The sequence below is a fragment of the Phaseolus vulgaris genome, chromosome 7 (assembly GCF_051622355.1).
Source record: "Phaseolus vulgaris cultivar YP4 chromosome 7, ASM5162235v1, whole genome shotgun sequence".
Lineage (NCBI taxonomy): Eukaryota > Viridiplantae > Streptophyta > Magnoliopsida > Fabales > Fabaceae > Phaseolus > Phaseolus vulgaris.
In genome coordinates, this window is record NC_143504.1 from 15,421,956 (window position 1) to 15,531,960 (window position 110,005).

The window sequence follows — 110,005 nt, forward strand, 5'->3', positions numbered from 1 at the left end:
GTCAACCACTCTGACGCGAAGGGGCACAATCTTGCTCTCCAGTTCAACCTTCTCTTGAGCAAGTTGATGCACCTTGTGGCGAAGGTCAGCGGCCTCCTTGCGCGCCAGCCTGAGCTCGGTGTTCATGGCATCCTCCACTCGGGAGTGTTCGATTTCTGCGAGCGTCAGGTTGAAAGACAACTTCTCCACCTCGACCCTCATAGTGCTGTTTTCGGTTTTGAGGTTGAAGAGGTCGTCTTGGAGCCTCCTGGGTGAGCTCTCCACAGCTCTGGTTATGATCGCTGGGATATCTTCTGCTATGGTCTTCAACTTGGCAGTTAGAGGCTCCCACATCCTTGTGACCTCCAAAGGGAGGTTTGCTGCTTGTAGAGGCACCAGGTGAGCCTGTTGTTGGTTCTCGTCGCCACCTTCCTTAGCAGGTTCTTCAGTAGGCGCTTCCTGGCGTGGCGACGGAATCGGGGATTCGGTGATCAGAATCGGAGAGGTATGAGCAACCTCATCCCCGATTGGAGCAGCTTCTGCAGCTGAGGCGTTTGAAGGGGGACCCCCTCCAGCTGACACATATGGTGTAGAGGCGCTTGGGGGGTCCTCCATGAAGTTTGGCTCTTGGGCCTCAACTGCAGGTGGCGCAGTGGCCAGTGGGACCGCTTGGACTGGTGAGGCAGGAGCCCGTGGGGGTGGCGATGATGGAGGAGGAGCAGGCGTCGATGGAGGTGTTGAGGTTGGAAGAGGGGGTGGAGCAGGCGGTGAAGAAGGTGCCACCCTCTTCCTCTTTGAGACCAAACCATCTTCGGTGGCCTCGTCATCTTCTTCCTCTTCCTCGTGGATCACCTGAGGGGCTTTCCTTTTAGGTCTCTTGAGGACCAATTTCTTGCGTTGGGCAGGTTCCTTGGGAGGTGATCGCCCTTGGACGATGGCTGTCTCCACCACCGAGTTGGGCACCGTTTGAGAACCTGTCGCCAACCCGTGGTTTCGGGCGAGCGCCTTCAGTTCAGCGAGCATGCCTTTGCCCAACATGTTATCTGCATGGAACGAAAATGCATGGGTTAACTCAAGGAAAAAATAAGTGCATAAGGTAGTACACAGCAAAGCAGATGATATGTGCAGGAAAGATAAAACCAAAGTCTTGCGCATAACGCACAAGACGCCCAGAAACAGCTAAACAGAAGCAGTATTAAAACAACAGTTTTTTATGTTCTAACCTATTCGAATTTCTAGCTGGTCTTCGTAAAATTCGAAGCAGATCAAGGTGGTGGTAAGGAAAGTAATGTTGGCGTCCGCCACCCTTTTCCAGAAGAGACAGAGATCTCTGTCCAATGCTCCCATGCTGTCAGGACTTCTGGGTCTCCTGAAACAGCTCTTGGACTCTTTCTTCCCCTTGTCCACCCAGTACAAGGGCAAGCCGTCTAGAAGGGAGGCGTCCTTGTCATTAGCGCGCACTTGGACGAACTTCCCCTTCCAGTCCTTGTAGGATTGCTGGAAGATAGCAAAGATGGACCTCCCAGCAATCGCGTTCAAGCTAACCCACAGGCGGTCTCCTGGGTGCTTGGCTTCAAAGAGAAACAGGAATACATCCACGGATGCGGGCAACCCCAGGTGGTCGCACATCACTTGAAAAGCTCGAACAAACGCCCAACTGTTGGGGTGAAGCTGGGCGGCGGCAATGTTGAGCTCGGTAAGGAGTTCCCTCTCGAATCGGGTGAAAGGGAACTTGAGCTTCACCTTCTTGAATAAGGTCGTGTAGACGAAGCAGAAGGGCCCGTCGGCGCTCACCTTGTCATCGGCACAAACAGGCAGATCGGGGGGGCAAGGCAGCACCATCATCTTCTCGTCGTGCTCCTTGTGAAATGATTGATGAGGCTCATCCCCCTTAGTCAGCCGCAAAACTGCTCCCGCAGTGTTCACAGAGGATGTCTCCCTCAGAAGGGTCGAGTTGGCCCAGGGATACAAGGTTTTCAAGTCTGGCAGGGGAACGGGGGCTCCTCCGGCGGTAGGTGGAGTCGCCTGGGCCAGGACAGGACGGGAAGACGCAGGCCTCTCAGCCTGGGAAGATGAAGCGCCACGAACTCGTGGTGGATCGTGTGCTTGTGAAGGGGGGTTTCTTGATGAAGGAGGAGGATTCGGGGTGATCTTTGTGCGAGTCATGGTTGCAGCTGCAAGGGAAGAAGAAAAGGAAAAATGATCAGGGGTTACAGAGGCTGACTCGATCATAGAAGGAAGGTGAAAAACGAACGAATGTAGGTTCGTTGCGACGATTGACGAAGCCCTAAGTTACGCAGAAGGAGAAATGGAAAAGCAACCCACAGCGTATGCACCAGGCAGTTACAGGATGATGCGAATCGGTTAAAATGCAAGGAAAACCAGCAGAAGAAGGAAAGTAGGTACCTTTTGATGATCAGGAAAACGATGAAGGTTGATGGTGATTCAGAATGCTGGAGAGCGCTGAGAGTTTTCCGCAGAAGAAAGTTAGAGCGTTCGTGAATGCGAGGGAAAGTGATGGAACAGTGTTGAGTGAAAATGGGTTTAAGGGTTTTTTCGAAATGGGTTTAGGAAGCGCAAACGGCAGCTGAAGAGAGCCGTTGATGAAGCCACGTGTCGAGCGATGAGTGAGGGGTTTGGTGAAGCGTCAGAAAAGCAGAAGGTACAACCGATTGGAATTCTGCTTCAGTGCCACGTAGACCGGTGTTGACGTGACTCTTTCAGTCTTTTCGCTAGACAAGTCTTCGCTTAAGACTGGGGGGCTTGTGTACCGCCCTGGTAGTCGGGAGTGATGACGTGGCATCCTGCTACAGTATAGGCGTGTTGGCAAGGCGCCAGGCTGGCAGAAGGGAAGGAAGTCGGGGGGCTCGTGAAGCCGCCAGTTATTAAGTTGGCGTGTTCCGATCTCCAGCATATCAGAATAGGCGATCACCGGGTTAAATACGAAGTCGCCAGATGTGAACTCGGGCGACCAAGCAGTTGGAGATCGCCGGAGAAAGCACATCGCCGAAGATGAAGGAGAAGCAAATTATGAAGGCGGCCGGCGAGACCACAGGGAAGGTGTATGAGGACACCCTAACTCGCCAACTCCAGTAGAGATCGCACTCCCAAGTTAGCTATGCACTGGGCAGTACCATGCATAAGTAACTTAGCCAAAATGAGAGTAGAAGCAGCGCCAAGTCAAGGAGGCTCCAGATGATGGCACGTGTACGACTGGATGCGAGCCACGTGTCCAGGTCTGTAACTGCCAGGAGAGAGAAAACAACCAGGTATATAAGAGTTCTCAACAAACTTTCTGAGGTACGCATATTCAGTTTATACTCTTTACGCTTGCGAGTTGTAGAGCGGACTGTGAGAGAGGATTTGCACGGTTCTTGTTCTCTTAGTATTTGGTGATTCGGTCACTGACTTGGGCGTTGGAGTGCGATCGGCCGCAGCGGCGCCGCTCTGTTTCTTTGCAGGTTCTTGAGGTGGATCTCGAAGAGGAACGGAGGTGTGAAGCGGTGCGCACGTCGATCCTTTGACGAGGCAGTTTCCAGCGTTCCGGTCAACAGGCAGGATCAAGCATGATAGATGGGAGTTCATCACAATGGGTTGACAATGCCATAGTCTAATTTGGTGTCAAAAACAGAAGATAATTATAATGCAGATTTAAGAATCTAACAGTTGTACCAACAAGTGCTTTGCTGGAGCAACATCCAAAATTTAAAATTGTTAAAGGAATTCTCCTTTATCATGACAATATTTATATTCCTTGTCAATCCCCTCTTAAGCAAATCCTTTTGGTGGAATTTCATGCCACACCAATGATCGGTCACGTTAGAATACATAGAACTTATGGGAATTTGAACGACAAATTCATTTGTTAAAGGTTGTGTTGTGTGTCAACAAATCAAGTCGCCTACACAACTACCATATGAATTATTACAACCAATTCCCCCTCCTCCCAGTATACTCTAGGAAGATATAAATGGGATGTAATCCTTACTTTATAAATCAATTTTATAGGATTGAATTATATATAAGACAACTTATTAAAAAGAACTCACTTACTAAAAAGGTGAATTTTCTTAAATAAGTACCATCATATTTGACATAACATCGTCCATACTCTAAAATACTTTTAAACTGATCATTTAATAATACAATTAATATATATGATAATAACATTCGAATCATAGAAAACTAATTTTTGAATGAATGAAATAGTAACACTAATATAATAATTTTATCTTATTGTTATTAGTGCATAATATATTTAATGATATCGAATTTATTATATATATATATTGATTAAATACCATTAGGTTGTCCATCTTATAAATAATAATTAATGACACCAAAATCATATCAATAGTTAAATATTTAGAATTAGATTTTAAAAAATTGAATTATCTTTGATGATAAAGATTTGTCTTTTTTAACTTTTTCCTTCTTATTACCATGTCCATAAGTAATCCAATTTACAGTAATTTTTTTAAATAATAATTAGTGACATGAAGATTCAATACACTAAATATTTAGAATTATATTTTCAAAATTAAACTATTTTTAGTAATGCCGTGACTAATAAACTAATTAATGGCTAACTATCAGCAATACAATTTAGTTGGAAAATACATTCTCAAAATCTACGATTTGGATTCTCCTTTTTAAGATAAATGTTTACAAAATTTATATTAATCCTAACTTATTTCATATTGTGTTAATATAAAATGTATACCTTCTAAAATATATTAAATTATAACCATTTTATCCTCTTTTCATTGATTTTATTTTTAATAAAGATTAGCAAACTTAATATAATATGTAGTTATAATTCAACGACGAAGTTGAAATTACATTATGTTTAGATTGTTTCATGTAATTATTTTCCTTTAATAATTTTCAATAAAATATATATTTTATTATATATTGTTGATTTCACTATTTATTACTTTGATATCTCCCTTATCTCGTGTCTATATCTCTATGTATATATTTATTAAAGAAATAAAATTGCTCATAAAGTAAATAGAGGGGAGATGTTTTTCTTCTCACCCTCAAACACTTATTTTAGGAATAACTTTCTAAAAAGTTAGATATTAGTAACAAACTCATGGGTATTTGTTATTTATTATTACAGATTTTTATTTACATTTTTTTTTTGAAAAAAACAATTTATCAATGAAAAAATAGTAATAATTGAAAAATCATTTATGATTCAATATTATAGATTTATGTTTTTTAATCTATAATTATGAAATTAATTTTTTTTATAAATAATTTTTTTATTTAAATTAAATTTGTTTATAAAGAAAATAATTTCCTTAAACTACTGTTTTATGGTACAACTTATTTAAGTCTGGTTTTTTAAAATGATAAATTATTTATATTAATATTTTATTATTTAACTTTATTTGAATTATAGTTTAAGATTAATTTTTTTATTTGAGTTTATATTTTAAATATTTCTTAAATATATTTTTCTAAAATATATGGATAGATGCATGTATAATAACATTTGTAGATTTGTGAGATTAAATTAAGCATAACCCTACCTACTAAGAATATATTAGAACCAAAAGTATAAGAATATATTAGAACCAAAAGTTATCTTTAATTAGTTAGGTTGATTGAAGGTAATGTGTTAATCATTATTTGATTGTTGTTAAATCATCCGTATATATTTAATTCAATTATCACCTTATATATAAATTGGTTTGGTAAGAATTAGTTTCACCATTAACCAATTTTATTAAAAAGAATCCCAAGTAGCTTCAAAATTATGCATATCAAATTTTGAATGTAATCATGCATGTACTATGTTATAACTCAATCAAGTGTGAATATATTACTTTAGTACTATTTGCGAAAGTTTGTTATACATAATAGTGTATAGCAAGTCATTAAAAGACCATATCTCTAATTTGGATATTCTTTTTCAATGCTTCATGAGTAATCAATTTTTCCTTAAGAGAAACAAGTGTCTGTTTCTCAAGGAATCGATAAAATACTTGAGACATATAATATCAAGGGATGACGTTTGCTTAGATCCTAAGAAAATTTGTGCAATTATTTTTTGAATGACACCTACCACCATTAAACAATTGCCCAAAATTTTATAGCTTACGGGTTTTTATCAAAATTTGTTCAGCATCATGCTTCTATAGTTGCTTCTCTCACTAACCTACTGAATAAATACTCATTTACATGGTCTGAAGAAGCACAACAATCATGTGATCATCTAACATATTATCGTCCCTACTCTAAAATACTTTTAAACTGGTCATTTAATGATACAATTACTATATATAATAATAACATATTAACATTCAAATTATAGAAGAACTAATTTTTATATGAATGAAATAGTGAGACTAATGCAATAATTTTTTCTTTTCTATTGTTATTAGTGCATAATATATTTAATGAAATCAAATTTATTATGTATATATAATGATTAAATATCATCTTTATAAGTTGTCCATGTTATAAATAATAAGTAATGACACAAAAATCACATAAAGAGTCAAATATTTAGAATTAAATTTTGAAAAAGTGAATTATCTTTGATGGTAAAGATTTGCCTCTTTTAACTCTTCCCTTCTTATTACCATGTGAATAAGTAATCCAATTTATAGTATATTTTCAAATAATAATTAGTGACATGAAGATTAGATAAATTGAATATTTAGAATTATATTTTCAAAATTAAGCTATCTTTAGTAATAATTTCCTACTCTTGAACTTATCATAAGTGAGGTATAATTATTACCTTATATATAAATTAGTTTCATATAAATCAATTTATTAAACAGAATCTGAAGAAGGTGGATTTATTTAGATAAATAATATAAAGAGGTAATATATCTTTCCGAATTTCATCCCTACTTATTTAATAATAAAATTAGTATATGTGATAAAAAAAATTTAATGATAGAAGAACTAACTTTCAAACACCGAAACATATAAAATTAGATTTTAAAGATTGAATTATCTTTAATGGAAAATATTTCCCTCTTTTAACTCTTGTCATTAATTACCATATTGATATAATCATTTTAGAATAGATTTACAAATAATATGAAGATGAGATAACCTAAATATTTAAAACTAGATTTTAAAAATTAAAATATCTTTCAGAGTAAAGATTTCCTTCTTTTATCATCATATTATAATTACTCTTTATAAACAATCCATGTTGCAATAGATCTACAGATAACGTTGAAATTTTCCTTTTTCAGACCCTGGTTTCATCTGCCTTTTGTTCAAAAGAGAATTTGGATTTGGAAACCTAGGAAAGACGGTCACTCGTTAGGTAAGGTTTTGGTTTTGTTCTCCTCAGTTTTGTTTGATTAGAGGATGATGTTTTTTTTCCAAAGTTGTCATTTTTGTGTCTTTTTTTATCATGTAAAAAAGGCTTACTTTTAACATTCAGAATTGAACACTGTTTGTTTTTTTTTTTTTTTTTCTTGGTCATATTTGTATATGCTTTTAACATATATGTTTTTTTATTCCATGCAATTATGTGCTATTTTCTTTAAATCCTTGACATGGTGAATGAATTCGGTCTTCTAATGTAAGTTCATTAGAGAATTCAAGAATGAATCACCAAAGATATCATGTTACAACCGAAAGTAGAAGGGGCCGCCACAAATTTGCCCATCAGCACTACCATCATCATGCACAGCCTGTGCAAGTGCAAGACATCAGAGGTCACTCCAACTTTCATGCTCGTAGAGGCAACGTGCATAGAGGTCACTCCAACTTTCATGCTCATAGAGACAACATGCATAATCTTCCTCCTATGGCCTTTCTTCATGAAGTTTCTTCATGCTGTTACCATCTTAGTCATATGCAATTGGACATTAACATGTCATATGAGGCAAGTTTGTTATGTATCGTCTTGTGTATTTTGCTATAAATGTGGATTGGCTATGAGGTCTAAGTGACTATGAAAACTTTAATTTTCTATCTCTTTTGGAATTCCACAACAGGATCTTCTAAGTTTAGGTGGTGAACGGATTGGCAACGTAAAGAGAGGTTTGTCAAAAGAAATTATTGCAAGACAAATGCTTACAAAAAGTTATCTACTACCTAATAACTTGGAGGGGTCAACTTCTGAGGAACAATAATATGATCTTTGCATAATATGTCAGGTATCAAATGCATTATTTTATAGTATGTACTATTAGAAACATGTTTTCCTCTTTCTCCTATTAAATGGAATACTTATGCATGATATGATTTCACAGGATGAATATAAGAACAAAGAGGAGATTGGAATTCTTCAATGTGGACATGAATACCATGCAGATTGTATAAGGAGATGGTTAAAAGAGAAAAATGTATGTCCCCTATGCAAATCAAAAGCATTGGTTGTTGGATAGAAGCGGAAATAAATTCATTGTTCATGCATGCACAATTCTTAGCTCCTTCATATTTTGTTGTGTATGAAGTAGTACATACCAAACATTGGTGTAATACTGAATAAACACATTGTTGTAATAGTTAATACACATCTGGTTACATTGTCGAATTGGACAATAAAACATTTATCAATAAGATGTTCAATACAAATTATTCTTAGTGGATCAACATGGAAGAGGCTTTCACCTTTTTTTTTATAAATTATATATTAGATTTAAATTATGATATAATATTACTTTAAAATATTAACTTCTAAAAAAAGTATTAATATTTAAAAAAATTACGTTTAAAAATATTAGCTTAAACAAACAAATATACAATGATATTAGATTAAACAAATAAATATCTAAGAATATTAGCTTAAACAAACAAATATTTAAGAATATTAACTTAAACAAACAAATATTTAAGAATAATTTTTTTTTTAAAAAGTCATTTGTCTACCCTTTCTATCTGGATATTACTTAAGTCTTATAAGTTTTATAAGGTCTATTTTTTTTAAAAAAATAATTTTGGAATTAGAATTATATAGTATTTTCGGAATTGCATTAGCTTTCCACTTTACTAATAATGTTGGAAGTTATTCTCACTGGATGAATATGGGTGAGGTTTTGACATTTTTTTTTTCATTAAAAATTTATTTTGCATAGTTAAAAATAATTAAGTTTCAATTAGTATTTTGTTTAATAGCATAAAAGAAAAAACTTTAAATTATTGAAAAATTATAATTTTTATATAGACAGAAACCTAAGGTATAAATATTTTTACAAATATAAGGATGGTGAAAAGGTAGGAAAACATTTCTGTTTGAAAGTATGTATAATAAATTAGAACAAATATAACGTGTTTTTGCAGGAAAACTTTTATAAAAAGAAAAGAAAAGATAAGAAAAACACAATAATAGAGGGATAAATTGTTTTAATTAATTCTTTCATAAATATTGCATGTCTAGTTGTCAACTAAGATTTTAGAAATACATATACATAAAACAAATATTAATACTATCATTAACATATTTCAGTGTATGAATTTTTTTTAAGAAGTTTGTTATCATCAGAACTCTAACTTGACCCGTTTTTCTTTTCTTTGCTGATTCCTCTGAATGAAATTTCCCATGTTGCACTAAGTTACTTACCGTCATCGAAATTCTAACTTTATTCATAGACCGTCTTGTTGAGTTAATACCGTCTAGGTATCAACACTAGTCTAAGTATGAAGTAAATAATTCTCAGAGGCGATAATGTAGGACTTTGTAAATACTTCTGCATCAAATCGAAAATACGAATACAAACCAACGATATCGAACGCTCGAAGAACTAGATAGAATACGCAAACCTGACAGAAAAAAAATGTGGTAAGTTGAAAAAACGCAAAATTGAAAGCAGAAAACGAGAGTGCAATCAAGAGAAACTAATAGTGTCGTGAAGATCGGTGGCGAAAAATCGAAGGTTGTTGAGAATTTGGGGAAAACTTGATTTCGGGATTTTAAAATGGATAGGGTTAGAGATGCGTTGGTGAATTGTTGAGCAGTTGCGAGCACCAGCGACGACACATGTCCAAGCGACGTGAACGATCGTTCGCTCAGCGTTGAGAGGAGGACGTCGACGACCACGACGACGAAGGCGAGGTTCCAGACCATGTCGAGGACCAACACCGCACAAGAGTACCCGCACTTGCTAAGACATATCGGAAGCCCCGAGCGAGAGGAGCAATCTCGAACACCGCACCCTAAAACCAACCAATCCAGAACCATACCACTAGGTTCGCAAACTCTCCATACCTCCCGGAATGACCTAGACCCGGTCAAGGAAGAAGAACAAAGAGACACCCATTTACATATGAGATAATCGACGCTCCACTCCCCCTAGTGTGGAAAGGACTGACCATCAAACCTTACGATGGCTTCACCGATCCGGACGAACACCTAAACATCTTCAAAACATAGATGACCTTGTACAAAACTGATAAGGCACTGTGGTGTAAGTTATTCCCCACCACTCTCCAGGAAGGACCCCTCGGCTGGTTCACCAAACTTCCTACAAGTTCCGTGGGAAGCTTCAAAGATCTGACGACGAAATTCATCACGCAATATGCCACCAGCCGACCACATCACACGTCCTCCTTATCCCTCCTCAACGTGAAGCAGGAAAAAGGTGAATCCTTACGAGCATTCATGGACCGATTCAGCAAGGTATGCATGAGCATCAGAAATTTAATGCCCAAGATAGCCATGCATCACCTAGTTGGGGCCATCCAGCCGGGCAAGTTCACAGAAAACTTAATCAAAAGACCGGTCAGAGACATGGATGAACTAAGAACCCGAGCCACAAAGTTCATGCAGATAGAAGAGCATGTCGACTACCACAAAGCATACCAGGCTGAAACCACAAGTAAGGAAAGCAAGAAAGAGAAAGGTAGGGGCAACCGGTTGGAACCGAAGCGGGTTGACCGATTTAAAGAAAATCGCGACCCCCGTTTTAACAGTTACACACCTCTCACTGTCCGAAGAGGAAGGATTCTAGATGAAGCATTACAGGCTGAACTCATCCCAACCCTCAAGTCGTCACAGACCCCACAAAACACTGATACGTCCAAACATTGCTAATACCATCGCAACTACGACCAAACAACTGAAGGATGTCAAACTTTGAAGGACAAAGTCGAAGAACTCGTCCAGGCGGGTCATTTCCAGATATTCCTCAAAATAGATGTTGTGGTACATCGGTCTCCTCAGAGAGACCGACAATCATCTCGAGGCCCGAGAGACTATAACGACCAATTGAGTCGAGGGGATGGACCTCGGCAGGACGACCACCACCCTCGGCAGACCTGACAGCGAAGTGAGAGTTCCAAACGAAACAATCGGACCAGGTGCCGAGTGCGGAAAGTCATCAATACCATATCAGGCTCAATATCACTCGGCGTACCAGACGAAGATGTCAACTCAATAGCCGGGGGCTTTGGAGGAGGAGGATATTCTAACTCCGCGAGGAAAAAACATCTTCGAACCATTCAGTTAGCCCATGTTAAATGTCGCCAAACTAGACCCAGAATACCCCCAATAACATTCACCGATGATGATTTTACAGCCATTGACGTCGCTCAAGACGACCACAAGGTAATAACCTGACAAGTTCGCAATCACTAAGGTCCTAGTGGACCATGGCAGCTCGGTGGACATTCTCTACTGGAAAACCTTTCAGAAAATGAGGATTCCTGAATCGGAGATTCAACCGTATGAAGAGCAGATCGTCGGATTCTTTGGCGTGAGAGTAGATACTAGGAGATACATTTATACACCACGTTTAGGGAGGAAAGAGGTCTGGCGAAAACCATAAAGATCATGTATTTATTAGTAAATGTCAATACCTTATACAACATACTATTGGGTCGGTCATCCATAAACCGTCTCAAAGCAATAGTGTCTATCCCATCTAACCATGAAAATCTCATCCATAGACAGGGATTTCGTAATGCGACAGATCTCTAGAAAGAAGAGAACGCCTGACCGAGAATCGTTCACTATCATCATTCAACTTGTAATTATATATATATTTTTTAAGAATTTTAGTTTAAGAGTTAAAAAAGAAGAACACATCTATTAAAAATTTATAAAAGAACGTATTTTTTCATATCCTAATAATAAACTCATTCACTTTTAATTCCTAATTTTTATATCCTAAATTTGAAATTCATTTTTTTCCAAATTTAAAAAATAAAATTAATTACATTCATTTGTAAAATAATCTACTTTTATTCTATTTATTCCATCACATGAAATATTTGTTTCTCTTAAGAAATTTATTCTAGGTGTTTTCACATTGTTTTTATGTATAGAATGAAATAAGCTTATTTTTAAATTATATTCACTAAAAATCATGTGAACCACAAGTTTGTGATTAAAAATTAAATTTGATAGATTAAAAATCATGTGTTTTTACAGTGTTATTAACCTGAAATTTTAACCACAAGTTTGTGATTGATTAAGTTTATTTTGTTATAAACAGATATTTAGAAGATTTATTTTCCACTATTATATATTGACAAGTCAAATATAAGTTTTTGATAATATATTTTTTATTTGAATTTAAATTTTACTTCGATAATTCATATAGTAAAAAAAAATTATCGATGACCCTTTAATTCTATCTTAGCAAAATAACAGTCATAAAAAATTAACAGAAACTTTAATTAAATTAATTATTAATCTTATAATGTTTACTACCACTTTAATGTTTTTGTATGATTAAATTTTTTGATAAATAAATAGATTTAGTATTTTTTCAAATTAATTTGGGAAACTTTTTTAGGAGAATTAAAAGTTATTATAGTCATCGATTTGGTGACTGATTTAATGATTGATTTGGTAATCGATTCTTTGTTACTAATTTGGTGATCGACTTTTTTGTGACCGATTTAGTAACCGATTGGGTGATCGATTTTCCGTGACTAAATATTTAGTCACTATTTCAATCATCAAATAATAAAAAGAATTTCTGATCACCAATAGTGACCATATTTTTCGGTCATTGATTTGTATCATTATTCATCAATTTTCTAGTAGCGGTCTCTTTACTTTGTCAAATGACCCCCTTCATACCAAACTTATTTTGTAATTTTAGTTGTTGTTGGTAGAATTTTAGAGACAACACATTTTGGCATGCTTTCCAACAAATTTTTCAGTTGTTAAGATTGTTGAATTATTTGTTTCCATGCCGAAAAGTATACTTCCTAACAGGGACCCTATCTTTATGAGTAATTTTTGGAAAGATTCTATTGAAATGAGTGACACATAATTGAGAATATTCTCATCTTATCATCCGCAAAGCTATGGGTAAATAGAGGCAGTTAACAAAATGTTATGACATCCTGTGGAAGAGAGTCTATACTTGGATAAGGTCTATACTTTTGAATGAAATGGAAATTAGAGGCATAATAGAATTACTCTCAACAGAGATATCAAAGTCATAAATATAGCCTGTATCAAATTATACAATTTTTGTTAAATCTAAATAGGATCATGAAGTGAATTCAAACTTGTCTTAGCTATATCTTCAATATGTTTACAATTTGACCAACTTTCTCTTCTAATATTAATAAACTGGACTTTATGCTTGTTGAGATTTCATTGTATTTACCAGTAATTATCTCATCTGCTCATCTAAATATGGTTAGACAAATTGTTGAAAGGGTGATTGACTGTGCTTATATTCATCATAATAATATGGCTCATAAGACTGCTGATAAATTGCTCATAAGGTTCATAAAACTATTGGGAAAATGACTCACAAGATTGTAGTGGTTGTTGGACGTATGACTCGCTATGTTTTAAAGGATGCTCATTAAATTGTGAATGTTGTTGCAAATATGACTCGCAAGGCATCTCATAGTTGTAATGTTGATCATGATGAGATGAAAAATAATTTTCAAATGAAAGATAGTTTAAATCCACATAAATTCCATGATCAAAATCAAGAGAAATATGTCATGAAAAAACATTTAGACACTATCAGTAGACCGTCTATTATGAAAATATGTTTTTTTTTTATAATAATGGGATCACTATGAAAATTAAAAAATTATAGAATTAGAAAGGAAAAATAAAGTTAGATATGCAAAAAAAAAATTATCTAGATACATAAAAAATTATTAGTGTATATTTGTTACCGAACATGCTCATATCATATTATAGCTTCAAAATTATGCATATCAAATTTTGAATGTAATCAAGCAAGCATATACTATGTTATAACTTATAAAAGGTATGCTCTAGTTTAAAATGAGAACACAAAATATCAATAAAAGTTTATAACTTTTCTATATAATTTTGTTTTATTTAACGATTAACTTGTTAAGTAATTAATAAGATGGACTAGGTAAGTTTTGTCGAGAAAAAGAGAGTATAAAATACTACATATTTTTTTCTAATTCCTAAAAATGTTTCTTTTTAGTTTTTTTTTTGTACAAATATATTTTAAGTTGTAATATATGTATTTTTCTTCAACTTAGTTATACTCTTAATGTCATAGTACTAGAGGATGTAGTAAAATATTAGGCAAATTCTCCCTACATAACATCAATTTCAACTGATCTCTTAATTTGTTATTGAAGATGACGAAAATGTTTTTGCAAAATAACCAAAATGATCTTAAATGAAAGGTGGGTGTGGATAAAAAAAATATTTCCATAACACCTTTTTCAGAATATATTTATGGATTTTGATTTTCAGAATACATTTCTTGATTTTGATTTTCTGAACAAATTTTTAAATTTTGAAAATTCTTTTTTGGAATGTATTTTAAAATTTTGTGTCCCATATTATCTTTTTTGGAATGTATTTTTTGCATTTCAAATTTCCTTTTTTGAAACGAAATTTTGACTTTTGAATTATATATTTTTGACTTATGGATTTTCAAATCCGAAATAGGAGATAATTTTGGAAAATTTGATGGAGGTTGAAATTGATATGGTGAAGGACGAATTTTCCGAAGATTACGATCATGATGATGCACAAATGAACAGTCCAATAACAAGGAGCAAGTCCAAACAACATAACACCAAACCTAAATATTTTGATGATTATGACTAAATGGTTAAATGCAAAATGAAGTAGAGGTTGGGAATCCTAATTAGAACTAAGGGCACTGTAGTATTTTCCCAGGTTGTTAAGATCTCTCATAGATTTTATTTTCTGTTGGGGTGTGTCCTTTTGGATGGCTGACAATATTTTGTTATAGGTATGAGAGCCTTTCAAATAAATAATACCAGAGAATTGTCCAGTATTGTCTATGGAGAAAGCCTAACCTGTAATATAGACATTGTATTTTGGTACTTTCGTTGAGAGAAAACTCAAGGGAGACACCATACTCGTGTCTAAAAGTGATGAAAAAATAGATTCATTCTTGAATTACAAGAAATCCAGAAATCTTTCTAAATAGAAATGAATACTTGCATGACCAATTTAGAAACCCAAGTGACACTTCAAATTGGAGCCTATAATCTTTTACTCGAACCTCTTTGCAACTAGATATGTGCCCGATTTAAGGGATCTGAACCATTATCATGGATTTTCAAAATCAAGCAGTTTTTTTACTACTGTGATGAGTGATATCGGCCTGGTCACAAATGCAAGCATGAGTTCACATTGTTGATAGCAGAACCCAACGACTCTGAAACGAATGAGATTGATTTGAACAACCTCCTTCATATAGATGACCCGACTCCTAATGAACCAAAGGCACCTCTGGATACAAACCCTACCCAAATCAATTTACACACATTGATGGACCACTTAATTTTTCAGACCCTAAAGGTTTTGGGCCATGTCAACGATTCCCTAGTGTTGATTTTAGTGGATAGTGGGAGTACCCACAACTTCATCCAAGATTGCACAACTAAATTCTTGGACCTTCAAGTTTTCCCAACTTAAAACTTTCATATTCTGGAAGGAATGAAGATGAGCTTCCATGTTCATCTGTTTGCAAATATGTAGCATTACAATTGGGTTTTCACACATTTTTTGTTGATATGTTTACATTGCCATTAAGTAGGGTTGTGATCGTATTGAGGGTAAAATAGTTGACAATGTTGGGGCCAGTGTTAATTGACTATGAACAACTCACTATGAAATTCATTAGAAAGGGGAAAATAGTTGAACTTAAGGGCTAACACCGAACAACACCTTTAGAGGTCAATATACATTAAATCAAGAGGATAATTTTTACCGATGGCATAGCAGAATATTTCTGGTTACAACTCCTCCCTTCCATAAAATAGTTCCCTAAACCTTTATCGGTACTAGAAATTGAGGAAATGTTGAGTAGAAATACCTAATTATTGAAGGAATCGTGAGGCCTTTCTCCTATTTAAGCAATTGATCATCACATTCCCCTCTTAGAAGGGTTGACTCCAGTGAACGTCAAACCCTACAAATATCCATATTTTCATAAGCATGAGATTGAGCGTCAGATCAAAGAAACGATGATTGAGGGAATTATACAATGAAGTAATAATATTTTCGCATCCCTAATGTTGTTAGTGCGAAAGAAAGATGAGTCATGGCAGTTGTGTTGATTACAAGGATCTCAACACAATGAAGTAATTGTTGGAATTGTAGGCCTTAAAAAAGAGGGGGTGAATTGTTTATAAATTTTTTTCGATAACTTTGAAGGTATAGAGAAAGCCAATGAAGAATCAAAGAGAAAGGAATCAAGTTAGCCAAGAAACAAATTTGTTTTATAATGTTTCCAGAAATTCAACCGATTGTTTATGCGATTCAACTTGTTGTTTTTATCAGCAGTTAAGAAAAACAATCCAAAACAAATTTAAATGAGAGTAAGGATAGAAAGAATCACACAATAGATTTATATTGGTTCACTCTTATACCAAGAGCTACATCTAGTCCACAGAAACCATTGGGTATTCATTAAGCAATCAACAATCTTGATTGCAAACCACACACCAAAGAGGTGATCTTGAATCCTTCAAGAACACACATCTCTTTTGGCAAACAACACACTACAGATCATATAACACCCTCTGGATCTGCACACAACACATTTACATAATTACAATATTTAAGAGAGAATAAGGATTGATCACACCTTATACATATTGAATTCAAAATTTACAAAGCATTTTTATTCCACTCTTAGAAAAGTCAATCCAAAGCCTCAAGTAAATCTTGGAGAAAACTAATTTGAAAAATTGTAATATGATATATTACTACCAAAAGCGTAAAACTAACTTTTTAAACTCCAAAAGGCAGTTAAAAAGATTTAATGAAGAAGCCAAATCAGTTTTGAATCAATTAAAATAGATTTACCAAACTTAACAAATTTTGTTAAGGATTTTCAAAAAAGAATCGGTTGAAATGTCGAAACAACCGATTGAATTGGTTTGACAGCAAAGTCAACCCATTTCAAGCTTTGTCAAAACCTGTTTAAAAAACACTAAGTGTAAAACAACCGATTGAAAAGATAAAACAACTAGTTATTTTTCCACTTCTTTGTAAAACACTTTTTTTCAAAAGGGTTTGATTTAAACCAACTTTGGATCCTAACTAAGAGTGGATTTACAAATTCAAACTACCCAGAACCCATACACATAAGCAGCAGCTAGGCCTTCAAGCAATCCACACAGATTTGGAGATATCAAAGCTGATGTGAGTTGATTTTAGATGATTCCATTTTAGGTATGACACTTTACTTACGATTGAGGTTTATTAACAATTATATGGTGAGAACCCAAAGAAGATCTCCACTGGAAACAAACTTAACCAAGTGCTTGAGTAAGTGTGAAGGTTCACTTCTAGAGGGCCAAGGAAAAATACAAGTATATGGTGATTGATGATGAAGGGTGGAAATTAAATGAACATGGAAGGAAACATACAAGCAATATGGAAACCGAATTGACAGTACAGGAAAATAAGAACACAAAGATAAATAGTAATGGAAAAATGGAAGAGATAAATGCTTATGTGATGGATTCAAAATGGATCACGCCACTTGGAATGTGGTTTTCCTCCAAGATAAGTGCTGATGGCTGCCCCTTAAGAGCTCTCAAATAACTCAAGATGAGACCTAATGCTAAGAGGAAACAAGCCTCACAAACACCTCACACAAATTGTGCAGAGTAACTTTTCTATTCAAATTCAACATCTAAAATACAAGGAGTATGGCCCCCTATTTATAGGAGATGGTGCCTTGGAAAAGAAGAAGCAAGGGTAGGATGAGAAACCTAAAAATGAGGCTGCCTTATGGGTTTGAATAAGTCAAACCCTAACCTTAGGCTTGTTCTTCTAGAAATTAGGTAACAAACAAGCTAAAGTGATAAGCACACCTCCCCTATTATGTTGTATGAACCTACTCTAGCCTATCTTATTGTTTGGACCTCTAGAGTGAGCACAATTTATTTACGACTTGTTCAATTCTTAAGAAGACTAGTAGGAAGAACATTAGATGCTCTAGTTTTTGTTCATTTCGCCCTCTGGTGAGGTCTACTAGATCCTTGGTGAGGTTTTCACTTGATTATTGAGATGACTTCTCATGGTGTGAATGATAATATGCTTCCTTGGTAATCTCCTTGTTGGCTTTGTTTGTATCATGCCCCCAGGTTTGAGAGAATTCAACCTCGAATTTAGAACTCATGCAGATAACATAGTTAGTTTGTTCACATATAAGATAGTGCAGGGTGTGGGATGTGAAACAAACTTATGTTCTTTGTGCTTGGGGAGTTAAAAAAGGCAAGCTCTTCTTACAAGCCATGTTGGGAAAGAATATTTGGGGATGAAAGGGCTTGGAGAAAAAAAATCCTCTCAAAAGGTGAGAATCCTTAGGAGGTGTTTGATGTTCATCCCAAATTTTCTTTGTCAAAGATGTCAAGTAATTAGATTTATTTGGTAATGAAAAAGATAAAGAAGAAGGACACCTTGGAGGTGTAGTTTGTAGCATGTCACGAGTCAACATAATTGATTTAGTTGTGTATGATATTTTGTGACTCGATTTATCTTTGCTTTCTTTCTCTTTTTCATTTTCTCTTTTGCTTTTCATTTTTATTTGGTCCTCATGAACTTCTTTGGGAGAGAGGGGCTTTAAGATAACCTCGTGCCCTTGGAAATTAAAAGAAATGTGATTAGTTAGGCCATCATGTAGAACTTGTCTATCATATTGCCAAGGCCTTCCCAAAAGAATATGTGTTGTTTCCATTAACACAACATCACATAAAACCTCATCTTTATATTTTCCTATAACAAAATTTATGAGGAGTTGTTTATTAACCATGATTTCCCTCTCTTTACTAAGCCATTGGAGATTGTAGGGCTTTGCATGAGAGATGGTGGACAACCCAAGCTCTTCCACAACTCTTGTACTTGCCACATTTGTGCAACTACCCCCATCCACAATTAAGGAACACAATTTGTTATTGATAAGGCACATTGTGTGAAAAATGATTCCCCTTTGACTTTCATCAAAAGGTTTTTGAATTTTACCAAGCATGTGCCTTATCACTAACAAGTCTCCCTTAGATGGTAGCTCACACTTTTCCTCACTTGGCTTCTTGAAGAGGTAGGATACTTAGACATTTGAGAGCTATGGTCACTCATGACAACCCCCCATTTGACCATCATAGTTCTTTTTGAAGGAAAATTGACTGCTTCGTGCCCAATTGGTTCCTTGTTCATCTCCTTGTTGGCTTGGTTTGTATCAAAAGCTCTTGTTCAACATAATGTTTTCTCAACCCTAATGCTATTAGTACGAAAGAAAGATAAATCATGGCAGTAATGTTGATTAAAAGGCTCTTAACATTATTACAATAAAATATTGATCTCTCATTCCACCAATTGAAGAATTGCTTGATGAACTTCATGGGGCACATTGGTTTTCAAAACACGATTTACGTTCCGGATACCAACAGATTATACTTAACACAAGTGACACTTCAAAAATTGCATTTTGCACACACGAAGGTGATGGAGGAGGGCCCAAGCTCACCACACTATGAAAGCCAAAGCTTCCAAGACTAGACCGTCTAGCCCATGATGAGGAGCGTCTAGTCTCAAATGGAGCGTCTAGCCTATGACGAGGAGCGTCTAGGCCATGATGAGGAGTGGCTACATAAGGAGCATCTAGAAGGAATCCTAGACCGTCTAGCTCACCACACATGGATCAAGCTACGGTTTTGGGAAACCTTGTAATTGTTACATGGAGGCCCATTAGGGGTGCTTAGTAATTAGAGTAGTGTAGAAAGCATAAATGAGTGAACATTCTAGAACCTATTTTGTTTGGCCGGTCATGAGCATGTGCCATGTGCCTTGTCATTCTTGCATTTCATTTGGCTCTCATTTCATTTACACTTAGCTTAGCTTTTACGGTTCTAATAGCCTATAAATAGGAATGCTATCTCTTGTATTTTCCAAGTTTATTGTGAGTAAAGTTATGCTGCCATTTTGTGCCAAGCTTTGCTTCTCCCTAGAACTCTAGGCTCTAAACTTCACATCCTTCACCTTTCCTTGGGCTGGCCGAACCTCCCTATGTTCATACCTATCATGCACCTTCAAGATCAACATCACTCTTAGGAGGATCTTGCACACACACCTCCATAGCTTCCGCACCATTTTCTTACATGATTCAAGAAGACCTTCATGAAATTTTCCATCATTTGGTATCAAGAGCTTGGGTTCTTCAAGATGAGTTGCTTTTGGTCTTTTCATTTCTAGTTCTTCTTTATTTCATGTTGTTCATCTTATTTCCATAATTGTGTTTCTGGTTTTTGCATTTTAATTTGTTTTGGTGTGCTTTTTGGAAGATCCAACCGAAGCACTTTTGTCCAATTGATCTTGAACAATTTCTTGTGCAATTTGTGATAGGATTCCATACACCTTTGAGTTGTTGTTTTCTTTTAGGCTTTTGAGTCTTTATTGCTTTCTTATTTGGTTCATATTATGCTTTTGAGTCTTTAATTTCTGAATCCATATATGTTTTGTCAAGTCATGTTCATCCACAATGTCAACAATTCTTAGTAGTCCTTTATTTGGCTTGATTGTTTCTTGATTTTGGGTATCTTTAATTGCTTTGAATCTGCTGTTCTTTGATCTTTTGGTGCCTTTTTAATTTTAGTTTGAGTTCCTATTTGTGTTTTGATCCTACACAAATTCTATTTCACAAATTCCATTGTGTTTAAATTTTGGTATCTTGCTGTTTTTGTTTCCAGTTTCCAGAATCCCCTGTTTCACATTCTTTGTGCTGGCTGTTTTGTTCCAGAAAAAAATTTTCACTCATAGGAAAATTTTGATTCTCTGGAATATGCAAGTTTGAAGTGTTATAGAAAGGAAAAAAAAAGAATTAGTTCAAAAGAATCAACAGAAAAAAAATGATAAATCTTTTAAAATCAGTGTGCAAATCTGAGGCGCTACAGCTGGCGTAACTGAACACCAAAATTGCAAAATTTATTAAAAAAAAAATGGTGCATGCGTTTTGAGTGATTCCAAAGCCAGATTTTAGCTAAGATCTTGAATATCTTGCATATCAAATTTCAGAATCATATCTTAAAAACACAGCTCAGCATAAATTGGGGAAAAACACGTTTCTAGCCCACAACATTTTCCAGTGGTGTTGTTTTTTTTTATTTGGTCATCTAATTCTAGTGCCATTCTTAGGATTCTTTTGTGTGCCTACCTTTATTTTGGTACCTTTTATTTGCTTGCTTAATATTTCTTGGACCTCTTTCTAGTTGTCATAATCTAACTCCTTTTGGTGGTACTGTTTTATTCAATTAAATTGTTTCTTGCTTTTGTTCCTTAACCTCTAATTTGGTGCTGGAATTTATTTCTCCTTTGGTGCTTAATTGAATGGAAACTTGACTTGGGTAAGGTCTAGTCATTTGATAGGTGCTGGAATTGGAGAATTAAAACCTTCATTCTAAGGGGAAACAAAGCCAAGGCCGAAACAAGCTTTCTTGAAAAACACTACAAACACTTGGAGGGCCAACAAGCAAAGACAACAAGGAAGTGCATTTAGCAAAAAGAGGATCAACAAAGGGAGTTTTCTTAATTTCCTTGCAACTTAATTTGTGTTAATTACCTCTTAATTACGATTTAGACGGTGAGTGTGTCTTCAAGGGCTCAAAGTGTCCAAGAAGCCTCACCTAGGGCTGACTAGTATAGAATTCTTAATTAGCAATTGTTAATTGTTTGTAATTGCCTTTTCTTTTGCTTAGTTAGTGACGCTTTGCATGCTTATTTTGTTAAGTTCGTGATAAACCGTCTAGCTTTGTTGATTAATTAGCATACATTGTTTTCTTACATTCAAAAAAAAAAAGTTTTGATTTCTCAACTTAATTGTGTTCTAAGTAGTTTACTAAGAGGAAGTTTTGTGTGAAGACATTGAGGGATAGTTTTTGGCTAAGGCAAAGGCTTGGTACTTAAGTAGTCCTTTGTGACTCACCTCCCTTACCTGCAAAACTACCTTCTTTGACTTTCCTAAATTTCCTCAAGGTAAAACACTTATATACACAAAAACTTTAGCCATGCCTTCTCCTCCTCACTCTCCAAAGTCTATTGAAAGTGAAGTCAAATCTATAAAATCTCTTTTAAAAGAAGTTTCACAAGCTGTACAAATGATTTCCTTTAGACAATTGGAGAATGAGAATAAAATCAATGAATTGGCTAAAGCCCAAGAAGAGAAATCCCAAAATTAAAAAAAAAACTCATACTCATGCATCCCATTCTAAAAGTAATGAGTTTCTAGGGGAGGGAAGCCTTAGAATCAATGACTATTACCAACCACCCCCTAGAAGAACTAGACAAAGGGAGCAAGAGAGCCCAAGGGAAGTAAGGGTAGACCTACCCCATTTCTATGGCAAGGAAGATGTAGAGACCTACCAAGATTGGGAGATGAAAGTCGAGCAACTCTTTGCTTGCCATGGGGTGAGTGAAGAGAGGAAGGTACCCTTAGCAACCCTTAGTTTCCAAAGCAATGCCATGTATTGGTGGACCTCTCTAGAGAGAGACTGACGTCTTCATAGGGAGCCTCCCATAGAATATTGGAATGACCTTAGGGGAGCCCTAAGACGTCGCCACATACCTTCCTACTACCATAGGGAGTTGATGGACAAGCTCCAAAGACTCCAACAAAAGAACTTGAGTGTGGAAGAGTATAGGCAAAAAAATGGAGCTCTACCTGATGAGAGCATCCATTAGAGAGGAAGAAACCACCACCATATCTAGGTTTCTAAGTGGGCTCAACCTTGAGATAAGAGATAGAGTAGAACTATTACCCTATCAAGACTTGAATGATTTGGTTCAACTTTGCATTAAAGTTGAACAACAAAATTTGCGCAAAACTTCAAGTCAAAGGGTGGGTTCTTACTCCAACTCTTATCCCAAGAAAGACTTTAAAAGGGAGGGTAGTACACCTAGAGACGAACCCAAAGAAACTACCAAACCCTTAGTGAAAGATGCCTCCATCCCATACATCCGTGCTAGGGACACCAAGTGTTTTAAATGTTTTGGAAGAGGGCATGTGCAAACCAAAGGGTTTTGTTTTTAAAGGGAAAAGATGAGTACACAAGTGGTGAGGATGAACCTAGTACACAAGAAAAGGGGGAAGGAGAGAGAATAAATCCTTTGGAGGGGGACTTATTGATGATTCAAAGAATCCTCCACAATCAACCTAGTGCATCCACTGAGACACAACGAGAGAACATTTTTCATACTAGATGCAATGTTTTCGAAAATATATGCTCTCTTATTGTGGATGGTGGATCATGCTGCAATTGCTGTAGCACTAGATTGATTGAAAAACTAAAACTACAAGTAGTTCCTCATCCAAAACCGTACAATTTACAATGGATCAATGAGGATGGAGAACTACGTGTAGACAAACAAGTGGAAATCGAGTTTTCTATAGGTAACTACAAAGACAATGTTTTATATGATGTAGTACCTATGGAAGCTTACCACATCTTATTAGGTAGACCATGGCAATTTGATAAGAAAACCTCGCATAATGGTCTAACTATCGAGATTTCTTTCATCCACAAGCACAAAAAGTTTGTACTTAGCCCTTTACCACATTCCCAAGTGGTAAAAGACCAAATACAAATGAAACACAAAAGGGATGAAGAAAAAATAGAAAAAGAGAAAAATTTTGGGAAACAAAAGGCGTGGGAGAATAGTGTTCCTTCCCACAAGGTCATTCAACAAGTCAAGCACATTGAAAATACCTTTACAAACATGCTTCTTGTTGAACAACCTAGCCTTTCCTATTGTAAAGGAACACTTGCAAGCATGAGCATAAAAGAAGAGTCTTTAAAAGAAGCTTGCATAGATCAAGACTATTCCTCAAATGTGTTAAGATATCCCCAAAAGAATGACTAGTTATCTATAAGCACCTACCAATTTTTGTATGAAGTAGTGCCTAGAACAACTTGCCATGTCTTATTGAGACAACCATTGCAAAATGTACAAATTTTCATAAACAATGGTTGTACCAACGAGACTCTCTTTGCACATAAGAGAAAAAGTCTACAAGAAGGAGAACTCATGGGGCAAATGAGAGTTGATGAAACTCTAGAGCTTTTAAGAGGAAAACTTTTGTCACCCATGAGAAAAGAAGTTCAAAGACATTACTTTAGGTATAACTCTTGTTTTCAAACTACACCTAAAGCAAAGTCCCAAGAACTCTATACTCCTTCACCTTTTGTAAAAGATCCTTGGGAAGACACACATTTCAAATTAAAGCTTCCTAGGACGACAAAAGGTCTTGTTTCATTCTTCATGGATGTGGATAAACTCATCCTAAGAAATGTGACAAGCTTCCATGATTTCTTTTCAAATGATAGAGCTTCAAAATTTGCAAACATAGCTCTTCCTTCTATGCTTCACGAAATCATGAAAGACATTCACACATCTTGGGATAAGAATCCTTTTCCTTATAAGCATGCATACAATGGAGTAGTCCACAAGATTACTCATATTTCTCCATTTGAAGTTGTATGTGCCCAATGTCCTCTTGCCTTTTTAAAGTGGTTACCATATCTTAAAGGGATTATACCTAAGGGAAAAGTATCTATTTTTGGAAATTTTAGAAAACATAAGAGGATTAGAGGGCACCTACAACCCTCAAAAGGGAGGTATTGTGAGAAGTTGGCCAAAACAAGAGAAAAACAAAAATGGCAACTTCACACAATTATTTGTTCTCCAAAGACTCACCCTAACTCCTTTACTTTGTTTCAAGATTCATATAGATTGATATTTAATCCGGGAGGACACACCTTGACGAAGCAAGAGGCTGCTATCCGAGATCAAGAATGCACATCTGAGGATAGATCTTCTCAAGAAGGAGGAGATGATGGACACCATCCAGCCACAACCATCCCCTTAGCAAACGCCTTGGATTTGAGGACAAATCCTTTTCAAGAGGGAGGGGATGATGGAGGAGGGCCCAAGCTCACCACACTATGAAAGCCAAAGCTTCCAAGACTAGACCGTCTAGCCCATGATGAGGAGCGTCTAGTCTCAAATGGAGCGTCTAGCCTATGACGAGGAGCGTCTAGGCCATGATGAGGAGTGGCTACATAAGGAGCATCTAGAAGGAATCCTAGACCGTCTAGCTCACCACACATGGATCAAGCTACGGTTTTGGGAAACCTTGTAATTGTTACATGGAGGCCCATTAGGGGTGCTTAGTAATTAGAGTAGTGTAGAAAGCATAAATGAGTGAACATTCTAGAACCTATTTTGTTTGGCCGGTCATGAGCATGTGCCATGTGCCTTGTCATTCTTGCATTTCATTTGGCTCTCATTTCATTTACACTTAGCTTAGCTTTTACGGTTCTAATAGCCTATAAATAGGAATGCTATCTCTTGTATTTTCCAAGTTTATTGTGAGTAAAGTTATGCTGCCATTTTGTGCCAAGCTTTGCTTCTCCCTAGAACTCTAGGCTCTAAACTTCACATCCTTCACCTTTCCTTGGGCTGGCCGAACCTCCCTATGTTCATACCTATCATGCACCTTCAAGATCAACATCACTCTTAGGAGGATCTAGCACACACACCTCCATAGCTTCCGCACCATTTTCTTACATGATTCAAGAAGACCTTCATGAAATTTTCCATCAGAAGGTCACTATAAATTTTTGGTGATTTCCTTTGGATTGTGTAAGGAGTCTGCTTCGTTTCATTCAATTATGAATATATTACTTCAGTCCTATTTGTGGAAGTTTGTTATACGTTGATGACATATTAGTGTATAACAAGTCATTAGAAGGCCATATCTCTCATTTGGATATTCTTTTTCAATGCCTCATGACTAATCAATTTTTCCTTAAGAGAAACAAGTGTTTGTTTTTCAAGGAATCAATTAAATACTTAAGACATATAATATCCAAGGATTGATGGCATTCCTATGAGCTCTTCTTGGATTTTTGTTGATGATGGTGCGAAAGCTTAGTGGATGAGAGCTGAACAAGGTCCTCCTAAGAGGTGTGGTGACCTTGAAGGTGCATGAGGAGAAGTGAGGGTTAGAGTGGTTCGGCCATATCCATTTGGGGGTGAAGTTTGAAGACTAAAAACCTAATTCTAGAGAGAATTTGGCAAGGGAGTAATTTGAATGGCACTTGGGCAGCATTTCATTACTCAAAATAGTCTTGAAAATACAAGGTGTAGGCTCCTCCTTTTATAGGCTAAGGAGGACCATAATGCAACCCTAATGCTAATCAAAATGAAATGCAAATTTACAGCAAATCGAGCACATGGCCGGCCATGTGGAGAATCATTCTAGAATGTGACCAAATCTTTAGCAAATCTAGGTCAAGTCTCATGGAATCAAGTTTATGCTATTTACACCATAACTAATACTAAGCTATCCTTAATGGGCCTTCATGTAGCATATACAAGTTGCTTTCTCTCCCATCCATAGCTTGGCCCAAGTCTCACATCCGTAGCTTGGTCATGGACCTAGTAATAGGTCCTAGACGGTCTACCCTTCCTTCTAGACGCTCTCCCTTTAGACGCTCTCCACCTTGTGCTAGACGCTCTTCACTTTGGCCTAGACGCTCCTTCCTTTGGCCTAGACGCTCTTGGCTTGGCTTTGGATGCTCATGTCTTGGCGCTTGTCCTTTTATATGAGGTTGTGCTTGGCCCTCTTCCATCATCCCCTCCCTCTTGAAAAGGATTTGTCCTCAAATCCAACGCTTTTTCTTGAACTAGGGGGATGGATGTGGCTGGATGGTGTCCATCATCTCCTCCTTCTTGAGAAGATCTATCCTCATATCTACAGACTTGATCTCGAATTGCAGCCTCTTATTTCGCCAAAGCTTGTCCTCCTGGATCAAACGTCCACCTATAGAAATCATCAAATAAAGCATATGTGTTAGTTTGAAAATCAATTTTACTATGTTGCCACTTTTGTTTTTCTTTTGGTTTTGGCAACTTTGGACAATGTTTCTCTTTTGATTTTTGTATGTGTTCTCTAATCATCTTATGCATTTTGAAATGTTCATTTGTGGTTACTTTCTCTTTAGGCATAAATCCTATAGGAGATGATAACAACTTAAAAGGAGAAAGATGATTTAGCCCACTTATATCCTCAAAAGTAGAAATACAAGTAGTTTTGTGAACTACTTTATGGTATGTATGCTCATCTCTAGAGTTGTGTTTATCCTTTATGATTATTCTAGGCATAGTAGAAAGAGCTAGATTTTCAAATGTATTTTGACCATGCCTTTGAGGATGATAAGAAATTAAAGTGTACAACTTAGTTGTAAGTTTTCCAAAGAAAATCCTCAAATCATGGTTTGCGAAATTTGGAGCTCCATCCAACACTATGCTTGAGCATAAACCATGAAGATGTAGCACTTCTCTAGAGAAGAGTTTATCCATAAAAATCGAATCAAAACCTTTTGTTGTCCTAGGAAGCTCTAATATGAAATTTGTGTCTTCCCAAGGATCATTTGCAAAAGGTGAAGGAGCATAGAGTTCTTGAGACATTGCCTTAGGTGTAGTTTGAAAACAAGAATTGTACCTAAGATAATGTCTTTTAACCTCTTTTCTCAAGGGGGACAAAAGTTTTCCTTTTAAAAGCTCTAGAGTTTTATCAACTCTAATTTGGCCCATGAGTTCTCCTTCGTGTAGACTTTTTCTCTTATGTGTAAAGATAGTCTCGTTGTTACAACCATTGTTTATGAAAATTTGTACACTTTGCAATGGTTGTCTCAATAAGACATGACAATTTGCTCTAGGCACTACTTCACATAAAAATTTGTTTTTGTAGATGCTTATAGATAACTTGACATTCACTTGGTGATATCCTAGCACATATGAGAAATAATCTACTTCATCTTTACCTATGCAAGCTTCTTTTTTGCTTATGCTTGCAAGTGTTCCTTTACAAGTGGTAAGGCTAGGTTGTTCAACAAGAAGCATGTTTTCAAGGGTATGTTCAATGTGCTTGCCTTGTTGAATGACCTTGTGGGAAGGAACACTCTTCTCCCACGCCTTTTGTTTCCCAAAATGTTTTCTCTTTTTCTATTTTCTCTTCATCCCTCTTATGTTTCATTTGTATTTGGTCTTTTACCACTTGGGAATGTGGTAAAGGGCTAAGTACAAAATATTTGTGCTTGTGGATGAAGGAAATCTCGTTAGTTAGACCATCATGCAAGGTTTTCTTATCAAATTGCCATGGTCTACCTAATAAGATGTGGCAAGCTTCCATAGGTACTACATCATGAACCCTTTCTTGTGGACTAGGTTCATCCTCACCACTAGTGTACTCATCTTTTCCTTTTAAGAACAAAGCCCTTTGGTTTGGACATTGTGCTTGCACATGCCCTCTTCCAAAACACTTAAAACACTTGATGTCCCTAGCACGGATGGGTGGGGTGGAAGCATCTTTTACTAAAGGTTTGGTAGTTTTCTCTGGGTTCTTCTCTAGATGTGCTACCTTCCCTTTAAAATTCTTTCTTGGGATAAAAGTTGGAGTATGAACCCACCCTTTGACTTGAAGTTTTGCGCAAATTTTGTTGTTCAACTTTAATGCAAAGTTGAACCAAGTCATTCAAGTCTTGGTAGGGTAGAAGTTCAACTCTATCCCTTATCTCAAGGTTGAGCCCACTTAGAAACCTAGATATGGTGGTGATCTCTTCCTCTCTAATGGATGCTCTCATCATGTAGAGCTCCATTTTTTGCCTATACTCTTCCACACTCATGTTCTTTTGTTGGAGTCTTTGTAGCTTGTCCATTAACTCCCTATGGTAGTAGGAAGGTATGTGACGACGTCTTAGGGCTCCCCTAAGGTCATTCCAATATTCTACAGATGTGGAAAGTATAAACAGGTTCCATGCATGGCATTTGAACCTCACTCCACGTCTAGTTGCATACATCATAGCTTGGCAACTGATTCCAAGAGGGACAAACCATGCTGTCTTACATGAAGAGGATCTCATTCTCCTATATTGCATCATGAACCAGATTAAGGTAAACTGGGTATTCATTGTCAATGAACACATGCTCAAGTCAAAAAGGTTGGCTGATTACAGATTTCCCTATGCTATTCTTGTTTCCAAATTAATTGATTACTTTGGTGTTGATGTTACAAATGAGAGAAATGACCCTATCAAAGCTGTAAGTGAGATTGATACTTCAACTCTCACCAAAATGGGTTTTCACAAAATTGAAAACAAGTGGGTGGTTCTCAAGGAGAAGGACACTCAAGCAGAACATGAGGATGAGGATGAAGCTATTCCTATGGATGATGACTCACCTGCTGCCCAATCTGAACATGAGGAAGTTGCTGCAAATGCCATAGTTGCATATCAAAGTCCAGAATACCGTGGAGAACCAATGTCTATGTTTGAGAGGCAAGTGCTGTATCATCTTGATGTAATGTCTGCAGAACAAAGGGCACACTTTGAGACTACTCATGCAAGGTTCCAACACCTTGATAATCAGATTGAAGGAGTTCAGGCACAACTTGCAGAGCTTTACTACAAGGATCAGTAGTTTTTTCTGCTTTTAATGCTTTCTTTATCAGTTTTCAAGTTTCTGTAATGTTGAACAATTTGGTTTTCTGTTTCTGAACTATTATGGTTGTGGTTTCTGCTTTATATCCCTTTATTCCCTGTGCTTATATGCTGTTTGATGAATCCAAAGGGGGAGAAAAATAGCTCACCATGCTAGGTGAAGCTAGCTGAAACAGGGAGTTAATTCTGCACCTTTAAACCAATTCTGCATGTTATGCAATGTTGCTGTTTTTTTTTCCGGTTTAAAGTCTGATGCAGTGCAGGTACTTAAAGCATCAAAGCTATGAGGTTAGCTATGGGGATTTGTCTCCATCAAACAGGGGGAGATTGTTGAAGATGGTTGCTGCCCCTTCAAGATTGTGTTTGATGAAGACTTATATGTAGTGTTTGATGAAGACATTTATGCACTTTTCATGTATTTTTGCTTTGCTTTAAGTATGTCTTAGTTAGTGCTTAGAGGTTGTCTAAGAGTGGGATTTTTGCTGAGTAACTCACCTCATAACCACTGGCCATGTGATAAGAACAAGCATAAGTTTTCTTAAACTGTTTTTCCCATGTTTTACACAAAAACACGTTTACTGCATAAAAATAAATCTGTTCTTTTCTAAATAAACAGATTCATTTTTTCACTGATGCCTTGGCTAAAGTCTTGTAAAAATTAGATTTTGTGCATCAGGTATTTTGACTAAGTCTTCTTCTTTTCAAAACGACTGAGTTTCAAATAGTTAAACTTTCTCTGTTTTCGTTTTGAAAAATAAATCTGTTCATCTGTAAATGAATAGATTCTTTTTGCCTCTGGTGCCATGTCAAGCTTAAACGTTTTTAAGTTTTATCTCAGCACCAGAATGGTTGACTAAGTCTACTCACTTAACAGATTCTCTAACTGCTTTTGAAAATAAATCTGTTCATTTTATTTTCAATCTGTTCATTTTATAACAGCTTTAACTGTTTTTCAAAATTCTGTTATAAGCTGGCTTTCTATAAAATGCAAACTTGTTTTTTGAGTTTAACAACGATTTAAACAATTCATACATTTGCAAAAAACAAGTTTTGACAGCAGAGAGTTAAGTGTTTTCAAGGATTAGCATTTGTTCTTCAAAGATTTCAAAAATCACAAAGTGCTTGTTCTTGGTTTGGTTCCAAAAGCTTGGTGTGAGGTGCAGCTACTGTTCTAGCAATCTTGCCTACTGGTTTAAGGCAGATCTGTGTATCCTCAATCAGGTGTAGTCGTTTCATATCTCTATCTTGTAATAGTTTGGTTGAACACTCTTCTTGATAGGTGTTCTTGAAGAGTGGGTGTGTGTGTATGCTGAAATAGGTTTTTTCAGCAAGAGTACCTAAGTTCTTGTAGGTTTCAAGAACAGTGGGAATTGTACTTGGTTGTACTGTGTGTTAGTGATTTCCACCTGTTGTTGGTGAAGACTGGATGTAGCTCAGGTTGAGTGAACCAGTATAATTGCTTGTGTTCATTCTCTCTCTCTCTCTGCAATTTCGTTTCTGCATAATTGATAAAACAGCAAAGAAATAAATCTGTTCAATTGAAAATAAATCTGTTCTTTCTAGGCACTGAGCAAACTGTTCTTGATTTCTGAAAAAGGTGTTTGAATTTGATAAGAACATATATAATCTGCTAAAAACCATTGGAACAGATTGACTGTGATAAGTTGTTCAAGAAACTGTCAAAGCTATTAATTGAACCTTAAACAATTGCTCAAAGTTGAAGCTTGTTGTTCTGTGATTCATTGTTCTTAATTTCTGGAAATTGCTTGACATCAAGAAGAACACTCATAGTCGGTTAAAAGCCACTGGAACAACTTGTTTGCAAAGGTCACTCAATTAATTAGCATGCTATCAATTGAACCTTAATCACGTGCTTGAAATTGAAGCTTGCTGTTTTGTGTTTCACTGTTTTTCAAATCTGATATTTGTGTGTGTGCTGCTGGAAATTCTCACTGCATAATCTTGTGATTAACCTTGCTGAATTAAAAGCTTTTCAAACAAAAACAGTGCTGAAATAAATCTGTTCATTTTCACATAATCGATTTATTTTCTGTAAAACTGTGTTAAACTCTGTTTCTGCGAGAAAGTTTTAAAAGGTCAATTCACCCCCCCTCTTGAACTTTGGCACTATTAAACCCAACAAAGATGAGATAAACTAAATATTCAAAATTAGATTTTTAAAATTAAAATATCTTTCAGATTAAAGATTTTCTTCTTTTAACATCATACTATGATTACTCTTTATAAGCAGTTCATGTTGCAATAGATCTACTTTCAAATTTTTGTTCTTTAGACCCCGGTTTCACCTGCCTTTTGTTCGAAAGAGAATTCGGATTTGGAAACCTTGGAAAGACTGTCAATTGATAATGAGGTAAGATTTTGGTTTTGTTATTTTTTTTCAAACCCGATCCAAATCAGTTTACACACATTGAAGGACTACTTAATTCATCAGACAATAAAGGTTTTGGGTCATGTCAACAGTTCCCTATTGTTGATTCTAGTGGATGGTGGGAGTACCCACAACTTCATCCAAGATTGCACAACTAATTTCTTTGACCTTCAAGTTTTCCCGACTCAAAACTTTCATGTCCTGGTAGGAATGGCGATGAGCATCAGATCAAAGAAATGATGATTGAGGTAATTATACAATGAAGTAATAATATTTTCACATCCCTAATGTTACTAGTGCAAAAGAAAGATGAATCATGGCAGTTGTGTTGATTAGAAGGCTCTCAACACAATGAAGTAATAATGTTTTCTCATCCCTAATGCTGCTAGTGTGAAAGAAAGATGAATCATGACAGTTGTTTTGATTACAAGGCTCTCAACACTATTACAATAAAATATTGATTTCTTATTCCAGCAATTGAAGAATTGCTTGATGAACTTCATAGGGCACATTGGTTTTCAAAACAAGATTTACGCTCCAGATACCACCAAATTATATTGAAGACAAGTGACACTTCAAAAATTGCTTTTTGCACACATGAAGGATAGATGGGAATTCATCACAAATGATGTGGTTGACAATGCCATAGTCTAATTTGGTGTCAAAAATAAAAGAGAATTATAATGCAGATTTAAGAATCTAACAGTTGTACAGTTGTACCAACAAGTTCTTTGTTGTCTAGAGCAACATTCAAAATTTAAAATTGTTAAAGGAATTCTCCTTTATCATGACAATATTTATATTCCTTGTCAATCCCCTCTTAAGCAAGTCCTTTTGGAAGAATTTCATGCCACGCCGAAGATCGGCCACGTTAGAATACATAGAACTTATGCGAATTTGAACGACAACTTCATTTGAAAATGAATGAAGAAATTACTATGAACCTTACACCGGAAGGAAGTTTCATTCTTTATCATCTATTCGGAAACATCTAGCACAAGAAGCAGGGGATCATGATGTTATTGGAAAAATGATATCAAATGCTACAAACACAAACACTGTGAGTTCTAATTTCATATTTTGCAACTTTTGTAAGTATGTATTTATAATGCACAGTGTGAGTTACATTTAGAAAAGACAATGAAATATTTCTAAATGTCCACAAAAAACTTGGAGAGGAGAAATATTGAAATGATTGAACATTCATGTTTAGACACATTGCACCTCTTTTAAAATACTAACCAATGTTTTGATTGTTATGGATAAATTCCTATAACACCAGCTAAACTTTACCTTCTACTCGATCCCTTTTGTTAGCTTTTTAGACTACTTTTTTTTCACATTTTTATTTTGGAGATTTTAACTTTTAATTGCTCATTTGAAGATGCAACATAAAAAAAAATATTACATGTCACAACCTTCCTCATGTGTTGTTTGTTCCTAATGTACCTAAAACAACTGCAAAGAAGTTGTGAGGTGTAAGACCTTAAGAACTTGTGGCTTAAAGATCTCTGAGTGTTTTCGTTTAAAGTTATGTTTTCTGCAAAATCCTATTGAGTATGGGAAAGGACAACTATTAGAAGAAAAAACAAGTATAGCAATACCCAAGGTGCAAAAACCAATCACAAGTCATTTTTGGTTTCAACATATATCTGCATGGTTTGTCATCTAAATCTAATTTGTTTTTCCTATTCAGTGGGCAGTGAAATCAGACATAGGAGAGAAAAAAGTTTGTGGTCCAAGAAGTTGTTCAAGTTGTCGAAATCGTGCTAACAAACCTGCTGAATCTACTGGGGTGAGTCTCAAAACTACAGACTTTATAACAATGAAAAAATTGATAATGTATTTTTTTATTGACAAAAAAAAATGACCCACTTAAAAAGTGATCAAACCCTTACACAGTACATAAAAATAAATACTCCATGAATACAACATACTGCATGATAATGTAACTAATGTAACTAGTTGAATGTGTTCAGAAGAAACCTGTGAAGGTGGATAATCAGAAAGGAAAAAGCAAATCAAAGAAGAATACAACTCCAGTACATAACTTAATTGGACCACCACCAGACAAAGTAAGTTGGGTTTTGTCTGGTCGTGAAGACTTCTAGAACCTTTATGTTGATGGTGTGGCTATTTCAGAAGCTGAAATGGGCTTAAGCATTTGTACTCTCCATCCGAGCTAGTGAATACTAATTGTAAGTTTGAAATAATCCAATACTACTATCATGTGATTTAAGTATTTTCAAAAGCATTGAAAGTCACTAGTTAATTTTCATTCAATTTTGCAGGGTTGGATGAGGAAGTTCTTAAGTTGAGAATGAGATTATGCAGATGAACTTGCCTTAAAATTTATGCATACATTATTGCATTTTTTTAGTATGCAGACACTTCTCTATGTTGTTTAATGATGTAGTTTTTATCACAAGTTATGTTTGGATCGCACATGGAAACTTCTAAACTGGATTATAATTGAGGTTTTTGCATTATCATTTCACTTTAATATTGAGGCTCAGTTTCAGATTATTTATCCTATATGCATGTTGACATTACCAACTTTTGTCTAAAGAAACTCTTTGGTAAATAGTCTAAGTGGAACAATTTTTTTAAAATTGATAGTAGTAATGTGATTAAAGATGTCAAAAAATGTTTAAACTATTAGATTATGTGGTAGAAAATATTGGAGAGGATAATGTTATGCAAGTTGTGACTAATGGTGCTTCTAATTGTGGCAACTAGAAAAGTGTTAAAAGGAGAAGAGAACAAAATTATTTTGGTATCATTTTGTAATTCATTGTCTTGATTTAATTATTAAAGACATTGGTCAGCTCCCAATATTTTATAATGTCATTACAAATGTCAAAAAGGTCAAAACTTTCACTTATAAGGCACACATGAGTCATAGACTTGTACAGAAAGTATTCCAAATGAAAAGAACTAGCTCGACAAGCAGTCACAAGATTTGCAAATGCTTTTCCAACAATGCATAATAGCACAACAAAAAAATGCATTTCGAGCTATGTTTATTTCACAAGAATGGACAATTAGTAATCAAGCTAGTAAAAATGAAGGTAAACAAGTGGTGAACATTATTTTATGTGATGATAGATTCTAGAAATCCATCCAATATGTTTTGAAGTATGTAACTCCACTTGTGAAAGTATTAAGACTTATAGATGAAGACACAAAACTTGTTATGCCATATATATATATATATATATATATATATATATATATAAAGTCATGGATAGAGTTAAAGAACAAATAGGCACAAATTTCAAGAATCAAGATTTTCGATACAAAAAAGTGTGAAAAATATTTGATACTCGTTAAAATTTACAATTACACATATCTTTTCCTGTTGTTGCTTACTACCTTAATCCTAAGTAAGTAACTATTATGAATATTATACCTTAATCATTATTCAAAATTAATAATGATTTTTATTTCAATATTTTTTTTCTTTTTTAACATATTTCATTATGACAAAAATTTCAATTATATGGTTTATATATGAGACCATTGAAAAAATAATCCCACATAGAAGGATTACATTTCAACTTGATCAACTACTATAGATTCAAAAAATCACAAGGATTGTTCAAAAGAAGCATGACAATAGATACCAAGGACAAAAAACATTCTAGTAGAGCATTTAATTGATCTTAATAGTTTTATAAAAGCATTAAAAGTTTAGATCACATTTATTAATGTTAGCTTTTTATTCAAAATTGCAGCTCTTTGGTGGGAAAGCTATGCTGAAGAGGCTTTTGAGTCTCACTTGTAGTGTTATAGGTGTGAAAGAAATTGGAACATATTTGATCAAGTGCATACTAATAGAAAAAATCGCTTAGAACAACAAAGATTAAATGTTGTTATCTTTGTTAAGTATAACCTTTTATTGGATATGAGGCAAAAGGTTAAAAAGGAGAAATGGGATACAATGATCGTATATGTTTATGTGATATTTGATTGATGAATATACATAAATCTTTTACTCTTGAAGAAGGAGCTTCAAGAAAAAAAAAAGTGTATTTGTTTAAACTATAAAAGTTGTTCAATATTAATAACCATAATACTTATAACAAGAATTTTGTTCTTTAATGGATTCAAAAAATTTAACTACTAAGGTTGATAAAAAGGGAAAATCTACCATAATCGTAGATGATAATAAAATTGAAGATATGATTAAAAAGGGAGGAAAATAGAATGAAAATGAGTTGCACAAAAATATTAAATTAGAAGAAAATTATCTAATTGACCTTGATATGAAAAATGATAAATGAAAGCATAAAATTAGAATGTACACTACAAGAAAATCATTAAATATAAATCAATTTTAAAGACAAAAAATAATTAGTTACTATAGTGACTAAATTAGACACCATTTTAGAGACTAAAAAAATTATTGGTTTCTAAATTAGTTTCTAATATTGATATATAGTTTCTAAATTGGTATCTAATTAGCAACCAATGTTTTACCTACCAATTATTTAGATTCTAAATTTGCTAGCAAAAACCTTGGTTGCTAATTAGATACCAATTTAGAAATTATTTATCCATAATAGAAACTAATTTAGAAACCAATAATTTTTTCAGTTTATAAAATGGTCTCTAGTTTAGTCACTATAGCAACTAATTATTTTTTGTCTCTAAAATTGATTTCTATTTAGTGATTTTCTTGTAGTGGTAGAAGAAATATTATTTTAGATTTTATTATTATGTTTTGATTTTGTGAATAAACATTTTGAATTCGTTTCCATGTATAATATTTTTGGTATTTTTTTTCACGTTACCTATATGTTCCTACTAGGGAGATGGGACCTAGAGAACTATTGAAGTCTTCGTCTCCTTCCTTTGGTCGGGCAAGTTGCTAGGTGTTTGACTAGGGTCCTTCTCGTCTTTGTGCTTCTCCTTCGGCTCTCGGTCTCGGGTGAACACTGAATGGGGGGGTACCTGCGGAAGGCACTCCGACGCTCAAGTCAGTAAAGCGAGTGATAGATACTCAGGTTGGTGTACAATAATAAATGACGTACCTTTGTCCTTGAGATGTATGCTATTTATATTATTTTAGTGGGCTTACCTCATTGGGCCTGATTAGTGGAGTAGATCACTCTTAGGGTTGCATTACCTAATCCTTAATGATGGTTTAGCTTCACTGACCTTGGTTTGAGCATTAGTGGTTATACATGTCGGACGGCCTGGTCGGTCGGCCAGGTTGACAGGGTCGTGCCAGCGTGTCTCGATCATCTCGGGTAGGGAGATCGAGACACGTCATGTGTCGATCGGCCATACCGGTACAGTTGCCCCCCAGGCTCGAGGATGGGTACATCCGATGAGTCTTGAATGGTTGGTTTCGCTCGACCGGGTGGTTTCCCTTGTCTTGGTCATGAAGACCGAATCTCGGTCTCGCCCACACTAATACAGTTTCCCCCCAGGCTCGAGGGCGGCTATGTCAGATGACTCTTTGATAAGGAGTGTCGGTCGGCCTCCCTTGAGTGCGTGGCTATTGGGCTTCTCGAGGTGTGACATGACCTTCGGCGGCGTGACGTGACGTGCATTGATGAGGGTTTATCGGGCGGGAGATGTTGTGGACTGTTGGTTCTGGCAGATCTAACGGTTGAGATCGTTTTGTCGTTTCGCATTCTGAGGTCATTGGGCCCTAAAAATAGTGGTCCCAACAGTGCTGAGACCCTGTGTTTTTAACTTTGTGAGTTGTTTGATAGTCGAGCATTCCCTCACCCTTTGCTTTGAGAGCCGAGTGATCTTTCGCCTTCAGTCTCGCCTATCTTTTTCTTTGTAAGGTTAGTTATGTCGAGCCTGTCTCGGCCTACATCTTCCTCTTCCAGTCACCCTTCTTCTCCCCTCGGTCGTCCCTCTCTTCCTATTGAACAACCTTCCCCTTCTTCTTCTTCATCATCTTCTTCTTCTTCATCATCTTCTTCTTCTTCTTCTTCCTCTACCACCGACTCCTTGTCGGTCGGGGTGGCGGAGGCGCCACGCCAGGTAGAGGTCGTGAGGGGAGATGATCCGGCCAATGCCATTGACCTGTCGGACTCTCCCCCGACGACCATCCCTCTGTTGGACCTTAGCTGGGTGGACCCTAAGGTGGTTGAGATATCGTTCATCTATAGGACCGAGGCTGATGTGACCGAATTCTTGGTCAAACACCAAATTTTAAAGTCTCCATACGAAATTTTGTACATTTTTGGGCGAGATGGATAAAAGGGGTTCGACCTCGATCCATTTGGTGAAGTAGCCGACTCCCACCAGGAGGAATTTGGTCTGCCCTTTTCTTAGAGCAAAGGTGATGAGAATCAAATAAAGAAGGCTTTTATTAATGGAGGAAGAGGACATCCACCCTCACATTTGAAGTTCTTCCTTCTAGTCTTCTCAAAATTAAAAGAAGACATAAAATAAAGATGAGGCCCAAGCCCAAAGCCCAAGCCCAAGCCCAAGAAGGCCAAAGCCCAAAGAGCCCAAGTCCATCCCATGAGGGGCAAGGCCAAGCTTTGAAATACTCTTGTATAGTTTTAGGAGGTGTGGTTATTAAATAAAGGAGTGTGAAAATGTAAAATAAAGTCACATTACCCATGTGACTTAGGAGAGTGGTGTAGGTGTAGTTTTTGGGAGGTGTCATAGTAGAAAAAGGTCACACCTCCCATGTGACTTGTTTTTTGTGGGAATTTCAAATGAGTTTATTTGAAATTTCCCACCTATTTTTCAGCACCTTAGGCTATAAATAGAGGTGCTTCCTTTGTAAAATTCAGATTTGATTTTATCTAAAGAAACTATACTCAAAATTGGAGTGAGCATTTGGAGAGCTTTTGAGCTTCTACTCTAGTCTTATCTTGAAGGACCATGGTTTCCTCAAGTGGCGGCTTGCACACTCATCTAGGAGCATCCATTCTTCTAGTGGCGTGATCATCCAACCATTCCTCCATCTTCATGAGCATTCTCTTCTCCTTCCTTTCTTCTCTTTCAATTACTCTTGTTGTCTTGTGTTCTTGAGCATTTTTTGGTTCGGCTGTCCTTAATTTTCCAGCACCTATGTTTTGGTTTTCTAAATTCTGTTCGGTACATTTGTTTGTGGTTTAATTCTGTTCGGTCTTCTCTTTTATAATTCCTTTGTTGATTCAATTTGACAATATTTGGTTCATCCAAATGAGTTTGGGAATTGGTACTTGTATTGGTGAGTTCTTGACTTAGAACCATGATCCAACTTCTAAGAAAGTGCCTCTATATTTTCCAGCTCAAGGTGATTCCTCAAAGTGTCAAGAATCTTGTTCTATGTGGCTATTGGAATCACATCAAAAGGGACCGATAATGTCCATTCCCCAGATGGCGAACGGCCATGGGGAGATAATGTTGTGTAGCTCTTCCGGCCTTGTGTGGTGGAGAGGGTCGAACTCTTGGTACTTGGTACATTTCTTCACGTATTCGGCACAGTCACCCTGGACGGTCGGCCAGTAGTAGTTAGCCCTCAGGACATTAGCGACCATTGTCCTCACCCCAGAGTGATTTCCACAGACTCCCTCGTGGATCTCGACCAGAATGTACTCGACCCATTTGCTGGTGATGCATTTCAGTAGGGGGGTCGAGTATCCTCTTCGGTACAAGTCTTCGTTGATCATGGTGTACCATGTGCACTGTTCTTTCATCGCTTTTTCTTGCTCCGGCTTGCATGTGTCGTCCTTCAGGTACTGTATGACGAGTGTCATCTAGTTATCAGTCTCGGTCTCGGCCTCGGCCTCGTCCATTGCAAGACATTCGGTCTCAGACACACTAGGGTGCCTCAGCCATATCTGTTATGACTTATCTCTGGTGGCTTCTTCTTGGTGACCGACAACTTAGACAAGATGTCGGCCCTTTTGTTGTCCTCCCTCGGTATGTGTTCCAAGGGTGCTTTGCTGAAACGGGCGATGCTATTTTTGGCCGCGTGGAAGTATCGTTGCAGCAGAGGTTCCTTCACCTCGAACTCTTCATTGACCTAGCCAACCATCACCTGGGAGTCGCTTTTGCACGTAACCTCGCGTGCTCCCATGTCGTAGGCTAGGTTCAACCCAACGAGCAAGACCTCATACTCGGCCTGGTTGTTGGTCGCCTGGAATCCGAACTGGAGTGTTTGCTCCAGGAGGAGGTCGCCCGACCATTCCATGACGACTCTTGCTCCGCAGGCCGTTTTGTTTGAGGAGTTGTCCACGCAGAGTGTCCACCCGCCTGAGAGGGTGGGTAGTGGTGTCAAATCGGCCGAAAATCGGCCAGGCACTGAGATTTGATGGCACCACTTGGTTCATAGCGTATGTCGAACTCAGACAGTTCGAACGACCAGCTTATCATTCTCCCTGCAAGTTTTGGCTTAGATAAAATTTTAAAAATGGGATAGTCGGTCCTTATAGTTATTGAATGGTTTTGGAAGTAAGGGCGCATCCGTCTTGCTGTAAGGACTAGGGCGAGAGCCACCTTCTCTATCATCTGGTATCTCGTCTCGGTCGCGTGGAGGGTTCGACTGATGAAGTATACCTGTGGTTCCTCGCCCTCGGTCTCCTGCACCAAAGCAGCACTAACTGCTTCCTCCGAGACTGCCAGATACACCAGGATTGGGTGGTCGGGTCTCAGTTTCTGGATGATAGCGGGGGATGTCAGAAACTCCTTGAGCTGTTTGAAGATTTCTTCACATCGGTCATCCCAACTGAACTTGGTGGCCTTCCGGAGCAGCTGGACCATCAATCTCGTCTTCTCGGCCAGGCGAGGGACAAACCTAGAGAGGGCTGACGAAGTATACCGGTCGTTCCTCACCCTCAGTCTCCTACACTAAAGCAGCACTGACTGCTTCCTTCGAGACTGCCAGATACACTAGGATTGGGTGGTCGGGTCTCGGTTTCTGGATGATAACGGGGGATGTCATGAACTGCTTGAGTTGTTTGAAGATTTCTTCGCATCAGTCATCCCAACTGAACTTGGTGGCCTTCCGGAGCAGCTGGACCATCACTCTCGTCCTCTCGGCCAGGGGAGGGACGAACCTGGAGAGGGCTGACGAAGTATACCGGCCGTTCCTCGCCCTCAGTCTCCTACACCAAAGCAACACTGACTGCTTCCTCCGAGACTGCCAGATACACCAGGATTGGGTGGTCGGGTCTCGGTTTCTGGATGATAGCGGGGGATGTCAAGAACTCCTTGAGCTGTTTGAAGATTTCTTCACATCGGTCATCCCAACTGAACTTTGTGGCCTTCTGGAGCAGCTGGACCATCAGTCTCGTCCTCTCGGCCAAGCGAGGGACGAACCTGGAGAAGGCGGTCAGGCGCCCTAGGAGTTGTTGTACTTCCTTGATGCTATTCAGACTTCTCATGCCAAGTATGGCTTGACATTTGTCAGGGTTGACCTCTATCCCTCGGTGGGTGAGCATGAAGCCAACCCCCCCCCCCCCCCCCCCCCTCAATCCTGAATGTGCACTTTTCAGGGTTGAGCTTCATGTTGACTCCTATGAGGGCCTTGAAGACCTCGTCCAGGTCCTTCAAATGCTGTTCGAAAGAGTTAGACTTCACGACTATGTCATCCACGTATACCTCTATTGCCCGACCGATTAGGCCCTTGAAGATTTTGTCCATGAGGCGCTGGTAGGTCGCCTCGCATTTTTTAGGCCGAACGACATGACCTCCTAGTAGTAGTTGGCATCGGCCGTCATGAAGGTCGCCTTCTCCTTGTCCCTGGGGTGCATGCTTATTTGGTTATAGCCAGAGTAAGCGTCCAGGAAGCTTAGAATTTTATGGTTGGCCGCCCCATCCACCTGGCGATCAATGTTTGGGAGGGGATAAGTATCCTTCGAACATGCGCTGTTGATGTTTCTATAGTCGACGCACATCCTCCAGTTGTCATTCGGCTTGGTGACCATGACGACATTGGCCAGCCAAGTCGTGTATCGGGCCTCCCGTATGAATCGGGCCGACAGAAGCTTCTCAGCCTCTGCCTTCGCCGCCAGGCATTTTTCATCACCCAAGTCCCTCTTCTTCTAAGAGATCGGTCGGGCTTCTTTAAATATGGACAATCGATGGGTAATGACATCTGGGCTCACCCCTGGCATGTCGGTTGGTGTCCATGCGAACATGTCCATATTCTTCTTCAGCGCGGCGTGCATGATCTCGGCCTCGGTAGCTGCCATGGTCGTTTCTACAGCGGTGTTGTGTTCATCATCCAGGAGGGGTACCCTCCTCAGCTCTTCTCGAGCCTCCAATCTATCCTCGATCGCCCGGGGGTGAAGGTCTACCAACACAACGGTTGGCTCGATTGACATCGGTCAGGCCTCCCTGGGTGAGCGGTCCTTTCGGGAGAACTTTCTCTTGGGAGAGATGTTATTCCTTAAGGGCTCCACCCAGAGGCTTTCGGAATAGCACTCTCGTGCCTCCTTCTGGTCCACGTGGACCGTGAGAATGTCCCCCGTCCTCGAATGGAACTTCAATACCAGGTGAGGGGTTGATACGATGACCATCAGCCGGTTGATGGAAGGCCGGCCAAGAAGGATGTTGTAGGAGGTGTTAGCGTCAATGACCAGATACCGGATTTTTATGGTCCTGGTGTTCTTCCCCTCGCCGAAGGTGGTGTAAAGCTCAATGTAGCCCTTAGTACCCACCCTCTAACTCGAGAATCCTACTACATGGTCGTCGTAGTGCATCATCTCGGTCTCGGCTATCCTCATGGCCTTGAACGTTTTCCAGTAGAGGATGTCTACTGAACTTCCTTGGTCTACAAGGGTCTTCTGGATGGTGAATTAGTCTATATCGACCGTTATTACCATCGGGTCGTCCTGTTGGTAGTAATCAACACCCTTAAAGTCCTCGTCCGTAAAGGTGATGGGTGGCATCCTCGGTCGAAATGCCTCCGCATTCACTTGGTGTACTGCCCGCAGGTGTTTTTTCCGGACGTTATTGGTGCTTCCTCCCCTGGCGAAGCCGCCGACTATGGTGTTGATAACCTCTCGGTTACCTCTTTTTTCGGCCTCCCTTGGGGGTCATCCCTGCAGGGAGGGTCGTCCCTTCTAGGCTGTCGGTCGTCTTTGTGATCTCGGTCATTTCGATCGCGTTAGAGTGACCTCGTCTGCCCAGGTGGTTTCATCCGGCGGGGTGGGTCTCGGTCGTTCTTGACGAAGGTGCCCAGCTTGGATAAGTTCCTCAATCTTATCCTTTAGAGCCTGACACTCCTCGGTCGAGCGCCTGCTGTTTTGGTGGTACCGACACTACTTCCTTCGGTCAGCATTATTTGGGCTGGCCACTTTCCTTGGAGGAGGGATCAACTTGGCGTTGAGAGCCTCATCCAGAATCCTTCCCCTCTCGGCCGTCAGGGGTGTGTATCTCGAGAACCGAATTGGTCGGTCCCGGTTTTCTCTGCATCGGTCGTTCCTCTAACTTGGCCGGCCCTGGCGGTCTTTATCCTCTTTGTTCTTATCTTTGCTGGCCTCGGCACGGGCCTGGTTACGGAACTCTCTGAGTTCTTCTAGCTGCATGTACTTAGCGGCTCTCTTCCTTAGCTCGTCCAGGCTATCGGTCGGCTGCATGCACAAGTTGTTAGCGAAGGGCCCTGAACGTAGGGCTGTCAGAATGTGATGCATGGCAACGTCCGGGCTCAGATTCCGGATGCTCATTGCCACCTTGTTAAACCTATCAACAAAGGTTCTCAGCGACTCTCCTTCTCCTGGCGGATACCTACCAGGACGATGGAGGTCAGGTGGTGCGGTCGGCTGGTCGCGAACTGGGTCTTAAACTTTGCCACGAGTGTGGCAAAGCTGTCAATGGAGTTGGGTGAGAGCTTGGTGAACTAACTAAGAGTTGCTCCCTTCAAGGACGTAGGAAACACTCGGCATAATACAACGTCATCCGAGGTGTAGAGGCTCATATGGGTGGTGTAAGCGCTCATATGCTCATCCGGGTCGGTAGACCCGTCATATCGGTCTCGGTTGAAACCCTTCCACTTCTCAGGTAGTGGGACTTCAATGATGGTGTTGGTGAAAGGATGTCGGCGGGTCAAGTCGGCCGTCACGGTCGTCCAGGCGGACCTGGCCAGGCATGACTCGTCGTCCATCTCGGTCTCCCGGGGCGGGACCTTGTCTCTCGTCTCGACAATCGGTCTTGGGCTAAGGGGAGAGGTGTAGGACCTGCCGACAACATTGGTCGGTATAGCGGAGGGTCCTCCCTCCCCAGCTTCTTTTTCATCTCTTCTTTCTCCCTACAGAGAAGTTGCAGCTCCTACTCGTTCTTCTGAGCAATCTCCTCGGACTTTCTCTTCATCTTGGCCATCTCTCTCTGGAGAGACAACAACAACATCGTTTGGTCGGCTTCGGTCATTCTTTCCATGCTTCTGGTTGAAACCATCTACTTTCTCTCTTCATCTAGTTTCTCTCGACCCCACGGTGGGCGCCAATTGTTCCTACTAGGGATATGGGACCTAGAGAACTATTGAAGTATTCATCTCCTTCCTTCGGTCGGGCAAGTTGCTAGGTGTTTGACTGGGGTCCTTCTCGTCTTCGTGCTTCTCCTTCGACTCTCGGTCTCGGGTGAACACCGAATGTGGGTACCTGCGGAAGGCACTCCGACGCTCAAGTCAGTAAAGCGGGTGATAGATACTCAGGTAGGTGTACAGTAATAAATAACGTACCTTTCTCCTTGGGATGTGTGCTATTTATATTATTTTAGTGGGCTTACCTCGTTGGGCCTGATTAGTGGAGTGGATCACTCTTAGGGTTGCATTACCTAATCCTTAATGATGGTTTAGCTTCACTGACCTTGGTTTGACCATTAGTGGTTATACATGTTGGTCGGCCTGGTCGTGCGTCGATCGATCGGCCAGGTTCACAGGGTCGTGCAAGCGTGTCTCAGTCATCTCGGACAGGGAGACCGAGACACGTCATGTGTCGGTCGGCCATACCGGTACACTATCCTTATTTAAAAATATCATATTTTATTTATTATATATCTTATTATTTATTATACAGTGATTGCTACATCATCGATGGTGAGACTTCTATTGCATCTGTATCTAAGTTAATATTTAATTAAGGGTTTATGCAAAAATTGACAAAAGTTAGAATTTGAACTTTTCACTGAACTTTCAAGTTTCATAATGGTTTAAAAGAAGTACTGGCGTTCCGTCTGATTTAGATGAATCAAGAAATGCTTGTTTTTCAGTATTCTAACAGATGAACTCATTGGTTCCTATTTAAAGATTTCAAGTTCTGTAAAATATAAACTTCCAAATTTAAAATCAGTTTAAGGGTTTAGTGTGAATTTATCAGGAACCACGATTTCAAGTTCTATAATTTTGTAAGGTCAAATTGTAGTGGATGTGGCTGAGGCTCTATAAATTAAGAGTAAAGTGAAAGGAATAAAGTGAAACGCCTTAACTTCAATCTTACTGAGATGTATTGTACATTTTTAGATTGGAGAAGAGCATATAGATGATTGATTTACAGAGTTGGAACCCTCTCAGCTGACCCAGCAAGCACAGTGAGCAAGTTGTTACCAAAAGGGTCACTAAGATGTTTTGCTAAGTTCTCAACCGGACCTTCACCAGTGACATAAGCTTGGAAGTAGAAACCAAGCATTGCAAACATAGCAAGTCTACCATTCTTAATTTCCTTCACCTTTAGAAGTGCAGCTTGGTCTGGATCCTTTGCTAGCCCCAATGGGTCGAATGGACCACCTGGGTGAAGCTTGTCTTCGAAATCCTATAAAAATATATCACTTTAAGTAAATCATCAGAACAAAGTCTGTTAAAATATATGAATATGGTGGTGACATTCATTCCCATCATGCAACAAAGTCTGATTTAAGAGAGTTTGTTTTGAATAAATAATAACCTTTTCTTAGTAACAATAATGCATGTGCTTGTTTAGACGGCAATTAAAAGTCCAGACAAAAATGTTACATACCAGGCCATTGGTAATTCTGTAGTACTCAGCACCACCCAGAAGAACTATCTCAGCAATAACAGCAACAATAAGATTGATGGGGATAGCTTTCCCGAAGTAGTTCAACGTACCCCCATCAAGAAGCAAAGCTCCAGTCTGCATTGATTCCATGGAGAAAGATCACCTCAATGTAAACAACATACACTACGTGCTAAAAGCTTAATGGCAACGATGCTCAATCTGAAGGCAACAAATGGTATTTGTTCATGACAAGAACTCGAGTAAATTAGAGTTGTTTTGTTCATGCCACAGGGGATAAGGGTCTTGTCTGAACTGATCACAGAACTGACAGAAGTGCTGCTAGCAGGCTCCAGCTTAGCACCACCATGGCAACTTTTTCCAATTTTACAGTTATTTAAGGCAAGGTGAAGTTTGGAAAATGTCTTAATTTAAGACTCAACAAGAGCAGCGAGTCAGTATTAGATGGCTATACAAACAAACATAACTTTCCCATCTCCAACAGCTTTCACTCAAGTTACTTCCTACCCAAAAGAAACAAGAAAAAAGGGGAGGAGTTTTATGAATTATGATTAGAAGATATTAAGCATATTTTTGGTTTCTAGCAAGTGAATTTTCCCCTAGGAAGAATCAACAAGATGCACGTATTAAATTGAGGTATTCGTTTCAACAGATTATGTATGGCCAGAAATACCAAACACATGCATAATTTCAAGTTGTTTGCCCGAAACTTAGCTTAGACCTGTGACATGATGGAGATTTAAATACTTAATTAGTTAAGTCATAAAATCAGCGTATTGATGAATTTAACAGGGCTGACATAATTGATAGATCTTGCAAACCTTGAACCAAACGGCCTCAGGACCACAGTTAGCTCCGTATTTGTTAAAGGCCTCAGGAATGATGAATCCAGCAGCACCAAGCATTGCCCATCTGGCATGGATCAACTCAAACGCCTGGTATCTGCGTCAAATCATCAAGCATAAGCATGAATTGAAGAAATTGAGCATTTCAGTGAATACAGAAATATCCAATTTTCTGAGTGCACATACTTGGCAAAGTCCTCTGGCTTCTTGCTAAGACCAAACGGGTCATAACCATAACTGCAGGCATGCAGATCAACAAATTAAACAAGAACGAAGAATTAAAGAGTATAAACATTCAGTAATATAAAGTTTTGATTAGTCTGCATGGCAATGAGAGTTGTAGAATGAAAGAAAAGGAAACTAGGGAGATGAATAAGAGGCATACTCTCCAGGCACTTCTCCTGTCAAGTACTCGGGAATCTCTGATCGGTCCAAGAGACCCTCTGGCAAGAAGATCCTTCTGTCAGGACCTGCCAACAAGAGAAAGCAAAAGATCAACAAATCAAAACCCTCGTGCAATATCATATTAGTTAGTATTTCACCATGATTCTGGCTGATTTAACACGAATGCAAACACTATATATTCATGGTTAAGAAAAGGAAACAAGAATGTCTACAAGAACTACAAGCAAATAGCCCTTGGACTTGAAGACTCACGACTCACCATACCACTTGGCGAGTTCCTCGTTGGCGGGGGACACAGCAGCTGCCTTTTTCTTAGAAGGTGGCGCTGCCTTCTTGGAGAAAAGAGCAACAGTCTTGAAGGTAGCAGATGTAGATGGTGATGGAGCAGATCTGGTAGCGCCTCTGAGGCTCACGGGGTTTCCAAGCATTTCTGACATAGCCACGGTGGAAGCCGCCAGAGAAGCCATGTTTTGAAAGCCTCAGAGGTGAAGGAGCTAGCCAGTTAGTGTCTTGATGGAGGATGAAAAGGTTAGAAGAGGAAGATACTGTATGCATGGTTTGATGGATGTGTAGGTGCCAAGTGGGGTCCATGATCCGATCTCATTGGTTGCATGCAAAATGTGTAATCCAATGCAACAATTTGATTGGATTTTTCTGACACATGGAAGATGATGGAGCTTACGTGGGATGCTCTGGGCGTGTGTAATACTTTGGTTTGGATAATGTGTTTTATCCCATATGTACAATGAGTCATGTCATAGATCTACTTAAGGTTCTTTACTAGTAAATTTCTTCCCATTCAACTCAAACCATTATTACCACAGTAACATCCTAGTAAAGTTTGAATGTAAGAATATAAATTAACATTTTTATTTATTTAGCTTACATTTTGTAGATGACTAGGTTTTTTAAATTTATTTTCCCCTTTTTAATGTAATGACTTTTATCACGTTGAATAAAAGTTTTGGCTAAGTTTTCTTTTATTTCTTTATCTGATTTTTTTTATGTTGAGCATAGTTTAATTCAGACTGTTATGAGTGAATAACTATAATCCGAGAGCTTGTTAAAAAATAAAGTTCTGCAATACATTTTTATTATGGAGCTTTTATCCAGATTAAAACTAAGTTTGAAACTGAAGAAATTATTGAAAAACTGAGTCAAAAAAAGAGAAAACGTGTTAAAAAGTTAAGTTAGAAAAAAAAAGAGCTTGTTAAAAAACTGAATTTGAAAATGTTTGCTATGGTCATAAATATTTTGATTCATTAGCAAAACATGTTGAATTTATTATTTACATACCGATTATTTATATTAATTAAAATAATATTTTAAAAAAATTGATCACTATGATCTTTACTCAGTATTAAACAAGGTATACATCAATATGTTGTGTCCTATCATTTCACATGTAACGAAATGCTGCCACCGATCTCTAACCATCAAACAATAATCAAAAGAAGACAACGCCCTATAACATGTGCTTTTTGTTTCTAAAAGCTCAAATCAAAAGTTACTATAGAGTTACAGCTAATAGTACTGCAAATTTTAAGCGGACAATAACAGCTAAGTTGAAAATACATACTAGGAAAAAATAATACAGTATATGAATAATTTTAGTTGCAAGTTCTGTGGCTGTTATGCAGTTAACCAAAACTGATTCATGCTTTGCCACTGGCCAGTGATTCAAGCTGGGTTAAGGTCATCCCAAGCTTCAATCCAAGTGACCATGGCATCTGCCAACTTGTCAAAGTAAGATCTACCTTGGAAAGCTTTTTCTTGACTTGCTTCGCAAGCACAATGTAGCATTTCTGGACAGTGGTAGCTTATTTTAATATTTTTAAATGATGAGTAAATTTTACTTGTGAAACTTTCGTTTAAGGATATATTGAGAATAGGGAGACCTTCTAGAAGTAAAATTTGCCAAAGTAATTTTGTTTTATGCTAAAATTCAAAATTGATAAAAAAAGGGGAGGAAGGGAGAAAAAACTTTCCAGAAGTCGAAATAAGAAAGAAATTGTTTGTCCTGTTAAAGCTTTCAAAATTTATTCAAGTGTCCATTCCCACACCTTAGCCACTACAAAAGTAAAAGGGTTTCATTAACAATTATCATTTTCAATACCGACATCCAGTTGATTCTATTCAGTGGAAAAAAATTTATGATGAGTTTTCAGAGTTTGGTAAATAATCAAGAAATATTTGACTTGGTTTAGCTACAGACGAAATGAATATGTTTGGTAATGAGTACAAATCACAATTCATGGCCTGTTTTACTAGTTATTTACAATTTACCTCCTGGATTGTGCATGAAGCGAAAATACATGATGTTGTCTATGATGATATCAGGTCCGAAACAGCCAGGGAATGATATTGATGTTTATCTAAGTCCCCTAATTGAAGATTTGAAGTTAATGTGGGACCAGGATGTTGAAGTATTTGACGGATTTGCTAATGAAACTTTCAAGCTTCATGCCATGTTATTTTGCACCATCAATGACTTTCCGACATATGGTAACTTATCAGGTTATAGTGTTAAGGGTCATAAAGCATGTCCAATATGCAAAGAAGACACTACTTCTCAACAATTGAAACATGGAAGGAAGACAGTATATCTTCAGCATCGGAGGTTTCTTAGAAGTCATCATCCTTACTAGAGGTTGAAAAAAGCCTTTAATGGACACCAAGAGGCTAGTGGTCCACCAACTCCATTAACCGGTGTTGAGGTTTACGAAAAGGTCAATAACATAGACCATACCTTCGGTAAGTAAAAAAAAAAGTCATCCGTGACAAACATTTGGAAGAAGAAATCAATCTTCTTTGATCTTCCGTATTGGTCGAGGTTAGAAGTCAGACATTGTATACATGTAATGCATGTTGAGAAGATTGCGTGTGATAGCTTAATTGGTACACTTCTTAACATTAACAGGAAGACGAAGGATGACCTAAATGCTCGCTTAGATTTGATTGAGATGAATATGCGCGGCTAGTTGGCACCCATAGAAATGGGTAAGCATACATATTTGCCCCCAACCTGTTACACAATGTCAAAAGATGAAAAAATTAGTTTTTGTCAATGTCTAAAGGGTGTGAAAGTGCCACAAGGACATTCCTCAAATGTAAAGAGCCTAGTGTCAATGCAAGATTTGAAGTTAACTAGGTTGAAGTCTCATGATTGCCACTTCTTGATGCAACAATTGTTGTCAGTAGCTATTCATGGGATCTTACCAAAAAATGTTAGACATACCATAACCCGTTTGTGCTCAGTCTTCTCTTCCATATGTTGTAAAGTCATTGATCCATCAACACTAGATGAACTTCAAAATGAAATTGTTGTTATCTTGTGTGAATTAGAGATGTTTTTTCCTCCATCTTTTTTTGACATCATGGTTCATCTAGTGGTGCATCTGGTAAGAGAGGTTAGATTGTGTGGACCAGTGTACTTAAGATGGATGTATCCTGTTGAGCGGTATATGAAAATTTTGAAAGGTTATGTGAAAAATCATTATCATCCAGAGACTTCAATGATTGAAAGGTACATATCTGAAGAAAGTATTGAATTTTGTTCAGAGTACATGACAAAAGCAAATCCAACAGGTCTTCCAGCTAATTCATGGCACCACAGACGTTCTACAAGTAAATGTTTACGTGGTGTGAATATTGTAAGAAAATATCGATCAGAAGTCTTGCACGCACATTTGTAGATACTGAATAACACAATGAAGTTATACATTACATAGAAGCTCATAAAGCCATTGTGAAGGCAAATAACCCAAGACAAGCAGATAAATGGGTCTTGATGGAACATAATATAACTTTCATGCCTTGGTTTAAAGACGAGGTGTTCAAGGATTCAACGACATCAGAGACCTTGACCTGATTGGCTGTTGGATTGAAGTTTGATGTCATCTCAAGTACAATGTACTGATGAGCATATATTTATTCACATTTAATCGCTTTAATCATACATTATTGGACTATAATAAATAAATTCATTATTTTAATTCAGATTCATATAATTGAGTTTATTTGGTCCTTTATTATTATTTCTGTTAATTTTGTATTTTTAACCTAAGTTGCTTTTTTTGGATCAAAACAGGAAACAAGATCTGATATAAAGAATTAGAGAATTAAATCTGCAAATATCTGAGAAAAGGAATTGAATGCAAATTTCTGCCAGGATATTCTCTACAACTTCTACAATTAAAATTCCTATGCAAAATCCTTCAAAAATAGGGAAAATATACTTTGAAGTTATTATTCAAGAAAATCATCTGCAATATCTCTCACATCAATGTTGGAATAAATTATAATCAATGCATAAATCTGAAGAAAATTGGAAACAATATTTCTGGGAGAAAAGCAAGAATAAATTTTGAGACTATTTAGGAATGAAGATATATGTTTAATAATTCAAAACAGGAAAGGAAACATCTGATAATTGTAAAACAATATCATAAGGCATATTTTAATATGATTTTGTGCAAGGAAAAGAAGATTATAAAAGAGACTTCAAGGGAAGGTAGAAGAGGGCTTTTTTTATCGCATTTTAGAGGAGAAAACACATTCTAGACCTAGTTTTCTTTTCTTCTTTATAATACTTTTGTTTTGCCTCCGCATGGAAGGCTAAACCATTTTGGTTGATTCCCATGTAATTCCCCATTGAGTTCTGAGGTTTTGGTTAATAAAAGTTTCATTTTTTTTAAATTCTCTATAGCAATTTTTTTAATGGTCTAATCTCCTGGAAAACTGGTTTTTGTGAGAGGTTGTACTTGAACGCATGATTGAGAGTCTTCCTTATCTTAAACTTTGGTTTCTTAGTTAGTTCGCATTGTTCTAATTAATTTCTTGGGCGCTTGATTCAAGAGAGAGGAGATAAGCATTCCCACGGAGTATACGCATGGAACAAAGTGGGTATTGATTAAACTAGTAGACGCATGCTTTACTGGTGAGTTTCAGTTAAATTAGATTGACACATGCTCAATCTGTTTTAGCTTTGTTTGAGGATTAAGAAAGGAATAATCTTTAGAGAACTTGTGGGGAATTCAATGGGGGAATAACTTGGGAGTCAACTTGCATTCTTTATTGTTTTAAATCATCATCTATATTTTCTTGCTTAACAATCACAATTCCCTTTTATTATGATTGTTATTGCTAATCCTTATTGCTTGCAGATAAGTTTTGAATTTTGTTCACTGGACTCACTATTGGATTCTTTAGGAGATGACTTGGGGTCATTTGACCACTTTTATATTATCATCTTTCTAGCATTGGACAAGTCTACGTTGGAATTATATTAATTTGATAGCAAAACGACTGCTATCAAATTTGGCACCATTGTCGGGGAATTCAATTTGATTTTGGTTATCATGTTTTTTTTCTTTATCTGCAATTTATTTATTTTATTTTTTTATTTTTTCTTCCTAATTTTTACTTTTATACTATCATCTTTCTAGCATTGGACAAGTCTACGCTGGAATTATATTAATTTGATAGGAAAACAACTACTATCAAATTTGGCACCGTTGTCGGGGAATTCAATTTGATTTTGGTTATGAGGTTTTCTTTTTCTTTATCTGCAATTTATTTATTTATTTATTTTTACTTTTTTTATTTTTCTTCCTAATTTAATTTAATTTTTTATTTAATTTTTTTTTTGCATATTTAAATTTTTGTTTTCTTCTTATTAGTTTTTATTCATTTAGTATAAGCTAAAAAAAAAACTAAAAAGATATCTAATATTCAGGATTTTTCTTCTTGTTGTTTAATTTTATAAAAAAAAAAGGAAAAAAAAATATAATAGTCAAGATTTTTTTTTCTTCTTGTTTTTATTTTATTTCCTATATCTCTTATCTTTATTTTGTTTTTATTTTTTTAATTTTATGTCTTATCTGTTTTTAGTTATTTTTTATTTTTTTTTGCCATTCTTTATTTATTATTTTTTTTATTTTCTATATTTAATTTTTTTTTCATAAAAAATTTTCTCTAACTATTTTTTTAAAGCATTAATTGTAGCATTTTTTTTATATAGGATTGCATTTAGGGTAGATACTTCAGTTGCTACTCTTTTATTTATTTATTTATTTTAAAGCAATTCGGGGAAGACTCTGGCTAGGAAAGACTTTGTTTTTAAGTTTGTCCATCTGTGACTCACCTCTCTTTCTTGGGAGTTGAGTTGGGTTGTTTTTTTTTTTAAAAAAAAAGAGATTTTGCTCTGAAGGGTCTAACAATTAATACATATCTAGTGATACAGCCTCGTCTTCTAGTTCATCACCAACTGCGACTGTAAATCCTAGTTCATCACTGACTGCTGTCGTAAGTCCTAATTTTGGAACTATGGTCGGATGGACCCTCAAAGAACTTGTTGCTCCAGATGTTTTCTTCCAAACTATGTGTATCCAATACCCAGATGGGCAATATGAGTTTAAATCTGGTTTGATACACTTGCTGCCTAAATTTCATGGCCTTGCAGGTGAAGATCCACACAAACATCTTAAGGAGTTCCACACAGTGTGCACCACCATGAGGCCAGCTGGCACTAGTGCAAAATGAAGAAAAGAGCGCTCTTTATTTAATGCGGTTTTGCGCTTAAACGCATTCGTAAAAAATGCGGTGGCATTTTTTAAATTAATTTGATTTACAAATGCGGCTGTTTGTATAGCCGCATTTGTAAATCAAGTGCTTTGATTTACAAATGCGGCTATACAAACAACCGCATTTGTAAATCAAAGCGCTTGATTTACAAATGCTGTTTTTACGTTTAGCCGCATTTGTAAATGCTTTTTACCCTAAATTTTTTTACGCGCCTCACCACTTTCGTAGTTTCTTTATGTTCTTGCCTTTCGTTTGCGCTGTTCATCCTATTCGTTTGCCTATCGTTTGCACTGTTCATCTCGTTTGCCTCACACAATTATAAGTTTTTAAGTATTGATTCGCTTTCTTCCTTTCAATCTTCACAATGTCTGTCTTTTAATGGCTTTTGTTTCCTTGCATTGTTGGTTGAAGGTATGTACTGTTCCATTGGCTCTTCGTCACTTCTCCCACACCGCTTTCGCTGTCGCCGCTGTTGTTCTTGCTACCCTACCACTCTTCACCGCCAACTTTGGTTCACGCACAAGGTTGGTGTATGCTGTTTTAAATTTTAAAAAAAAAAAATTTCATTTTTTTTATGTATTATAATTTGTATATTATAAATTTTATATTATTTAGTATTTATTATATTTTGAATTTGTATGTTTTTTTATGTATTATAATTTGTATTTTCAAAATTTATATTATTTAGTATTAATACTTATTATATCCTGGATCAACTAACTTCACACAGTTGTCGGCGGTGTTAAGATTGATGAATTTGAAGGCAATAAATGGATGGACTGATAAAAGCTTCACGAAATTGCTTCAGTTGTTGAAGGATATGCTTCCAGAGGGAAATACTCTACCTAATCGTAATTATGAAGCCAAAAATATTCTTTGTCCAATGGGTGTGGAGTATAAAAAGATACATACATGTCCTAATGATTGTAAATTATACCAGAAAGATTTTGAATTGTTGAAAAGTTGTCCGAGGTGTGCGTTATCACGTTATAAGTTGAAACAAAAAGATGATGATAATATTGAAGATATAGAAAATCATGGACCCCCAATGAAGGTTATGTGGTATCTTCCCATCATTCCAAGGATGAAGCGTTTGTTTGCAAACCCAAACGATGCTAAGAATCTTAGATGACATGTAGATGAGAGGAAATGTGATGGCATGTACCGACATCCAATTGATTCTATTCAGTGGAAGAAATTTGATGATGAGTTTCCAGAGTTTGGTAAAGAATCAAGAAATATCCGACTTGGTTTAGCTACAGACGGAATGAATTTGTTTGGTAATATGAGTACAAATCACAGTTCATGGCCTATTTTACTAGTTATTTATACCTTACCTCCTGGATTGTGCATGAAGCGAAAATACATGATGTTGTTTATGATGATATCCGGTCCGAAACAGTCAGGGAATGATATTGATGTTTATCTAAGTCCTCTAATTGAAGATTTGATGTTAATGTGGGACCAGGGTGTTGAAGTATTTGACGGATTTGCTAATGAAACTTTCAAGCTTCATGCCATGTTATTTTGCACCATCAATGACTTTCCGGCATATGGTAACTTATCAGGTTATAGTTTTAAGGGTCATAAAGCATGTCCAATATGCGAAGAAGACACTGCTTCTCAACAATTCAAACATGGAAGGAAAACAATATATCTTCTGCATCGGAGGTTTCTTAGAAGTCATCATCCTTACCAGAGGTTGGAAAAAGCCTTTAATGGACACCAAGAGGCTAGTGGTCCACCAACTCCATTAATCGGTGTTGAGGTTTACGAAAAGGTAAATAACATAGACCACACCTTCGGTAAGTAAAAAAAAAAATCATTTGTGACAAACATTTGGAAGAAGAAATCAATCTTCTTTGATCTTCCGTACTGGTCAAGGTTAGAAGTCAGACATTGTATAAATGTAATGCATGTTGAGAAGAATGTGTGTGATAGCTTAATTGGTACACTTGTTAACATTAACGGGAAGACGAAGGATGGTCTAAATGCTCGTTTAGATTTGATTGAGATGAACATACGCGGTGAGTTGGCACCCATAGAAATGGGTAAGCGTACATATTTGCCCCCATCCGTTACACAATGTCAAAAGATGAAAAAATTAGTTTTTCTCAATGTCTAAAGGGTGTGAAAGTGCCACAAGGACATTCCTCAAATGAGAAGAGCCTAGTGTCAATGCAAGATTTGAAGTTAATTGGGTTGAAGTCTCATGATTGCCACATCTTGATGAAACAGTTGTTGCCGGTAGCTATCCGTGGGATCTTACCAAAAAATGTTAGACATACCATAACCTGTTTGTGCTTATTCTTCTCTTCCATCTGTTGTAAAGTCATTGATCCATCAAAACTAGATAAACTTAAAAATGAAATTGTTGTTATCTTGTGTGAATTGGAGATGTTTTTTCCTCCATCTTTTTTTAACATCATGGTTCATCTAGTGGTGCATCTGGTAAGAGAGGTTAGATTGTATGGACTAGTGTACTTAAGATGGATGTATCCTGTTGAGCAGTATATGAAAATTTTGAAAGGTTATGTGAAAGGTACATAGTTGAAGAAAGTATTGAATTTTGTTCAGAGTACATGGAAAAAGCAAATCCAATAGGTCTTCCAGCTAATTCATGGCACCACAGGCATTTACAAGTAAATGTTTACGTGATGTGAATATTGTAAGCAAATCTTGATCAGAAGTCTTGCACGCACATTTGTACATATTGAATAACACAGATGAAGTTATACCTTACGTAGAAGCTCATAAAGCCATTATGAAGACAAATAACCCAAGACAAGCAGAGAAATGGGTCTTGATGGAACATAATAGAACTTTCATGCCTTGGTTTAAAGACAAGGTGTTCAAGGATTCAACGGCATCAGAGACCTTGACCTGGTGGGTTGCTGGATTGAAGTTTGATGTCATCTCATGTACAGCGTACGAAGTGAATAATTGTTTATTTTACAGGATGTCCATGGATGAAAAGAGTACAGTTCAAAATTTTGGTGTTACTCTTGAAGTCGAGTCAATGGAGTTTTCAACTTCGAAAGATACAAATCCAGTACTTGGATCAATGGCACACTATGGGTTTATAGAAGAGATATGGGAGGTTGACTACACTAAGTTTTTCGTTCCAGTTTTCAAGTGTAAATGGGTTGACAATAAAAGTGGGGTACTTGATAATTAATAAAGATGGCGATGTACTTGATAATGTACATGCAACCCGTAAAGACCACAGTGAAGGAATTTACATATGAACATTCAACCCACATGCAACCCGTAAATAAGCATTTAGAATTTTATGTATTATTTTTATATGATTTTTGTTTTGTCCGGTTGACTCGCCTCGTCAGTTGTTTTCAACGGCTACTTTGGCTCTTCTATCCTTGCTTGAGAATCGTGCCTTCTTCGTCAAGAAACTTCTCACCTACAAAGACAAAAGGGGCGCCCTAGCAGCCGTTTGCACTCCGACGCTCAAGTCAGTATTAGGGCAAAGAACATCAAGTATATGAAATAGCTTTAGTCTCAAAAGTTGTGTACCTTCTTAGGGTTCTTAACACCCTTTATATAGATTGAAACTAGGGTTTACTTCTGTTCTGTTACCACTGTCTAGGGTTCCTTGGGAAGTGTCCCTGTGCCGCTATTGTGTAATCCTAGCGTATTTGGCACATGAACTTCCTTTAACTAAAGTGCAACGAATCATCAGAGTGGTCGCCTAGGTCCCAACTTGGTGCACCTAATATCCAGCGCCATTTGATTCGCGGGTGCCCTAAGTATCCACGTGCCATGCATGCAACTTCCCTAGAAACCCTAATTCTACTGGGCCCTTACGCCTTCTAAGATTATCCATGATGTTGCACCTTCATGCGTCATACATCCCACATGCATGGATCCCTCGTGCCTCAGGCTTCCCATACATCTCTTGTCTTTAACTGTTATCTTAACGAATTTCTAGGGCCCACCTTACGGGCTTTCACTTCTTCCTGACGAACGATCACTAGTGCAAAAAGAAGAAAAGGATATGCTTTATTTAGTGCGGCTTTTGCGCTACCCGCTTTCGTAAAAAACGCGGTGGCATTTTTGAAATTATTTTGATTTACGAATGCGGTTATTTGAATAGCCGCATTCGTAAATCAAAGCGCTTGATTTACGAATGCGGCTATTTACCTTTAACCGCATTCGTAAATCCTTTTTTACCCTAAATTTTGAAGCGCGCCACACACAATTTCAAACTTTATTTCTCGTCTTTGCCTTCGTTTCGTGTTCGCACTCTGAGTTCGTCTCCTTCTGCTGCATCTGCATTCCATTTGTGCAATGTAAGTTTCTTGAACTCTCTTTCTTCCTCTTCATCTTCACAAATATATGCATAAATGTTTTTCGTTTTTCTTATATATGTTTTTTTCCTTGCATTGGTGGTCTCGAAGCACTGTTTCGTTGGCTGACATTCGTTTTTCTTACATTGTTTGGTTTCTCGCATTGCTCAGTACTCTTTCATTGTCTTCGTGGTTTATTGTGGATTTTTTGGTTAGCTCCGTTGCTGCTTCCCTGTCCGCCGTCGCTTCTGCTGCCGCCACCGTTGTTGGCGCTCCCGTGACTCTTCATCAACGTTGGCTTCACACAAGATTGACGATGTTTTAAAATTTTTAATTTTTTTAATGATTTGGCATATACAAGTGCGGTTAAAGCAAATAACCGCACTTGTAAATGGTATTTATAAATGCGGCTATATAACCGCATTTATATTTCTTGATTTACAAGTGCGTGTTGATCAAATGCGGCTATAAAGCCGCATTTATAAATTCAAAATAGCCGCATTTGTTTTATGTTTCTGCACTAGTGGATGTTCGATCTTCTCCCTCTAATGGTGAGGTGCGATATCGATCTCCGACATCAGGCTTAGGGTAGCAACTCAAAGACTAACCAACCCCCTAGTAAGTGCGTCTGGGGCCAGTCTCCGAGTTGATGACCGAGGACTGGTCGGGACAATTTTAATTCGAAGCAGATTAACTAATGTTTGTTACCTAATTTTTTTAACAGAGACATAGATGACGATCAGACCCCACTCAGACCTCGATCTGGACAATTTAACTTGAGACGTGCTGCTGGTGAGAAGACACGTGTTGACATTGATGTCAACACTGGAGTGGCTTTTGGTCCTAAAGCAGATGAGTTTATGAGCTATCTTGGAGTTGTTTCTCGTGAGAGGCTCTCCATTTTAATTAATTCATGGGATGAGGTGTTAGAGGTCGACCGAAACATGATCTAGGAGGATGTTCTGGTAAGCTTTACATTTTGATATAATGCTTTTTAATATTCATTGATTAATTTTAATTTGGTGATCTTATTTTCCAGGAAAACTTTGAAATTCCTGATGTGGAACCGCTTCAATAAAAAATTATATCCAATATCAGACTTAAATTTCGTACCTTTAAGTCAAGACTGACTTCGAGATACGTTTTTGGCGATCTTAAAGACGAAAATCCATGTTTAAAGTACAAACATATTGATGAAGAGACATGGCGTCTTTTTAAAGAAAGCCATCAAAATGAGGCTTGGATGGTAAGTGAAGTCACTTAACTTTTTTTATTTATATAACATTAATAGGTTTATCTTATTTACTTCACTTTGTTTATTTCAATTATGACAGGATCGTCGGAAGAAAGCTCAAGAGATAGCTTTGAAGAATGTTACCCCACACGTAATGTCTCGTTCGGGGTATCTAAAACTTGAGTAAGCACTGATAGTGGAAAAGGAGCAATCTAAACAGGGGACGTCGTCTGAGAATGTGGAAACAGGGGTCACTTCTCTTCCATCACCACCTTTTCGCCCTATAAAATGGAAGAGGGCCAGAATTAAAAAGTCGGGTGCACCAAGTTCTGAGCAATCCGGGGTTATCATCGAAAAAATTGTAAGCTATTCTTGTTATTTTCATTTATTTTAAAGCATTAATTATATTAAAAACTGATATTATTTTTGTCTCTTGCAGGATTCCTTGGAATCCGACGGTAAATTTGTTGTTGAAGGTCATCACGATATCCTGGTTGAAGCAATTGGACGACCTAAGCACTACGGTCGTGTTCATGCAGCTGGACAAGGGGTTGGAATAAAACTATATTTTGGAGTTTCAGAACGACAGTCATCCTCCTCCTCCAAAGAGAGTGAAACTCAAATGAAGACTAAGATACGTGAAGAATTAATGGAGGAGACGAGAAAGGAGAATGATCGAATGCGACAAGAGTTTCTATCGCAACAACTTTGTGCTGAGCCGATTCAACCCCTTGTTAGTCCCACTCCCAAGAGCACAAAGGGGAGTTGTGCGGCGGCTCCTACAACATCAGGGGATGATATTGGGCAGACGAGGGAATGTGAGCTACTGGTAGCGGGCGGCAAACTTCCTCGGGTGGTAGCCCTTGGAAAAGTCTATGAAGAGGCCACCACCTTACATAACATTCCTCTCTCCCCTGATGTGGCGAAGGTAATAGTTGAAAAAGTACGAGTACCTGATGCTTGTGTTCCACTACCTTCAGATGAGGTAACCACTGTGGCCGATGCATTTCAGACATTCGTTGCCTGGCTCAGAGACGTCATTCGATTTATGCCCCAACCTCATGTAATAATTTCATTTCATTATATTAATTTTTATTTATATTTATATATTACATATAATTTAAACCAAATGTTCTTTATCTTGTAGAAACCTTTTCGGAAACCAAGTCCGGAGAAGAAGCGTGAGGTTTCAGTTGACGATCCTATAACTTCCTTAGGTCTCATTGCTAGTCAGATTGGTAATGAACCTTTTGCAGTTCCATGGGATGATACGTTTTTTCAAATAAACATTGAACTGCCACTGATGATGTACAACACAGATTTATTAGAATTTGTATCCAGGAATCAGGAGCTCAATGTTAATATAATTCAATTTTGTATGATGTAAGTATCTTTACCTATTATTCAATTTACTTTATGTTAAATTATTATTGATTATGCTTTAACTAATAACTTGTAGGTTTTTACATGGAGTCTGTCTCACTGAGGGGAAGGAAAATGTGTATGGATTCTTAGATCCTGCATGTACTAATCTCGTTGGACCAAGGTCATATGAGACTCAAGCATACATCACTAACACCCTAGAAAAAGAGGGAAAACAAATTTATTTATGCCCTTATATTAATGAGTAAGTTTAATTATATGTCATCAATTATTACTATTTCATGTTTTAAATATTTACTAACTCTTTTCATGGATGATATAGGCATCATTGGCAATTACTTGTCTTATCAATGGTTGATAAGATTGTTGTGTGGTTTTGTGCCCTACACAAGAAGATACCCACAAAATTTAAGGATATCATTGATACGTAAGTACACTATAAACTTAACTTTGTATGTTACTAATTAACCTTCTACTAACGAGGTTTTTTGTATTAACCAGTTCATGGCATGGATATAACATCCTAAAAGGTCGATCTAGTTCAAATAATTTGAACTGGATAAGAATAAAGGTTTGTAATTTTTTTCTTTCTCTTATCTTTGTTTATCAATATACTAACTTTTACTTTTTATTGAATTATAGTGTAATAAACAACCAGGAAGTTATGAGTGTGGCTATTATATTATGCAATGGATGATTACCATTATAAGACTAGGTGTTAAAACTAGTTGGAAAGAGGTAACTGTTGGTTCTATTAGTGTTTAAGTTCAAGAGGGGAGGGGTGAATTGAGCTTATAAAATTTTCGCAAGAACACACAATTTTCAGTATACCAGAGACAAAAAGAACAAATTGATTTTACATGAAACAGATTGATTCTTCAGAGCAGTCTAGCACAATTTGACTTTGTTCAAATTAAAATTGTAATCAGCAGAGAGCTATAACAAAATCAGATTAATTTGATTTTATGAGTATGAAGAATACTGCTATGCCAAGAAATCAATCAACTTCATTCAACACAAGGTTTTAATGAGAATGAATCTTTCTCAGGTTTTAATGAATAGACAATTTCATTTTCAAATCAATAAAACAGCATATACAACGGCCTTGTTTGAGATTAGAAAACTTTAACAAATCAGGAAGAACAAAATTAACAGATTCAATTTCAAAAGAACAGATTTAGTTCTTGACAGAATTAAGCAAAACCAGAAATGAGTGCAGGGATGAGAAGAAAAGACACACAAGTTTTTATACTGGTTCACTCATACAGAGCTACGTCCAGTCTCACCTTACCCCAAGGTGGAATCCACTAAAAACAGTACCAATTACTTACAAACACAGCAGTTCTTGAACACTACAAGAACAACACAAACAATGCTGAAAAAACCCTATTTCAGCACACCTTGCACTCCAAGAAACCCTATCAAGGAGTGACTAACACTTACACCTTTACAAACCAGAATAAAGGAAAGATTACACCTGAAAAGAAGATGCAAGAACTCAAAACCAGTAGTTCAATTTGCTGCAGAACTGCACCAGCACCTTCACCAAGATCGAAGGTTTCCTAGAACAAGCACACTTGAAAATCTCTTTGGAAAACCTTTCAAAAATCTTTCAATCCTTCTTCTCACATGGGAATTGTTTGATCTCTGTCAAAAACGTAATTCCTCAGCTCTTTTTCATGTGAGAGAGACTTTTCTTCATATAGAAAACAGTTTCTAACCTCTTTTCAAAAACCAGTTGAAAAGCAGTTATGAAAACAACAGATTCATTTTTGAACTTAACAGATTTATTTTGTGAAAACCGCCAACTCAGCTAACTGAAATAACTGTCTGAGTTGTACCTTTGGTGCCCTAACTAACTTGTGAAAAACCTTTCAACTGACCAAAGGGCAAACCGATTCTTTCATAGTGAAACAGATTAAATGAAGGCAAATAGGCCAGCTCAGCTTTAACTGAAATAACGAACTAAGCTTTGCCTGTGGTGCCCTAACAGAATTTTAGAAAAGCCTTTTAACAGAGAAGAAATAAACAGATTCTTTCTCCTTAAAACAGATTTATTTGTGTACTGATTTAAAACTTTTAAAAACACTTTAAAAAGCTTTTCAAAAACCATTTAACCACATCATGTGCTTGATCTAGACTTGGTTAGACATCTAGGATAGGTCACATAGCAAAAGGCAACCATACACAATTACAAGCCTAATTACAAATGAATCTAAAAACCTATTACAATCTTCAAAGCACTCAAGCAATTTTCTTCATCAAACACACATCAAGCCTTGGTAGGGAAGAAGCTTCCTCCAGCTTCAACAGTAACATGATATGTTAAATCATTTTTATAATTCTTGAACATATATGTATCTAAAAACTAATTTATTTCAACTATATTTTGCAATGCAGTTACACGGAAGAAATACCAATGAATTCGGAAGCCATGTCATATGTGAGACATTCTTGGTCCACATATTTCATAAATTTTTATAACTCTGGGATAGCTGACCAATACTGTAGGTTTTATATGTAATTTGATACTTGTTTGTAATGTACATTATGATTCTATGCATTTATCTCTATATTTATGTATTTGTCTGGCTGGGTACATTTTGATCAATATGCAGGTTAATTTATGTGGTTTAGTGACAAAACAGATTGCACTAAAAAAACACTATTTACAAGTGCGGTTATTTACCAAAGCCGCATTCGTAAATAAAAAACATGATTTACAAATGCGGCTATTACCAAAGTCGTATTTGTAAATAACATTTACGAATGCGGCAATGGTAATAATCGCATTTGTAAACCCTAAACCCTTAAACCATCACCCCTCATTAAGAAGAATATACAAATGCGGCTATTTGAAATAGCCGCACTTATAAATAGTATTTACAAATGCGGCTATAGCCGCATTTGTATCTCTCTGATTTACGAATGCATGTTGATCAAATGCGGTTCTATAGCCGCATTTGTAAATGTAAAATAACCGCACTTGATTAGCATTTCTGCGCTAGTGTGGGGTCACAGAGGAGCACATCAAGCTTAAAGCATTCCCTTTTTCAGTCCATGATGCAGCTAAAGATTGGCTATATATTATTTTCCGGCAGAATCAGTGACTAATTGGGAAGGGTTGAAAAGAGTGTTCCTTGAAAAATTCTTTCCAGCATCTAGAGTCACATCAATAAGAAAGGAAATATGCGGGATCAGGCAACTAGACAAAGAAAGTCTCTATAAATACTAGGAAAGATTCAAAAGGCTATGTACAAGTTGTCCATACCACCAGATTAACGAACAACTTCTAATACAATATTTTTACGAGTGTCTGATGGCTATTGATCCTGCCGGCAACTCGAACGTGGAGGAATCGCTCCGTAGCACTCTCTGCCCTGTCTACGCGACTGCGTCTTCTGCAGAATCACCCTCAGAACCTTCTCTTGCTTCTCCAAACGTGGCCGGCAAAACACACAGACGGCGCCTCTAGCGGCCGTTTGCACTCCGACGATCAAGTTAGTCCACAGAAACACCAAAGACTAGAAAACTAGTAATGTGTGTGAAAAACCCTTGCTCTCTGTTTTTCGTCTCCCCACTTCTCTCCCTGATTCCTCCTTTTATCTCTCTGTCTCTGTTTCTGGGCATAACAGAATTCTGTTATGCTTTTCTAGCATGTGTCAGAAACCTGTTACGCTTTTCAGAGATAGTGTACCTGCAGAATCAGAGAGTGTGGGTGTCTGTGCGTGTCCGCGCGTCTCTGTGCTGGGCTGCGCCTGTCTGTACCTTTAATGGTACGGAGTGCACTTTTGTCTGGACCGCACCCCTCTCAGATGGTGACACGTGGAGGCCTGCAACTCACATCTAACCACACACGTGTCATTTACTGGAAGGGCTCTAGCGCTTCTCTTTGTGTGCCTAAGTTACGCCCTCGCGGAGTAGCTTAGGATATTTCTCTTATCTGGGTAAATCGCATACTCTTAGGAGAACGTCGGGTGTGGCTGGTCTAGGCACACTCACCAAACGTTGCTCTCTGCGTAGGCGACTTACCCTTCACGATGCCACGCACGTAATGGGTTGAGGGAATCACCAATCACTGACTGGCTTACTAGTTCCCTCAGGCCACTCTCGTGCATGATTCCCTGAGGTGTGCTCATGCGAGATCCATGCGTAACGCTCTCGCTGGGAACCTCAGTCCCAGTTTAACTGCGTGTAACACGAGACCCCGATGACAATACACCCGATGACTGATCAGTGTTTATTCGCTTCTCGCGCTCTGCCTCCAGGCGCGAGTCTGGGAACTGGTCTGCTGGTGGCCACTTGGCTACTGACCACCGATCACCATTCTGGGTGATCTATCCCCCGACCTCTATGCCGCCTGATCTGTCGGTGGTAACTTGGTTACTGACCACCGATCACCACTCTTGGCGATCGTCCCCCTGACCTCTCTGCCACCTGGTCCACGTGTCACCCTGCGAGTGGTCCACATGGTTCTCTGTTGCTGACGTCATCGACTACCGATGACCGATCGGATCACAAGCCCCCCAGTCTCGAGTCGAGAACTCGTTCTCAGCGAAGAGACTAAGTGGTCGTGCCCTCAGTCCACGTGGCAAGTGGGGCCGCCTCACGTGCTGCGTCTTTAACCTTTGGACTTCTTCTCTTAATCTCGCGACACGTGGCCCCATCAACGGCCAGCGCTGTGCGTCGCTAGCGCTTCTCTTATTCAAATTGGCGTGCCCTTTCACTATTCCTCCATCTTTTTCATTCGACTCCCAGACTCTCTGCGAACTTCTCCTCTGCGCACCCATCTTTCTTCAACTTTTCTGCTTCCCAAACTCTTGCGATCATCCAAAGGTATGGTTTTTCTTCTCCCTGGCCCCTTTTTGGTCATCTTTACCGATTGCATTTATCATTCTGGTTATCATGCATTCATCTTCTCTATTTCCCTCTCTCGAACCCGCGCTAGGGATTTTCATGCCCTCGCTCTGGCTTCTGCTTCTTCTTCTTTCTCTTTTCACCTGGGCATCTCCTTCTCCTTTCCCCTCTCTGTTTTCACCGAAACATTCATCATTCCCTCTTCTTCCATTCATTCTGACCTTTTCGTTTTTTCTCCATTTGCAGCTATCTCACGATGGCTCGCTTGAAACAAACTGCGCGCATCATTGCCCCATCCTCTGGTGCACAGCCTTCCGCGAGTGCGCCATCCTCTGGCGCACAGCCTTCCGCGAGTGCGCCAGCTCCACCACCGCCTGTGGCTACCTCCTACCACGACAATGCCAGAGTCTACGAATGGGCTCCCTTGGCATTGCTCGCTGAAACCTCCACCCTGCTGCCCAAGGGTCATCTCACGTCTCTGCTAAGTCGCAACCCCGATGAGCCTTCCTGCTCCATCGACAGGGAGAATGACTTCAACATCCAAATCCGCATTCCTCCCCGAGGAATGCCTATCTGCGCGGATGACAGGGCCACCAGTGGGGTGCCCTTCGTCTTCGTCTACTCCGCTATTTTCAAGAGGTTGAAGCTGCGCCTCCCTTTCACTTTCTTCGAAAAGGAGCTGATGATGGAGTTAAACGTCGCGCCTTGCCAACTCCATCCAAATGCCTGGGCCTTCATCCGGGCGTTTCAAATCCTCTGCAACTATTTCGGGCACAACGCCTCCGTGGACGTGTTCCTCTACTTCTTCGAAGCGAAGAACCCTGGGGACAGGTCCTGGGTCATCCTGAACGGGGTTGCTGGACGGGTGCTCCTGGGCCTGTACCAACAATCCTTCAAAGATTGGAAGGGCAGATTCTACATGATATCTGCTACCCCTCAAAGTCCAAGTCTGCTCGAGGGGTACCCCCTCTACTGGGTTCCTGGAGTTGAGTTCAAGAAATCCAGGGACCTTGAAGCTATGCCCCCTATGAGCGCGAGCTGTGCGGGCTGCTCCTGGGGGCCAAATACAATTCTGCTCGTCTCATCAAAGACGAGTTCGATGTGGTGGCCTTAAAAAAGTATATAGGTAGCTCTTCATTCTCCTCTTAGGATACCTGCATCTTTTCATGCATGCTTTTATGTGTTTTTTGAACTTACTTGCATACCTTGGTCATCTAACTCTTCCTTTTTCCATCTATGCAGACTCAATGTCGGGGAAGGACAGGAAGCTAGCTTTACTGGAGCTTGCCAAACGTAGGGGAGCCAAGGGCACTGGCTCCTCTTCCTCTACAACTGAGCCCATCGCAGCCCCCCCACTCTCGGTCGCGCCAGCTGGAGGCCCCGAGCAAGAGAGGAAAAGGAAAAGGCCAGTGAAGGCTTCCACTTCAATTGCTGCTGCTTCAACTGAAGAGGAGAGCTCAGGCTCTCCTCTTGTACACCGCCAGAGGAAGAGAGCAGCAGTTGAGGGGGCCTCATCTCTCCAGCCTGGAGAGATTGAGGTGGTGGAAGTAGAGGAAGGGTCTTCCCCTCCTCCCTGCGCTCAAACTGCCTCAGAGCCCATCAACCTTCCTTCTCCAAGCCAGCAGTTGCCTCCAACTACCAAACTGCCGTCTTCCCCCCAAGTACGCCAATCACCTGGTCCATCCGCTCATCCTGCTGGGGGTGCTTCTGCCCAAACTGGGGGTGCACCACCACCACTGCTACCAATCCCTACCGCCACTGCTGAATGTGGTGGGTCTAGCTCGCGCCCAAGCGCTTCTGGGGCCACCCACGAGAATTTCAGCAGGGTCATCACCCTAGTTCGACAGCTCATAAGTAACCGGGAGCTCGTTGACTGGAATGGTGATGAGGTTGACATGCACCTGGCAAGGCAGGTGGTGCTCTCTCTGGAATTCTCCACCCAGCATCGCAAACAAATAGCCCTGGAGAAGAGGGTGAAGGAGCTTGAGCACGACAAGGAGTCACTGCGAAGTGACTTCGAAGCTGCTCAAGGGTCCGTTGAAATGATGCGAGGCATGGTGGAGAAGGCTAGGAGGGAATACCTAGCGCAGGTCCAAGAGACCATCAAGACGGAGATCTTGATGGGGCAGATGGTGAGCTCTTTGGACTGCGAGGTGGTGGAGCTTAGGGCCGAGACTTCCTCCCTGCGCCAACAGAACACTCAGCTATTGGGGGAGCTTGAGTCCACCAAAGAAGCAGCTGCTGCTGGGGAGAAGAGACTTGAGGAGGTGGTGGGCAAACTGTCTGAAGCTGCCTCCTCCCTTGCTGCCGTCACCACTGAGAGAGATGCTGCGGAGGCTTCAAAGCAAGAATTGGAGGTGGAGAAGGCTGATTTGATGAACGTGGGTGCTGATGCCCTTACAGATGGATTCGGGCTAGCACTCGAGCAGATCAGATGCGTTCTCCCAGACCTGGACCTCTCGCAGTTCAGCATCTACCATGAAGTGGTGGATGGAAAGCTCATGCCTCCTGCCCCTTAAACCTTTCTCTTCTCTGTAAATTTAACTTCTGCACAATTTTTCTTTGTACTTTAAAATTGTATAAGACTTGGCTATGAATGTGATATCTCAATGCTTCTTTTCTTGCATAAGTTTCTTCCCTTGTATTTTCTTTGAACTTCACTTATCTTTATGTGCGCGACTAACTGTTAGCTAGCTTAGGTTCAGCGCGATCTTGGGCTTTACCTTTCCTTTCGCACACGACTAAGTGTTAACCAGCTTAGGCTTAGCGCGATCTTGAGCTTCGTCTTTCACTTTGCGCACGACTAAGTGTTAACCAGCTTAGGCTTAGCGCGATCTGCTTCTCTTATTCTTTCGCTTCTACTTGATCACGACTGGCTATTCTCTCAACTTGGTGTTTAACAATCCTCGTGCGCTGATTTGCACCACTAGCCAATTACTGACGACTCATCAGTGATCGTTCTTTAGTCTTTACTTAGCTTTCTCTGTCGCTCTAGCGCTAAGTGCATAGAGGACTTTGACACCGATCGCTCAAGGTGATGCCTCGTCTTGGGGAAAGAAAAGTGTTTCTCGCTAACCCCTCTTACTTTCCCCAAGGTCATCACCCTTTGGCGGGTTGAGTCGCTCATTCCCTGCCTCACTCCTGGGGTGAGAAGGGTTTCAGACTAAGAGTCTTACTGGGCCAATATTGGTGTATGCCAAGTGGGTAAGGACGTTTTGTCAAAACCTTTCCTTTCCCTTCCTTGGTCTTACTAGCACCCCTGGCTTTTCAAACCTTTAACTGCTTGCGCTCACACCTGGGGTGAGGAAGACTTAGATCGGTGCCAGTACTTGCGCCTAGGGCAAGTAGGGCCCAACCAATCACCTGCACTTGCACCTGGGGCAAGGAGGATTTTAACTTTAATACTTGAGCACACTTGATATGCTGGAAATTTTTCCTTAATTGGGTGGCCTCGTTAAAAACCCTCCTTAGGGAAAAGAGTGCCCCCTTGTCTGTTCAACTGTTTCCACCACATACAAAGCATGTATCTTTTAGCGCGAGAACGCCATTACTGTACAACTTTAACTGAAATAAAATTTTAAATGGGTGGCGTTCCACGTTCTGGGGATTGCTCCTCCCTCCAAAGTCTCTAGGCGATAGGCTCCGTTCTCCAATGTCTCCACCACTCTGTACGGGCCTGTCCACTTTGGGGATAACTTGTTTTGCATGTCATTCTGATGCGCCTTTCTCATCACCAGATCACCTTCCTGGAACCGCCTGGGCCTCACTTTAGAGTTGTGCCTCCGCTCTACTCTTCTCTTCACAGCTTCAGCACTGACTCTGGCCTCTTCTCGCACTTCGTCTAGCAGATCCAGATTCACCTTACGCTCTTCATTGGACTCTTCAGCAACGAAGTTCAAGAATCTGGGGGAGCTCTCCTGTATCTCCACAGGAATCATGGCGTCTGTCCCATAGACAAGGCTGAAGGGTGTCTCATGGGTGCTGGGCTGTGGGGTGGTGTGATAAGACCATACAATTCTGGGGACCTCTTCTGCCCAGCCTCCTTTGGCCTTGTCTAGTCTTCGCTTCAGCCCCCTGAGCAGCACTCGGTTTGCTGACTCCACCTGCCCATTGGTTTGTGGGTGCTCCACTGATGCGAAGACCTGTTGTATCTTTAACTCTTCACACATCTTCCTCAGCTGATGACTCGTGAACTGGGTGCCATTGTCGGAAACCAGCCTCTTGGGTATTCCGAAGCGGCAGACAATGTTCTTCCAGACGAAGTGTTCAACTTTCTGTGCGGTGATGTGTGCGACTGGCTCTGCCTCCACCCACTTGGTGAAATATTCGATGGCCACAATGAGGAACTTCATCTGCCTTGTCGCCAGGGGAAAGGGTCCTAGGATGTCAATCCCCCATGTATGGAATGGCCACGGGCTATGGATGGACCTCAACTCCTCAGGGGGTGCCTTATGCCAGTCTGCATGCAGTTGGCATTGTTTGCATCGCTGAGCAAACCTTATGCAATCTTCCTTCAACTTTGGCCAGTAGTACCCCGCGCGGGGTACTCTACTTGCCAAAGCGCGACCACCTACGTGGCTTCCGCACACCCCCTCGTGCAGCTCAGACATGAGTCTGGTGCATTGCTCGCCGTGTACACAGATCTGCACAGGGTGAGAAAATCCAAATCTAAATAGGCTTCCATCTATAAGAGTAAACTTACTTGAACCCCTCTTTATTCTTTTTGCCTCTGCCAGATCGAGCGGGAGTACACCATCTTCTAAGTATAGCTGGTATGGCGTCATCCAGGTGTCGGGTTCCTTCTCCGCATGGACTTCCATCGACTCATCGGTCTTTGACGGTCGCGATCTCACCCTCGGTGCTCTTAGTGTTTCTTGGGTCAACGACCGATGACCGATCGTTAGACGCTCCATTGACTTGTATACATGAAGCACCTGGTTGTCTGATACGAACGCGCGCGGCACCTTCAAGGTCTCCTGAATGACGGTCCTCTGCTTCCCCCCCTTGCCTGAGCTGGCCAGCTTAGCAAGCAGGTCTGCTCGGGCATTTTGCTCTCTTGGCACGTGCACTAACTCAAACTCGGCGAAGGACGTCTTCAGGAGCTGCACATACTCCAGGTAGGCTGCCATCTGGGGATCCTTTGCTTGGAACTCCCCCGTAACCTGCCCGGTGACCAGTAACGAATCGCTCTTGGCCAGCAGATTTCTTGCTCCCATTTCTCTTGTTAGCAACATTCCTGCGATCAGGGCCTCATACTCCGCCTGATTGTTGTTAGCTTTGAAGGCAAAACGGAGGGACTGCTCGATCAGTACCCCATTTGGTCCTTCCAGGATGACTCCAGCGCCGCTTCCCTGCTGATTAGAGGAGCCATCCACCGATAACACCCATCGGAAATCTAGCCCTTCTGCAGGTGTCGCGATTGATGATAGCTCGACTACAAAGTCCGCGAACACCTGCCCCTTGATCGGTCCTCGGGGCTCGTACTGAATATCAAATTCTGACAATTCTACTGCCCATTTGACCATCCTGCCTGCTACATCAGGTTTCTTCAATACGTTCTGGATAGGCAGATCAGTCATTACCACCACTGTGAAGCTGTGGAAGTAATGCCTGAGTCTTCTGGCTGAAAACACCACCGCCAGAGCAGCCTTCTCGAGGGCTTGGTACCTCGTTTCAGGGCCTTGCAGCACTTTACTCACGAAGTAAACAGGCCTCTGGGCCTGGCTCTGCTCTTGCACCAGGACCGAGCTGACTGCTCTCTCCGTCACAGCAAAATATAGACGAAGGGGGATGCCTACCTGGGGTTTTCGCAAGACTGGTGGGCTCGCCAGGTACCCCTTTAACTTGATGAAGGCCTCCTCGCACTCCTGTGTCCAGAGAAATCTGTTGTTGCGTTTGAGACACTGGAAGTATGGGTGACCTTTCTCCCCTCCAGCGGACATAAACCGGGACAGAGCTGCCAAGCGACCGGTGAGCTGCTGCACCTCCTTCACCGTCGTTGGGCTCCTCATTGCCACGATCGCCGCACACTTCTCCGGATTAGCTTCGATTCCCCGCTCTGTCAAGAGGAAGCCCAAGAACTTCCCAGCCTCCACACCGAAAATGCATTTCTCAGGGTTGAGCTTCAGCCTGTACTTGGCAATGGTGGTGAATAGCTCTTCCAGATCAGCTGCATGATGCTTCTTCTCTACGGACGTAACCACCATATCATCTACATAGGCGTGTACGTTCCTTCCCAGCATGGGCGAGAGCACCCTGTCCATGAGCCGCTGGTAGGTAGCCCCCGCATTCTTTAACCCGAATGGCATGACCTTGTAGCAATAGCACGACCGTTCGGTCATAAACGCAGTCTTGCATTCATCCATTGGGTGCATCCTGATCTGGTTATACCCCGAGAAAGCGTCCAAGAAGCTGAGTAACTTTCCCCCCGAGGCGCTATCAACTAGAGCATCTATGCTAGGTAAGGGGTAAGAATCCTTGGGGCACGCCTTGTTGAGGTCAGTGAAGTCCACGCACATTCTCCACTTGCCGTTTGCCTTTTGAACCAGTACCACATTCGCTAGCCACTCGAGGTACTGGATTTCTCTGATGTGCCCTGCGGCAAGGAGCTTCTGCGCTTCGTCGTGGATCACCTTCCTCTTTTCCTCGTTGAATTTCCTTCGCCTCTGTCGCACAGGTCGAACCATGGGGTCCATCGACAGACGATGGCAGAGGAAATCGGGGTCGATTCCTGGCATGTCGGATGCTGACCATGCAAAGGCATTCATGTGCTTCTCAATCACACCCATGATCAGCCTTCGCTCTTCTTCAGCGAGGGATCCCCCTAACTTGAACTTTCTTCCCCCGACGTCCACTTCGACCCATCCTTCAGCTGGATGGGGCCTTCTCTCGCTGGCGATGACCGCCCTCGCGATCCCTGACTCGCGAGGAGTGATCGCGCCTTCCTCTTCTTCTTCAACTTGGGCTACCTGGGAGCCCCCCACCGCAACATCCTCCATCCTCTGAGCGCCCTGTGTCTCCCTTACCACCGATCGCTCTTCGCGCACGCCTGGTGGTGGTTTTGTGGTGACGTGGCACACACTTCTCTTTTGCTTCAAGCTGTTCTCATAACAGCGTCTTGCCTCAGCCTGATCCGACTTGATGGTTATCACGGTCCCCTCCATCGACGGCAGCTTCAACTTCATATGCCTTGTCGATGGTATCGCGCCCAGTCTATTTAGTGTTGGCCTTCCCAACAAGACATTGTACGCAGAAGGGGCGTTCACCACCAGGTACTTTATCTTTTCAGTGCGGGCTGTCGTTCCGTCAGTGAACGTTGTCCTCAGCTCGATGTATCCCCGCACCTCTACCTGATCTCCTGCAAAACCGTAGAGACAACCAGTATACGGTCTTAACTAGTCAGGGGATAACTGTAACTTGTTGAATGTTGGCCAGAACATGACGTCTGCCGAACTTCCTTGATCTACGAGTACTCGGTGCACTCGCCTTCCCGCAGTGATGAGAGAAATGACCACAGGGTCGTTGTCGTGTGGGACAACGTTCCGTAGATCAGCTTTCCTGAAGATGATGTCCACTTCAGGGTAATGACTCTCATTTACCGCATCTACCGCCATTACCGATCGAGCGTATCTTCTTCTCTGTGAAGCTGTGCATCCCCCACCAGAGAAGCCTCCCGCGATCGTCTGCACTTCCCCATGCATAGGGACTTCATGCTGCTGTTCTTCAATCTGGGATCCTGACGCGCGATCACCCTGCGGCTCACGTAGGTAATCTGCTAGGAAACCAGACTTCACCAACTCTGCCAGTTGGTGTCCCAGCGCCAAACAGGAATGAAGTGTATGGCCAAAGGCCTGATGAAACTCACACCATTCATTCTTCTTCCTTCCAAGTACCTTATCTGTCTTCTCTGGTACTCGTAGTCTTGCTGCTACAGCAGGAAGGGCGATGAGATCCGCCAATCCTACCATGAAGTTGTATCTCGGGGGTGCGTTATTCTCCCTTGCACGCCCCCTGCTCTGGTCTTTGCCTGGTGCATAGGGACGAGGTTTTTCCCGCACCTTCTTCCCCTCCTTGGCCTCATGCACCCTTGCTTGCTGTGGCTTTCCTTGCCCTCCACGCGGTCTTGGTGGTGCAGCACTTCGTCTCTTCTTAGAGACCTCTGTTTCTGCCACTATGTGCGCCACCGCACGTCGCCGGATCTCCGCAAAGGTGCTGGGATGGCTCCTGATGAGAGATTCGCTGAAGGGGCCAGGCAGCACTCCCTTCTTAAACACGTGCACCAGCATATCTTCATCTTTGCTGGGCAATCTCACCACTTGTGCCCCAAAGCGGTTGAGGTAGTCCTTCAGCGACTCCCCCTGGTATTGGCGCACGTCGAACAGATCGTAGGACACCACTGCAGGTGCCTTGTTGACGATGTATTGTTCAGTGAAGAGCTTCGAGAACTGAGAGAAAGACGTGATATGTCCTTCTGGCAGGCTCACGAACCACTCCATGGCGATTCCGCTGAGCGTACTCATAAACATTTTGCAGTAGACAGCGTCTGAACCCCCAGACAACATCATCTGGGTGTGGAACGCCGTCAGATGCGCCTCCGGGTCTTCTACCCCCTTGAACGATGCTTTCACCCCCACCAGGTTGGGAGGCACCATGGTTCCCATGATCTCAGTGGAGAATGGCATGGGGAACGCTCTTGGAGGTGAGGGCTGCCTAGACACCCTTTCGTCAACCATGTGTTCCCTCTGCGCCTGCAGCGTCCTTCTCAACTCCTCGTTGACGCGATTCAGCTCGTCGTTCCTGCTTTGCGACGCAGCTAGCTCCGTCTGCATCCTCTCTTGTTCAACCTTTGACGCTGCGGCGTTATCCTGCAGGGTGCGCACCATTTCCAGGACCTGCGCCATTGTCACAGCTCCTTCGTCAGCGGATGGCGCAGGTGATGGTTGTCTGTTTCTAGGCATCTTTCTCTATCAACGAAACTGATAAGACTCTGGTAAGTCTTTAAAACTGTGGTGTATATGGGACAACGATTCACTCGTGCCCCACGGTGGGCGTCAAATGATCCTGCCGGCAACTCGAACGTGGAGGAATCGCTCCGTAGCACTCTCTGCCCTGTCTACGCGACTGCGTCTTCTGCAGAATCACCCTCAGAACCTTCTCTTGCTTCTCCAAACGTGGCCTGCAAAACACACAGACGGCGCCTCTAGCGGCCGTTTGCACTCCGACGATCAAGTTAGTCCACAAAAACACCAAAGACTAGAAAATTAGTAATGTGTGTGAAAAACCCTTGCTCTCTGTTTTTCGTCTCCCCACTTCTCTCCCTGATTCCTCCTTTATCTCTCTGTCTCTGTTTCTGGGCATAACAGAATTCTGTTATGCTTTTCTGGCATGTGTCAGAAACCTGTTACGCTTTTCAGAGACAGTGTACCTGCAGAATCAGAGAGTGTGGGTGTCTGTGCGTGTCCGCGCGTCTCTGCGCTGGGCTGCGCCTGTCTGTACCCTTAATGATACGGAGTGCACTTTTGTCTGGACCGCACCCCTCTCAGATGGTGACACGTGGAGGCCTGCAACTCACATCTAACCACACACGTGTCATTTACTGGAAGGGCTCTAGCGCTTCTCTTTGTGTGCCTAAGTTACGCCCTCGCGGAGTAGCTTAGGATATTTCTCTTATCTGGGTAAATCGCATACTCTTAGGAGAACGTCGGGTGTGGCTGGTCTAGGCACACTCACCAAACGTTGCTCTCTGCGTAGGCGACTTACCCTTCACGATGCCACGCACGTAATGGGGTTGAGGGAATCACCAATCACTGACTGGCTTACTAGTTCCCTCATGCCACTCTCGTGCATGATTCCCTGAGGTGTGCTCATGCGAGATCCATGCGTAACGCTCTCGCTGGGAACCTCAGTCCCAGTTTAACTGCGTGTAACACGAGACCCCGATGACAATACACCCGATGACTGATCAGTGTTTATTCGCTTCTCGCGCCCTGCCTCCAGGCGCGAGTCTGGGAACTGGTCTGCTGGTGGCCACTTGGCTACTGACCACCGATCACCATTCTGGGTGATCTATCCCCCGACCTCTATGCCGCCTGATCTGTCGGTGGTAACTTGGTTACTGACCACCGATCACCACTCTTGGCGATCGTCCCCCTGACCTCTCTGCCACCTGGTCCACGTGTCACCCTGCGAGTGGTCCACGTGGTTCTCTGTTGCTGACGTCATCGACTACCGATGACCGATCGGATCAACTATTGATAGACAAATGATAGATGCGGCTAGTGGAGGAGCACTAGTTGACAAGACGTCAGTCGCTGCAAAACACTTGATTGAGATCATGGCTTCTAACAATCAACAATTCCACATACGTAGCAACTCTGCGACACCTGTTCGTGGAGTTCATGAGATGACAACCAATTATGCAGCTGATCATGCTCAGATGAAGGCAAAATTAGACGATCTCACATCCATGATGAAGCATCTAACTATGCCTCAGATGGTTACAAGGGTATGTGGAATTTTCACTGCTAACCGTGCCACCACTGATGCTTGCCCCACTCTTCAAGAAGTTGAAGGAGGAAACAATGTTGAATGTCCTCAAGCCTATGCTGCAAACATCTTTAATGGTGGTAGACAGTCTAACCCACCTCAACAACCATTTAACCATGATTTTTCCACCAATAAGTATAATCCGGGTTGGAGGAATCATTCGAATCTTAGATGGGGTAACTCACAGCAACAACAACCATCCCCACTACCGGCTGTTGTATCAGAAAAAGGTGGATCTTCTCTGGAGGATGTAATAAAGCACATGGCTAAAGTTAATACACAATTCCAACAGAGAACAAGTGAAACAGTACAAAGAATAGATGAAAGAATACAAAGAACAGAGGTAAGCATTCATAACTTCGAAAATCAGATTGGTCAGTTCGTATGAATGAGATGAATTCCAAGGGTCTGATAAGCTTCCCTCCCAGACGACCATCAATCCACATAATGTTAGTTCCATTACTCTGAGAAGTGGTACTCAGTTGCAAGCACGTGTGCCAAAACCCACCAAAGTAGACGATCAGCTGAGATCGTCTAACACCTCCAACATTACTACTCCTTTAGCGAATGATGATCAAAGAAGGGTCCACACAAGGAATAATGACATGGATGCTCCTCCTAGACCATCTCATGAAGATGATGTACAAGGAGAAACTTTTAGTCTTGACAAAACATCTATTCCTCTTCCTTTTCCATAAAGAGTTGTTCCGACGAGCAGAAAAATGGAAGAGGTTGACAAGGAGATTCTCGATACATTCAGAAAGGTTAAGGTGAACATTCCTTTATTATACGCTATTAAACAGATTCCTAGATATGCCAAATTTTTGAAAGATCTGTGCACACATAAAAGGTGTCTTAAAGGGAACGAAAAGGTAAACATGGGAAGGAATGTTTCTGCTCTCATTGAAAAGGTAAACATGGGAAGGAATGTTTCTGCACACATAATAGGCAGTAACAAATTTGAAAACGCGATGCTTGACTTGGGAGCATCTATAAATGTTATGCCTTTATCTGTGTCTACTTCTTTGTCTCTTGGTCCTCTTAAACCCACAGGTGTAGTCATTCAACTCGCTAATAGTAGCACAGTTCAACCTGCAGGACTTATTGAAGATGTCTTTATTCAAGTAAATAAACTTGTTTTTCCTGCAGATTTCTACATTTTGGACATGGGTGGAGAGGATTCACATTCTGGTGCAACAACCATCATCTTGGGCAGACCTTTCTTGAAGACAACCCGCACCAAGATTGATGTTCATGCAGGCACACTGACTATGGAGTGTGGAGACAGTCTAGTCCAGTTCAATATCCTAGACGCTATGAAACACCCAGTTGAAGATCACTTTGGGTATCACCTTGACATTTTGGATGATATTATGGATGATATTGTGTTGGATTTTTTAGAGGACTATGATCTTTCTGATTTAATTGATTGGACAAACTCTGATATAGATGAGTTTATATCATCTGATGGTCTAAATTGTTCTAACCTTTGTGATGCAGGTTTTGCAACTAAAGCAAATGTTGTTGATACACACTTGACAACATTAAACGATTCTAACCCCGATAAATTGCAGGTTGCTGAAGTTTCTCTAAGTAATAGACCATTACCATCCATCATCCAATCGCCCTCACTTGAACTGAAGCCACTTCCAGATCATCTTAAGTATGCCTATTTGGAAAAAAAGGAGCAACTTCCAGTGATTATCTCCACTGCTCTATCCGATGAACAAGAGCAGAAACTGTTACAGGTGATTAGAGAGCAGAAGAAAGCCATTGGCTGGATGCTAGCAGATATTCCAGGTATCAGCCCTGCTATTTGCATGCATAGAATTCTACTAGAAGAAGGGATAAAACTTGTGAGACAGCCTCAACGTCGGCTTAATCCCCAGATTCTTGATGTGGTGAAGAAAGTGGTCACCAAGCAGGTATCATATACCCTATCTCTGACAACACTTTGGTGAGTCCGATTCAAGTTATTCCTAAGAAATCTGGGATAACAGTGATAAAGAATGAGCGTAATGAACTTATTCCCACTAGAGTGCAGAATAGTTGGAGAGTCTGTATTGATTATAGATGCTTGAATCAAGCCACACGAAAGGACCACTTTCCCCCTCCTTTCATCGATCAAATGCTTGAACGCTTAGCAGGTAAGACACACTACTGTTTCTTGGATGGTTTTTTTGGCTATTTCCATAATTGTATTGCACCAGAAGATCAACACAAGACTACCTTTACTTGCCCCTTTGGAACCTTTGCTTATAGAAGGATGCCCTTCGATTTGTGCAATGCCCCTGGAACCTTCCAGCGTTGTATGATGAGCATATTTTCTAATTTGATTGAACATTGCATTGAAGTTTTTATGGATGATTTTAGCATTTATGGTTCTTCTTTTAATGATTGTTTGACTAACCTTAGTAAGGTACTTGATAGGTGCACAGAAAATAATATTGTTTTAAGCTATGAAAAATGTCATTTTATGGTGTCACAAGGCATAGTCCTAGGCCATATAATTTATGAAAACGCCATTCAGGTAGACCCTGCTAAATTGAATGTTATTTCACAGTTACTTTACCCCTCTTCTGTTAGAGAGGTTAGATCTTTTCTTGGACATGCAGGGTTCTATAGGCGGTTCATCAAGAATTTCAGCACGATATCACTACCTTTATCTAACTTGTTGCAGAAGGAAGTATCGTTTGATTTTGGAGAAGGATGCAAAGAGGCATTTGATTCCTTTAAAGCAACACTTGTGACACCGCTAATTATAAAACCCCCTGATTGGACACTCCCTTTTGAAATCATGTTTGATGCCTCAAATTATGCACTTGGAGCCCTTCTAGCACAATGAGTAGATGGTCTGTCACATGTGATCTACTATGCCTCTAAAACGTTAGACGATGCTCAATCTAACTACACCACCACGGAAAAGGAAGTGTTGGTCATTGTGTTTTCCTTGGATAAGTTCAGATCATATCTCCTGGGATCCAAGGTGGTTGTTTTTACTGATCATGCTGCCTTGAAATACCTACTAAAGAAGACTGACTCAAAATCAAGGTTGATTAGGTGGATGTTGCTGCTCCAAGAATTTGATTTGGAGATTAAGGATAGGAATGGGGCATGTAACCGTGTGGCAGATCACCTTAGTCGTATTGAGAAGGAACAAGATGCAGTGCCCATCCATGATGATTTCTCATATGAACATCTTCTTCTCATAACAAAATCAGTAAACAGTTCAACCAGAGCGTTTAGTGCATATACTAGGTTATCTAGCACATCTGAACTCATACATTGGTACGTTGGCATAGTGAACTACCTTGCTACTTCATTTTTTTTCACCATTGGCAACCAAGGCACAAAGAGACAAACTCAAGAGTGAGTCCAAGTAATATGATTGGGATGATCCTTACTTTTGGCGTTTTTGTAGTGATTAAATCATACGTAGATGTATTCCTGACCATGAGATCCCATCTGTGCTGAATTTTTGTCATGCCTCACCGTTTGGAGGACACTTAACTGCACAACGTACTGCAAAAAAAGTATTGGACTGTGGTTTTTTTTGGCCAACCATTTTTAAAGACGCATGAACCGTCTCATCGATGTGTGAGAGATGTCAAAGAGCAAGCGCTGCTATCTCCAAAAGACAACAGATGCCCCCAACAACCCATGCTCTTTCGTGAAGTCTTTGATGTGTGGGGTATTGATTTCATGGGTCCCTTTCCTGTCTCTTTTGGATTCACTTATATCTTACTTGTTGTGGACTATGTCTCCAAATGGGTGGAGGCAATAGCCACAAGAACTAATGATTCTCATGTTGTTGCAGCTTTTATTCGCTCTAACCTCTTTTCTAGATTTGGGATTCCTAAAGCTAACATCCGTGACCAAGGCACACATTTTTGTAATAGGTTACTAGATAGTCTATTTAGGAAATATGGGGTGATCCATAGAGCATCCACACCATATCATCCACAAACAAATGGCCAAGTTGAGGCCTCCAACAGAGAAATAAAGCACATTCTGGAGAAGATGGTTAACCCAACTAGGAAAGATTGGAGTAAACGTCTTGACGATGCCCTTTGGGCCTATCGTACAGCCTATAAAGCACCTATTGGGATGTCTCCCTTTAGGGTTGTCTTTGGAAAAGCTTTTCATCTACCTGTGGAAATCGAGCACAAAGCTTATTGGGCAATAAAGGCATGCAACATGGATTATGACAAGGCAGGAGAGGAGCGAAAACTCCAGCTGCAAGAGCTGGATGAGATCCATTTGGAGGCATATGAGGACTCAAAATTTTACAAGGAGAGGACCAAGCGTCTCCATGACCACTTCATCACTGGCAAGGAGTTTGTTACAGGCCAACGTCTGTTAATGTTCAACTCTAGATTAAATCTTATGCCTGGAAAGTTGCGCTCAAGATGGATTGGTCCATTTTTGGTCACCCATGTTCATCCTCATGGTGTTGTAGAATTGCAAAGTCTAACGTCTACAAAGACATTTAAGGTGAATGGACATCATCTAAAGCTCTTTCATGAGATTCCTCAAGAAGAGACAGTGGAAGAGATTACCTTGCAAGTCCCCAATTACCTTCAAGCTTGAATGGGGAGTATTCATTTTCTTACTTTTATTGTACACATCTATTAACTGTTTTTACATTGAGGAAAATGTTTGATTTAAGTGTGGGGGAGGAGAATTATAGTTTAGGATTTTTTTTTGTCTCTTGTTTTTGTTTGCTTTGTTTGAGTTTCATTTTCTGTTTAAATAAAATACATTAGCATTTTAGGATCGTTTAATGACTGGTATGTTTCATAATTCTTGCAAATCTTGGTTTCTTGATATTTGTTGTTTGGATTTTCTTAAAAATTGATAAATAAGTTGGTTATGAGAATTTTTGGGTTGAATCTTTTGATAGGCTGTCCATGGTGAGTTTTTGAGTCGTAATTGATATATTACTTAATACTCTTTATAGTGTGTTTTCACTCATGTTTACTTATACTCTAGAACTTATCTTGATTCTTTTTTTTACAACCGTGATTTATGTGCATGAACTGAAATGATAGAGGCATTCTTTATTTAAATTAACCCACTAGCCATATTAGTCTACCTTCATGATAATTCATTTGTTAGCCCCTTGAGCCTATAGCCTTTTTTTTTCTTATTTTTAACCCTCATTACAAGCCCTAAAAAAAAACAAACAAACATGTTTGTCCCTACCTTAGAAGATATATGAGCTTTGAAATTATTTGGGAATAAGATCTTGAATAAGTGTGGGGGTGTATCTCATTATCATAGTTTACCTCTTCAAATAAAATAAAATAAAATAAAAAGAAAAAAAGAAAAGAAAAAAGAAAAGGGAGTATAACCAAAAAAAGAAAAAGCAAATAAAGAAAAGTAGATCCTCTAAATACACTAGATTGGTTGTCTACTATATCTTGGAATAAAAGAAGAGTTGAATTGTCATGATACTTACATTTGTTTGTAGACCTATCCTCCATAGCTCATTTGTTTTTCTATGGTTTTTAAGCTTCTTTTCCCCATTTTACCTACCTTTACCTTAGCCTCATTACAACCCTTATGAAGTCCTTTTGATCTTTGATTGCATGCTTTTTTTCGATTGTTGTGAATATTAGCGTCTTGCTAAGTATATGGTAGTGTTTGTATGCATGAGTGCTGAGTGTAAATACAAACCCTAAACACTTGAGAGTTGGAGAGTGTCCAGTGAAGTTCTATCATTTCTATTCAACCTTTGATTTCAATTACTTGCTTGTGTATTAAAATATAAGAATTTTCATTCACATTTTTCTAGATTCCTTGATTTCTTGAAATTACATCGAATTTGTCATTATGCGTTCTTAGAATTTGCTATTTGCGCTATTTTTTATTTTATTTTTAATTATTTCAATTCTTTTCTAGTCCTTCGAGTGTTTTGCCTAGGAGTGCAAAAGGATAAGTGTGGGGGTATTTGATGAGCATATATTTATTCACATTTAATCACTTTAGTCATAGATTACTGGACTATAACAATAAATAAATTCATTGTTTTAATCCAGATTCATATAATTGAGTTTATTTGGTCCTTTATTATTATTTCTGTTAATTTTTGTATTTTTAACCTAAGTTGCTTCTTTTGGATCAAAATAGGAAACAAAATCTGATATAAAGAATTAGAGAATTAAATCTGGAAATATCTGAGAAAAGGAATTGAATGCAAATTTCTGCCAGGATATTCTCTACAACTTCTACAATTAAAATTCCTTTGCAAAATCCTCCAAAAATAGAGAAAATATATTTTGAAGATATTATTTGAGAAAATCTTTTGCAATATCTCTCACATAAATGTTGGAATCAATTACAATCAATGCATAAATCTGAATAAAATTGGAAACAATATTTATGGGAGAAAAGCAAGAATAAAATCGGAGACTATTTGGGAATGAAGATATATGTTTAATAATTCGAAATAGGAAAGGAAACATCTGATAATTGTAAAACAATACCATAAGGAAATTTTAATATGATTTTGTGCAAGGAAAAGAAGATTATAAAAGAGACTTCAAGAGAAGGAAGAAGGGGGCTTTTTGGATCGCATTTTAGAGGAGCAAACACATTCTAGACCTAGTTTTCTTTTCTTCTTTATAATACTTTTGTTTTTCCTCCGCATGGAAGGCTATACCATTTTGTTTGATTCCCTTGTAATTCCCCATTGAATTCTGAGGGTTTGGTTCATAAAAGTTTCATTTTTTTAAATTCTCTATAGCAATTGTTTTAATAGTCTAATCTCCTGGAAAACTGGTTTTTGTGAGAGGTTGTACTTGAACGCATGATTGAGAGTCTTCCTTATCTTAAACTTTGGTTTCTTAGTTAGTTTGCATTCTTCTAATTAATTTCTTGGGCGCTTGATTCAAGAGAGAGGAGATAAGCATTCCCATGGAGTATACACATGGAACAAAGTGGGTATTGATTAAACTAGTAGACGCATGCTTTACTGGTGAGTTTCAGTTGAATTAGATTGGCGCATGTTCAATCTATTTTAGCTTTGTTTAAGGATTAAGAAAGGAATAATCTTTAGAGAACCTGTGAGGAATTCAATCGTGAAATAACTTGGGAGTCAACTTGCATTCTTTACTGTTTTAAATCATCATCTATATTTTCCTGCTTAACAATCACAATTCCCTTTTATTATTATTGTTATTGTTAATCCTTATTGCTTGCAAATAAGTTTTGAATTTTGTTCACTGAACTCACTATTGGATTCTTTGGGAGACGACTTAGGGTCATCTGACCACTTTTATACTATCATCTTTCTAGCATTGAACAAGTCTACGCTGGAATTATATTAATTTGATAGCAAAACGACTGCTATCAAATTTGGCGTCATTGCTGGGGAATCCAATTTGATTTTGGTTATCAGGTTTTTTTTCTTTATCTGCAATTTATTCATTTATTTATTTTTACTTTTTTTTATTTTTTTCTTCCTAATTTAATTTTTTTTTTTACATATTTAAATTTTTGTTTTCTTCTTTTTAGTGTATATTCATTTAGTATAAGCTAAAAAGAACTAAAAAGATATCTAATGTTCAAGATTTTTTCTTGTTGTTATTTAATTTTATAAAAAAAAACAAAAAAATATAATAGTCAAGATTTTTTTTCTTCTTCTTGTTTTTATTTTATTTCGTGTATCTCTTATCTTTATTTATTTTTTATTTCATTTTATTTTATATCTTATATGTTTTAAAGTTATTTTTTATTTTGTTTTTTCATTCTTCATTTATTATTATTTTTATTTATTTTCTATATTTTATTTATTTCTTTATTTATTTTTGCATAATTTCTTTTTTCTCTAACTCTTTTTTTAAAAGCATTAAGTATAGCATTTTTTATATAGGATTGCATTTAGGGTAGATACTTCAGTTGCTACTCTTTGATTTTTTTAATTTTTTTAAAGCAATCGGGGAAGACTTGGTTTTTAAGTTTGTCCATTTGTGACTCACCTCTCTTTCCTGGGAGTTGACTTGGGTTGTTTCTTAAAAAAAAAAAGATTTTGCTCTGAAGGGTCTAATAGGAACTTCAATTAATACATGTCTAGTTCATCACCAACTGCTGCTGTAAATCCTAGTTCATCACCGACTGCTGCTGTAAGTCCTAATTTTGGAATTATTGACGGACGAACCCTTAGAGAACTTGTTGCTCCATATGTTTCCTTCCAAACTATGTGTATCCAATACCCAAATGGGCAATGTGAGCTTAAATCTGGTTTGATACACTTGCTGCCTAAATTTCATGGCCTTGCAGGTGAAGATCCACACAAACATCTTAAGGAGTTCCACACAGTGTGCACCACCATGAGGCCAGCTGGGGTCACAGAGGAGCACATCAAGCTTAAAGCATTCCCTTTTTCACTCCAAGATGCAGCTAAAGATTGGCTATATATTATTTGCCGGCAGAATTAGTGACTAATTGGGAAGGGTTGAAAAGAGTGTTCCTTGAAAAATTCTTTCCAGCATCTAGAGTCACATCAATAAGAAAGGAAATATGCGGGATCAGACAACAAGACAGAGAAAGTCTCTATGAATACTGGGAAAGATTTAAAAGGCTATGTACAAGTTGTCCATACCACCAGATTAACGAACAACTTCTAATACAATATTTTTACAAGGGTCTGATGGTTATTGATAAACAAATGATAGATGCGGCCAGTGGAGGAGCGCTAGTTGACAAGATGCCAGTTGCTGCAAAACACTTGATTGAGATCATGGCTTCTAACAATCAACAAGTCCACACACGTAGCAACTCTGCAACACCTGTTCGTGGAGTTCATGAGATGACAACCAATTATGCAGCTGATCATGCTCAGATGAAGGCAAAATTAGACGATCTCACATCCATGATGAAGCAGCTAACTATGCCTTAGATGGTTGCAAGGGTATGTGGAATTTGCACCGCTAACCATGCCACTGATGCTTGCCCTACTCTTCAAGAAGTTGAAGGAGGAAACAATGATGAATGTCCTCAAGCCTATGCAGCAAACTATGTTGAGGCTTGGATGGTAAGTGAAGTAACTTAACTTTTTTTATATATATAACATTAATAAGTTTATCTTATATACTTCACTTTGTTTATTTCAATTATGACAGGATCGGAAGAAAGCTCAAGAGATAGCTTTGAAGAATGTTACCCCGCACGTACTCTCTCGTTTGGGGTATCGAAAACTTGAGCAATCACTGATGGTGGAAAAGGAGCAATCTAAACAGGGGACGTCGAATGAGAATGTGGAAACAGGGGTCACTTCTCCTCCATCACCACCTTTTCGCCATGTAAAATGGAAGAGGGCCCGAATTAAAAAGTCGGGTGCACCAAGTTCTGAGCAATCTGGGGTTATCATCGAAAAAATTGTAAGTTATTTTTAGTTATTTTCATTTATTTTAAAGCATTAATTATATTAAAAATTGATATGATTTTTGTGTCTTGCTGGATTCCTTGGAATTCGACGGTAATTTTGTTGCTGAAGGTCGTCACGATATCCTGGTTGAAGCAATTGGAGACCTGAGTACTGTGGTCGTGTCCGTGCAACTCGACAAGGGGTTGGAGTAAAACTATATTTTGGAGTTTCACAACAACAGCCATCATCCTCCTCCAAAGAGAGCGAAACTGAAATGAAGACTAAGATACGTGAAGAATTAATGGAGATGAGAAAGGAGACTGATCTGATGCGGCTAAAGATGAGAAAGGAGAATGATCGAATGCGACAAGAGTTTCTATCGCAACAACTTTGTGCTGAGCCGATTCAACCCCTTGTTAGTCCCACTCCCAAGAGCACAAAGGGGAGTTGTGCTGCTCCTATAACATCAGGGGATGATATCATTGGGCAGACGAGGGAATGTGAGCTACTGGTAGCGGGCGACAAGCTTCCTCGGGTGGTAGTCCTTGGAAAAGTCTATGAAAAGGCCACCACCTTACATAATGTTCCTCTCTCCCCTGATGTGGCGAAGGTAAGAGTTGAAAAAGTATGAGTACCTAATGCTCGTGTTCCACTACCTTCAGATTAGGTAACCACTGTGGCCGATGCATTTCAGACATTCGTTGCCTGACCCTGACACCTCATTCGATTTATGCCACAACCTCATGTTATAATTTCATTTCATTATATTAATTTTTATTTATATTTATATATTACATATAATTTAATACAAATGTTCTTTATCTTGTAAAAACCTATTCGGAAACCAAGTCCGGAGAAGAAGTGTGAGGTTCCAGTTGACGATCATATAGCTTCCTTAGGTCTAATTGCTAGTCAGATTGGTAATCAACCTTTTGAAGTTTCGTGGGATGATAAGTTTTTTCAAATAAATACTGAACTGCCACTAATGATGTACAACACAAATTTATTAGAATTTGTAGCTGGGAATTAAGAGCTCAATATAAATATAATTCAATTTTTTATGATGTAAGTATCTTTACCTATTTTTCAATTTACTTTATGTTAAAATATTATTGATTATGCTTTAACTAATAACTTATAGGTTTTTGCATGGAGTCTGTCTCACTGAGGAGAAGGAAAATGTATATGGATTCTTAGATCCTGGATATACTAATCCCGTTGGACCAAGGTCATATGAGACCCAAGCATACATCACTAACACCCTGGAAAAAGAGGGAAAACAAATTTATTTATGCCCTTATATTAATGAGTAAGTTTAATTATATGTCATGGATGACATAGGCATCATTGACAGTTACTTGTCTTATCAATGGTTGATAAGACTGCTGTGTGGTTCTGTTCCCTACACAAGAAGATACCCACAAATTTTAAGAATATCATTGATACGTAAGTACACTATAAACTTTACTTTGTATGTTACTAATTAACCATCTACTAACGAGGTTTTTTGTATTAACCAATTCATGGCGTGGATATAACATCCTAAAAGGTCAATCCAGTTCAAATAATTTGAACTAGATAAGAATAAAGGTTTGTAATTTTCTTCTTTCTCTTATCATTGTTTATCAATATACTAACTTTTACTTTTTATTGAATTATAGTGAAATAAACAACTAGGAAGCTATGAGTGTAGCTATTACATTATGCAATGGATGATTACCATTGTAAGACTAGGTGTTAAAATTGGTTGGAAAGAGGTAACATGATATGTTAAATCATTTTTATAATTCTTGAACATTTATGTATCTTAAAACTAATTTATGTCAACTATATTTTGGAATGCAGTTATTCACGAAAGAAATACCAACGAATTCGGAAGCCATGTCATTTGTGAGACATTCTTGGTCCACATATTTCATAAATTTTTATAACTCTAGGATAGTTGATCAATAGTGTAGGGATTATATGTAATTTGATTACTTGTTTGTAATGTACATTTTGATTCTCTGAATTTATCTCTATATTTATGAATTTGTCTGGCTGGTACATTTTTATCAATATACAGGTTAATTTATATGGGTTTGGGACAAAACAGATTGCACTAAAAAATAAACCACTATTTACAAGTGTGGTTATTTACCAAAGCCGCATTTGTAAATCAAGCGCATGATTTACAAATGCGGCTATTACCAAATACACATTCGTAAATGTGATTTACAAATGCGGCTTTGGTAATAGCCGCATTTGTAAACCCTAAACCCTGTCACCTCATTCAAAAGCATATACAAATGCGGCTACCTGAAATAGCCTCACTTATAAATAGTATTTACAAATGCGACTATATAGCCGCATTTGTATCTCTTTGATTTACGAATGTGTGCTGATCAAATGCGGCTCTATAGCCGCATTCGTAAATGTAAAATAACCACCCTTGTTTAGCATTTTTGCGCTAGTGGTAGTTACGTGTTAATTGATTATACTTATTATAAACAAATATTGTAATAGCCAATTTATGTGAAACAAAAAATTATCTAAATCTAGATGATTTATGGAAATCCATATATGATTGAATTAGGCAAAGTTTGTAAAACGAACTCTTAAATGTTCATTTCTAACACGAACTCTTAGATGTTCGTTTCTAACACGAACTCTTAGATGTTCGTTTCTAACATGAACTCTTAGATGTTCGTGTTAGAATGGATGGCTTTAAACTAGACGGGGGGTGAATTGTTTAAAGAGGGTTTTCGCAAACTTTTAAGCCAAGAATGAAATTTCTTCAAGAAACAAATGATAAGAAATTCAGTTTGCCATAACACAAAGCAAAAACAACAGCACCAGAAAAACAATCAGTTGTTTCGCAGAAACAATCGGTTGTTTATACCAGTTTGCAAATATTAAAACTGAATTTAAAGAGATTAAGGAGAGAGAGAATGCACACAGATGTTTATACTGGTTCACTCTAAACCCAGAGCTACATCCAGTCTTCTCAGAAACCACTGAGGAAATCCACTAAGAAATCAAACCTAGATCACTTACAACACAACCAAGAAAGTGACCTTGATCCCTTCAAGACACACACTTCTCTTGGCCAACACACCAACACTAAGAATGTTGATTTTGATTCCCTCAAGAACACACAACACTTCTCAGCAAACACACAAAGATTCATGTTCAACAGATACAAGGATTACACTTGTTACAGAAGCAATTCTGAAATCAATACAAGTAGAAATCCTATCTCACTCTTTGATCTGTCTCAATCTCTAAGCAATCTCAACTTTTCAAAATCAGAATTTCATATAACCCAAATCTGTTTTTCTGTTTTATATCAAAGTTATTGTTTGTTATCAAATCTTAACAAACTATTCATTGCATTTAAGGATTGGTCAAAGCATTAAAAACTGGAGCGTAAACAGTTAGAAAATCATTTAATGCTCAGTCAAAGCACAAACCATTTTTCTGTTATGGTACCAAAACAAACAATCGGTTGTTTCCACGATTCAATCGGTTGTTTTGGTTTTGACAGCTCAACCATTTGAAAAATAGTTTTCAATCTTTTCTAAAAACACCTAAGTATAAAACAATCGGTTGTTTCGACAAAACAATTGGTTGTTTTTCACTTAGTTTGAAAAACACTTTTCTTTTAAAAAGATTGAGAATACCTATGCTTTGGATTTAATCAAGAGTGGATTACAAAACTCAATCTACCCCAGATCCTATCTAAGACAACTCAGCAACAGCAAGCACAGCCTAGCCTTCAACATCCTTCAAAGGGTTTGGATTCTTCAAAGCTTGAACACCATTTGGTTCAACAATCTCCCCCTATTTGATGAAGACAAATCCCTGATGCGTGTGTTGTACCTGATTGAATCTGAAGCAGTTCCTGCAAAGCACAGTTTTAAGCAAAACATAGAACTTCTGATATTTGGTTAGCACAAAAACAAATATAAAGGTTCAGAACATAATATCATAGCAAAGAACAAACAAAAAACAAATATAGGAGCAAAAACCTATAAGGTTTCACCCATCCAAACTGTTTTGCAGAATATAAAAACTGAAATTAAACACAGCATATATCTCCCCCTATTTGTCTTCACAAATAGACAAAGAGAAGAGATAAACAAGATAAGTGGTCTCAATACATCAGATTTAAAACAGCAAAAGTAGAAAAAAATAGAAAACTGATACAACCACCAAAACAATCGATTGTTTCGATACATCAACCGGATGTTTTTCTTCATTCATCATCATCAGCATATTGAAGATAAAAGATTTGGTTATGTACTACCTCGATCTGTTCATCTAGAGTCATGAAACGTGCATTCATGTTGTCAAACCTGTTATCAATCCTCTGGAAATTGCTGACACAAAGATCATGGAGATTCCTTTGATTCTCCGCAAAGCTATCAAGCCTATTTACCATGAATCTCTCAAAAGGAGACATGGTTTGCATCCTTTCTTCTTGATTTCCAGCACCAGCACTAGGTCCAGCATCTTGATGTGCTTTAGGTAGATCTTCATGTTTAAAATCCATATCTGCAGCATGTTCATCTTCTTCATGATCAGCAGTAGCACTAGATGAGGCTCCAAGGTCACCATCTTTGCTAATCCATTTGCCACCTATTTTGGTGAATCCCATTTTACTGAGAGATCCATTGTTCAACTCTTGAGTTGACTTGACCAACTTAGATGTTTCATCTTCTAGGTTCCTTCAAAATATAGCAGAAATTTAGAAACCAAAACAGCATATGGATAGTGATAGTCACTTAACCTCATTGCCTTTTGCATGTGCTCTTTGACGATGTGGATCCAATTAATTCTGATCTTCTTTATAATGCAGAAGATGTACACCAGATCCTCCTCTGTAATAACAGAATGATTGCTCCCCCTTGGAGTTAGAATCCAAGTCACAATGAGGGCTAGCAACCTTTCATCAAGCTTTAAGCCACCAACCGAGCAAGTCCTAACTTGTGCATTTTGGTTCTTCAAGCAACTTTTGTAGTATTGGACTTTGTTGAAATCCTCCACTACTCCAAGGTTCCCCTTATTAATCCTGAGGCCTGAGTACTTTAAACCAGCTACAGCAGTCCACACCTCATGTGTAATCTCCATATCTACACCTTTTACATGAGAAACAAGGTTGTTTCCCTCAAACTTGAGATTTGTGTAGGAAACTCTTACCAAATCTGGGTAGATGTTTCCCTTCATCTCCAAGAACTTTCTAAGGGATTGATCTTTGAGGAGCCTTCTGACATTGTCCAGCTTTTGGCTTTTCAGCCAATCAAAGCAAACAACTTTAGGGTTGTTTATCACTTTGGTGCTAGTCTCAAATCTATATCTCTCAATTAGATCATTATCACCAGAAAACCATCCTTCAAGCCTTCCACCAGACCTTACTGCTATGGTTTTGACTCTCAGATTTTCAGAGAGAGGACTTGACCATGTCCTGCACAGAAAACATCAGAAAAAGCAGAAAATCACATGGTCTTCACATGTGATCTTTGACTAGTCATTAAAAGCTCTTAAATTTCCAAGATTATGGAATATATTCCTTTATGACTGTTGTAACTTATTTCTGAGCGTGATTAGCTTTCGACACAGGTTCATAGACCAAGGATTCTCTCTTTAATTTGATCTGCAACGGATAGAAATTCTAAATAGAAATTAAATTGATTTCTTCACAGTGCTGTCAGACTCAAAACAATCGGTTGTTTCAAGAAAACAATCGGTTGTTTCAAGAAAACAATCGGTTGTTTTTCTGCAGCAGTAAACTCATTTTGAATTTTTAAGCATGGGCAGAATTAAATCAAAGCAGATGAAATTGAACACTTTAAAGAGGTTATACAAACATGTAAAAGAACTTAAAAACAGAAAATAATAACAGAGATAAGGAATGTCTTATCCTTTGTGTTGTTCTTTCAATGACCCATGTGCTTTGAGATCAAGAAGCCTTAATTTGATTGTTGAAGGCTTTTGGACAGATACATAACATTGATTCAGCTTCAATGTTGGTCTTTCCTTTCCAAAAACTTGATCAAATGACTCAGTTCTTCACACTTCTTTAGATTTCCTGCATAAACATGAGTTCAAGCAACAAGATTTAGCCCTTTCACAAATGTGGATCCAATTGATTTCTTTTACTCATTTGGAACCTCACATCCTTTAGGAATCCATTTCATGTAGCCCTGGGAACAGAAAACTTTCTTATTTTGCAGAATCTAACCGAATGGCCCTTTTTCATGCAATAAAAGCATGTAACAACCGGTTGTTTCGACTTAACAATCGATTGTTTTACTGGCTTTCTTAAAAAAAATTGAAAACTTATCTTGTTTGTTTTGTGGATTAAAGCCTAAACCAGCCTTTCCAAAAACACATCTTTGAGATGCCAAGACATTCTGAAAGTTAGATTTTCCTTTTGAAAGCTTGTCCATAGTATCAACAAGATAATGCACATTTTTCTCAAGATTTTCACAATTTTCGCAAATGAGAGTGTCACACTTGCAAGAAGAATTTTTGAAATGTGTTTCTATATTTTTGTAATCATTTTTAAATTTTTCAATCTCATCTTCAAGTGCTTTCACTCTCTTTTCTAGCCAGCTGTTAAGTTCTTTCAATCGGTTGTTTGAAAGTACCAATCAATTAGCTTCATCGTGAGTTTCTTGAAAAGCTTCAAGCAATTCGTTATAATTTTGTTCATTTAAAGAAGCACATGAACTTACCTCACTTGAGCTACAGGATTCATTATCATCTTCTGCAATCAAACAGATGTTTGCTTTCTCATCTTCACTTGATGAAGAGCTTGATGATGATACTTCATTTTCATCCCAAGCTATGTAGGCTCTCTTTGTCTTGTTCTTCTTTTCCTTGTTGCTAGACTTCTTCTCCTTGATTTTGTTTGGACAATCTGCCTTTAGGTGACCTTGCTCACCACAACCAAAACAATTATAGTTATTTGAATTAAAATCATTAGATTTCTAGTTTCCATACCTATCTTTGTTGTTGTCCTTGTTGCGGTTCCTTTTCAAGAATTTGCTAAACTTTCTTGACAGCAAGCTAAGGTTTTCCTCATCACTATCATCACTGGATTCTTGTTTGCCTTTGTGCTTGGAAGCTTTTAAGGCTATGCTCCTTGCGTACTTGTCTTCGCTTTCTTGAACATTGAGTCGATTCATTTCTAACTCATGTTCCCTAAGCTTGCCAAACAAAGAAGCCATACTCAAGGATGTTAGATCTTTAGATTTGGATATAGCAGTTACCTTAGGTTGCCATGCCCTATGAAGACATTTTAAAATCTTGATGTTTAGCTCTTCCTTTTCAAAGGTCTTGTCAAGGCTCATGAGATGATTGATTATGTGCGTGAATCTTTTCTGCACTTCAGCAATTGTTTCACCTTTGAGCATTCTGAACATCTCATACTCTTGGATTAGAGTATACTTCCTAGCTCTCTTTACCTCATTTGTACCTTCATGAGTTACCTCCAAGGTGTCCCACATTTCTTTTGATGATTTGCATTGAGAGACCCTGAAAAACTCATCTGAATATAAAGCAGAGGTTATTATATTTTTGGCAATGCAATCGAATTTGGCCTTCTTGCTTTCTGAATCAGTCCATTGAGACCAAGGCTTTTCAATGATAGATCCATCGTTTTCTAACTTTGGGATAAAAGGACCATTTTCAATTGCATCCCAAATTCCTTTGCCAAGTGATTCCATAAAGATTTTCATTCTCACTTTCCAAAATTGGTAGTTCAAACCACAAAACAGAGGTGGTCTATTGATTGAAGCACCTTCCCCAAAAGGTAGTCTATCAGCCATTTAAAAAAAAAAAGTTTTAGGATCACACTTGAATAAATTTCAAGAACCAAGCTCTTGATGCCAATTGTTCGAATGGATGGCTTTAAACTAGACGGGGGGTGAATTGTTTAAAGAGGGTTTTCGCAAACTTTTAAGCCAAGAATAAAATTTCTTCAAGAAACAAATGATAAGAAATTCAGTTTGCCAAAACACAAAGCAAAAACAACAACACCAGAAAAACAATCGGTTGTTTCGCAGAAACAATCGGTTGTTTATACCAGTTTGCAAATATTAAAACTGAATTTAAAGAGATTAAGGAGAGAGAGAATGCACACAGATGTTTATACTGGTTCACTCTAAACCCAGAGCTACATCCAGTCTTCTCAGAAACCACTGAGGAAATCCACTAAGCAATCAAACCTAGATCACTTACAACACAACCAAGAAAGTGACCTTGTGATGGAATGAGAAGCCAAATCAAATGCAAATTCCCTCCTAAATGACACTAAAATGGCGCCAACTAGAGCATGAGGAAGGTGTGACTTCCTTCCTAGTTTTGGCACCTCCTATATGACATCTACACCCCCCTAACAAGTCACATGGACAAAGTGACTCTCTCTAATACATTCACACCTATTTATTATGATGGAAACCAAGTACAGGAAGCTCAAGTCCATGAAGCCCAAGCCCAACAAGGGGCCCAAGCCCAACGAGTCACTAGGAGCATGGCAAGAGCTTTGGGACAAGAGTATCAAAAGATGACTCTTCTTATTTCTATTGTATAGAGTAGGGGTGCGGATATTAAATAAATAGGTGTGAATGTATTAGAGAGAGTCACTTTGTCCATGTGACTTGTTAGGGGGGTGTAGATGTCATATAGGAGGTGCCAAAACTAGGAAGGAAGTCACACCTTCCTCATGCTCTAGTTGGCGCCATTTTAGTGTCATTTAGGAGGGAATTTGCATTTGATTTGGCTTCTCATTTCAGCACCTCTTAGGCTATAAATAAGGTACTTTCCTTTGTAATTTTAGAATTGGAAAATAGAAGTAGAGAAACTATACTCAAGTTTAGAGAGAAATTGTGAGTTTTGTTGTCTTCTTCTTCCTTTGCCTTATCTTGGGTGCCAATGGTGAGCTTCAAGTGGCGGCAACCTTTCACTTATCTTGGGACAAGACTCCAAGTGGCGTGAATGCAGTTCCAAATTCTCAAATCCAGCAAGCTTCACTCAATAAGTGTTCATTCTTTCATCTCTTGTAATTTCAATCGGTAGTTTCAAATGTTTTAGTGTTCTTCATCCTTTTCACTGTTTGATTTTGTGTTTCTTAGCTTGTTCTTCAATTTCTGTTCGGTTCTTGGTGTTTTCTGTTTTCAATTGCGTTTATCATGTTCCATGGTTGTGTAAAAGGAAATAGCACTCTTAATGAGTTTGGATCATCATTTTGGAAGGCTTGGTCTCCATTGATGACTCCTTAAGCTTCTTTGCAACCATTCTGTTTTCAGCTTGTTGTTTTTGTGATTTTGATTTCGTTTCCTTTGTTCTAAGCACTCTTTGATCCTTTAAATGTTGTTATCCTTCTCCTATAATGTTGTTTTCAAGAGTTCTAAAGTGTCTATGTTCAATGCAACTCATATCATGTGGTATCTAGAGCTATGGTTTTGTGCAAATTTTTTTTTGAGTTGCTGGACACTTTGATTCTGTTTTGTGATTAGTAATTCTGGCTTTTAGGCTTATTTGAGTTTTATTGATGTTTTCTTTATGTTGCCTATCATATGTTTGAGTATTTTCCTTTTTGAATCCATACAAGTTTTGTCTTAGTCTTGTTTTTCCATAATTGTCATCACTTCTTGTAGTACTTTTCTTGAATTTTTTGTTTCTTGCTTTGGTGTCATATAATTTTCTGAGTTTGAGATTTGATCCTTTGTGCATTTTCTGTTTTAGAATTGAGTTCATACTTGTATTCTAGACCTATACAAGTTCATATACATCATTTTCCATTATGTCTTTGCTAGTTCATAATTCTGTTTTTCATTCCTATTAGGATTCCTCTGTTTTCTGAAAACGTGCTCACTGTTTTCCTTATTGCAATTGATTTACTCTCTCGAAAATTCTGAAATTCTGGATTTGTGTTCTTCAAAGTGTTATAAAAGCATAGAAAAAAGAAGTACTCAAAAATTCAAAGTACACAAAAAATGATAAATAAAATACAACAAGTGTACAATTCTGCCGAACAAAATACGGTAATCTGGCAGCGATTTTGAAAAATTTATCTCAATTAATTGGCTTACTGCTTTTAAGTAATTCCAGTGCCATTATTGAATTAACATCTCGAAGTTTCTGTGGTTTAAATTTCATAATCCAGTTCACTCTATATCATTCCAGTTAAATCAGTGAACATCAAGCACAGTTTGCATAAAAAATATTTTCCAGTAGCTTGTTTTTGTTTTCTTCATCTACTCTAGTGCTTTTCTTTAGGTATCTTTTGTGTGCCTTCTTTTTCATTGATTTCCTTAATTTTCTTGCTTGTCTTTTAGTTCATATTCTTTTCTAGTTTTGTCATATCTTGCATTCTGTTTTGGTTTAGCTTTTCTTGCTTATACCTTTTCTTGTTTGTCTTCATTATTTCCTCTAAGTTTTGTGGTGACTTGTTCTTAAGTAAGTGTGGTTTGCTTTGACATTTTTCATTTGAAGCTCATCCAATCCACAAGAGAGGCTTGGTTAAGGAAAGAAAACTTTTCTTGGAGTGGTTTGAATACATTCTTTTGGCCTTTTCCAGCAAGCTACATATTGCTTTATTTTGCTAACAAGTTTCTTTAATTGTTTGTTTCTGTTTTTTGTATTTTTTTTTTTATCATGTCTAATTTTTCTAGTGGAGAATCCTCCAAACCTTGCTCACCTCAAAAGGCAGCTCTCTTTGAAGATTTAAAGAATGCTAGACAATCAAATGCTCAATATCTTGATGTGATAAGACAAATGGAGGCAAGGCTCCAAAGCTTGGAGTTAAGCCGTGAAGAAGTCCATCAAAACCGGGAGAGAAGACATCATCCTCCTCTTCGGCATTCTTCAAGGCATTCTCATTCTTCTCATGGATATTATGAAGACAATGCACGGCCAAGGCACCATCACCATGAAGAGAGGCGCCAACATGTGGCTGGCCCTTATTCACCTAATGTAAAACTTCCTAGCTTTAGTGGTGAAAGTGATCCTAATGTGTACTTAGGGTGGGAGGCAAAGGTTGAGCAAATATTTGATGTAAATGGGGTTATTGATGATCATAGGGTTAGATTAGCATCTTTAGAATTCTTAGACTATGCCATGCAATGGTGGCATCAAACTCTCTTGGACATTGACCTACACAAGAGACCGCCCGTGGTCTCTTGGGATGATTTCAAAGCTTGCTACGCGCTAGATTTGTGCCTCCACACTTTAGGAAAGACCTATTGTTGAAACTCCAACGGTTTCATCAAGGCACGCTAAGTGTGGATGATTACTTTAAACAATTAGACACGCTTTTACTAAGAGTTCATATGGATGAGAGTGAGGAAGCTAAGATAGCTAGGTTTGTTAGTGGCCTTCGAAGGGACATTCAAGACGTGGTAGAGCTACAAGAATATTCTTCATTGCAAAATGTAGTTCACCTTGCTAGTAAAATTGAAAATCAACTTACAAGGAAAAATGCTTTCAAAAATTCTTCTAAAGATAGCTACTACCACTCTTCTTGGAAAAATAAAAATAGCTCTTTTTCAAATCTCCCTTCTAAGGACTCTACTTTCAAACCTATAGATTCTAAGCCTTCCACTTCCACTTCTAGGCCTAAATCACCAACTAAATCGTCTAGTAAGAAGTGTTTTAAATGCTTAAGCTATGGACATATTGCTTCTAATTGCCCTTCTAAACGAAATATGTATATGCATGATGGGGTAGAGGGTAGTGAGCATGAGTCTGAATCTTCTAGACATTCCTCACCTTCTAGATCCCCAAGTGAGAGTGAGAGTGAAAGCCCACATGAGGGTGACCTATTAGTAATAAGACGCATACTTGGACAAGTTTTAAAACCTTTTGATGAAACTCAAAGAGAAAATATTTTTCATTCAAGGTGTCTTATTAATGATAGGGTATGCTCTTTGATTGTGGATGGGGGGAGTTGTGCTAATGTGGCAAGCACAAGAGTGGTAGACAAGCTTGGATTATTTACCATCTCTCATGCCAAGCCCTACAAATTACAATGGTTAAGTGAGGTAGGTGAGATTGTTGTTAACAAGCAAGTCCTCATTACATTTTCTATTGGTAAATATAAAGATGAGGTCTTGTGTGATGTTGTCCCAATGGAAGCCACACATATTCTTTTAGGTAGGCCATGGCAATTTGATAGAAAAGTTTTTCATGATGGCTTTACCAACAAAATGTCTTTTAACTTCCATGGGCACAAAGTCATTCTTAAGTCTCTCTCTCCAAAGGAAGTTCATGAGGACTAAGTCAAAATGAGAGAAAAGAGAGAGAAAGAAAATGATAAAAAAAGTTCCAAGAGAAGCCTTCTCATATCTTCACAACAAGTTAAAAAGGTAATAGTTACTCAAAAGCCTATTTTTTTAGCTATTCCTAGAACTATTGAATGTGAGTCGGCTAAGGATAGTCCCACATGTTTGGACAATGTGGTAAAGGAATATGAAGATGTGTTTCAAGATCCTCCTAAAGGCTTACCACCTCTAAGAGGGATTGAACACCAAATAGACTTCATGCCCGGGGTTTCTTTACCAAATCGCCCTGCATATAGGACCAATCCCCAAGAGGCCAAAGAAATTCAACAACAAGTTGAAGATTTATTAGCTAAGGGGTGGGTACATGATAGCATGAGCCCATGTGTTATGCCTGTCATACTTGTCCCAAAAAAAGATGGGACATGGAGGATGTGTACACATTGTCGCGCTATAAATAACATTACCATCAAATATAGGCATCTCATTCCTAGGTTAGATGACTTGTTGGATGAATTACATGGGTCTAAAATATTTTCCAAAATTGATCTTAAGAGTGGTTACAATCAAATTCGAATTAAACATGGCAATGAATGGAAAACCGCTTTTAAGACCAAATTGGTTTATATGAGTGGTTAGTCATGCCTTTTGGGTTGACTAATGCTCGTAGTACCTTCATGCGACTCATGCATCATGTATTAAGAGCATTCATTGGCAAGTTTGTTGTGGTTTACTTTGATGATATTCTTATATATAGCTTGTCTTTAGAAGATCATGAGTCACATGTTAGACAAGTCTTAGAAACTCTTAGGAAGGAGAAGTTATATGCTAATCATGCTAAATGTTTCTTTGCATTAGATCATATAGACTTCCTAGGGTTTGTGGTAAGTCATAAAGGGGTGCATGTAGATCAAACAAAAGTTGCAGCAATTCAACATTAGCCTACACCCACCAATGTCAATGAGGTACGAAGTTTTTATGGACTTTGATGTGATTCCACTAGCACAATTAGAATGATTCCTGACATTCTTAGGAATAAACTTGAGTTGGACAATAGTTAGGCACTTTTTCTTAGAATTGGATCAATGTTCTAAGTTAAGAACTCACCAAAACTAGCACCAAATCCAAACTCATATGGAAGTTCCACATATTGTCAAATTGAACCGAACAAAAATGAGAGGAAAAGCAAATGCACCGAATAGAAATGGCTAAGAACAGAAATGAACCGATTAAAATGAATTAAAAGGCAAGAAAGCTGAAAAGGAGTGATGGAAATGTAAAGGCACCGAACCAAAACATGAAAAAGAATAAGAACAGCTGCTGGAAAATGAACTAGCCGAACCAAAACACAAGAACACAAGCTTAAAACATGAATATCAAAAGAGAAGGAAGGAAGGAGAGGAGAAAGCTCATGAAAATGGATGTATGGTTGGATGATCATGCCACTAGAAGGATGGAGACTCCTAGATGAGTGTGCAAGCCGCCACTTGAGGTAACCATGGAACCATCAAGATAAGACTAGTGAAGAAGGCACAAAGCTCTCCAATGCTCTCTCAAAAATTGAGTATAGTTTCTCTAATCAAAATTCAAATCTGAATTGTACAAGCTAAGCACCTTTATTTATAGCCTAGAGGTGCTGAAAAATAGGTGGGAAAATTCAAATAAACTCATTTGAAATTCCCACCAAAAACAAGTCACATGGGAGGTGTGACCTTTTTCTACTATGACACCTCCTAAAAACTATACCTACACCACTCTCCTAAGTCACATGGACAATGTGACTTTAGTTTACATTTTCACACTCCTTTATTTAATAACCACACCTCCTAAAACTATACAAGAGTATTTCAAAGCTTGGCCTTGCCCCTCATGGGATGGACTTGGGCTCTTTGGGCTTTGGCTTTCTTGGGCTTGGGCTTGGGCCTGATCTTTATTTTATGTCTTCTTTTTAATTTTGAGAAGACTAGAAGGAAGAACTTCAAATGTGAGGGTGGATGTCCTCTTCCTCCATTAATAAAAGCCTCCTTTATTTGATTCTCATCATACTCCTCGAGTTGGAGAGAATTCGTCCACGAATTCTGAATCCCTGCATATAACAAAGTCAGTTTATTCTTACAGTTAAAAGTGGAAGAAAAAGGAAAACATGACTTAGCATTTGGAAACAATGGGATTTTAGAAAAGGAGGTTTTATAAAACGACCAAGTTGGAAAAATTTGTTTAGGAATGATGATATCTTTTGGAAAAAGTCCTCTTAAATGGTGACAACCATTAGAAGGTATGAAAAAATCATCCCTAACATTTTTAAACCAAGATGGTGGTGAAGTAAGAACCTTTGGTAATGAAAAAGATAAGGAAGGAAAACACCTTGGATGTGAAAGTATAAGACCCATGTCAACTTGGCCTTCTTTGTCTTTTTCATTTTTACTTGTGGTAGGTGGGTGAGTGAGGTCTTGTTTTACCTTGTTTAGCTTTAAGATTTGCTTTTATGGACAATGAAGAGCTATGTGCCCTAAACCTAAACATTTAAAACATTTGATATTTGATGTTTTGGTAGGTGAGTTAGGAGTAGAAGGATTTGTAGTAGAAACTTTTTTTGGAAACAAGGTTTGTTTGGAAAAATTGGAAGGAGAATTTTGAGTAGAAATTTTGTTGGCATCCTTCCTAGAAGAGTTGTAGAAATCATCATGATGAGTATTATAGAAAGTTGTTTTCAAAAGATAGGATTCCACCTTGATGGCTTTGTGAAACACTTTCTTTAAAGAAGAGTACTCATTTAATTCTACAAATTCTCTAATATCTCTTCTCAAACCACGTACAAATCATTTTATCTTTGACTCTTCATTAGCATGTATATTCATTTTAGTCAAAGTTGTTTGAAAATCTTGAAAGTATTCATCTACCATCCTATGTCCTTGAGGAAGCCTTTGGAACAAATCATCCCTAAGTCACCTACCAAAACTTCAAATATCAAATGTTTTAAATGTTTAGGTTTTGGGCACATAGCTCTTCATTGTCCACAAAAACAAATCTTAAAGATCAACAAGGAAAAACAAGACCTAGCTCACCCACCTACCTCAAGTAAAAAAGAAAAAGACAAAGAAGGCCAAGTTGACATGGGTCTTATCCTTTCGCCTCCAAGGTGTTTTCCTTCCTTATCTTTTTCATTATCCAAGGTTCCTATTTCACCACCATCTTGGTTAAAATATGTTAGGGATGATTTGTTCATACCTTCTAATGGTTGTCACCATTTAAGAGGCCTTTTTCCAAAACATCACATCATTCCCAAACAACTTTTTCCAACTTGGTCGATTTATAGAACCTCCTTTTCTGAAATCCCATTATTTACAAATGCTAAGTCATGTTTACATTTTTCTTCCACTTTTACTTGTAAAACTAAACTGACTTTGTTATATGCAGGGATTCAAAATTCGTGGACGAATTCTCTCCAACTCGAGGAGTATGATGAGAATCAAATAAAGGAGGCTTTTATTAATGGAGGAAGAGGACATCCACCCTCACATTTGAAGTTCTTCCTTCTAGTCTTCTCAAAATTAAAAGAAGACATAAAATAAAGATGAGGCCCAAGCCCAAAGCCCAAACCCAAACCCAAGAAGGCCAAAGCCCAAAGAGCCCAAGTCCATCCCATGAGGGGCAAGGCCAAGCTTTGAAATACTCTTGTATAGTTTTAGGAGGTGTGGTTATTAAATAAAGGAGTGTGAAAATGTAAAATAAAGTCACATTGTCCATGTGACTTAGGAGAGTGGTGTAGGTATAGTTTTTAGGAGGTGTCATAGTAGAAAAAGGTCACACCTCCCATGTGACTTGTTTTTTGTGGGAATTTCAAATGAGTTTATTTGAAATTTCCCACCTATTTTTCAGCACCTCTAGGCTATAAATAAAGGTGCTTAGCTTGTACAATTCAGATTTGAATTTAGACTAAAGAAACTATACTCAATTTTTGAGAGAGCATTGGAGAGCTTTGTGCCTTCTTCACTAGTCTTATCTTGATGGTTCCATGGTTACCTCAAGTGGCGGCTTGCACACTTATCTTGGAGTCTTCATCCTCCTAGTGGCGTGATCATCCAACCATTCTTCCATCTTCATGAGCTTTCTCCTCTCCTTCCTTCCTTCTCTTTTGATATTCATGTCTTAAGCTTGTGTTCTTGTATTTTGGTTTGGCACTTTCATTTTCCAGCTGTTGTTCTTCTTTTATTTTGAATTTTGGTTCGGTGCTTTTACATTTCCAGCACTTCTTTTCAGTATTCTTGCCTTTTAGTTCATTTTGTTCAGTTCATTTCAATTCTAAGTCAATTCTATTCGGTGCAATTGCTTTTCCTCTCTTTTTAATCGGTTCAATTTGACAATAATTGGAACTTCCATATGAGTTTGTGTTTTGGCACTAGTTTTGGTGAGTTCTTGTTCATAGAACCTTGATCCAATTCTATGATAAAGTGCCTAGCTCATAACCAACTCAAGATGATTCCTAAGAATGTCAAGAATCATTCTAATTGTGCTAGTGGAATCACATCACCCATTGTCTTTGTGTTTCAGGTGTTCATCACAGGGACCGCATACGCGAACGCAAGGACTCTGGACGTGAGTGTGACGTAGGCGCACGAAGGCGTTTCGAGTCAACTGGAAAGAACATTTGGTGCCCACCGTAGGGCACGATACAAAACATTGTCCCACCAGCAAGAACCAGAAAAACCCGACGAGGCCATAGCAGAAATCGCTCGCAGGACCAAATCTAATCCGTTTGGCAACCCTAGGGAAAGAGAGATTGGAGAGAGAATCTCCAACTTAAGAAACGTTCCCGATCAAACGGTGCAAGCCCCGGTTGAGAAGACCTTAGAGACCGAAACCGGGATAACTAGTGATGATTGACTAGGCGATCGGTTCGGCCCCCGAACAAAGGCAATGTCAATTTCAGGGTCTTACAACCAGGGGAAGCAGAGTATGTTAAGAGCCTGGAGAGAAACTTCAGGTACCATCACACCCGCTCTCCCCCGTGCGGACCAATTCCCCCAGGAAAACAAAGATCTTTGGGAATGAAGCGCGCATGTTTAGGCGTTGAAGCAAGGCTCGGTTCCTCATACACGGAACGTAGCCGACTACAAGTTTATTTCAGTCAAACAGGAATATTGTACGTGGTATTAGAGGACAATTTTTTCCCTTACAAGGGTTTTTTAATGAGGTCCCCAGATAATTGAAGTATTTTTCCCGAGTTATGTACAATTCAGTTAAGAACTTGTTTTCCTTGCGTTAGAGGTATTGTGAGCGGAGAGGTAGATTCGTAGAGAACACCTCCCCTCTCGAGTGAAAGCGCCAAGGTTGAACGAAATAGTTCACCAGTTAAATCCTCCTCGCCCTCGAGCAAAGCTGAGGTCAGTAAAGCAGTTGTTTTTCCTCGCATTAGAAGCCTCGTAGGCGGAGAGGTAGGTTCGCAAAGAACACCCCCCCACTCGAGTGAGAGCACTAAGATTAAACGTAATAGTTATCAATTAAATCCTCCTCGCCCTCGAGCGAAGCTGAGGTCAGTAAAGCAGTTGTTTTCCTCGCGTTAGAAGCCTCGTAGGCGGAGAGGTAGGTTCGCAGAGAACACCTCCCCACTCAAGTGAGAGCGTCGAGGCTGAACGAAATAGTTCGCCAGATAAATCCTCCTCGCCCTCGAGCGAAGCTGAGGTCAGTTAATAGTTAAATCCTCTTCACCCTCGAGCGAAGCTAAGGTCAGTTAATAGTTAAATCATCCTCGCCCTCGAGCGAAGCTGAGGTCAGTTATCAGTTAAAACCCCTTCGCCCTCGAGGGAAGCTGAGGTCAGTTAAGAATTAATTTCTCTTGCGCTAGAAGTCTTGCGAGCAGAGAGGTAGGTTTGTAGAGAACACCTCCCCTCGTGAGTGAAAGTGCCAAGAAAAAATGAGATAATTCGACAGATAAAACCTCTGCACCTTTAAGCGAAGACGAAGACAGTTAAGAGTTTGTTTCCCTTGCGAAGAACGCCAAGACGGAACAACCCAGTTCACAGTTAAAACCTCCCCTCACGATAAGGGGAACATGCAACAGAACATCCAAGGAAATATCGTGGCGCCAGGCACCACGACAGGAGCAGTTATAAGGATCCAAATATAGTTTAACATATAGAAATGAAGCAGATATGAGTTCAGACAATAAAAGTAGCAAGCAGATAAAAGAGTTTGTGCGTCAATACAAGTCAAGGAAAGACCCTGGGAACAATCTTCCCATTATCAACCAAGTTCGACGCAGAAAAGGGTGTAGTGTCCACTTCTGGATGCACACAAGCAACTTGAGCGACAACATCCTTAAATCCCTCGTCGTAAGCATCCAGAACGTCTCCAGTCAGGTCAGTAGGTTTAGGTTTCTTGTGTTAGGTCTATTAGTGTCTAAGTTCAAGAGGGGAGGTGATGGAGGAGGGCCCAAGCTCACCACACGATGAAAGCCAAGCCTCCAAGACTAGACGGTCTAGCCTATGATGAGGAGCGTCTAGACTCAAAAAGGAGCGTCTAGCCCATGAAGAGGACCGTCTAGGCCATGATGAGGAGCAGCTACATAAGGAGCGTCTAGGCCATGATGAGGATTCCTTCTAGACCGTCTAGCTTCACATACACATGGGTCAAAGCTACGGTTTTGGGAAGAGAAGACCTTTGTAATTGTTACATAAAGGCCCATTAGGGGTGCTTAGTAATTAGAGTAGTGTAGAAAGCATATTTGTGTGAACATTCTAGAAAGACCATGGAGGGGGTGAGCATAAAAACTAGACACACCCCTCCCCATGTGCTCATTTGTGCACCCATGTGCCATGTGCACCCATGTGCTTCACATTTACATTTCATTTGGCTAGCATTAGGGTTGCATTATGGTCCTCCTTAGCCTATAAAAGGAGGAGCCTACACCTTGTATTTTCAAGTTTATTGTGAGTAAAGTTATGCTGCCCATTTGTGCTCAACTTTGCTTCTCCCTAGAATCCTAGGCTCTAAACTTCAATTCCTTCATCTTTTCCCTTGAGCTGGCCGAACCACTCAATACCCATACCTATCATGCACCTACAAGATCAACACCACTCTTAGGAGGATCTTGCTCACTCTCATTCATTGCTTCCGCCCCATACTCTACATTGATTCAAGAAGAACTTCATGAAAATGCCATCATTTGGTATCATGAGCTTTGGTTCTTCAAGATGAGTAGCTCCTTGTCTTTTAAATTTTAGTTCTTCTTTATTTCATATTGTCATTTACTTTCCTTACTTGTCTTGCTGTTTTTTACATTTTAATTTGTTCTTGGTGTGCTTTGTGGAAGATCCAACCGAAGCACTCTTGTTCATTTGATCTTGAACAAGTTCTTGTGCAATTTGTGATAGGATTCCATACACCTTTGTGTTGCTATTTTCTTTTAGGCTTTGAGTCTTTATTGCTTTCATTATTTTGGTTCATATTATGCTTTGAGTCTTTAATTTTCTGAATCTATACATGTTTTGTCAAGTCATGTTCATCCATATTGTCAACAATTCATAGTAGTCCTTTTATTTGGCTTAATTGTTTCTTGATTTTGGGTCTCTTTATTTTGCTTGAATCTGCTGTTCTTTGCTCCTTTGGTGCCTTTTTAATTTTTAGTTTGAGTTCATATTGTGTTTAGATCGTACACAATTCTATTTCACAAATTTCCATTGTGTCTAAACTTTGGTATCTTGCTGTTTTTGTTTCCAGTTTTCAGATTCCCCTGTTTACACCTTCTCTGTTTTGGCTGTTTTAACCCAGAAAAATATTTCCACCCATAGTAAAATTCTGATTTTCTGGAAAATGCAAGTTTAAAGTGTTATAGAAAAGACAAAAAAAGAATTAGGTCAAAAGAAGCAACAGAAAAAAAATGATAAATCTTTTAAGATCAGAGTGCAAATCTGAAGCGCTCCAGCTGGCCTAACCGAACACCAATTTTGCAAAATTTATTAAAAAAAAAATGGTGCATCCGTTTTGAGTGAATCCAAAGCCAGATTTTAGATAAGATCCTGAATATCTTGCATAACAAATTTTAGAGCCAAATTCCAAAAAAAAAGATCAGCATAAATCGGGGAACAAACACGTTTTCTGGCCCACAACATTTTCCAGTGGTGCTGTTTTTTTTTTATTTGGTCATCTAATCTAGTGCTTTTCTTTAGGAATTCTTTTTGTGTGCCAACCTTTATTTGAGTACCTTTATTTGTTTGCTTTAATTACTTGACTCTCTTTCTAGTTGTCACAATCTAAATCCTTTTGGTGGTACTGTTTTATTCAATTAAATTTGTTTCTTGCTTTTGTTCTTTGACCTCTAATTTGGGTGCTGGAATTTAATTCTTCTCTGGTGCTTATGTGAATGGGAACTTGATTTGGTTAAGGTTTAGCCCTTTGCTAGGTGCTGGAAATTGGAGGATTAAAGGCCATCATTCTTAGGAGAAGACAAGGTCAAAGCCGAAACAAACATTCTTGAAATAAACACTACAAACACTTGGAAGATCAACAATCAAAGACAACAAGGAAGTGCACTAATCAAAAGAGGATCAACAAAGGGAGTTCTCTTATTTCCTTTGCAACTTGGTTTATTGTTAATTACCTTGTTAATTACGTCTAGACGGTGAGTGTGTCTTCAAGGGCTCAAAGTGTCCAAGAAGCCTCACCTAGGGCCGAATAGTATAGCCTTCTTGATTAGTAATTGTTACTTGTTTGTAATTGTTTTTCTTTTGCTTTCATAGCTACGTTTTGCATGTTTAATTTTGTTTAATTTTTGTTCTAAACCGACTAGCTTTGTTGCATAGTTAGCTTACATTGTTTTCTTGCATGTTTTCTTGCATTTGTGTTCTAAGTGTTTCACTAAGAGAAAGTCTTGTGTGAAGATATTGGGGGATAGTTTTTGGCAAGGAAAAGGCTTGGTACTTAAGTAGTCCTTTGTGACTCACCTCCCTTACCTGGAAAACTACTCTCTTTAACTTTCCTAAACTTTCTCAAAGTAAAACACCTATATACACAAAGTTTTAGCCATGTCTTCTTCTTCTCACTCTCCAAAGTCTATAGAAAGTGAAGTAAAATCCTTGAAATCTCTTTTGAAACAACTTACTAAGGATATTCAATCAATTTCATCTAAACAATTGGAGAATGAGATCAAAACTAATGAATTGACTAAAGCAAAGAATGAGAAGTCTCAATTTTCAAAAAAATTACATTCTCATGCATCTAGCTCTAAACATCATGATTATCTTGGGGAAGAAAGTCTTAGGAAAAATGAATATCATCAACAATTCCCTAGGAGAGCTAGGAAAGAGAGACAAGAAAACCTAACCAAGCATATCTCTCACACTCAAGCTAGAGAAATTCCATGTTTAGAATACCTTGGCAATGATCAATTAGCATCTCAATGTTTCAATGAAAGATCTATGATCTTAAGGGACAAAGATGAGAATAGTAGCCAAGAAAAAGAAGCTAGTGAGAGTGAAGAAAATGTAAAAATAGAAAAGCAAGAGAAAACCCTTGGGAAACAAAAGGCGTGGGAGAAGAGTGTTCCTTCCCACAAGGTCATTCAACAAGAAGGAAAAGTTGAAAATACATTTGAAAATATACCTCTTGTTGAACAACCTAGCCTTACCTTTTGTAAAGGAACACTTGCAAGCCTAGAAAAAAAAGAAGAATCCTTAAAAAAGGCTTGCATAGATAAAAATATAGTAGATTATTTTACATACATGCCAAGATATCACCAAGTGAAGGTCAAGTCATCTATAGGCATCTACAAAGACAATTTTTTATATGAAGTAGTGCCTAAAGAAACTTGTCATGTCTTATTGAGACAACCTTTGCAACGAATTGAAATTTCCATGAACAAAGGTTGTATCAACGAGACTACCTTCACACATAAAAGAGAAATTCTTCATGAAGGAGAACTCATGGGTCAAATTAGAGTTGATAAAACTCTAGAGCTTTTAAAAGGAAAATTAATGTCACCCATGAGAAAAGATGTTCAAAGACATTACCCTAGATACATTCCGTGTTTTAAAAATACATCTAAGGCGATGTCTCATGAACTCTATACTCCTTCACCTTTTGCAAATGATCCTTGGGAAGACATAAGCCTAAATTTCATATTAGATCTTCCTAGGACAACAAAAGGTTTTGATTCCATTTTCATGGAAGTGGATAAACTCTTCTTAAGAAAAGTGACAAGCCTCCATGATTTATTTTCAAAAATAAGGGATAGAGCTCCAAAATTTGAAAACATAGCTCTCCCTTCTATGCTTCACGAAATCATGAGGGACACCCACAATTCTTGGGATAAGAATCTTTTTCCTTATAATCATGCATACAATGGAGTAGTCCACAAGATTACTCATATCTCTCCATTTGAAGTTGTATGTGAACATAGTCCTCTTGCCTTTTTAAAGTTGTCACCATTTCCTAAAGGGATTATGCCTAAGGAAAAAGTAACTACTTTTGGAAATTTTAGAAAACATAAGAGGATTAGAAGGCACCTACAACCATCAAAAGGGAAGCATTGTGAGAAGTTGACCAAAACAAGAGAAAAACAAAGATGGCAACTTCACACAATTAATTGTTCTCCAAATACTCACTCTAACTCCTTTGCTTTGTTTCAAGATTCTCATAGGTTGATATTTGATCCGGGAGGACACACCTTGACGAAGCAAGAGGCTGCTATCCGAGATCAAGTTAGCAAATCTGAGGATAGATCTTTTCCCGAAGGAGGAGATGATGGACATCATCCAGCCACAACAAGCCCCCTCAAAAGCAAAAGCTTTGGATTTGAGGACAAATCCTTTTCAAGAGGGAGGGGATGATGGAGGAGGGCCCAAGCTCACCACACGATGAAAGCCAAGCCTCCAAAACTAGACACACCCCTCCCCATGTGCTCATTTGTGCACCCATGTGCCATGTGCACCCATGTGCTTCACATTTACATTTCATTTGGCTAGCATTAGGGTTGCATTATGGTCCTCCTTAGCCTATAAAAGGAGGAGCCTACACCTTGTATTTTCAAGTTTATTGTGAGTAAAGTTATGCTGCCCATTTGTGCTCAACTTTGCTTCTCCCTAGAATCCTAGGCTCTAAACTTCAATTCCTTCATCTTTTCCCTTGAGCTGGCCGAACCACTCAATACCCATACCTATCATGCACCTACAAGATCAACACCACTCTTAGGAGGATCTTGCTCACTCTCATTCATTGCTTCCGCCCCATACTCTACATTGATTCAAGAAGAACTTCATGAAAATGCCATCAGGAGGGGTGAATTGAACATATAAAATTTTCGCAAATGCAAGCAGTTCTTAGTATATCAGAGGAAAAAAGAACAGATTGTTTTTAAAAGAAACAGATTGGTTCTTCAGAACAGTCTAACACAATTTGAACTTGTTCAGGTTAAAATTGCAATCAAACAGAGAGATATAACAGAATCAGATTGGTTAGATTTTATCAATTTGAGGAATACAGATTATGCCAAGAAATCAACCAAGTTCATTCAGCAAAAGGTTTTAAAGAGAATGAATCTTTGTCAGGTTTCAATGAATAAGACTATTTGTTCATAAACCAATTAAAACCTCATATACAAATACCTTGTTAGTGTTTAGAGAACTTTAACAGATCAAGAAGAATAGTTTTTATTAAACCCAGAATTAACATATTTGATTCCAAAAGAACAGATTTAGTTCTTGACAGAATTAAGCAAAAACCTGAAGCGAGTGCAGGGATGAAAGGGAAAGACAAGCAAGTTTTTATACCGGTTCACTCATACAGAGCTACATCCAGTTTCACCTTACTCCAAGGTGGAATCCACTAAAAACAGTATCAATCACTTACAAACACAGCAGTTCTTGAACACTACAAGAACAATACAACCAATGCTGAAAAACCCTATTTCAGCACACCTTGCACTCCAAGAAACCCTATCAAGGAGTGACTAACACTTACACTTTTACAAACCAGAATAA

General features: G+C 38.8%; 1 protein-coding gene and 2 pseudogenes across 1 annotated transcript; 2 read left to right on the forward strand and 1 right to left on the reverse strand.

The window, feature by feature from the left end:
• Window positions 1–45,663: 45,663 nt before the first annotated feature.
• On the reverse strand, window positions 45,664–48,099 carry LOC137827879 (chlorophyll a-b binding protein CP26, chloroplastic). Its single transcript, XM_068634238.2, has 6 exons — window positions 47,746–48,099; window positions 47,467–47,551; window positions 47,268–47,318; window positions 47,058–47,178; window positions 46,219–46,353; window positions 45,664–46,014 (listed from the first exon to the last, which is right to left on the reverse strand). The coding sequence occupies exons 1-6, from the start codon at window positions 47,951–47,953 to the stop codon at window positions 45,754–45,756; spliced, it is 861 nt and encodes a 286-aa protein (XP_068490339.1). The 5' UTR covers window positions 47,954–48,099; the 3' UTR covers window positions 45,664–45,753.
• A 5,714-nt stretch (window positions 48,100–53,813) lies between these two features.
• LOC150025806 (uncharacterized) lies at window positions 53,814–79,239 on the forward strand (annotated as a pseudogene).
• A 5,224-nt stretch (window positions 79,240–84,463) lies between these two features.
• LOC150025807 (uncharacterized) lies at window positions 84,464–85,449 on the forward strand (annotated as a pseudogene).
• Window positions 85,450–110,005: the final 24,556 nt, after the last annotated feature.

Coding starts and splice junctions, on each gene's coding strand:
- LOC137827879 (XM_068634238.2), bottom strand. CDS start 47,953: ATGGCTTCTCTGGCGGCTTCCACCGTGGCTATGTCAGAAATGCTTGGA. Junction 47,552..47,745: donor GGAACTCGCCAAGTGGTATG/GTGAGTCGTGAG, acceptor TCTTGTTGGCAG/GTCCTGACAGAAGGATCTTC. Junction 47,319..47,466: donor ACAGGAGAAGTGCCTGGAGA/GTATGCCTCTTA, acceptor GCATGCCTGCAG/TTATGGTTATGACCCGTTTG.